General features: G+C 42.6%; 5 protein-coding genes and 1 long non-coding RNA gene across 20 annotated transcripts in view; 3 read left to right on the top strand and 3 right to left on the bottom strand.

Moving 5' to 3' along the window:
• The window catches only part of dock10 (dedicator of cytokinesis 10), a 179,738-nt gene extending 169,378 nt beyond the window's left edge, over nucleotides 1-10,360 (top strand). For all 8 annotated transcript variants that reach the window (XM_029772267.1, XM_029772266.1, XM_029772264.1 and 5 more), the window contains 4 exons: nucleotides 563-753; nucleotides 8,050-8,150; nucleotides 8,486-8,624; nucleotides 9,232-10,360. In XM_029772267.1, the coding sequence (XP_029628127.1) occupies nucleotides 563-753; nucleotides 8,050-8,150; nucleotides 8,486-8,624; nucleotides 9,232-9,279 (479 nt within the window). In that variant the 3' untranslated portion in view covers nucleotides 9,280-10,360. The remainder of the gene's footprint in view (nucleotides 1-562; nucleotides 754-8,049; nucleotides 8,151-8,485; nucleotides 8,625-9,231) is intronic.
• Nucleotides 10,361-45,737: 35,377 nt separating this feature from the next.
• LOC115205869 (guanylate cyclase soluble subunit beta-2-like) lies at nucleotides 45,738-56,339 on the bottom strand. Its single transcript, XM_029772262.1, has 16 exons — nucleotides 56,133-56,339; nucleotides 55,783-55,856; nucleotides 55,420-55,514; nucleotides 54,823-54,983; nucleotides 54,519-54,618; nucleotides 54,138-54,367; nucleotides 53,733-53,832; nucleotides 53,475-53,578; nucleotides 50,167-50,383; nucleotides 49,641-49,961; nucleotides 48,690-48,838; nucleotides 48,369-48,515; nucleotides 47,890-48,044; nucleotides 47,381-47,589; nucleotides 46,917-47,048; nucleotides 45,738-46,684 (listed from the first exon to the last, which is right to left on the bottom strand). Exons 1-16 carry the CDS (start codon nucleotides 56,133-56,135, stop codon nucleotides 46,500-46,502), a joined length of 2,382 nt encoding a protein of 793 aa, XP_029628122.1. The 5' UTR covers nucleotides 56,136-56,339; the 3' UTR covers nucleotides 45,738-46,499.
• Nucleotides 56,340-75,425: 19,086 nt separating this feature from the next.
• On the bottom strand, nucleotides 75,426-99,970 carry LOC115205867 (protein FAM124B). Of its 5 annotated transcripts, none has more exons than XM_029772258.1 (5): nucleotides 98,936-99,010; nucleotides 93,946-94,034; nucleotides 81,589-81,620; nucleotides 80,628-81,421; nucleotides 75,426-78,300 (listed from the first exon to the last, which is right to left on the bottom strand). In XM_029772258.1, exons 3-5 carry the CDS (start codon nucleotides 81,602-81,604, stop codon nucleotides 77,461-77,463), a joined length of 1,650 nt encoding a protein of 549 aa, XP_029628118.1. In that variant the 5' UTR covers nucleotides 81,605-81,620; nucleotides 93,946-94,034; nucleotides 98,936-99,010; the 3' UTR covers nucleotides 75,426-77,460. The 5 variants fall into 5 exon arrangements, with proteins under 5 accessions (XP_029628118.1, XP_029628117.1, XP_029628119.1 ...); XM_029772257.1 differs by lacking the exon at nucleotides 93,946-94,034 and adding an exon at nucleotides 81,724-81,807 and having other exon boundaries at nucleotides 98,936-98,990; XM_029772259.1 differs by lacking the exon at nucleotides 98,936-99,010 and adding an exon at nucleotides 98,383-98,396.
• Nucleotides 99,971-100,114: 144 nt separating this feature from the next.
• Nucleotides 100,115-125,902, bottom strand: LOC115205866 (cullin-3). 2 transcript variants are annotated; one of them, XM_029772254.1, is made up of 17 exons: nucleotides 125,637-125,902; nucleotides 122,005-122,202; nucleotides 112,235-112,348; nucleotides 111,709-111,780; nucleotides 111,416-111,576; nucleotides 110,351-110,465; nucleotides 109,937-110,165; nucleotides 109,359-109,504; nucleotides 108,864-109,040; nucleotides 107,800-107,970; nucleotides 105,234-105,341; nucleotides 104,730-104,854; nucleotides 104,471-104,567; nucleotides 102,474-102,608; nucleotides 101,955-102,141; nucleotides 101,205-101,350; nucleotides 100,115-101,091 (listed from the first exon to the last, which is right to left on the bottom strand). In XM_029772254.1, exons 1-17 carry the CDS (start codon nucleotides 125,697-125,699, stop codon nucleotides 100,960-100,962), a joined length of 2,376 nt encoding a protein of 791 aa, XP_029628114.1. In that variant the 5' UTR covers nucleotides 125,700-125,902; the 3' UTR covers nucleotides 100,115-100,959. The 2 variants fall into 2 exon arrangements, with proteins under 2 accessions (XP_029628114.1, XP_029628115.1); XM_029772255.1 differs by lacking the exon at nucleotides 111,709-111,780 and having other exon boundaries at nucleotides 125,637-125,901.
• Nucleotides 125,903-126,308: 406 nt separating this feature from the next.
• Nucleotides 126,309-130,015, top strand: LOC115205865 (uncharacterized). 3 transcript variants are annotated; one of them, XR_003880695.1, is made up of 5 exons: nucleotides 126,309-126,781; nucleotides 127,623-127,735; nucleotides 127,886-127,982; nucleotides 129,148-129,544; nucleotides 129,987-130,015. It is a non-coding gene; the product is annotated as an uncharacterized LOC115205865 (long non-coding RNA). The 3 variants fall into 3 exon arrangements; XR_003880694.1 differs by having other exon boundaries at nucleotides 127,599-127,735; XR_003880693.1 differs by lacking the exon at nucleotides 126,309-126,781 and having other exon boundaries at nucleotides 127,320-127,735.
• A 6,674-nt stretch (nucleotides 130,016-136,689) lies between these two features.
• Nucleotides 136,690-139,052, top strand: LOC115205864 (uncharacterized). The gene is made up of 2 exons (XM_029772253.1): nucleotides 136,690-138,640; nucleotides 138,744-139,052. The coding sequence occupies exons 1-2, from the start codon at nucleotides 137,600-137,602 to the stop codon at nucleotides 138,807-138,809; spliced, it is 1,107 nt and encodes a 368-aa protein (XP_029628113.1). The 5' UTR covers nucleotides 136,690-137,599; the 3' UTR covers nucleotides 138,810-139,052.
• Nucleotides 139,053-144,179: the final 5,127 nt, after the last annotated feature.

The raw sequence follows: 144,179 nt of genomic DNA, 5'->3' as shown, positions 1-144,179 counted from the left end.
ACATTGAAAGTCACTGAGCTCTTCAGTACGGGCCATTCTACTGCCAATGTTTGTCTCTGGAGATTGCATGGCTGTGTGCTTGATTTTATACACCTGTCAGAAACGGGTGTGGCTGAAATTGCCACTGAGCCATTAGCTTGTATGGTAGTATACTATACTAACTAGGAAGTGTCTGAATAACCAGTAATTACTGAGCCGTAACTGTCTGAATCACTAGTATACTGACCAGTGCTGTAATTGGTGACCTATTCTGACCAGTAAAGTTATGGTGTAGGTTCAATGGTTTCCCCTTCAAAATGAAAGAAAGATCGGACAACAATTCCCAAACAAACCCAACAGTTCTGGTTTAATACAATAAAATATATCCCATCTAGCAGACACTTTTATCTAGAGCGAGTTATTACAGTAGTGTATGCATACATTTTTTCATATGGGTAGCCCCAGCGGGCATCAAACCCAGTCCTGGCTCCCTACTCATGCCTGAGCCACCCAGGACCACAAGCTTTAACCAATTGGTTCCTCATACCCTGTGTCTACTCCCCCTTTCTGTCCCCCCACCCAGCGAATTCCACCTTCCCCTACCTGAAAAAGCGTATCCAGGTGGTGGAGCAGCAGAGCACGGAGATGAACCCCATCGAGGTGGCCATCGACGAGATGTCCTGCAAGGTGTCCGAGCTCAACCAGCTGTGTGCCATGGCAGAGGTGGACATGATCCGGCTGCAGCTCAAACTGCAGGGCAGCGTCAGCGTCAAGGTAAGGGTAGGGGGGAGGAGGAGAAAGATGGAGAGAGACACACAGAAGGGTTGAGTTGAGAAGACATGCACATACTGTACAGACGAACACACGTGCAAGCACACACTCCACCACTCAAGTGGGTTGAGCTGACAATCAGACACAACTGACAGACAGACACACTCACACACAACAACATGCATACACACATAAGTGAGTTCAGACATAGCTGAGCTGACACACACACACATACACACATAAGTGAGTTCAGACATAGCTGAGCTGACACACAGACATACACACATAAGTGAGTTCAGACATAGCTGAGCTGACACACACACATACACACATAAGTGAGTTCAGACATTGCTGAGCTGAGCTGACACACACACATACACACATAAGTGAGTTCAGACATAGCTGAGCTGACACACACAAATACACACATAAGTGAGTTCAGACATAGCTGAGCTGACACACACACATACACACATAAGTGAGTTCAGACATGGCTGAGCTGACACACACACATTCACACATCCTGGCGTAGGATGCACCCCACCCCCCCAAACCCCAAAAAATGGCAGCTATGAAATAGCTATGGGAAAATGTGTAGGAAGTTAGCTGTTTTCCTAAATGCAAATGTATGCTTCATTTGTAAATCGGGAGGTGCCAAGCAAAAAGTGTGTGTGAGAGTGGGGTGTCCTGGGGGGCTCTGAGGTACAAGAACGCATGAAAAAAAACACCTTTATAATAAAGCATTGCATGCATATCATTGCATTTGCATAGTGGCATAGAGCAGTAGTGTAGAGGTGCTTGCAGAAGTTGCTCACATGGGGAAAATGTTGCCTTTTATAAAAGCATTTTATAATGACTGGAGACTTTAGCATAATATTGTTTAATACCGTACATATGATTCAAATGGCAGGCTACTTTGACCCTGACAAACTGAGAATATAAGATCAATAGAAAATACCTTGTCTTGAATCCATCAACACCCTAGGCCTACAGTAGGTGTGTGGAGACACACATATTGTACAATATGAAAAATAAATTATAGTTCTAAAAAAGGCTTTCCAGTTTCACTGACTCGCTCAATAATGCGCAGCTCACGCATCCGGACATGGCCGATGCGCTCGAGCCAAAAGCATATCTCTCCATTTTTTTAGGCCTACTTTGTAAAACAATGTTGTTCGCTCAATATACCTGTTTGGAAGTTGATAGAATATTTTGGTAGCCTCTACAGACAGATTAGAGGCTTCTCTTTTCAACGAGAGCCATTTGCTTTCCAACCTGTGTTTTCCCACAATTGTATTTTAAATATTGGGAAATCCCTGCTCACTGACAGATTTGATGCACATTCTGGACTGTAGGCTATGCATTGTAATTGGGCTACACACAATCCACAGCTAGGCAATAAAAATGTGGCTGTGGCTAGATTATAGGCCTACTCCTGGTGTAGTATTCTGAATTATTTAATTTATTTCTGAACAGACAGCAGTAATTACATAACTTTGGCAAATGTATTGAAATTTGTCAGGGGTGCTGCAGTACCCTTTCCGCAGCTATGGTTCTATAAGGATGATGATGATGATGATGAAGTGCAACGCTGGAGAGATAATAGTTGCAGGCTCATGTCTATCAGAGCAGAGCGAAGCAGAGCGATAATAAAAAGTGAATCTTACTCTAGTCCTGTGATAGATAGGCTGCAGGTATGCTTCTCTCTCTCACCACAGCAAGAACAATGTGTTGGTCTCCAGGCTACAATGTTGAGCAAACCATAAACCTGACCCCCCGACCCAACACCCAAAAGTTCCATCAGGATCCGTCTCAAATTAATCACTGCTCATGAAACTGCGCCAAGGCACTGGTCACACACTAACATGAACGCACACACGCTTGCACTTATCCACACGTGGTATATTATTACCAAACAGTCTGTGCTGAGACCCATGCTCTCCATAATCCTGCCTCTTCTCAGGCTTTTCCCAGCCCTAATCCCCTGTAAATACAGTGAAATGTGTGAAAACAGCTCAGCTCAGAGTGACAGCATGAAGCAGGCTAATCTTAATACGCTGTTGCAGTAACAGAGAGAGATATTGGATTATCTGTCATGGTGAAGCAGCACAAGCTACTTACTGTCTATCATCGCATGCTTCCTCTGTGTAGCCCTCTATCACTAGCATTAGCCTCTAGCTAATTTAGAATTATCCTCTTGCATCTTTAGCATTAGCCTCTAATAATATTAATAATTTATTCAACTTTTATAGCACTATTCATTACATAAAGAATCTCAAAGCGCTTTAAAGTAACACAGAAAAGACAAGCAATTTAGAAAACAACAACATGTTGAGGAGTACCTCAGTCATCGGCTTTATCAATAAGTGCATCGACGACGTCGTCCCCACAGTGACCGTACGTACATCTCCCAACCAGAAGCCATGGATTACAGGCAACATCCACATCGAGCTAAAGGCTTGAGCTGCCACTTTCAAGGAGCGCGACACTAATCCGGGTTCTTATAAGAAATCCCGCTATGCCCTCAGACGAACCATCAAACAAGCAAAGCGTCATTACAGAATTAAGATTGAATCCTACTATACCGGCTCTGACGCTCATCTGATGTGGCAGGGCTGGAAAACTATTACAGACTACAAAGGGAAAACCAGCCGCAAGCTGCCCAGTGAAGCGAACCTGCCAGATGAGCTATAGTTGAAGTCGGAAGTTTACATACACCTTAGCCAAATACATTTAAACTCAGTTCTTCACAATTCCTGACATTTAATTCCAGTAAAAATTCCCTGTCTTAGGTCAGTTAGGATCACCACTTTATTTTAAGAATGTGAAATGTCAGAATAATAATAATAGAGAGAATGATTTATTTCAGCTTTTGTTTCTTTCATCACATTCCCAGTGGGTCAGAAGTTTACATACACTCAATTAGTATTTGGTAGCATTGCCTTTAAATTGTTTAACTTGGGTCAAACGTTTCAGGTAGCCTTCCACAAGCTTCCCACAATAAGTTGGGTGAATTTTTGGCAAATTCCTCCTGATAGAGCTGGTGTAACTTAGTCAGGTTTGTAGGCCTCCTTGCTCGCACACGCTCTTTCAGTTCTGCCCTCAAATTTTCTATAGGATTGAGGTCAGGGCTTTGTTATGGCCACTCCAATGCCTTGGCTTTGTTGTCCTTAAGCCATTTTTCCACAACTTTGGAAGTATGCTTGGGGTCATTGTCCATTTGGAAGACCCATTTACAACCAAGCTTTAACTTCCTGAGTGATGTCTTGAGATGTTGCTACAATATATCCACATAATTTTCCTCCCTCATGATGCATCTATTTTGTGAAGTGCACCAGTCCCTCCTGCAGCAAAGCACCCCCAAAACATGATGCTGCCACCCTCGTGCTTCACGGTTGGGATGATGTTCTTCGGCTTGCAAGCCTCCCCCTTTTTTCTCCAAACATAACGATGGTCATTATGGCCAAACAGTTCTATTTTTCTTTCATCAGACCAGAGAACATTTCTCCAAAAAGTACAATCTTTGTACCCATGTGCAGTTGCGAACCGTAGTCTGGCTTTTTTATGGCGGTTTTGGAGCGGTGGCTTCTTCCTTGCTGAGCGGTATAGGACACGTTGATATAGGACTCATGTTACAGTGGATATAGATACTTTTGTACCTGTTTCCTCCAGCACCTTCACAAGGTCCTTTGCTGTTGTTCTGGGATTGATTTGCACTTTTTGCACCAAAGTGCGTTCATCTCTAAGAGACAGAACGCGTCTCCTTCCTGAGCGGTATGATGGCTGCGTGGTCCCGTTGTGTTTATACTTGCGTACTATTGTTTGTACAGATGAACGTGGTACCTTCAGGTGTTTGGAAATTGCTCCCAAAGATGAACCATACTTGTGGAGGTCTACAATTTTGTTTTTGAGGTCTTGGCTAATTTCTTTTGATTTTCCCATGATGTCAAGCAACGAGGCACTGAGTGTGAAGGTAGGCCTTGAAATACATCCACAGGTACACCTCCAATTGACTCAAATAATGTCAATTAGCCTATCAAAAGTTTCTAAGCCATGACGTCATTTTCTAGAATTTTCCAAGCAGTTTGAAGGCACAGTCAACTTAGTGTATATAAACTTCTGACCCACTGGAATTGTGAATTATAAGTGAAATAATCTGTCTGTAAACAATTGTTGGAAAAATGACTTGTGTCATGCACAAAGTAGTCCTAACCAACTTGCCAAAACTATAGTTTGTTAACAAGAAGTTTGTGGAGTGATTGAAAAACGAGTTTTAGTGACTCCAACCTAAGTGCATGTAAACTTCCGACTTCAACTGTAAATGCCTTCGAGGCAAGCAACACTGAAGCATGTTCTCGACGACTGTGTGATGATGCTCTCGGTAGACGATGTTAGCAAGACCTTTAAACAGGTCAACATTCACAAAGCCACGGGGCCAGACGGATTACCAGGATGTGTACTCAAAGCATTTGCGGACCAACTGACAAGTGTCTTCACTGACATTTTCAACCTCTCCCTGACCGAGTCTGTAATACCTACATGTTTCAAGCAGACCCTGTGCCCAAGGAAGCGACGGTAACCTGCCTAAATGATTATCACCCCATAGCACTCATGTCGGCAGCCATGAAGTGCTTTGAAAGGCTGGTCATAGCGCACATCAACAGCATCCTCCCGGATACCCTAGACCCAGTTCAATTCGCATACCACCCCAACAGATCCACAGATGACACAATCTTAATCGCACTCCACACTGCCCGTTCCCACCTGGACAAAAGGAACACCTATGTGAGAATGCTGTTCGTTGACTACAGCTCAGTGTTCAATACCATAGTGCCCACAAAGCTCATCACGAAGCTAAGGACCCTGGGACTAAACACCTCCCTCTGCAACTGGATCCTGGACTTCCTGGATCCAGTTGGTAAGCGGCCCCAGGTGGTAAGCGTAGGCAACAACACATCTGTTACGCTGATCCTCAACACTGGGGCCCCTCAGGGGTGTGTACTTAGTCCCCTCCTGTACTCCCTGTTCACCAACGATTGCGTCGCCAAACACGACTCCAACACCATCATTAAGTTTGCTGACAACAAAGCAGTGGTAGGCCTGATCACCGACAACGATGAGACAGCTTATAGGGAGGAGGTCAGAGACCTGGCAGTGTGGTGCCAGGACAACAACCTCTCCCTCAATGTGAGCAAGACAAAGAAGCTGATCATGGACTACAGGAAAAGGCGGGCCAAACAGGCCCCATTAACATTGTCGGGGCTGTAGTGGAGCGGTTCAAGAGTTTCAAGTTCCTTGGTATCCACATCACCAACGAACTATCATGGTCCAAACACACCGAGACAGTCATGAAGAGGGCACGACAACACCTTTTCCCCCTCAGGAGACTGAAAAGATTTGGCATGGGTCCCCAGATCCTCGGTCTCGTGTGGCTCAGTTGGTAGAGCATGGTGTTTGCAACGCCAGGGTTGTGGGTTTGATTCCAAGTGGGGGACCAGTACGGGGGAAAAAATTATGAAATGTATTCACTACTGTAAGTCGCTCTGGATAAGAGCGTCTGCTAAATGACTCAAATGTAAATGTAATCCTCAAAAAGTTCTGCAGCTGCACCATTGAGAGCATCCTGACCGGTTGCATCACCGCCTGGTATGGTAATTACTCGGCATCTGACCATGAGACACTACAGAGGATAGTGCGTACTGCCCAGTCACTGGGGCCAAGCTTCCTGCCATCCAGGACCTATATACTAGGCGGTGTCAGAGGAAAGCCCCAAAAATTGTCAAAGTCTCCAGTCACCAAAGTCACAGACTGTTTTTTTTCTGTGCTCCCACACGGCAAGCGGTACCGGACAACCAACTCTAGGACCAAAAGGCTCCTTAACAGCTTCTAACCCCAAGCCATAAGACTGCTGAACAATGAATCAAATGATTCACATTGACACCCCCCCTCGCCCCACACATTTGTTTTTTACACTGCGGCTACTCATTATCTATGCATAGTCCCTTCACCCCTATCTACATGTACATATTACCTCAACTAACCTGTACCCCGGCACATTGACTCGGTATCGGTTCCCCCTGTATATAGCCTCGTCGTTGTTATTTTATTGTGTTACATTTTAGAATTATTTTACTTTATTTGGTAAATATTTTCTTAACTCTTTCTTGAACTGCACTGTTGGTTAAGGGCTTGTAGGTAAGCATTTCACGGTAAGGTCTACACATGTTGTATTCTGCGCATGTGACTAATACAATTTGATTTAATTTGATCATCAGTCATGAAAGGGAAGGTCATGAGAGGGTCAGAAAATTCATGGCTTGAGTGGTCATTGGAGGGAGGTGGTCAAAGGGGGAGAGCAAGCAAAGAGAAGTCCAGGGGCAGGCAGGCAGCACGGTGTCGTCAAGGTGTCTCGCCATCCTTGCCGTCTGTGTGGCTTCTCCATAGTAGGACTCGGATGAAGTTTGACCTCAGCCACTGCAGTTCATGGACTCTGTAGTTGGTGTAGCTAGCTATCTAGTCCTTCACGACTACCAAAATGAAGCACCCACTTGGGTGAAGCTAATACGGCAGTTACATGGCGCCAGAAAGCACACCACATTTCAATAATATTTCAAGAGTAGCCTTGTAACCTAGTCCTCCTTATACGATCCTCATCATTGCATACCTCAGCCGTCTTGCATTCGGGATTCTCTCCATCCTCAACCTCCGGACACATGGCTGGCATTCAAATCAAAACAATTACCAGCTAGCTAGCTGACATTAAATACAACAAACAAATGACTTGCCAGCTTCAGTTTTAAAAGTCTGTGGTGGATTCTGGGGCGGCAGGTAGCCTAGTGGTTAGAGCTTTGGGCCAGTAACTGAAAGGTTGCTGGATTGAATCCCCGAGCTGACAAAGTGAAAGTCTGTCGTTCTGCCCCTGAACAAGGCAGTTAACCCACTGTTCCTAGGCCGTCATTGTAAATAAGAACTGACTTGCCTAGTTAAATAAATGTAAAAAAATGGGTATATTAATTGTTCATTCTTAAAACAAAAGATTTGCAGGGAAATGTTTTAATTATATACAAAATGTACAGGAGCTCTCTGCCAAAGTGACCTCATGGCACCATGGCAACCACGGAATTAGCATTAGCCTCAAGCGTCACTATTATCATTAGCGTCTTGCATCTTTAGCATTAGCCTCTTGCATCACTAGTATTAGCCTCTTGCATTATTAGCATTACCCCCAGTACTAATGTCTTCATACTGTGCTGTCTGTTGAAAATGATGCAGGTGAATAACCATGAACTTACCTTACAGGTGAATGCAGGGCCCATGGCCTATGCCCGAGCCTTCCTGGAAGAGAAAAATGCCAAGAAATACCCTGACAACCAAGTCAAACTGCTCAAGGAGATTTTCAGGTATTCTTCACAACACTTTTCATGACCTGGATCAAAGAAAATACCTTTATGCACCACTTAGCAGATGCTTTTATCCAAAAAGTACATTTTTAGTATGTGTATGTGACCCCTGTGGGAATTGGATCTACGACCTTGGCGTTGCTAGAGCCACGCTCTTACCAACTGCGCCACACATAGATCGATGATGCATTTGATACATCTTAAGGAAAAGGGTTGGGGTCAATTCAGATCAAGATAACTAGAACCCAGATTTTTTCCAGATCAGGTCACATGGTCAGGACAGGGAAAACTCTTGGCCCTTACAGTGCCCTAACAATCTCTGTCTGGCCCTGCAGGCAGTTTGCGGAGGCGTGCGGCCAGGCGCTGGACGTCAACGAGCGGCTGATCAAGGAGGACCAGCTGGAGTACCAGGAGGAGATGAGGGCCCACTACAGGGACATGCTCACCGAGCTCTCCACTGTCATGAACGAGCAGGTCTGTGGAGCCGCCCAGAAAACGTAGAAACTGCTGTTTCTTTAGAGAACTGAGGCTGTATGCATCAAATGTCTCAAAACAGGAGTGCTACCCCCCCTTTGTCATCTTATTCATTGTGATGTTAATAAAAATAAATAAAAAGACCCTATATCAGAACTCGTATTGTGAGAAACTTGATACATGCGGCCATTGGGCTGCATGTATCAAGCCTAGCTACTTACAGTACTAACCTTCATACTCATCTTATCAATGTTTTTGTTCACTTTCGTGTGGTACACTCTTTTTAATCCATCATTACTTGCTCTGATATCATTGTTTCATTATTTATTTTTACGCATTATATTTTTCTGGACTAACCAGAGTTTTGTCTCTTGGTCTCATCTCTTTGTGTTGTTCTCTTTGTTCATTTGTTCTTTCATTGGATCTCAGCTGCATATACACATCCTCTCATTCAGTTTCTGCGCCTCTCTTTCTAACATCTCCTTCACTATCATTTCTAAGACTGGTACGTCACACAATCCCCCCCACACACACACACTTTTTGTGTGATTCTTTTTGTGTGATTTGAAACATGAAATTACTATCTATGTCTCTCCTTCATGCCAAGATCCCTCACACAAGACCACCAGGAACAGAACGACACAGCGCCTTCTGAGCAGCCAGCAGGCATGCTGGAATCTGCCAATGCCCAGGAGGACACGTTTCCCCAAAATGGCTCCTGATGACAGACGTCGTTCTTCCTCCTGCCAGGAATTATACAGGAAGGAGCGGGGGACTGGAACTGACTTTATGGGACCTGGAAAAAAGGGAATTGGATGGGGAAGTCCAGAAGTCTGTAGACTTTGGTCGTGGTAGTCTGAAGTTGTGGTTGTATGGCGTCCCGGTAGTCTGCAGTCCTGGTGATGATGATGATGATGTCCAGTAGACCAGGCTGCTGTACCGTTACTTTGTTTTGTTTTTATCCATGTTTTCACAACCCTGCCGACCGTCTCATCTCCTTACTCTGTACACATACACACACAGACAACACACGCCTTCTCTCCCCATCCCCGTCCCTTTAGAAAATGGTGACCTTAATAATGAGCTCGAAGTGCGTTCAACAGAGCAAACGTTTGGTTGTAATTCTGGCCACAACCATGTCGATCATAATTTGTCCATATTCTGTTGGTTATCTTTATGCTGCAAATGTATGCCACCTGTGTGGTTGTCACTTCCAAATGGTGTTGTAAAATGACAATTCAAGGAATTCTATAAAGGAAATTAGGGTCACATTCAGTAGTCAAACATTGTTGAATGTTGCAGATAGAAATAGCATGAATACAGCCAACATGATTACTTCTTCTATAAGGCCGAGAGACATGTTTGTTCCACATCATTTATTTCTATCAGAATGTTCCACATCGTTGTGTCCTGCTGAACAGGTTGACATGTAGCCTAATTCTTATTTGATTAAACACACCTCTAGTTCCTGTTTGAATGTAGAACAACTCCGCATAGCTACTTTGTATCCTAACATTATGGAATTCCCAGCTTACAAATTTTCAAATGGAAAGTTTATGTTTTATAACATTTTTATTATTGATAATGTTGTTATTATTTACTGTACTGTTTTAAATTGTAAATAAGAATTAATATTTAAAAAATATATGATTTTTTGTTTGGCTAAATAAAAAAAAGAATGAACAAACTAAAGTTTTATGTATAACATTTAAATAAAATTTGTTAACGTCCATAAACCACAGGGTAAGTGCCCATTTCTCTCTAGAAATATTTTTCTTTACATACCGGTACAAACATACATAGGGGCTACATATATGCATATATAGGGACTGTTCCTTATTCCCCTTTGAGAATAACAGTTGAACTCCAATACTATGCAATTACTGAAGTTACTATGTAACAATGTGTCAATACAATGTTACTAGAGTAATTACAGTGTTAATGCACAGGTATAAGACCAACTTAATGCAAAAAGTCTGGCTGCACAAAAATAATAAACTGATATGAAGCAAAGAGAAATTATATAAAGAATGATATTAAAAAGCTTTAGAGCACCTTAAATTACATTTTGGGCAAAAAGGCAAACTCTGCTCCATCATTCATTGAATAAGATGGCTCATTTATCACAAAAAAAACTGATATTGCCAACTACTTTAATAATTTTTTCATTGGCATGATTAGCAAACTTAGGCATGACATACCAAAAACTAATTCTGAATCTACACATCCATGCATAACTGACTAAATTATGAAAGACACGCATTGTAATTTTGAATTCCGTAAAGTGAGTGTGGAAGAGGTGAATAATTTTTGTTGGGGTCTGTCAACAATGACAAGCCACCTGGGTCTGACAACTTGGATGGAAAATTACTGAGGATGATAGCAGATGATATTGTCACACTTATTTTCCAGCTAAGCCTACAGGAAAGTGTGTGACCTCAGGCCTGGAGGGAAGCAAAAGTCATTCTGCTACCGAAGAAAAGCAAAGCACCCTTTACTGGCTCAAACAGTCGACCAATCAGCTTGTTACCAACCCTTTAGTAGTGCTATTTCACAGTAAACAAATTAACAACAGATTTTCAGCACGCTTATAGGGAAGGGCATTTAACATGTATGGCACTTACACAAATGACTGATGATTGGCTGAGAGAAATTGAAAATAAAAAGATTGTAGGAGCTGTTTTGTTAGACTTCAGTGTGGCTTTTGACATTACATTTACATATAAGTCATTTAGCAGATGCTCTTATCCATTATCGATCATAATCTGCTGCTGGAAAAACGTATAGTACCAGTCAAAGGTTTGGACACATCAAAGGTTTGGTCATTCAAGGGTTTTTCTTTATTTAGTTTTGATGTCTTCACTATTATTCTGCAATGTAGAAAATAGTAAAAATAAAGAAAAACCCTGGAATGAGTAGGTCTGTCCAAGCTTTTGACTGGTACTGTATGTGTTATGGGTTTACATCCTCTGCCATTTTGTGGATCGAGAGTTACCCGTCTAACATAACACAGAGGGTTCTTTTATGGAAGCCTCTCCAACATAATCCAGGTAGCCAGGCATTCTCCAGGGAATCTGTCTAGGCCCCTTCATTTTTTCGATCTTTACTAATAACCTGCCACTGACTCAGAGTAAAGCCTGAGTGTCTATGTACGTCAGCTTCCACAGCAAGTGAAATCACTATCACTTAACAAAAAGCTGCAGTCAGTTTCAGAATGGGTGGCAAGAAATAAGTTAGTCCTAAATATTTCAAAAACTAAAAGCATTGTATTTGGGACAAATCATTCACAAACCCTAAACCTCAACTAAAACTTGTAATGAATAATGTGGAAATTTAGCAAGTTGAGGAGACTTCACTGCTTGGAGTAACCCTGGATTGTAAAACTATCATGGTCAAAACATATTGATGCAACAGTAGCTAAGTTGGGGAGAGGTCTGTCCATAATAAAGCACTGCTCTGCCTTCTTAACAACACTATCAACAAGGCAGGTCCTACAGGACCTAGTTTTTTCGCACCTGGACTACTCTCTAGTCGTGTGGTCAGGTGACACAAAATAATTATAATTACAATTGGCCCAGAACAGGGCAGCACGGCTGGTCCTTAAATGTACACGGACAGCTAACATTAATAATATGCATGTCAGTTTCTCCTGGCTCAAAGTAGAGGAGAGATTGAATTCATCACAACTTTTTTTGAGAGAAGTATTGACATGTTGAATGCACCGTTCTGTCTGTTTAAACTACTAGCACACAGCTCAGACACCCATGCATACCCCACAAAACATGCCACCAGAACTCTGTTCACAGTCCCCAAGTCCAGAACAGATTATGGGAGGGTCACAGTACTACATAGAACCATGACTACATGGAACTCTATTTGACATCAAGTAACTCATGTAAGCAGTAAAATCTGAGGCACATACACATTCATACACGCACACATGATAACATACACACTAAACACACACGTACACATTGATTTTGTGTTGTAGAGTGTAATGTGTTGTGAAATGTATTGTAATGTTTTACAAATGTTATATAACTGCCTTCATTTTGATGGACCTCAGGAAGAGTAGCTAATGGAGATCTTTAATAAATACAAATACAAAGTATTACAGTACCACAATTACAGTAAAGCTAAACTTTAGGTTTAGTCAAGCAAGAAGTTAGTCATGATGTACCCAATGCATTTACAAGCCCACCTTCCCTACCTCGCTCCCTCACACCCTCCCTCCTTCTCTCATTCGTTCTCTCCTTCACCACCACCTCCTTTCTGATCTCACCTCAGAATGGGGTTCTTCATTCGGCCAACGGTCATTTGCATTCACAACATTATCGGAGGCAACACATTCTGTCCTGTTGTTCTGTGAGAATGAGAGGAGGACTGAGCCAGCTGCGCTCTCCCAGCTGTGCCGCTGCCTGCTCCGCTCCTCGACTGTGTCCCGTATGGCAGCCTATTCCATATAAAGTGCACTAATTTTGACTCTGGTCAAAAGTAGTGCACTATAATAGGGTGCCATTTGGGACAACCCCCTCATTTCCTTTTCGTTGAGTGTGTGAGGAGACAGGGCCGCACCGTCATTATACAGTAGATAATTGCAGGGCCTTCACCTATATCAATGGAGGGATGTGTGTGAAGTGGGGAGCGTGTGATCAGAAAACCTCCTTTTATGCTATCTGACTGCTAGAGCCTCTGAGAAACGAGACAACAATGAGGTTTCTCTCTCTCTGCTCTCTCTCCCTGTTCTCTCTCTTCTCTCTCTGACACACTTTCTCACTCTCTCATCCGCACGGCTGCTGCAGGAACAACACTACAAATCTATTCTGCTCACTGAACAGAACAGGTCAGGAAGAAGTGCGTTTGGATTTTACTGAACAATTCACACGTAACTGAACATTGATGACAATTAGCAGTGTTCAAAAATGCCTCCAGAAAACATTAGCTATCCAAGGTCCTCTTTCTCCAATGCCCCCTTTTTCATAGGTCTGAGTGCTGGAGAAGAGGGACTGTATTGTATTGTGATGCAGAGGAAGAGGCGCTGTTAGCTTGCTGGATGTCAGACTGACCTGGAGGAATGGATGTGCTGCAGAGTTCTCACTGACCTTTCATTGAGAGAGGAAGACACTGTGAATTCAGGTGTGTGTGTGCGTGTGTGTGTACTCTGTCTCTCTGGATGTGTCCCAAATGGCATCCTATTCCCACCCTATTGGCCCAGGTAAAAAGTAGTGCCCTAAATAGGGAATAGGGGGCCATTTGTCTCTGTCAAAGGAACAACCACTCTTTCGCTTCCTGATGGTTAGGGGAGAGTGGGGTAAGTTGAGCCAAAGGGATAAGTTGAGCCACCCTTGTTTCTAGGAAACCATACACAAAATGTAGAATTTTACCAAATATTTAGGAAGAGGTGATAATTTCATGGTCTGTGAAGGAAGAAACCACATGGAAAAAGTGGTGTAGGGATCTTAATTTGATCACCCTGTTCCAGGATAACTTTTTTGCAATGCCTTACGAACAAAACTCTGAACAAAAATATAAACGCAACATGTAAACTATTGGTCCCATGTTTCATGAGCTGAAATAAAAGATCCCCGAAATGTTCCATACGCAAAAAGCTTATTTCTCTCAACTTTTGTGCACAAATTTGTTTACATTCCCGGTTAATGAGCATTTCTCCTTTGCCAAGATAATCCATCCACCTGACTGATGTGGCATATCAAGAAGCTGATTAAACAGCATGATTATTATACAGGTTCACCTTGTGCTGGGGACAATAAAAGGCCACTCTAAAATGTGCAGTTTTGTCACACAACGCAATGCCACAGATGTCTCAAATTTTGAGAGAGCATGCAATTGGCATGCTGACTGCAGGTATGTCCATCAGAGCGGTTGCCAGATAATTTAATGTTAATTTCTCTACCATTAGCCACCTTCAAAGTCATTTTAGAGAATTTGGCAGTACATCCAACCGGCCTCACCACCACAGACCACGTGAACCACGCCAGACCAGGACCTCCACATCCAGCTTCTTCACCTGTGGGATCGTCTGAGACCAGCCACCCAGACAGCTGAGGACACTGTGGGTTTACACAACCGAAGGATTTCTGCCCAAAATGTCATAAAACCGTCTCAGGGAAGCTCATCTGCATGCTCGTCGTCCTCACCAGGGTCTTGACCTGACTGCAGTTTGGCGTCGTACCTGACTTCAGTGCGCAAATGCTCACCTTCGATGGCCACTGGCATGCTGGAGAAGTGTGCTCTTCACAGATGAATTCTGGTTTCAACTGTACCAGGCAGATGGCAGACAGTGTATTGTTTGGGCGAGCGGTTTGCTGATGTCAAGGTTTGAACAGAGTGCCCCATGGTGGCGGTGGGGTTATGTTATGGGCAGTGCCCTGTCTGGAACTGTGAGGAGTAACAGCGTAACCTACTGTTGTTACCATGACGAAGACCAAAGCCAGCCGGGAGTACCATTGAGGACAGTGGTGTCTCTCTGTCACAGGTGAAGGAACTTTTAAACGAACTGAAAGAGTTCTACAAGCAGTTGTTACAACAACAAGAAAATAGCTTCAAGTGTTTTATCCAAATACTGGTGGAGTCAACTAATGAAAGAATGCATGACCAGACCAGAGAGGTCCAGGACCTGAAGAAGAGTTAGCAGTTTTCCCAGGTTCAGCTCGATGAGTCTAAACAGGAGAACGGCAAGATGACAGCAATCTGTAAGTCATTGAGAGAAGACGTCAGTTCTGTATGTAAATCCATGATAACAATGACGGAGAAATCAGACTATCACGAGGGACAATCAAGGTGGAACAACATGGTTGTGGACGAAATTGCAGAATCTCCCCATGAGACTTGGACTGAGTCTGAGGACAAAGTGAGGGAAATGATCTCAGAGAAACTAAAAATGGACCACAGGAAGATTGATTTGGAGCGTGCCCACAGGACTGGAAAACCCACCACCGGCCCAGATGACAGGCCCGATAGTGGTCAAGTTCCTGAGGTTCAAGGACAAGGTAGCTGTTCTGGAAAGTGCCAAGAACTTGAGAGGAACATATATTTTCCTCAACGAGAACTATCCTGAAGCTGTGCGGCAGAAGAGGAAAGAACTGATCCCAGCCATGAAAGCTGCCAGAGCGCGTGGGGACGTTGCTTACATCCACTATGACAGGCTCATTGTCCACCCTCCCTCCCAGAAGCCTGGAAGGGATGAGAGAGCCAAGCCTATGGGTTCGTAGTTTAACCCCAGCAGCACACACACACACACTTACACGCACCCACCAATTAATGGACTGCTGAATGAATATTATTTTCTCTTGCTTTGTTTTCTCTTTTCCATATTATGTCTATCTCTGATAAACTACCCAGGAAAGGGCTGAAAATAGCCCATGTTAATATATGTAGCCTAAGAAATAAGGTTCATGAAATCAATAACTTACTAACATCAAATAGCGTTCATATACTGGCCATTTCTGAGACTCACTTAGATAATTAATTTGATGATACAGCAGTAGCAATACAAGGATATAACATCTATAGAAGAGACAGGAATGCTTACAGGGGAAGTGTTGCTGTATACACTGCATTAGGAAAGTATTCGGACCCGTTCACTTTTTACAGCCTTATTCTAAAATGGATTAAATCGTTTTTTTCCCTAAAAAATCTACACACAATACCCCATAATGACAAAGCAAAAACAGGTTATTAGAAATGTGTGCCAAAAATTTAATAAATAACTGAAATATCACATTTACATAAGTATTCAGACCCTTTACTCAGAACATTGTTGAAGCACCTTTGGCAGCAATTACAGCCTCGAGTCTTCTTGGGTATGACGCTACAAGCTTGGCACACCTGTATGTGGGGAGTTTCTCCCATTCTTCTCTGCAGATCCTCTAAAGCTCTGTCAGGTTGGGACGCGTCGCAGCACAGCTATTTTCAGGTCACTCCAAAGATGTTCGATCAGGTTCAAGTCCAGGCTCTGGCTGGGCGACTCAAGGACATTGAGACTTGTCCCAAAGCCACTCCTGTGTTGTCTTGGCTGTCTGCTTAGGGTCGTTGTCCTGTTGGAAGGTGACCTTCGCCCAAGTTTGAGGTCCTGAGTACTCTGGAGCAGGTTTTCATCAAGGATCTCTCAGTACTTTGCTCTGTTCATCTTTCCCCCTTTTACTGAGGAGTGGCTTCCGTTCTCCCTAATTGCTCAGTTTGGCTGGGCGGCCAGCTCTAAGAAGAGTCTTGGTGGTTTCAAACTTCTTCCATTTAAGAATAATGGAGGCCACTGTGTTCTTGGGGACCTTCAATGCTGCATAATTTTTGTTGGTACCCTTCCCTATATCTGTGCCTCAACACAATCCTGTCTCAGAGCTCTACAGACAATTCCTTCAACCTCAAGGCTTGGTTTTTGCTCTGACATGCACTCTCAACTATGGGACCTTATATAGACAGGTGTGTGCCATTCCAAATCTTGTCCAATCAATTTAATTTACCAGTGTCCTGGACTCCAATCAAGTGGTAGAAACATTTCAAGGATGATCAACAGGAAGCACCTGAGCTCAATTTCAAGTCTCATAGCGAAGGGTCTGAATACTTATGTAAATAAGGTATTTCTGTTTTTATTTTTAATAAATGTTAATGAAACATTTCTAAAAACCAGTTTTTGCTTCGTCATTATGGGGTAGTGTGTGTAGATTGATAAAAACAAATAATATGTAATACATTTTAGAATAAATTATGTGACTAAACTCAACAAAAAGAAGAAGAAATTGTTATCGATCAATAATGACAAACCTCCTGGCATTGACAACTTAGATGGAAAGCTACTGAGGATGGTAGCTGACTCTATAGCCACTCCTATCTGTCATATCTTTAATCTGAGCCTAAAGGAAAGTCTTTGTCCTCAGGCCTGGAGGGAAGCAAAAAGTCTTTCCGCTACCCAAGAGTCGTAAAGCTGCCATTACTGGTTCTAACAGCTAGGGTTGTAAATGGTTGTAAACTTTCCAGTAAATTTCCATGGGAAGTTAAGCTCGGAATTTTGCTAAAATTCATCAAAAAAGTTAGCTTATAACAGTGAACCTTTTTTGTGGGATACACAAGGCAACTCTAGGTCTTGTGGAATATTTTGGTTAAGCTATCCCCAATTCAATAGAATTACAACCCTCTGCATGCACAGTGCATTCTTCCATCACATGTGCAGTGAACTCTTCCATCACATGTACAGCTGATTCTCAAGATCTTGCACACTAATGAGATGCTATTGAGCCCACACTACTACACTGTCTGAGCCAAGGATTACATGCTTTCTAGTCAGTTTTGATTACAATACTGGGTGGGGTGAATATATTTTATGACATACATTATTTTTTGTTAACTAGTAAATAGTAGCCCACAGCAAAGTGTGATCTTACAATGGAGTTGTTTAATCTAACTGCTTAACTATTTATCTGTACATGAAATTGTATTTTTTTTCTCATCTTTACAGGAAAACGCTACGGGCACTATCTGATGTGTGGAGACATTTCAATGCAGCTAATGTAGAAGGAAAAGCTGTGTATATTTGCAAATACTGTGCCAAATCATATGTGAAGAATGCAACAAAGATGCAGAATCATCTGGCCAAGTGCATAAAGTTCCCTCAGCGCTCACAACAAGCAACCTCTGACAAAAGTCCCTCTACTTCTACTCAAGGTGAAAATGATGAATCAGACACCTTATTGATAACAACAGCTCATGGTCCTCCTGGAATCAGAAGTTCCTCAATGGAGGAACGTAGTCAGAGAAATGCTGATGAATGTCTTGCTCGAGCTGTGTATGCAACTGGTTCACCTCTGATGCTCACAGGCAATGTGTATTGGAAGAGATTTCTGAATGTTCTTCACCCAGCATAAACCCCTCCAACTTTATCTACTCATTTGCTGCTTTATCTACTCATTTGCTGGATGCAGAGTTCAAGTGAAGGTCAAGCAAATCATAGAGAAAGCAGTCTGTATTGCAATCAACTCTGATGTGTGGTCGAATGCTCGTGGGCAAGGAATAATTATCTCCACCCCTCAACCAGTATTCTACAAGAGCACAGACACAGACAAGAGCAGGGACAACAGACATACCGGTCTCTACATTGCAGATGAACTGAAGGCAGTCATCAATGACCTTGGACCACAGAAGTATTTGCACTGGTGACAGACAATGCTGCGAACATGAAGGCTGTTTGGTCTAAAGTGGAGGAGTCCTACCCTCACACCACACCCATTGGCTGTGCTGCTCATGCATTGAATCTGCTCCTCAAGGACATCATGGCACTGAAAACAATGGATACACTCTACAAGAGAGCCAAGGAAATGGTTAGGTATGTGAAGAGTCATCAAGTTATAGCAGCAATCTACCTCATCAAGCAAAGTGAGAAGAATAAGAGCACCACATTGAAGCTGCCCAGCAACACCCGCTGGGGTGGTGGTGTCATCATGTTTGACAGTCCTGGAGGGGAAGAAGTCTCTCCAAGAAATGGCCATATCACAGTCTGCCGATATGGACAGCCCCATCAAGAGGATCCTCCTAGATGATGTATTTTGGGAGAGAGTAGTAAGCAGTTTGATACTCCTGAAACCTATAGCAGTAGCCATTTCACCGATTGAGTGAGACAATGCCATCCTTTCTGACTCTGCCATCCTGTTCAGACGCTGTTCAGACTCTACTTGCAGATGTAGGAGAAGAAATCCGTACTGCCCTGTCCACTTCACTGTTGCTCCAAGCAGAGAAAACTGCAGTTCTGAAATAGATCAAAAAGCATGAAGACTTCTGCCTGAAGCCCATACATGCCACAGCGTACATTTCAGACCCCAAGTATAAAGTCATTTTCTCTGAGGTAGGCATGTCCGACATCCTCACAAGTCTCAGTGTCTGCTCCCAATCCCCCCTCGAACTCATCTCCTGGCACACCTATATAGAGGGAAACACCAAGCCAATTAATGGGCCCAGCTGTGTACTAATTGGCTTAACACTGAGTACCGATCCCATGAGGAGGGTTCTGTCGCGTCGTCTTCCTCCGGCTGTTCACTGAACCCTCACAATATCTTTGTTAGAAAAAATACTATATTTCCCTTGACGGAGTGACACTGAATGTAAAAGAAAGTCAGTGTACTTGTATAGTCTCTTCTCATAGCCGCTGGAGTGTGCGGAGCGCCCTGAGTCTGGCAATACTTTCCATGTGTGAAATTGGAAAAATAATATGATGTATAAAATCTTTGAGCTGAAGTGATTTGGACACTTTTCGTCCTTTGCTGCGTTTGTCTCTATTGACCTATTTTCTTTTCCTTTGAAAGGGCCATTTTTCGGAGTCCAGTTTGATTTGGGCGGTGATGGGCAGCAGTCTTAAGGAAAGCTGTGCACTGTGAACGTCAGCTTTCCCATTGTCTGATGTCAGAGGGCGTCACTCCTACGCAACGCTTGTCCCTCAGACGGCTTGTCGCGCTATCTGAAATAAGACAATGAGGTGTTCCGTAAATCCCGTTTGGAGGATTCCTAGATTTCCTGCTTAATCCCTCAAGATTTCAGTAATATTCCAACAGGGATCTCTGGGAATTTAGGAAAAGTTACCAACATTTTGCAACCCTACCCCTTATATCGTATGCAGACTCTATAGACTGGTTCCTCAGACATAGTCAAGCCTAGTCCTGGACTAAAAAGCATATTCAATGGAGAATCCCTATTGAGCGTGCTATTGCAGGACTAGATTTAGGGCTAGATTTAATCTCGCGGAAGATCCACGTTAAAATGTATGGACATTTCCTAAATATGGTGGTGGATCTTTGATGTTAACGGGCTATTTTTCTTCCACTGGTCCTGGGGCCCTTGTTACAGTCAATGGCATCATGAGCTTTACCCAGTACCATGACATTTTAGCTAAAGACCTGGTTGCTTCTGCCAGGAGACTGAAACTTGGCCGCAAGTGGATCTTCCAGCAAGAAAATAACCCCAAAATCCACAAAGAAATGGTTAATTGACCAAAAATCAACATTTTGCAATGGCCATCTCAGTCTCCATACTTGAACCCCATAGAAACTTTTTAGACCTGACTATACGTGTTACGTATATTTCAGTGATGTGTCCTGGAGAGACAGGGGGAGGTGGTAGAGGGGATGGGGGGGCAGTCTCTCTGAAGTTAGCTTTCTGATTGATTTCCACTTCAAAGTAGAACAAAGTCAGAGACCACATTCAATTAGGACTGAGCCGTTCTGGAGAGATATGTGAGAGCCCAAAGGCCCAATCCATTGCTCTCTCTCTCTGTATTTCTCCTGTACTGTCTTTCCTCGCTCCACAGCTAATCACATTGTTAAAGGACTTAAAACATGTGTTTGAAGCTTGTTGAATGAACTCGTATTAGAATTATCTAAATATAACTACAAAGATGAAAAAGGGTGTAGATTAAGTGTGTGCGTGCGTGCGATATTAACTCAGGCCAGGATTTAATCTGACCATGTTCTGTCGTCGTGCTTTGTCGATGCACTATTTAAAGGTAATTTAAAATTCAATTAAGCTGACATATGGAGTGGTTACTGTGAATGTTTCCTTTGATTCTCTCTCTCTCTTTCTCTGTATGTATGTGGGTTTGATACTGTGTCGCTCTCATCTGTGTTTCTGTCTGTCTGTCTGTCTGCCTGTCTGTCTGTCTGCCTGTCTTTCTGTCCTTCCGTCTATTTGTCTGTCTCTGTCAATGTTTGCCAGGCTCAAAGGGAAGATAAGGATCATCATTAGGGATGTCATCACTGCATCGGTGTGCCAGGCTCTTAAAAAATTCATCCACCAGACTAATACTTCAACAAGAATATGAAGATGAGTCCTCAATTATTCAGTGGTCATCTCTATTTGTTGTGTGGGCTCATTTCCGGAGCAATGCTTTAATCCAAGAGAGGGTGAACTGGAGTCTTGAAACGAACTATGTCTGAAGACATGTAATGTGCCTGAATGTGAAACACCTAGCCATTATTGTAATTTTACTTTTAAATTAGAAGCTCTTCATTTTCGATTATCTATGATACAGTAGCATTTAGTCTTAAAGTAACAGTCCTAGACTGGAATTAGGGTGCCATTTGGGACACAGACCTAATATTTTCCATCTCGCTGGAAGTATAATTACTGCCCATGGAAAGGCGAGGAGCAGAGTGCCTCTTTACTTATTAATGGTAAGCCTCGTGCTCGAGCAGCACACATGAAAACAGGGTTAAGTGTCCCCGTGGCTTAGCGATAAGGGCCCTGAGTGGGGTGGATGGAGGGAGAAAGAGGCTGAAATGAATCATAGGGGTGTCACAAAATCCTTCCCTCCCTTCCACCCCTCCTTGTCTCCTGTGTCCATAGGTCTAAGTGGCAGTCAGTCAGTCTGTGTAAACGCGATTGGGTTTCTCTCCCACATAGACAGGCTCATGTATGATTCACACACTGGCCTGGACTCTGCAGGCACAGGCAGGGGGGTTTGATTGCTCTGAGCCAGCAGAATCCAAGAACTGGGTTGAATCCAAGAACTGTTTTGAATCCCAAATGGCACCCTATTCAATGGGCCCTGGTCAAAAGTAGTGCACTATATAGAGAATAGGGTGCCATTTGGGATGCAACCGTGGCTGGTAAACTAACTAACGATCATATTCATGAAAATCATTATACTGCTATGTGTGACTGGTGTAGTAGTACTTTGTCTGACACAATATGTTGTTTTGCACAATTTCAGTACTGCATGATTTTTGTGTTATATGGTTTGTTACCATCGTTAAACCTAAATGTGTCTTGTAACGATCAATAGATAAATCAAATGAGCGGTTACCATGGTCATGATTTCTCACTGGTTGTTTGAGCTACTGACCACATGACCTGCATTACAATACCTGACCACACAACTTCTATCACTGCACGGGGAAACCGTGATTCAGAGACTATGCATATTAGTGTAATTACCTGTAATTTTCTCCTTTGTGTGTTTTGCAGTGTGCTTTTATTTGATGTTTATCACCAGGATTTGTTTTCTTGTTTTTATCAAAAGCCCAGTTTAATTTTGTATATATTTTGGCGTACGCTGTCTGTAATCATTGGGCTGACCCCTGACCCCTGGCTTTATATAGTTGGGACATGAATATTCAAAGGCCAGGACCATAGAACTGAACTATCAGTACAACATAATAGAACATCATAAGAACGCCCCTGGCCCATACATGGACCCTAATTACACCCACCTGACAGCACAGCCTCTGATTGGATGCTACTTACTTTCATTGCTGGGTTTTGTTTTGACCAAACATGGCCAATCAATTTAGGCCAATTGCTATAATTCCATTATCTTGATTGTAAAAAAAAAAGCTCAAGTAAATAAGAGAAGAAAAGGGAGAGATTGTGAACATTTTGGACCAGCGGCTGATTTGATAGTGTCACAGCTGTTTGAAGGATCGGACTAAAATGCAGCGTGTTTGTGGTTCCACATATTTATTAAACGTGAAACTGAATGCAATACACTTAAATACTTAAAAACACAAAAACAACAAACCGTGATGCAGAGAAGAAAACACACTACTCAAAATATAATAACCCACAAAACAGGAAGCGAAAAACCCCTACTTAAATATGATCTCTAATCAGAGGCAATGAGGATCAGCTGCTTCCAATCAGAGATCAACCCCAAACAATCCCAACATTGAAATAGAAAAACTAAAACTTAAACTTAGAAATAGAAAACATAGAACAACCAAAAACACCCCCTGTCACGCCCTGCCCTACTCTACTATAGAAAATTACATCTTACTAGGGTCAGGACGTGACAGATAGAGATTTGATATTTAACCAGGTAGGCCAGTTGAGAACAAGTTCTCATTTACAACTGCGACCTGGCCAAGATAACAACACAGAGTTACACATGAAATAAACAAACGTACAGTCAATAACACAATAGAAAAAGTCTATATACAGTGTGTGCAAATGGCGTGAGGAGGTAAGGCAATAAATAGGCCATAGTAGCGAAGTAATTACAATTGAGCAAATTAACACTGGTGATAGATGTGCAGATAATGACGTGCAAGTAGAAATACTGGTGTGCAAAAGAGCAAAAAAGTAAATAAAAACAATATGGGGATGAGGTAGGTAGATTGGATGGGCTATTTACAGATGGGCTGTGTACAGTTGCAGCGATCAGTAAGCTGCTCAGATAGCTGTGCTTAAAGTTAGTGAGGGAGATATAAGTCTCCAACTTCAGCGATTTTTGCAATTCGTTCCAGTCATTGGCAGCAGAGAACTGGAAGGAAAGGCGGCCAAAAGAGGTGTAGGCTTTTGGGATGACCAGTGAGATATACCTGCTGGAGCACGTGCTACGGGTGGGTGTTGTTATGGTGACCAGTGAGCTGAGATAAGGCGGAGAATTACCTAGCAAAGACTTATAGATGACCTGGAGCCAGTTGGCCTGTACCCAAACAATTTGAACTTCTGCTTTTAAAAATCCATCTCTCTAAAAACAAGTCTCTCACCGTTGCCGCCTGCTATAGACCACCCTCTGCCCACAGCTGTGCTCTGGACACCATATGTGAACTGATTGCCCCCCATCTATCTTCAGAGCTCGTGCTGCTAGGTGACCTAAACTGGGACATGCTTAACACCCCAGCCATCCTACAATCTAAACTTGATGCCCTCAATCTCACACAAATTATCAATAAACCTACCAGGTACCACCCCAAAGCCTTAAACACGGGCACCCTCATAGATATCATCCTAACCAACTTGCCCTCTAAATACACCTCTGCTGTTTTCAACCAAGATCTCAGCGATCACTGCCTCATTGCCTGCATTCGTAATGGGTCAGCGGTCAAACGACCTCCACTCATCACTGTCAAACGCTCCCTGAAACATTTCAGCAAGCAAACCTTTCTAAACGACCTGGCCCGGGTATCCCTCATCCCGTCAGTAGAGGATGCCTGGTTATTTTCTTTAAATGCCTTCCTCACCATCTTAAATAAGCATGCCCCATTCAAGAAATTTAGAACCAGGAACAGATATAGCCCTTGGTTCTCTCCAGACCTGACTGCCCTTAACCAACACAAAAACATCCTGTGGCGTTCTGCATTAGCATCGAACAGCCCCCGTGATATGCAACTTTTCAGGGAAGTTAGAAACCAATATACACAGGCAGTTAGAAAAGCCAAGGCTAGCTTTTTCAAGCAGAAATTTGCTTCCTGCAACACAAACTCAAAAAAGTTCTGGGACACTGTAAAGTCCATGGAGAATAAGAACACCTCCTCCCAGCTACCCACTGCACTGAGGATTGGAAACTCTGTCACCTCCGATAAATCCACTATAATTGAGAATTTCAATAAGCATTTTTCTACGGCTGGCCATGCTTTCCACCTGGCTACCCCTACCGCGGTCAACAGCACTGCACCCCCCACAGTTACTCGCCCAAGCCTTCCTCATTTCTCCTTCTCCCAAATCCAGTCAGCTGATGTTCTGAAAGAGCTGCAAAATCTGGACCCCTACAAATCAGCCGGGCTAGACAATCTGGGCCCTTTCTTTCTAAAATTATCTGCCGAAATTGTTGCAACCCCTATTACTAGCCTGTTCAACCTCTCTTTCGTGTCGTCTGAGATTCCAAAAGATTGGAAAGCAGCTGCTGTCATCCCCCTCTTCAAAGGAGGGGACACTCTTGACCCAAACTGCTACAGACCAATATCTATCCTACCCTGCCTTTCTAAGGTCTTCGAAAGCCAAGTCAACAAACAGATTACTGACCATTTTGAATCCCACTGCACCTTCTCCGCTATGCAATCTGGTTTCAGAGCTGGTCATGGGTGCACCTCAGCCACGCTCAAGGTCCTAAACGATATCGTAACCGCCATCGATAAGAAACAATACTGTGCTGCCGTATTCATTGACCTGGCCAAGGCTTTCAACTCTGTCAATCACCACATCCTCATCGGCAGACTCAATAGCCTTGGTTTCTCAAATGATTGCCTCGCCTGGTTCACCAACTACTTCTCTGATAGAGTTCAATGTGTCAAATCAGATGGCCTGATGTCCGGGCCTCTGGTAGTCTCTATGGGGGTGCCACAGGGTTCAATTCTTGGGCCAACTCTTTTCTCTGTATACATCAATGACGTCGCTCTTGCTGCTGGTGAGTCTCTGATCCACTTCTACGCAGACGACACCATTCTGTATACTTCTGGCCCTTCTTTGGACACTGTGTTAACAACCCTCCAGACGAGCTTCAATGCCATACAACTCTCCTTCCGTGGCCAACCAACTGCTCTTAAATACTAGTAAAACTAAATGCATGCTCTTCAACCGATCACTGCCCGAACCTGCCCGCCCGTCCAGCATCACTACTCTGGACGGTTCTGACTTAGAATATGTGGACAACTACAAATACCTAGGTGTCTGGTTAGACTGTAAGCTCTCCTTCCAGACTCACATCAAACATCTCCAATCCAAAGTTAAATCTAGAATTGGCTTCCTAATTCGCAACAAAGCATCCTTCACTCATGCTGCCAAACATACCCTCGTAAAACTGACCATCCTACCGATCCTCGACTTTGGCGATGTCATTTACAAAATAGCCTCCAATACCCTACTCAATAAACTGGATGCAGTCTATCACAGTGCCATCCGTTTTGTCACCAAAGCCCCATATACCACCCACCACTGCGACCTATATGCTCTCGTTGGCTGGCCCTCGTTTCATACTCGTCGCCATACCCACTGGCTCCAGGTCATGTACAAGACCCTGCTAGGTAAAGTCCCCCCTTATCTCAGCTCACTGGTCACCATAGCAGCACCCACCTGTAGCATGCGCTCCAGCAGGTATATCTCTCTGGTCACCCCCAAAGCCAATTCCTCCTTTGGCCGTCTCTCCTTCCAGTTCTCTGTTCCCAATGACTGGAACGAACTACAAACATCTCTGAAATTGGAAACACTTATCTCCCTCACTAGCTTTAAGTACCAGCTGTCAGAGCAGCTCACAGAGCACTGCACCTGTACATAGCCCATTTATAATTTAGCCCAAACAACTACCTCTTCCCCTACTGTATTTATTTATTTATTTATTTTGCTTCTTTGCACCCCCTTATTTCTATTTCTACTTTGCACTTTCTTCCACTACAAATCCACCATTCCAGTGTTTTTACTTGCTATATTGTATTTACTTTGCCACCATGGCCTTTTTTTGCCTTTACCTCCCTTATCTCACCTCATTTGCTCACATTGTATATAGACTTATTTTTCTACTGTATTATTGACTGTATGTTTGTTTTACTCCATGTGTAACTCTGTGTTGTTGTATGTGTCGAACTGCTTTGCTTTGTCTTGGCCAGGTCGCAATTGTAAATGAGAACTTGTTCTCAACTTACCTACCTGGTTAAATAAAGGTTAAATAAATAAATAAGGTCTACAAATAGCATGTTGCGTTTATATTTTAGTTCAGTGTAGTTTATCAAACGTTGTCAAGCCAAAGGAGTTTGCATAGCATAAAAATACTGACACTCGAGCTATGCTTTTGCCTCTTTTTCATGGTAATGTTTGTTTACAATAAATAATTTGTAGTGACAAATGGTGATGGCTTGGCCATCCGTCATCACGACAACAAAACCTAGGGTAGGGTTAATTACTGGTGTTATAAAAAGGGAAAATTGGGCAAAGAAACAAGATCAAGATTGTATCCCAATGGTACCCTATTCCTTTTACAGTGCACCACTTTTGACTTGGGCCCATAGGGCTCTGCAGTCAATGTATGCAACAATAACAGAAATAGGCCTACATCTATGTTAAAAAAAAGTACACACACATACACATTTCTGTGTCAATATGTTGCGTTTGTTCTGCTTTTACCACATTGTATGTTCAGCATTTGGATGACCGGTGGGCAATGGCCGGCCCCCTTACCAAGATAGGTCTGCCCGGTTTTCTGATTAGCTGAGCTTGCGTATTCAAAGTCAAACGCGCATCATCAAACAGAAAGGTGATGCCGAAAAAGATAGAGAACAAAATAAACGCTCTTGAGGCCGACGCTGCTAAATGTGGGAAATGAATCAACTTATTTGTGAATATACCCTTAGCCGTGGTATATTGGCCGTATATCACAAACCCCTGAGGTGCCTTAATGCTATTATTAACAGGTTACCAACATAATTTGAGCAGTCAAAATAAATGTTTTGTGAGACCCGTGGTATATACATACCACGGCTGTCAGCCTGTCACAAGCGTCGAAAGGATTAGACCAAGGCGCAGCGTGTATAGTGCTCATCTTTGGATTTTAATGAATGCACTTCAACAACAAAATAATAAACGCTCAATAGTTCCGTCAGGTAAAATCACTAAACGGAAAATAAACACCCACAAAACCCAAAGAAAAACAGGCTGCCTAAGTATGGCTTCCAATCAGAGACAACGAAAGACACCTGCCTCTGATTGGTAACCATACTCGGCCACACATGGAAAATGAAACATAGAATCAGAAAACTAGAACAAATTCCCCTAGAAACAAACCAACCCCAAAACACACAAACACACAACCCCCCTGCCACGCCCTGACCATTCTACTATGGCAAAATGACCCTTTTCACTGGTCAGGACGTGACAGTACCCCCCCCCCCCCCCCCCCCCCGAAGGTGCAGACCCCGACTGCACCCGAACAAAAAACCCACAAAAACAACCCCAAACCTAAAGGGAGGGAAGGGAGGGTGGCCACCGTCTACGACGGTTCCTGTGCTACACCCAACCCTTCTGCCAATCCTCCAGCTACGGAGGTGGCTCTGGCTCTGGGCGTAGCCCCCGTTCTGCGCTGCCGACCACCGCCGGAGACTCTGGGCTGCAGACCGTCACCGAAGGCTCTGGGCTGCAGACCGTCGCCGGAGGCCCCGGGCCGAGCGGCGTCGCCGGAGGCCCCGGGTCGAGCGGCGTCGCCGGAGGCCCCGGGTCGAGCGGCGTCGCCGGAGGCCCCGGGTCGAGCGGCGTCGCCGGAGGCCCCGGGTCGAGCGGCGTCGCCGGAGGCCCCGGGTCGAGCTGCGTCGCCGGAGGCCCCGGGCCGAGGGGCGTCGCTGGAGGTTCCGTGCCTTGGATCATCACTGGAGGCTTTGTGCTATGGATTATCACTGGAGGCTTCTTGCCATGGATCATCCCTACAGGCTCCGGGCCATGGATCATCACTGGAGGCTTCGTGCCATGGATCATCACTGGAGGCTTCCTACGGGGAGCCTCCTGTGAAGAACCGGTCTCACCAGACTGGGGAGACGCACAGGAGACTGGGTGCGCAGTGCAGGCACAAGGAACACTGGGCCGTGGAGGCACACCGGAGGTCTGGAGCTCAGGGCTGGCACACCCCGTCCTGGCTGGATGGTCACTGTAGCCCGGCACGGGCGGCGGCCCTGTCTACCCCCTCCTTTCGAAACGTTTTGAAACACAATACAATCGTCCCCCTCGAATCTTATTGGCTCTCTTGTTGAAACAGGCCCTGAAGATTTATGTTATACAACGTTTGACATGTTTGAACGAACCTAAATGAGGGAAAAAAGTTATTTTTCGAAACCGCTGTCCCGCGCCCGACGGAGCAGTTGGATACAGCCTTCAGACGCGCTAACAACAGCAAGCTAATGGAACATAAAGGATGGACTTTTTCGACCGAAAATACATTTGTTGAGGACCAGGGATTCCTGGAAGTGCTTTCTGATGAAGACAACTAAAGGTAAGGGATTATTGACAATAGTATACAAGATTAGATGTGATATGCGATTGTTCCAAGATGGCGCCGAGCTAGGTTTACCAGCTAATTTTCTGAGTATCACATCCCCTTTTATCGCAAAGTGTGATTACCCAGTAAAGTTATTTTTAAATCTGGTATGACAGGTGCTTTCAAGAGATATTCATCTATAAATCTTAGAATGACAATATTACATTTTAAAAATGTTTTCGAATAGTAATTTAGTAAATTGTAGCACTGTTTCCGGGGATGCATTTGAGGGAAAATAGTTAGTCAACGTCAGGTGCCGATGTAAAATGCTGTTTTTATATATAAATATGAACTTTATTGAACAAAAGAATGCATGCATTGTGTAACATGATGTCCTAGGTGTGTCATCTGATGAAGTTTGTAAAAGGTTAGTGCTGCATTTAGCTGTTTTTTGGTTATTTGTGATGCATGTGGTTGGTCGGAAAATTGCTATGTTGCTACTTTTACCATGTACTCCTCTAACATAATCTAATATTTAGCTTTTCCTGTAAAACCTTTTTGAAACCGGACGACGTGGTTCGATTCAGGAGAGGTGTATCTATAAAACGATATGAGACAGTCCTATATTTGAAAAAATATATATATTACATTTTGTTATGCTAATGTCGCTAGGAGTTTTTCGCTGGATGTTGATCCCGCTTGTGGGACGAGACGCTCAAGAGGTTCTTTAACGTAGCCATTGACTGTATTATACAGCCAAAACATTAAGAAACTGGCAGTCCCTCTCTAACCTCTCTATGTTTTCTTCTATTAAATTATATGTAGCCTAATATTTAAACACTTAGCTAAGTGGGCAGGGGAAACACTTGACCAGCACTAATTTGAAGTATGTAGTTAGTCTGTTATAAGATATTATAATAGCCAATGGTCATCTATAAGGGATTTATTCTGTGATTTTCTTCTCTGTCTAATACACAGTACCAGTCAAAAGTTTGGACACACCTACTCAGTCAAGGGTTTTTCTTTATGTTTACTATTTTCTACATTGCAGAATAATAGTGAGACATCAAAACTATGAAATACCACATATGGTATCATGTAGTAACCAAAAAAGTGTTAAACAAATCAAAATATATTTATATTTGAGATTATTCAAAGTAGCCACCCTTTGCCTTTATGACAGCTTTGCACACTATTGATGTTCCTACTTTATACACTGCACTCTTGAGAGAGGTAGTTATAAAACCAGGCCAACGACCCCTCATAGACACCAACACTCCTTAGCCGGCCCACAATAACGGAATGGTCTACTGTATCAAAAGCTTTGCCCAAGTCAATAAAAATGGCAGCACAACATTGCTTAGAATCAAGGGCAATGGTGACATCATTTAGGACCTTTAATGTTGCGGTGACACATCCATCACCTGAGCGGAAACCAGATTGCATAGCAGAAAGTATACTATAGGCATCAAGAAAGCCAATCAGTTGATTGTAGACAAGTTTTTCTTGTTCACTTTTGATAAACAAGGCAAAATAGAAATTGGCCTACAACAGTTAGGATCAGCTTGATCTCCCACTTTTGCTACCAAGATGGTAGCATGTCAAGTCGTTTGTCTGTGACTAGTACATTTTAACCTACTAATAACCTATTTATTTATGGCTGAGTAACTTCCTTGTTGTGTAGTGCAAACTATTTTATTTTTGCTGCTGTAAAGATCACGGGTCTTCCTCAACTTGGCACTTCAACTCGGCACTGAAGTTTACCAAAGTAACCCTATCTCTGGCTGGCCTGAGTTCCTTCTTCATCCACGGAGTGTCTCGTCTATGCCGCTCCTTTTTGCTCTTCGTCTGGCTGTCAGTGGCAGCTCAACAATCCCCAACCCGCTCTCTCAATCGACCTCAACACCCAATCTACTCACACGTGCAAATACTCACATTCAGACTTACATATACGCTGTCCCTCTCTCCCCTTACCTTCATTGGGCTCTATTATTTACATTTGTTAGAGAAAATGACCATTTTTGTGGTATTGCTTTGTGCACTGACTTTACTGAGCTCTGGAGAAAACGAACATTGTCGCTGGGTGAGTACATCTGACAATGTGCTCTCCCGTCCATTGGACATTTTGTTTGTAGGAACTCGCTCTTTTTCACTCGTTCCACTCGTCCAAGTGCCGATGTATTTGTGGCATGATGTGAACATTACGAATTTGTGTCACTACCAAAGTCTAATGGTTTTAAATGACTGTTTTGTAATGTCTGGAAACTCACTTGTAGACTTCGCTTGCAGTAGGTCTCTTAAAAAAGAGAAGCCGTGCAAAGTTATTAAACAGAGGTGCCTAGTTATTCTTCTATTGTTGATATCAGGTAACGTGCAGCCTAACCCTGGCCCTGATATGCAATGCCTCCAAACCCCCTCTGATTTTAAATCAAGATCTGGTCTTGGTATTTTTCATTTAAATGTACGCAGCCTGTTGTCAAAAATGGATGGGGTTAGGATTTGGGCTAAATCAACTGATGCTGATATAATTGTGTTTTCTGAAACCTGGCTCAGCAAGTCTGTTCTTGATACGGATATTTGTATAACTGGTTACAATGTTTATCGCACTGATCGGGTTAAGAAAGGTGGGGGTGTGGCTATATATGTAAAAACGAAATTCCCTGTAAGTGTGGCAAAGTCTGAAACTATTTGTAAACAGTTGGAATTTCTTGCTTTGAATATTGAGGTTTCAAAGGGTCTTTGAACTGTGATTGGCTGTTATAGACCCCCCTCTGCTCTCGGTGATGCATTTTCTTCTTTGACGCACCTCATGTCAAAACTTCTTTACAGTGAAATGATTTTGATTGGTGATCTCAACTGGTGTTGGTTAATGCCGGTGTCTGATGATTTAAAAATGTTCTGTAATTCTACAAATCTTACCCAGTTGATTAACTCACCCACTCGCCCAAATCTAAAATGCCCAGATAAATCTACCCTGATTGATTTGATATTGACAAACGTTCCTCATAAATATTCTGCGGTTGGTGTTTTTTGTAATGATTTAAGTGACCATTGTGCTGTTGTTGCTATTAGAAATACTAATATTTCTTAGTCTAACCCGCGTTTTATTCGTAAGAGAAATCTGAAGTGTTTCATTGAGCAGGCTTTCTTTCATGATTTGTTTTATTTTGACTGGAGCAAGATTGAGCTTATCCCTGATGTGGAAACTGCCTGGAAATTCTTTCATGATGGTTTTCTCCAAATAGTAAACAGGCATGCTCCATTCCGCAGGTTCAGGGTTAAAGGGAGGGATAATCCATGGTTTTCGTCTGAGCTTTCTTGCATTGTTCACGACCGTAATCTAGCCTGGGCTAAAGCAAGGAAATCGTGTTCTGATGCTGATTGGCTTGTTTTTAGGCAGTTACGAAACAAGTGTTCTTTTCTTCTTAGGAAGGCTAAGTCTGAATATTTTATGTCTGTTACCACTTATAACCTGAATGACCCTAGAAAGTTTTGGAAGGCTATTAAGTCTATGTCTGGTAACAGTAATGTTAATGAATTACCGTCATGTGTATTGAAGGACTCTGTTGCTATATATGACAAAACTGAAATGCTGAATTGTTTCAATGAGCACTTTGTATCATCTGGTAGGCTGTTTGATTCAGTGTCCTCTGTCTCTGTACAACCCTGTGTGGATGAACCAGTGAGAGCTGGTCAAACTTTTAGCTTTTTGCCATTCTCAGTGCAGGTGGTACATAAAGCCCTGAAATCCTTAGATCAGAGAAAGCCTCCAGGTCCTGATCTTTTGGATCCCTGCTTTTTAAATCTGGCAGCTGATTTCATAGCTGAACCACTTACATATCTGTTCAATCTAACCCTGGAATGTAATGAAATTCCACAGATCTGGAAATCAGCATTTGTCCTGCCACTTTTAAAAGGGGGAGATCCAACTATTTTAAATAATTATAGGCCAATCTCAAAGCTGTCACCCCTGGTGAAAATACTTGAAACCCTTGTGAGTGAACAGCTAAAAGAGTTTTTATTTACTAACTCTATTTTATCAATGTACCAATCGGGTTTCAGGAAGAAGCATAGCACTATTACAGCAGCCATGAAGGTTTTAAATGATATCACTGAAGCTCTTGACAAAAAACAGCATTGTGTCTCACTTTTTATTGATCTCTCTAAGGCTTTTGATACAGTTGATCATGCTATACTAAAGCAGAGATTGTCGAGTCTAGGTCTTTCAGAGCATGCAGTTGCATGGTTTGCTAACTATCTGTCTGATAGAACTCAGTGCACTCAATTTGATGGGCTTAGGTCTGTTAAATTGTCTGTCTTAAATGGTGTGCCCCAAGGCTCTGTACTTGGTCCTCTCTTATTCACTATTTATATAAATAATTTAGACAAAAATGTCCAAAATGCACAACTTCATTTTTATGCTGATGATACTGTTATTTACTGTTGTGCTTCATCTCTTACAAAAGCTTTCCAGAACTTGCAAACTGCTTTTAATACTGTTCAACATACCTTGTCTCAATTGAAGCTTATCCTCAATACTGACAAAACTAAACTACTGGTGTTTTCTAAAGCAAGAAATAGACCTCTGAACCTTTCACCTATTACTACCTGTCAGGGCAAGGAGATTGAGGTTGTAACCTCATATAAATATCTTGGAATTTTGATTGATGATGGCCTCTCTTTTAAAATGCATATTCAACAACTTACAAAAAAATTGAAGCTGAAATTAGGATTTTATTTTAGGAATAAGGCTTGTTTTTCTTTTGAAGCCAGAAAGAGGCTAGTATCAGCTACATTTATGCCTTTACTAGACTATGGGGATATTTTATATATGAATGCTTCCGCTCAGTGTTTGAGATCAATTGACACCCTATACCATGGCACTTTGAGATTTATTTTAAATTGCAAAACCCTTACGCACCATTGCACTTTGTATACCAGGGTTGGCTGGCCTTCTCTAGTCACTCGTAGGCTCAGTCACTGGTATACTTTTATTTACAAAGCCATTTTGGGTTTACTCCCTTTTTATTTGGGCATTTTTATTGTTCAGAAATGTGGTGGGTACTCTCTTCGTTCGCGGGACTTTATCCTGCTAACTGTTCCAAATGTCCGAACTGAATTTGGTAAAAGGGCTTTTATGTACTCTGCGCCATCGTCTTGGAATGCCTTACAAAATACTTTTAAACTGGAAGAACTTGTCTCGATTGGTATTTTTAAAATCACTGATGAATGATCTGGAGACTGATTCCCTGACATGTCAATGTTTTTAATTTGCTGTTTTTGATTTTGTTATATTCTTTGTTAATTCTATGGTTTTTACTAGATTAATTGTAGTTTTTCATGTTGTTTGTCTGTAATTTTTGTAAAGACTTGGCGCTGCCTATCTTGGCCAGGACGCTCTTGAAAAAGAGATTTTAAATCTCAATGAGCCCTTCCTGGTTAAATAAAGGTTAAATAAATTGTAAAAAATTAAATAAAGGACTAACTGTGGCTTCTTTATGGGGGCATGTTTGTTAACAATACCACTGAAAATATATATATTTTAAAAAGTCCAAGCATCTTCGAACAGAGGGGATCAATCTAATTCTATACCAATTTACAGAGGCCAAGTCATGAAGGAAGGCTTGCTCATTAAAGTTTTTTAGCAAGCTTCTATGTCAAATCAGGACAGATCAAAACACTGATCACTAAGGTCATTACAGAAAACACCAGACTGACACCTATCAGGATTATTTTGGAGGATAACATCAAGGAGAGTAGCCTTTTCTGGGTGTATGGAGTCATACCTTGTGGGATTGGTAATAATCTGAGAAAGATTTAGGGAGTCCCATTGCTTTAGGACTTAGTCAGGTGGTTTAAGCATGTCCCTGTTTAGGTCACCTAGCAGGACAAATTCAGACTTAGTGTAAGGGGCTAGGAGAGAGCTTAGGGCAGGTAGGGTACAGGCCGGTGGTGATGGTGGACAATATAACGCCCTGCAACAGTCAACAAAGAACGTTTTGAACATTTAATACTTAAAACCAGCAAATCAAATTGTTTGGGGACAGACTTGGTGGAGACAACCGAGCACTGAAGATGATCCTTGGTGAAGATTGCCACTCCACCACCTTTGGAAGATATGTCTTGCCGAAAAAGGTTATAACCAGAAAGGTTAAGATCAGTGTTCAAAACACTCTTTCTTAACCACGTCTCAGTAATGACCAACACATCTGGATTGGAGTTGTGAACCCACACTTCCAATTGATCCATTTTAGGTAATAAGCTTCTAGTGTTAACGTGCAGAAAACCCAGGCTTTTATGAGAGCAGAAATCAGTGAAACAGATATCAGAGCACAAGTCAGAATTGAGGCTAGCAACAGTAGATGGGCCAGGGTGTACATGCACATTTCCAGATATCATCAACAGTAATACAATCAGGGCATGGCAGAGGACAGGGTGAAATCTGCACTGTTGATTTTTTTATGACATTTGAATGTGCATCAGATGGCAACAAGATCATATTGTACAGCAATTTTATCAGGTAACATGAATACAAAGCCGACGAGAGGTGGTTAGAATAGGATGGGAGGCCAAAAGTCCATTTAACCAATAGAGAGTCAGAGTCCCTACAGTGTGAAAAAAAACATAGTCTGTCCCATGGTTGGGTTAACAAGCAAGTTCATAATCAACAAAGCACGCAGGAGTCACGAGGCAAATAGCATAAAGCACAACAAAAAATATAACAACTTGGGGCTAGCTATTGTAAGTTCAACTAGGCCACGAACATTCAATGTCGTCTTGGTAAGCAACCCTGGTGTAGATTTGGCCTTGTGTTTTAGGGTATTGTCCTGCTGAAAGGTGAATTTGTCTCCCAGTGTCTGTTGTGTTGGAAAGCAGACTGAACCAGGTTTTCCTCTAGGATTTTGCCTGTGCTTAGCTCTATTCCATTTTTATCCCATAACATGATGCAGCCACCACCATGCTTGAAAATATGAAGAGTGGTACTCAGTGATGTGTTGGATTTTCCCCAAACATAACGCTTTGTATTCAGGACATAAAGTTCATTTCTTTGCCTCATTTTTTTGCAGTTTAACTTCAGTGCCTAATTGCAAACAGGATGCATGTTTTGGAATATTTTTTATTCAGTACAGGCTTCCTTCTTTTCACTCTGTCATTTAGGTTAGTATTGTGGAGTAATTACGCTGTTGATCCATCCTCTGCTTAGTTTTCTCCTATCACAGCCATTCAACTGTTAAGAAGTACGCCTGTACCTTTGTAGTGGCTGGATGTATTGATACACCATCCAAAGTGTAATTAATAACTTCACTATGCTCAAAGGGATATTCAAAGTCCGATTTTTAAATGTTTTACCCATCTACCTCACTGTTCTTTGTGGTTGAATCTGTGTTTGAAATTCCCTTCTCGACTAAGGGACCTTGCAGATCATTGTATGTGTGTGGTAAAGAGATGAAGTAGTCAATCAAAAATCCTGTTAAACACTATTATTTCACACAGCGAGTCCATGCAACTTATTATTTGACAGCACATTTTTACTCCTGAACTTATTTAGACTTGTCATAAGAAAGGGGTTGAATACTTATTAACTTATGACATTTCACCTTTTCATTTTTTATTCATTTGTAAACATTTCTAAAAACATAAAACTTTGACATCATTGGGTATTGTGTGTAGGCCAGTGACACAAAATCTCAATTTAATAAATGTTAAATTCTGTCTGTAACACAACAAAATGTGGAAGAAGTCAAGGGGTCTGAATACTCTCTAAAGGCACCCTATCTTATAGGCATAGACCTACATGTAATAGCCTAGCTCATTACAGCGTTGTAATTTAACTCAGCATTGTTTATGCTATCCTACCTTTTCTTCATTCCTCCAATATCTGAGCTGCATGGCTGAAAAACAAACGAAATTGATATTTTCAATTAAATGGTTATGCTGAAAGATGCCTGCAAATTTGATTAAATAGATGATGCGGTTAGTGCGCTATCCTAACGTTACCATTTTACTTTGGCCTCCCTTGAAAAAAACAAATATTAAAAAAATGGCCAATCAGCATTGAGCTAAACTGAGCGAGCTCAAAAAAGTGTCAAGGTCCTTGCAAACCCCCCAAAATTGTCAAGGGAAGCCAGCGTCACTCCTAGCAAAAAGCATTTAGAGCACTAGCATACATCATTGACAGAAACAACTTGAATTGTTGTGTCTCATTGTGTTGTTGTCCTCCGGTGCCTAGCTAGCTATCTAAAGTTGGCCCTTTCCTAAATTAGCCATGGATGAAGATAGATATTTGGTTTTACTTAATTATCCGTACTGGTCAATTATTATAAAGGTGATTCTGATCCAGCCATTAATTCATACATTTTAGTGCCCCTGGCCTGAGAGCATGGAAGTTCAATATGTAGCTAGTAGAATGCTAATGTCTGTTACACGCAATATGATTTGTGGACTGAACCGGACAGAGGCTGCTATCCGGTTTTGTGAATTTATTCTGCCGCTGTGTCTTCTTCGTCTCGTCCTTTAGGCCTATATATCACGGTCGCAAGGCATATGAATTAACAGGTTATAGAGCAAACAACGCAATTATCACACCAAATAGGTTGTAATATGGCTTTTTTTTCTGGCTCCCTAGTGATTTTACCCTCGCACAGCTACTGTCTCTCACCTGTTAATGGCTGGGACCATGCAATTAAAGATCCGTGCACTTTTCTCACATTGGATGAGAAAATAGCAAATATACTGAACAAAAAATATAAACGCAACATTCAACAATTTTACTGAGTTACAGTTAATATAAGGAAATCAGTACATTTAAATAAATAAATTACACCAAAGGAGGCCGAAATGCAAAAATAATATAATTAATTTAATCAATGCTCATAAGAATACAAAAACGGAAAGTGCAAGGTGCTGATTAAAAAAATATATAAACAGAGCATACTTTCGGCCTTATGCCTTCTTGAAGTCATGTAGCAGATAGTTAATTAGAGCCTGGCGAATAGGGAGTCAACGCATAGGAATATATAAAAGTATAAAAAAAATGAAAATTCACGTCATATATAATAGGGAAGAGACAACAGTCTGGGCTACATAGCAAAATACAGAAGCAGTAGATATGAAATACTTGAGTAGCCTAAAAAGGTCGAGGGACGACTTTTTAGACTATTAATGAACGTGAGTGATAACCATGTCTTTTTTGTTTCATATTTATTATCACAATGGGACCCAACCAAACTGTGACAACCAACCTGTTGTGAGCGATATCACATGATCATGTGTCTACTTTGCTGTGCACGTGCTGCAATGTGTAAACTTGTAATGTTTCGTTTGGTTCTGGTGGCTGCAGTCTTTCTGGTAACAGATAAATGAATCTGTTGTCATCCGACCTAAACTCATCAAAACCTATAGTAGCCTAATAGAACCTTCTCGTCCATTAATGACACCTTTTTATTGAGGTGTTTCATTAAATAAAAGAGAGCAACTATAACGTGTCTGCAGGTTGTTTTGCCACCCTAGATTAATAGTTGCTATTTGTTGACAGAGCTAATTAATATTTTAGGTGTTGTGGGTGGTGGGAAGGAGATACACATCATTTGCCCCAGGGTACAATTGTAATCGCCTCATGATCAGATTCACACAATGGTCTAGCCTACGTTTAATTCAAGACAACCGGTTATTATAGTTTACCTGCTTTGCTGAAATGTTCGGACCAAGGATTTCACCTCCTTGTCCATTGTTTATTCCGCAGCATGCTTTTCCTGAAACACGACACCCCGCGCCAATTAATAAAACATTGCTGATGGCTGATCACCCGAGCCCTTTCGGCTGTATAGGTGGTGAAAGGTGACATAATCGTCTTTGCACAAGATCTAGATTGAGATTGAGAGACTCAGACAGAGACTGGCAGAGAGCTAGTACAGGCAGCATGTTAAAACCGCAGCAAAGCGAGCTCCTCTTGCACGAGTCGCGGTTGTATGGGAAGCCGTGGTTCTGGCAGCGGAATTCCAGCACCATGGAGAGCAGCCGGAGGCTGGCGCAGGTGATCATGGAGATGCGCAACGAAATCAAGAAGCTCGAGACCGAGAACAGTGTGCTAAGGGGGGAAATCGGTCAGCCGACGATTGGGACTGAGCAAGGGGAACCGAATCCGTATTCACCGGCAGGACAGCCCAGGATCGGGGCTGACGACAACCCATCCCACATGAACCTGAGACGAAATGCGTCCGCGCCCGCACTCGAGCGGCAATACAAGGGTAAAGTCGCACTATTAGGCTATTATGTTGTAACGGCATTTTTTCGTTTTTAGCAGCAAGATAAAGCAAACAATTGTAATATATGAACATTGTTTGAAATTAGGTTATTTAAAGCTAGGCTTAGTTTGAACAAAATAATCTGATCAATATGGTTTATTGATTTCACAGAGAACATTGTAATGACTGTCCGGAGATACTCAATCGCCTCCAATATGCCAAGTGTGATCAGGAAGAGTGAGAGCGAAGATAGAGTGTCGAAGAATAGAGAGGTTGCGAAAGGAAGTAACTCAAGTTGGGGTCGACTTCACGAGGAAGTCCATGGAAGGGCCCCATCCGTCTTCGGGAATTCCACGCGAGACGAGTTCAGCACCACTGCAAAGAAGTTAACCAACAGGTTATTTCTCCAAGAATATGTGCACAAAAACAGGTGAGTGGCCCAGTGGGCCTTCTCATCCAACCTCACCAGAACTTTTAGATAACCTAATTTAAAACTAAATGTAGAATATCGCTTAGGTTGCTATTAATTCCCTCTTATTTTGCAGGACCAAAGTAAAGACGGTCACATTTCTTCTGCCCGTGGATAACATCTACACCAACCGACCAGTTCTGGCCAACCATCTGACAGATTTGGATGCGATTGCGGAGACGGATTCGTAAAGTGAAGATGGATGGCGACAGGTGGCGGGACAATATTTCATCTTTAGCCCATCAATATGTGAAGAGCAGGGAGTTAGGGCTACATAAATGGGCCTGTCACACAAACAGTATCTAGGGCAGAGTGTCAGCTACATAGTTTTTAGGTCAGCCAGAAGATTGATTTTATCGCACCTGACCTGAACTCCGGAACTCCACACACGGAGACTCCGGTTACAGGTGTTGTTTCCATACGGCCGAGGTGATCCAACGCCCGGTCATCAGTGATGAGCTGCCAGCCCTCCCTCTGTTGCAACACCAACAACACTCCCTCCACGGATCAGATGTCCAGCCCTGCAGCCCATCGTGTCAACCTTGAGAAACTTGAGGTGACGATCGTTTTAGTGACAGTGTGGTCTCTTTTTTTCAGAGCAATGGGCATGCAGCCTCTTGGTGAATTTCAGGGTCATCACTTGTTTTTCTTAACTATGTAATGTAGGGTGGCTTTGAGAAAAAATCAATTGGCCTATCAATATTTTGCATTGGGTCAAGACAGAGAGAACACAAATTCATTAGAACCAGGGTGTTCATTTTTACAGATTTTATTTTATTCTCTCAAAATGAATATTGTCCTTTCTTTTCCTTGGTATTCATGTACAGTAAATGAAGTAAATAAATTCCCAGTGCAGGTTATTTTATCTGCTTTGGTTCTGCTGAAATGAACAGTAGGCCTATGTCATACTGTATATCATTTGTAAATAGTCAATAAGTACTTACTTATTTTGTCTAACTTTAAATATCATTTTGTCTTTATTAAATATTTCAGTCTTATAAATGTTAAGATTTGTTCATTCTTTTTCTAGATATAATATTTACACACATGATTGACCTTTTCATAATATAAAATGTAATCTTATTGCTTGGGTATTTTAATATTTTAGGCTTAAACATAGTCTTCAACCGTTTAAAAAACATTAATAGGAGACTACATTTCTTTTTAAAGCATTAAAACTTCATAGACAATATAATATTGCCACAGGACTGTCAAATACCTCATCAGGAAATACAAATTATATGTATGTAAATGACAAACCTTAATATGTCCATTACTCAAATATATACAGTACGAGTCAAAAGTTTGGACACACCTACTCATTCAAAGGTTTTCTTTATTTTTACTATTTTCTACATTGTATAATAATAGTGAAGACATCAAACTATGAAATTACACATATGGAATCATGTAGTAACCAAAAAACTGTTAAACAAATCAAAATAGACTTTAGATTCTTCAAAGTAGCCACCCTTTGCCTTGATGACAGCTTTGCACACTCTTTGTTATTTAAATACTTATTTTCTGTGCATTTTATTATTAAAAAAACTGTTGCCATATCAGCTACTTCTAATTTAAGTATTTTAAAGTATTTTCAAATAACTTCCTATAAATAGGGGCTCCCGAGTGGCGCAGTGGTCTAAGGGACTAAACAGACCTGGGTTCAAATGCATGGATTTGAAAATTTGTGTATTTGAATATTTTTCAAATACATGCCATGTGTGATTCCAGTATTTCCATATTCATTACAATATTCAACTGCTTGTATTTAAAATTAAAATAAATGAAAAAACTTACTTTGAAATGTCTTTGAAAGTAATTGAAATGCCTTAAATATTATTTGAACACAGGTCTGGTATACATTCACCCTGCAGTCTGGTAGCTCTGGTCCCATCACACAACGACAACGAGTTACCTATGCACACTATTTTTATTTATTTATTTTATTTCATTTCACCTTTATTTAACCAGGTAGGCCAGTTGAGAACAAGTAATAATTTACAACTGCAACCTGGCCAAGATAAAGCAAAGCAGTGCGACAAAAACAACACAGAGTTACACATGGGATAAGCAAACGTACAGTCAATAACACAATAGAAAAATCTGTATACAGTGTGTGCAAATGAAGTAAGGAGGTAAGGCAATAAATAGGCCAATAGTGGCGAAGTAATTACAATTTAGCAATTTACACTGGAGTGATATATGTGCAGATGAGGATGTGCAAGTAGAAATACTGGTGTGCAAAAGATCAGAAAAACAAATATGGGGATGAGGTAGGTAGTTGGTTGGATGGGCTACTTACAGATGGGCTGTGTACAGCTGCAGCGATCGGTAAACTGCTTTGACAGCTGACGCTTAAAGTTAGTGAGGGAGATATAATTCTCCAACTTCAGTGATTTTTGCAATTCGTTCCAGTCATTGGCAGCAGAGAACTGGAAAGAAAGGCGGCCAAAGGAGGTGTTGGCTTTGGGGATGACCAGTGAAATATACCTGCTGGAGCACGTGCTATGGGTGGGTGTTGCTATGGTGACCAGTGAGCTGAGATAAGGCGGCGCTTTACCTAGCAAAGACTTAAAGATGACCTGGAAACAGTGGGTTTGGCGATGAGTATGTAGCGAGGACCAGCCACCGAGAGCATACAGGTAGCAGTGGTGGGTAGTATATGGGGCTTTGGTGACAAAACAAATGGCACTGTGATAGACTGCATCCAATTTGGTTAGTAGAGTGTTGGAGGCTATTTTGTAAATGACATCTCCGAAGTCAAGGATCGGTAGGATGGTCAGTTTTACGAGGGTATGTTTGGCAGCATGAGTGAAGGAGGCTTTGTTGCGAAATAGGAAGCCAATTCTAGATATAACTTTGGATTGGAGATGCTTAATGTGAGTCTGGAAGGAGAGTTTAAAGTCTAGCCAGACACCTAGGTATTTATAGTTGTCCACATATTTTAAGTCAGAACCGTCCAGAGTGGTGATGCTAGTCGGGCGGGCGGGTGCGGGCAGCGATCGGTTGAAGAGCATCCATTTCATTTTTCTAGCATTTAAGAGCAGTTGGAGGCCACGGAAGGAGTGTTATATGGCGTTAAAGCTCGTTTGGAGGTTTGTTAACACAGTGTCCAAAGAAGGGCCAGATGTATACAGAATGGTGTCGTCTGCATAGAGGTGGATCAAAGAATCACCAGCCGCAAGAGCGACATCATTGATATATAGAGAGAAAGGAGTCGGCCCGAGAATTGAAACCTGTGGCACCCACATAGACTGCCAGAGATGTCCGGACAACAGGCCCTCCGATTTGACACACTGAACTCTTTCTGAGAAATAGTTAGTGAACCAGGCGAGGCAGTCATTAGAGAAACCAAGGCTGTTGAGTCTGCCGATAAGAATACGGTGATTGACAGAGTCGAAGGCCTTGGCCAGGTCGATGAAGATGGCTGCACAGTACTGTCTTTTATTGATGGTGGTTATGATATCGTTTAGGACCTTGTGTGTGGCTGAGGTGCACCCATGACCAGCTCGGAAACCAGATTACATAGCGGAGAAGGTACGGTGGGATTCAAAATGGTTGGTGATCTGTTTGTTCACTTGGCTTTTGAAGACTTTAGAAAGGCAGGGCAGGATGGACATAGGTCTGTAACAGTTTGGGTCAAGAGCGTCTCCCCCTTTGAAGAGGGGGATGACCGTGGCCGCTTTACAATCTTTAGGAATCTCAGACGATATGAAAGAGAGGTTGAGCAGACTAGTAACAGGGGTTGCAACAATGGCGGTGGATCATTTTAGGAAGAAAGGGTCCAGATTGTGTAGCCCAGCTGATTTGTAGGGATCCAGATTTTGCAGCTCTTAGCTGTCTGGATTTGGGTGAAGGAGAAGCGGGGGGGGGGGGGGGGGGTGACAGTGTTTCCTAGCCTCAGTGCAGTGGGCAGCTGGGAGGAGGTGCTCTTATTCTCCATGGACTTTACAGTGTCCCAAAACTTTTTGGAATTAGTGCTGCAGTATGCAAATTTCTGTTTGAAAAAGCTGCTTTTGCTTTCCCAACTGACTGTGTGTATTGGTTCCTGACTTCCCTGAAAAGTTGCATATCGCGGGGACTATTCGAAGCTAGTGCAGTACACCACAGGGTGTTTTTGTGCTGGTCAAGGGCAGTCAAGTCTGGAGTGAACCAAGGGCTACTATATCTGTTCTTAGTTCTACATTTTTTGAAAGGGGCATGCTTATTTAAGATGGTGAGGAAATAACTTTTAAAGAACAATCAGGCATCCTCTACTGACAGGATGAGGTCAATATCCTTCCAGGATACCTGGGCCAGGTCGATTAGAAAGGACATCAGGGTTGGCGGAGTGTGTTAAAGCAGTGAGTAAAGCAAACTTAGGGAGGAGGCTTCTGATGTTAACATGCATGAACCCAAGGCTTTTACAGTTGCAGAAGTCAACAAATGAGAGCGCCTGGGGACACACAGGGCCTGGGTTAACCTCCACATCACCAGAGGAACAGAGGAGGAGTAGGATGAGGGTATGGCTAAAGGCTATAAGAACTGGTCGTCTAGTGCTTTGGGAACAGAGAATAAAAGGAGCAGATTTCTGGGCGTGGTAGAATAGATTCAGGGCATAGTGTACAGACAAGGGTATGGTAGGGTGAGAGTACAGTGGGGCTAAACCTAGGCACTGAGTGACAATGAGAGAGGTTTCATCTCTGGAGGTGCCAGTTAAGCTAGGTGTGGTCTCCGCTTGTGTGGGGGGTGGGACAAGGGGGCTATCTGAGGCTTGTTGAGCAGGACTAGGGGCTCCACAGTAAAATAAAACAATGAGAGCTGCCCTAAACAATAGTATACACGGCATATTGACATTAGAGAAATGCATAAAGCAATCACATGTGTTGATTGGGAGAGCTAAGACAACAATGGGTGAGACAACTACGGGTAAATAGCTAGGACAACAACAACGGGTAAATGGCGATGAATGGGCAGAGTGTCAGTTAGCTACACACAGGGCCTGAGTTCAAGGCTGGGGCCGACAGATAAATAAAATGAAGTATCGTGTTAATGAACAGTCCAGCAGACATCAGCTGTGTAGCAGAGTGATCATAGGGTCCAATGAGCAGCAAAGATGAAACAGGGAGCCGTTCTGTAGTAGATTCCTACGCAAGGCGAGCGGGAGACACGGCGTTCAGGAAGCTAGCAGGTCGGGGCTAGCAGATAGATCAACACCAACATCCATGACACAGAGGCCGGTTGAGAGCACATCGGCCGAATTACGTCAGCAGACCAGCAGACCAGTCGTGATGGATCGGTGGTGTCGACAAAAGGTCCAGGCCAATTGGCAAGAGAGGTATTGTTGTTGGTGTACTTCATTTTCTAGCCACAATAGCCACTCGGTAGCAACTAGCTAGCTGTGAAGATCCGGTGTAATAGTCCAGAGCTTGCGGCAGGAATCCGGTGATGTAGTAGGGAAAAAAGCAGTCCGATATGCTCAGGACTGATATTGTGCTGTGCAGACTGGCAGGTATTATCCAGGCTATCCAGGCTAAAGCGGCTGGAGTCCGAGCTAAAGATAAAGACCGCTAGCAGTGGCTAACAATGACTAAAAAGCCAGTAGCTTATTAAGATTGCTAGCTTCTGATGGAGGTTAGAGTTATAAGGTCTAAAAACTAGCAGATCCGTAACACATTGGGTGAGGCGGGTTGCAAGAAGGTATATTTAATTCGAAAATGGAAAAAAGAGATTGAAATATAATGAAATGTATACAAAAAAAAGAAAGAAAGAAAAATACAATATTTACATGGGACGTAAACAAACACGTCTTACTGCTCCGCTGTCTTGGTTCATAGTGCCCTGGACCAGAGGTACTCGTCTGGTTACAGTTGACTTAAATATATCACATAGATAGCAGTGCCCCGGGGGAGAGATCACATATAATGAAACATTAGCAAGATGACCATAGACACTGTAATTTCAATATTCATAAAACACAGAGTATAGGCTCATCAGCAGAGATAATCCAATTTTATTAAATGTCCTATATTCCAGCAGTTGTGATCCAATTGAATGGGTGGGTCACTTAAGCTCAGTTTATACCTGGTGCTAACATGCGTCCTTTGCCTGATCTTGTCCACATTCGAATTGTGCCCAACTTTTTAGACAGGTGTAGACGATTAGAATATGTATTGTGATCTGATGTTCCTGACGACCTCTGGAGGTATTTAGGGATGCATTGTGTCTGAATATCTTAGGCGGATCTGGACAGTAAAACTTATTAAATCATCATTATCCCTCCCTCTAAAATCATTGACAGTTGGCACCATTGACTTCAATACGTGTCTTAAATTATTGTATTGCATACCGGGAAATCTGGTCACATTTTAATATGTGTCTCTTATCATGTGTAGATGCAACAGCTAAAATGTGGGCACAATCAGAATGATGACAAGATCAGGATCAAGGACGTATGTGTTAGCACCAGGTATAAACGGGGCTACAGTGACTAGTCTGGATAGTACTACAACAGCTCAGAGGACCACACAGAAACTGGTCCGGATGTGTTTGGTGGAAGGAGGAGCCTCAGCCTCTATGGGAGTGGGACTCTGGGACAAGGTTGCTCTGGTCAGCTGGTGGTCTGGGTTGGGGAGACCTCCCTCCACTGACTTGTTGTCACTGTGGAGACTGCCGTAGCTCTCTGAGTCCCGAGGTTTTCCTGTGAAACACACACACCGCTGAGTGGAAGGCAATGGAGGTAACGAATAGGAGAAATGTAAAAGAAATGGAGGAGCAGTCTTTTACCTGTGACTTAAAGATCATCTTAGAATAAGATAAAGAATACAAGATACTAAGAATATAATACTTAAATAAAATGTACATATTAAAGAATATCATTCAATAAAAAGAAAAAGAATGAATGATCGAATAAAAGAAAGAGGAGGAGGCACCTTTGAGGCTCTTGGCTCTGGCTTGCAGCTGGGGGTCAGTGAGCTGGACTGAGGGCTGTGGGTCAGTCAGGCTGTCTCCATACTCCATGGGCACTGCAGGATTCCTGTCCTCACTCTGCACCCTCTGGATGGCTGTGGGATTATAGATTACAACAAAGAGGTCTAGCTTTAGAGTGAGGCATTAACAATATACCACAGCCATGAGAGGGAAGCTAGAATGGGGTTAGTGTTTGTCTCTGTGGTGATTATGGCTAAATGCGCCATAAATATCAGGGAACAGAAAACCTGTTGAGATAATGCACACAGAGGCTGAGCTATCGCAAAGAACTAGACACACAAATAAGGTACAACAAGGTGTGACACACATCTAAGAAATTTCCTCAGGTGTACTGTATATTTATAAAGGTGTGTATTTGTAGTAGTTGAGTAGTTGAGAGGCAGATAGACAGGAGAACCTTGTTTACCCGGTCTGTACAGGGCTGCCTCTGTGCTGCAGTCCCGTGCCGACTGGACAGACGCACGGCCCGAGTCGGCCTCCTTAACTGAACGGCCCATGATCTCGTGCTCCGTGGAGGTCAGGTTCCCTTCCAGGAAGTAGGTGGACATCCTGCCCTTCCCCTTCACATCGATCTCCCCTCGCTCCTGGAGCATGAAGCCCTTGTCTTTCAGAACCCTGGAGGAGGAAGACATATAAAAACAAAGCCTGCATCCCAAATGGAACCCTTTTCCTTATATAGTGCACTACTTTTGTACAGAGCCCTATGGGCTCAACCAACCAAGCACTCAATTAATAAATCAATAAATCAATCCATCATCCAACCAACTAACCAACCAACCAATCATCAAGCACTTTTGACAACAGTTGATGTAAAAAGGGCTTTCTAAATAAAATTACTGGCTTGCTTTCTTGATCGATTGCTTGGTTGATTTAATTTCCTGCAGTTCAGTCATGTGACATGAGCTGAGGTCTTACAGGTAAACACTGGGGCTGAGGTGGATCTTGTTGGGGAGGCCGTGGCTCTCCATGCGAGACGCCGTGTTTACTGTGTCTCCGAACAGGCAGTACCGAGGCATCTTCTCCCCCACCACACCAGCTAGAACCGGCCCGCTGTGTACACCCACCCGGATCTACAGAAGAGGTATTGTTTGTTTTTTAAATATATTTTGTGGGATATTTTTACTTTATTGAGACAGAAATAGGTGGAAATGAGCATTGAGTAGTGGAAGGATTCGTATCCACGCTGGCTGCGTTACCCACTAGACCAGCCTCAGACACAGAGAGAGGTATTGTGATAAAAACTAGCAGGAGAACTGAGAAAGATCAGCTCAAAAAGAAAGACAAGGGCAGGGAAATACAACCCTTTGGATTTGGATCAATGGATCAATGATGTTACAAAAATATTTGGAAAAATCACCCAGCATTCAAACACACTAGCCATCTGTGGGTCTCACCTGGATAGGCCCCCCTGTGATGGGGTTGATGACCTCCCTAGCTGCTATGATCATGCCCAGGGCAAAGTTGGCCACCCTCTCAGCATGGCTGGACACTGGGATGGGCACGCCACCTACCACCATGTAGGCATCACCTATGGTCTCCACCTGATGCAGACAACCACAGGCAGATTGATATCGATGAGTTAAGTACTGGAATGGCTATTCCAGGCTGCCTGGTCTAGATGAATGAATAGATGGATATGTAGAATAATTCACAAGATGTTTCAATTATGAATGATAAATGTTTAGCCTATCTGACAAATGTAATATTTATGTTACCTTATAAACTGTGTGTACTGTGGTGAGCCGGTCGAACTTGAGGTACATGGAGTTGAGCATGTTGACGATCTGGATGGGCTCACACTCCGAGCAGATGTTGGTGAAGGTGACCACATCACTGAAGAGGATGGTGCACTCCTTGAACTCTCCTTTGGAGCAAACATAACCACAACCACCACCGACCATATGGCCATTTCCATAAATATACCACTGTTTCCGTCCTTTTACAATGTCGAGAACAATAGTGAAAACAAGTTATTCTGCTTAATACTTATCCACATGTAGCTGGCCTGTTGATTCATTTCAATCAATTTTGTTTGTGTGTCCGTGCGCATGTGTGTGTGCTGTTCATGCATGAGAGTTGTGTGTGTGCATTGTGCATGCGTGTTTGTCAGTTTGTATCTCTGTGTGTCTGTCTGTCTTTCTGGCTGTCTGTGTCCGTCTGTCTGCGCCTATGTTTGTTTGTCTGTCTGTCTGTGTTTCAAAGACAGATGTGTCTGGGAGCCGCTGGCTGTGTCGTGGTGCTGTTTCAATCTGTAATTCATGCCTTCATTAAATATGTAATACACTGCAGCAAGGCAGGGAAATATCCTTCAAAAATCCCCCCAATTCCACTCTGTACATCTCTACTGTCTGTTGTGTGTCAGAGCAAGGGAGGCATAGGCTACTGTGTACAGGTATTGGCAAAGGAGTTTTTGGCCCTACTAGGGCATTTCATACAACACCAATCCTCTCACCAATTATTTTCTTACCACTCCTCTTTTTTACTCTCATCTTCTCTACTTTCTTCCCTTCTCTCCTTTCCTCACCTTTTCTCCCCTACTCTCCTCTCCCCACATCTCCTCCCCACTTCTTCCCTCTCCTTTCCTCTTCTCTCCTCTTCTCGCTTCTCTGCACCTTTCCTCTCCTCTATTCTACTCTCCCCATCTCGCCTCTCCCTGTGTCATTCACCTGCTTCCACTCTCTTCCCCTCCTTCAGCTGGTTGGCCACATGTTTGGGCAGCATGGCGTACAGCAGGTTCTCCGTCTTGGTCCTCTCCTCCTCCAGATGCTGGGACAGGTGTCGGAGCTCCTCCTTCTTCCTCTCCAGCTGGTTGGAGAGCTCCATCTCGGCCAGCCGCTGCTGGTTGAGCAGGATGAGGTCCCGCGTGACGTCGTGAGGGGCGATGTCAGAGATGTGCATGCTCCGCTCCTCCAGTTCGTGGAGGCTCCGCAGCAAAGGGGAGGCCTGGTACAGCATGCACTGCAGAGACTCCATCCACAACATCTGACCTGGGAACAGAGGAGTAAGGGGTGGCGATAAAGAGAGTGAATGGGGGGAAATGAAATGGAGGGTGGGATAGGTTGCATAAGTAGCATGACTCAATAACAAATAACCATTCATGTAATTCTTCCTTCCTTCTATTATCCATCCATGCATTCATCCGTTCATCCATCCATTTTTTCATTACTTCATCCGTTCATTCATTAATTTCACCTCTGAGCTCCAGCATGGGTCTATCCCTCCAGGCCTCGGGCATCATGTCCCGTCGCGTCTGCAGGACAAAGTGGCTGTTGATGAACTTCCTGATGCTGGAGATGGTGAAGGTGACCTCGGGGTGGACGATACTGAAGTACTGGTCCAGGTGAATGCTCATGGTCTGCAGCCCGGGGACGATCTTCTGGATGTTCACCCCCGCCTGTCTCACCATCAGCTGCAAGGGTTGGAGCAGAGATTCAGGGTGGGTCCCAAATTTCACCCTATTCCCTATATACTGCAGTACACTACTTTTACGAGGGTCAATAGGGCTCTGGTCAAAAGCAGTGCACTTCAGCAGCCAGGTATTAAGATTACAATTCATATCTACATAAAGGGCCCGTTTCTGGACACATAATAAGCCCAGTCCTGGACTAAGAAGCACTTCTAATTGAGATTCCCCATTGAGAATGCTTTTTAGCCCATGACTAGCCTTATCTGTGTCCGGGAAACCATCCCAGTGATTATCTGGCATTACTAAACCACGCTGGAAAAAGTGGGACGGCACTGTTGTTCATCTGAAGTGCTTTTTGTGATCGACATGATCCAAAATTGCGCTTTGGTTCGTTCAACCTATTCTATTCAATTTGTATGAATCAAATAAAGAATTTGACAGATCATGTGATGTTTTTAATTGAATGAAAGCTTATAAATTGCTTTCAACACCACGTAGCGGTGGCAGCCTATCAGAAGAGTTGGAGGCATGGCCTACTGGGGGTGTGGCTTTCAATTTGTTATTTTTGGCCACCTGTGAGAGTGAATGTCATTCCAAGTAATGTGTTGTTTTTTTTATGAATATATGTTCACTGCCAGCACTGAATCTTAAAGGGAAATTTAAAAAATAAAATCTTCATATTCATCATCTCCAGCACCACCCCAACATCAACATATGTGAAAATGGCGCATTTCTATGTTTTGTTGTAAAAAAGATAGAAGGTAAGTGTTTCCAATGACATCATCAACCAATTAGTAGACAATTAACAGGCAATAAGTAGGCAATGCCTCCTCATGATTGGTTAAAATCTCATGATGCACACCGATGATGTTATTGGAAACGCTTAACTTCCTATATGTTTTTTTACTACAAAATATAAAAACGTGCCTTTTTCACATGTTGGGGTGGTGCTGGAGATGATGAATATGAAGTTGAACAATTTTGACATTTCACTTTCTATGATATCTCTGTAAGTACTGTGACTCTAAAGAGCCTGGAAAGGTTTCAATTGATGAGACGGTCACCATTTGGTTACAATATTGTTAACCAGTTCATGTGAAATTCTTATGGAAAGAAAGTGTTTGGAGTCATTATTTCATGTTATGGAACCAACTTAATATCTTGATTAACAGGAAACTGATTTAATTGCTTGTAACCCAATTGAATACATTTGGATAGGTAACTCCAAACTGAAAAATCAACTTGGTACAACATGAAAAAATGGGTTGTAGCCATTTAGTGTGTATTTATGTTATCTATTCAGCTTAACCAATGGGGAAAAGTTTGTAACAGTTGGCATTGAATGATATATTTGGTTTCAATGTCGTTTTTTTTCAATTGATAAAACTAAACAAATTTACTAACAAAATATATGTTTTTGGTTGATCCAAATATATATATATATATATACTGCTCAAAAAAATAAAGGGAACACTTAAACAACACATCCTAGATCTGAATGAAAGAAATAATCTTATTAAATACTTTTTTTCTTTACATAGTTGAATGTGCTGACAACAAAATCACACAAAAATAATCAATGGAAATCCAATTTATCAACCCATGGAGGATTTGGATTTGGAGTCACACTCAAAATTAAAGTGGAAAACCACACTACAGGCTGATCCAACTTTGATGTAATGTCCTTAAAACAAGTCAAAATGAGGTTCAGCAGTGTGTGTGGCCTCCACGTGCCTGTATGACCTCCCTACAACGCCTGGGCATGCTCCTGATGAGGTGGCGGATGGTCTCCTGAGGGATCTCCTCCCAGACCTGGACTAAAGCATCCGCCAACTCCTGGACAGTCTGTGGTGCAACGTGGCGTTGGTGGATGGAGCGAGACATGATGTCCCAGATGTGCTCAATTGGATTCAGGTCTGGGGAACAGGCGGGCCAGTCCATAGCATCAATGCCTTCCTCTTGCAGGAACTGCTGACACACTCCAGCCACATGAGGTCTAGCATTGTCTTGCATTAGGAGGAACCCAGGGCCAACCGCACCAGCATATGGTCTCACAAGGGGTCTGAGGATCTCATCTCGGTACCTAATAGCAGTCAGGCTACCTCTGGCGAGCACATGGAGGGCTGTACGGCCCCCCAAAGAAATGCCACCCCACACCATAACTGACCCACCGCCAAACCGGTCATGCTGGAGGATGTTGCAGGCAGCAGAACGTTCTCCACGGCGTCTCCAGACTCTGTCACGTCTGTCACGTGCTCAGTGTGAACCTGCTTTCATCTGTGAAGAGCACAGGGCGCCAGTGGCGAATTTGCCAATCTTAGTGTTCTCTGGCAAATGCCAAACGTCCTGCACGGTGTTGGGCTGTAAGCACAACCCCCACCTGTGGACGTTGGGCCCTCATACCACCCTCATGGAGTCTGTTTCTGACCGTTTGAGCAGACGCATGCACATTTGTGGCCTGCTGGAGGTCATTTTGCAGGGCTCTGGCAGTGCTCCTCCTGCTCCTCCTTGCACAAAGGCGGAGGTAGCAGTCCTGCTGCTGGGTTGTTGCCCTCCTACGGCCACCTCCACGTCTCCTGATGTACTGCCCTGTCTCCTGGTAGTGCCTCCATGCTCTGGACACTACGCTGACAGACACAGCAAACCTTCTTCCACAGCTCGCATTGATGTGCCCTCCTGGATGAGCTGCACTACCTGAGCCACTTGTGTGGGTTGTAGACTCCGTCTCATGCTACCACTAGAGTGAAAGCACCGCCAGCATTCAAAAGTGACCAAAACATCAGCCAGGAAGCATAGGAACTGAGAAGTGGTCTGTGGTCCCCACCTGCAGAACCACTCCTTCATTGGGGGTGTCTTGCTAATTGCCTATAATTTCCACCTGTTGTCTATTCCATTTGCACAACAGCATGTGAAATGTATTGTCAATCAGTGTTGCTTCCTAAGTGGACAGTTTGATTTCACAGAAGTGTGATTGACTTGGAGTTACATTGTGTTGTTTAAGTGTTCCCTTTATTTTTTTGAGCAGTGTATATTTTTTTTTTACAGTGCATGTACTCAATACCAAGAGGTAATCTGGGAGATAATACTTTTGTACCTCCTCGTCGAACACTATATGGAAGGGAAAGGCATTGCAAAATGTCTTCAGGTCGATGCAAAGGTTCTTCGGGTAGACTGGCTCAAATCCTCTCAAGAGTTTGCCTATAAGTGAAGTAAACATCTATTAATGATAGTAAGGATATCAAGATTAGAGATATCGAGACAAGCGAGATGGAATAGACAGGCTTTATCGATATCTGAGGCGGACTGAGCCAATCCATTAGAAAAGGAATGATAAGTAAAGTTTGGGCTTTACCCTTCCCAAGCTGGACCAATCCCCTCACAGTCTCCCAGTGGTTCCTACACATGGAAAATCCCTGAGATTGGAGTTTCCTCTGCAGTGATTTCTGTACGTCCTGATAGATGGGGCGAGGGACACATTGGAGGAAATTCGTGTTATGGTTAAGTTGCATAAAAAGGTTAACTTTTAAACCATTTGGAAAGTTGGCTGTGTTGGGTTGGGTTATTAAGATAGTTTAGGGACAATTATTTCCTCAGAGATGGCATCTGCTTGTTTCTGTAGCCTATGTATGCATCGCAAATAGCACCCTATTACCTATGAGCCCTGGTCAAAAGTGGTGTACTATCAAGAGAATAGGGTGCCATTTTGGATGCAAGCCAATGATTTGTGGGTCATCTGCTGTCCTGACCCGGATTTTACCTCCTTGTTTGGGTTCCAGTGCACTGCGTTGCGCCTGGGGCCTCTGGGCAAACATGGCGGTGTCTGTGAGAGCTTGTTACTGCACATTACATTCGAAAATGTCGGTTTCTGAGTGACGAGGAATACTACATGCTCCTTCTTTCCTGTCCTCTCTACTTCCTCTATTTGGTTGACGATTTCCATCGTTATCTCGCTGTTGAAGAAGTCCTTTGCTACAGCTTCAATGATACCTGTGGAAATGGGAAACAGTCGTTTCACTTTTACGCACAAAGCCCCTACTTTTACGCACGCTAAAATCTCACGATATTGAGTGTATTAAGTTGTTTAACACATTTGTTCTTAACGTAAATAATTTAATCTAGCAGCATTCAGCATAATTACCGGGTACAATTTGGCATAGGCCTCGGCGGTCGGAGTAATAGTGAAGAAACATCGTGCCGTCACCGTTCCTCTCCGCTCGAAATGACGGCGCGTTCATCTCCTGCAAGCATATTTACAAATCATTTGACCGTTTTTTTCTGTCCAAAATATAACGTGTGTCCATTGTCCACTATTTATAGATCGATTGTCACATATAGACCTATATAAATAGAGCAGGCTATTGATTTCTTATATAATATATGCCTTGACCGAATCCTTTGAACCCCCCCATCCACACACACACACACACACACACACATTATACCTTGTAAGAAAGGGCGAGGTAGCTGTGCAGTGCATCCAGATTCTCGATAAACTCGAACAGGTTCCCTCCCAGAGTCCGTAACATGTGGTCGTATCCAGATCGTTTACAAAAGTAAAAAAAATATTCCCCAAATTGTCTCAACACCACCTCTGGTTTAACCTCTTCGAACAGAAAATAAAGTAGGCCTAATGAATATATAGGTTAATACCAACATGTACGCCTTTACGTAAAACATCACATAAAACACATTTTGTTCTCTCATGTAATATTCCTAATATGTATTTGTTTCATCATCTTGAGTCATGTATTTTGCCTGTCTGCCACATAGTTTTGATTACAATTAAAATCAAGCCATGCAGTGCAAGAAATTCACTATTCTAAAATGATTCCTAATTTTTGTAGCTATTTCTCAATCCATGACTTGAATTATAATTCATAATCTGCAAGTAACCGTGATTGGCATGGAATTGTACGCTTTTATAACACCGCTCAGAATATATATTAGCTCCGGTGCAGATCGTTGGTGCGCGATCTGGTCCAGAGCTACATTGATATGATGTCGCAGGTTATTCATCAAATAATGATACATTTGCCTACCCAGTAGCTTGGAGGCCTCAGCCACCAGTTGCATGGTGATGTCGTCTTTGTACACTTCATATGTCAAGAATGTATCTTGAACCCCGGCCTCATCTCTGCATATAATTATGATGATGATGATGATGATGAGCTCATTTCAGCAGGTTACACATCCCATTGATGACCAATAAACAGAAAGCAGTGAATGAATCCATCAATTAGCTAGCATATAGGTCCACGCTGAGGGGCCGTGCTCAATGCTAGCCTTTAACGCCACCTTCTGGAATTACGCAACATATTATTACAATTAATCAGTTATCAAGAGATATTCATGTTGTCTAATATGATGTTAGTGAGTCCACTGTTAATTAATAACATTGTTACCGGAGCTTCATCCATGTCTCCTCGCCAAACTTGTCAACAACCAGCGACTTCAAACAGGTGTTGATAAATCCATACTGCAGAAAGAGCATTAAAAACTTTGCAGCATTTTTGATTTTGATGCCATTCATAAAATATAGGCTATATTTATATATGTAAGAGTGACATAGCCTATTGAATCGTCCATGTAGCCTAATACGCCTAATGAGTAGGCCTACAGGCTGGAAACACATTGAGTCATAATTTTCGATCAGTTCAGTCCAGTAACCTATACAACATATGCTTGCCTATACTGTAACATGTCAGTTTAGACTATCACTATGAGTTCATTTATGGTTCGACACACAACTTACCATCTCTTTTGGTTTGGATTCTGCCGACACTTTGTTTAAAAACCTTATTTCCCAATGTATCCTTGCACGAACACGACCCCAAGTTGACCACATACTCTAGCGCACAACATTATCTCCGTCGACAGCCTGCCTGAATATAATTAATTAAAGTGATATGTCTAGGCCTATATCCTGTTTATACACAAAAGCTTCAGCTCCTTATTCCGTCACTTCTGCCGCTGCGCATCGAACAGTGACTGAAGAAAGCCGTTCACCCATCTCCAGCTGTAGGCGAGAGCGTTGTTGCGCGGTGCGATACAGATGAGTGTCAAAGGCGCTGTTCAGGCGATAGATGTGCTGATCTCAACTCCGTACACGCAGGGGCATCTAGGTGCACAAGTTCGAATTCGCATTAGGCTACCAATGTGACGTTCAACAAACGGTTTAGATTAAATATTTGAAATAAAACGACTAATTGATTTATTTAACAGGGACAATGTAGGCCTACATTATTAATGAACATTTATGTAAATGTGCTGGATTTAGCCAGTTGGCTAGATAGATAGATAAAAACATTTAGTGTCACAAACTTTTCACACAAAAAAGCAAGAATAATTATAATAACAAATAATAATTGTAAAAAAATAAATAAATACAAACAACTAAAAACACTGAACAAAAATATGCAACAATTTCAAAGATTTTACTGAGTTACAGTTCATATAAGGAAATCAGTCAATTGAAATACATTCATTAGGCCCTAATCTATAGATTTCACATGACTGTGAATACACATATGCATTGTTCACAGATACCTTAAAAAGGTAGGGGCATGGATCAGAAAATCATTCGGTATCTGGTGGGACCACCATTTGCCTCATGCAGCGTGACACATCTCCTTTGCATAGACTTGATCAGGCTGTTGATGGTGGCCTCTGGAATATTGTCCCAATCCTCTTCAATGGCTGCGCGAAGTTGCTGGATATTGGCGGGAACTGGAACAGACTGTCGTACTCGTCGATCCAGAGCATCCCAAACATGCTCAGTGGTTGACATGTCTGGTGAGTATGCAGGCCATGGAAGAACTGGGACATTTTCAGCTTCCAGGAATTGTGTACAGATCCTTGCAACATGGGGCTGTGCATTATCATGCTGAAACATGAGGTGATGGCGGCGGATGAATGGCATGAAAATGGGCCTCAGGATCTCGTCACGGTATCTCTGTGCATTCAAATTTCCATCGATAAAATGGAATTGTATTCGTTGTCCGTAGATTATGCCTGTCCATACAATAACCCTACCACCACCATGGGGCACTCTGTTCACAATGTTGACATCAGCAAACTGCTCGCTAACACGAGTAGTATGCCATCTGCCTGGTACAGTTGAAACAGGGAGGAATCCTTGAAGAGCACACTTCTCCAACGTGCCAGTGTTCATCGAAAGTGAGCATTTGCCCACTTTAGTTGGTTACAACGTCGAACTGCAGTCAGGTCAAGACCCTGGTTAGGACGACAAAGCATGCAGATACGTTTCTCTGAGACGGTTTCTGACAGTTTGTGCAGGAATTCTTTGGTTGTGCAAACCCACAGTTTCATCAGCTGGTCTCAGACGATCCTGCAGGTGTAGAAGCCTGATGTCTTGGGCTGGCGTGGCTACACGTGGTCTGTGGTTGTGATGCCGGTTGGATGCACTGCCAAATTCTCTAAAACGAAGTTGGAGGCAGCTTATGGAAGATAAATTAACATTCAATTCTCTGGCAACAGCTCTGGTTAACATTCTAGCAGTCAGCATGCCAATTGTATGCTCCCTCAAAACTTGAGACATCTGTTGGATTTTGTTTTGTGACAAAACTGCACATTTTAGAGTGGCCTTTTATTGTCCCCCAGCACAAGGTGCACCTGTGTAATGCTGTTTAATAAGCTTCTTCATATGCCACACCTGTCATGCTCACCAACAGCGTAGTACAAACAGCAAAAAAAAAGGATCATAAGTGACTTTTAATTAAAAGTTAAATATGCATATGTTCACACCAACGTTGTTGTCAGAAAATCATATCGGTGTACAAAGGGCCCCGGTTTCATGGTTGAGTGCCATTTCAATATAATACGCAGTATCAATTGACTATTATTAGATGAATCTACATAATCCCACCTCCTTACCCCCCCTTCCAACCCCCGCCACACACACACACACACACACACACCAACAACAAAATAATGTGTTTTATACTGTATATATTTCCACACTATGAGATTGGAATAAATCTGTGAAATTGTTAAATTATGATAATGCTCTTTAATTGTAAGAGCTGTTTGAAAAGACCACCTGAAATTTCAGCCTGTTTTGGTGGGATGGAATTTTGGCCTGCCTGGTGACATCACCAGGCCGTAAATTTGTTAATAGAGAGATGAAAAGTATTTCCAAACCTCTCTATCAGTAACAGCTAGTAGTCAGTTTTCCCCTACCCACTCAGACCACTCCCAGACAGTCCTAGCTAGCAAAATTATTGCGTTTGAAATAGCTCTTGCTAAGAAGCTATTTTGTTTGTTTTGATTTAAAACGGTCAAAAAAATCACAGTATGGTACTCAATTGGGGTAGCAATTTATGATAACTCTGCGTAATAAAGCATTTATAATGGATTAGTAAATATTTTATTTACTAATCATTAATCCATTCATGATGTTTAATGTAGGTCCCTATAAACTATTTACTAATCATTAGTTAAGTATTTTTGCGTGGACTCATCTAAAGTGTGGGCTATTTATACTTTATAAATGTTTTGAGTGACCAGTGTATATTTTAACAAAAGGATGGACATGCCATTGGTAGACATTCCAGCAGTAGGCCTGATGCTCCTTAAGGTCTCAAAATATCTTAGAACATTCAATTTTAAAATAATAAGCACACGACACAGGATGTTAAAGGAAATATACTGAACAAAAATATAAACGCAACATGCAACAATTTCAACGATTTTAATCAGTTACAGTTCATGTAAGTGTCCCGGGCTGCGAGCTCGTCTTTAATCACCTCCGATAATCACCACAATACAGACATCAAGAGCTGTCTGTATTGTGGAGCTACGGGACATTTCTTAACTACCTGCCCACTAAAAGCAGGCTCATCAGTTGGTACGAGTAGACTGGTGAGCCGTACAGGGAGTTTTCAATCTCGCACTACCCGTAACCCCATCTATGCTACCCTGTTGTGTGAAAGCCAGTCCAAATCCATCCGGGTGCTCATTAACTCTGGGGCCGACGAGAGCTTTATGGACACTACCCTGGTGTCGGAGCCGGGTATCTCGACTCAACCCCTTTCCACCCGGATAGACGTCAGAGCGCTCTATCGGCAGAGTCACCCACAATACGGTTCCTATCCACCTGCGAGTGTCAGAAAACCAGTGAGTCTATGCCTTTTCTGCTCCTAGAGTCTCCTCATTTACCCATGGTTGTCATGTCTGTGGTTTAATCTGTGCTTAAAATTCACTGCTCGATTGTGAGACCTTACAGATAATTGTATATGTGGGGTACAGAGATGGGGTCGTCATTCAAAAATTATGTTAACCACTATTATCGAACACAAATTAAGTCCATGCAACTTATGTTATTTGTTAAGCACATTTTACTCCTGAACTTATTTAGGCTTGCCATGACCAAGGTGTTGAATACTTATTGACTCAAGACATTTCAATTTTTTTATTACAAACAAAATTCCACTTTGACATGTGTAGATCAGTGACAATCTCAATTTAATCAATTTTAAATTCAGGCTGTATCACAACAAAATGTGGAAAAAGTCAAGTAAATACTTTCTGAAGGCACTGTAGGTTAAGCCTCTCAATAGTAGAATGCAGTTCACTGAAATGTATTGCCCCGTTGGAAAATCTAAATGGACTGCTTTAAAATGTGAATCACATTTTTATTTGGCGTACCCCCGGCGGGGAATATCCGATGTAGATGATGTCGCCATAGTCTAGGACATGAAGGAACGTCGACTGAATGATGTTGTTTTTTCTCGTCTGAGTAGCCTCGTTTCACTGCCAAAAAATTAAATTAAACCATCTAGTGTTCAGCGAAATAACAACAAAGTCAAATACTGTCACGGCTGTTCGAAGGAGCGGACCAAGATGCAGCGTTTTCATATTTATGAAAAGTGAAACTGAATGCAATACACTAATAACTTGAAAATAGGAAAACAACAAACTGTGACGCAGAGGACAACACACTACTCAAAAGACAATAACCCTCAAACCACAATGAGAAAAACCCCTACTTAAATATGATCTAAGAGGCAATGAGGATCAGCTGCCTCCAATTAGAGATCAACCCCAAACAATCCCAACATAGAAATAGACAAACTAGAACCTAAACATAGAAAACATAGATAGACCAAAAACACCCCCTGTCACGCTCTGCCCTACTATAGAAAATTACATCTTACTAGGGTCAGGATGTGAGAAATACAGATAGTCTAGTCAAATAATTAACATCCAAACACATTAACCGTTACTCTATCGCGGGAAACCTTCACTCTTGCGGAGACATTTAGAAATGAAACAGTCCAATTTTCTAAGACGACTTTCAAATAGTAAGACATGTATAAAAGCAACAGATACCATTAATAAGAAGGGGCTAGAAGTGTCTTATATGGTGAGCTACCGAGTGGCTAGGACAGGCAAGCCCCATACTATTGTGGAGGACTTCATTCTTCCTGCTGCCGCGGATATGGGTTGGACAATGCTGGGGGAAAAGGCCAAAATGACTTCGTCAAACAACACGAAGCATCAGTGACATGGCAGGAGATGTTTTGAAACAATTACTGCTTCGCATACAAGCCAGTGAACTCTATGCGTTACAGCTGGATGAGTCGACAGACGTGGCGGGCCTAGCACAGCTCCTGGTATATGTCCGTTACATTTATGGGGGGGCTTTTAAGGAAGACATCATCTTCTGCAAACCACTGGAAACCAGGCGAGGATATTTTTAAAGTACTGGACAGCTTTGTGACATCAAATGGACTTTGGTGGTCAAGATGTGTTTGTATCTGTACTGATGGCACAAAAGCCATGACAGAGAGACATAGTGGAGTGGGAACGCGCATGCAAGCAGTTGCTCCCGACGCCACTTGGGTACACTGCAGCATCCACCGAGAGGCTCTTTCTGCCAAGGGAATGCCTGACAGCTTGAAAGACGTTTTGGACACTACAGTGAAAATAGTTAACTTTGTTAAAGCAAGGCCCCTGAACTCTCCTGTATTTCCTGCACTATGCAATAATATGGGCAGCGACCATGTAACGCTTTTACAACATACAGAAGTGCGCTGGTTATCAAGGAGCAAAGTATTGACACGTTTTTTTGCATTGAGAGACAAGCTTAAAGGTTTTCTTTACTGACCATAATTTTCACTTGTCTGACCGCTTGCATGATGACGAGTTTTTCACACGACTGGCCTATCTGGGTGATGTTTTTTCTCACCTGAATGATCTGAATCTTGGATTACAGGGACTCCCAGCAACTATATTCAATGTACAGGACAAAGTTGAGGCCACGATTAAGAAGTTGGAGCTGTTCTCTGACTGCATTAACAAGGACAACACACAGGTCTTTCCATCACTGTATGTTTTTTTGTGTGCAAATGAACTCAAGCTTATGAACAATGTCAAATGGGATATAGTGAAGCACCTGAGTGAGCTGGGTGCACAATTACGCAAGTACCTTCCCGAAACAGACGACACAAACAACTGGATTCGTTATCCCTTTCATGCCCTGCCTCCAGTCCACTTACCGATATCTGAACAAGAGAGCCTCATCGAAATTGCAGCAAGCGGTTCTCTGAAAATGTAATTTAATCAGAAGCCTCCGCCAGATTTCTGGATTGGGCTGCGCTCAGAGTTGCCTGCCTTGGCAAATCGTGCTGTTAAGACACTGATGCCCTTTGCAACCACGTACCTATGTGAAAGTGGATTCTCGGCCCTCACTAGCATGAAAACTAAATACAGGCACAGACTGTGTGTGGAAAATGATTTAAGATAGAGTCTCTCTCCAATACAACCCAACATTGCAGAGTTATGTGCATCCTTTCAAGCATACCATTCTCATTAACCTGTGGTGAGTTATTCACAATTTTTGATGAACAAATAAGGTTTTATATGTAAGATGGTTAAATAAAAAGCAAAATTATTTATTATTATTATATTATTATTTGTGCCCTGGTCCTATAAGAGCTCTTTGTCACTTCCCACGAGCCAGGTTGTGACAAAAACTCAAACTAATTCTTATGTTTAATAAATGTATTGTATAGTGTGTGTGTGGCAGGCTTACAATGATGGTAAAACATTTGAGAGTGCTAGAGGGGGTACGCAGCTGGAGGTTGAATGTTTGAATGGCTACGGGACTATAAAACGTTTGGGAACCACTGATCTACATGAATGCAGCTGTCACTTCATTAAAGCCGTTAGATGCAGTTTACCATAGTGTGCTTTGTTCTATCAGGGGTGAGAGGTTTTGCACTCATCACTGCTTGCTCTATCAGAAAGTAGGATGGTCCTCTTTGACCTCATGTATGTCGAAACACTGCATTTTATTCATTTTTAAAGCCCTTTTGCAAAAACTCCCACATTACCTGACATCTTTACTTACCCATAGATGTATGAGTTACCATACCCATCACAGGGATAGATAACTGGACATTCCCTGTTGCTACAGAATTAGGAAAAACAGCTTTTAGTTTCTTCAGAGTTCCCTACAAATGGATGCATGGGTGCCTTTCGGGCAGTTCAGAGTGCTGATTGAGGACCTTTTTGCTGAGGAATGTGATTGTTTTTCATGTGTGTTTTCTTTTCTTTTTTGTAATCTCTGTATTTTTATTTTCTGGTGTATTTTCTATGTGTAATTTGTTGTTTAATAATAAGATGCAGGGCTCCCTTGCAGAAGACACCTTGGTCTCAATGGGAAAATTAAACAGCTGAAGAAAGTTAAACTGTATTTTTCTCCCATATGACATCACAAAGGTAGGTTACATTATATGTACCTCATAATAATGTCTGACTGTAGTTAAAATCTCATGTAAGGAGATCAAAAGTTGCCGAACTAAGCTTGCCATCTTTATATTTGGATAGAACTCTGGCGTGGTATAGCCTGCATTTGACTAATGATATATTGAGAGGGTGGTGGTACATGGCTGCTCCATGAAGGCCAAGTGATGTCCAATGCAGACATTCAAGGGCAGAGACCAGTGGAGGCTTGACTTCAGTGCAGGACAGAATTTGACTGTGAGGACAAAAAACAATAACACAACACACTACACAGTTAGACAAAAGAGCGAAGAATGAGTTAGTCCAAGCAAGGAGTCAAATTATTGATGTGTAATAATTTGATTGTGTTTGTGTATGTGAGAGAGAGAAAATTGATAGGGGTACTCACAGTGCTTGGAGAGGAAACATTAAATGTAACAGTGGATGAGCGGGAACATGAGACGTGGCTTCAGTTCATGTCAGGAGAGAGTTGACAATCGTAGTGGAGAGGAGTGGTCACTTCTTAAATCAGGGAACAGGAGGGGACTTAGATGGAAATACAAATAGCAGATACATTCCATTACAGCTGCGCCGATGTAAGTTTGAACAAGTTTGTCCATGAAGTTAAATAAAGACTGCGCATCTCGCCCAAGAAACGTTCCTGAATAAGCCCTGATCATCCACATACCTGATGATAACTGACAACGGCTAACAGGCTGGTGGCAACCAGAGTTGGGGGGAAATTTTTACCCACTGGGGCCTGGAGTTTTTCCTTATCTGTTAACCTAACCAGGAAAACTCTGGACCTTTAGGTCCCTAATCAGGTCACATGGGGGGGGGCAACCTTATACTTGTTCATATGAATTATATTTAGAGGAGAGTAGGTGGGGGATTTCCTCTACCCAGAGACAACAATTGATAGACAATAGAACTCAAAGGGCTGAGCTTGCTTTATGCATGTTTGTATCATGCAGGCCTATGCAACTGGGCCGTATAAAAAGGCCTCATAAAAATGTTTTACTTACGTCTGTCATCACTATTATGTTGATTGATTAATTCCAGTTAATCATTTTGGATTGAAAACGTATAGGCAGTCTAGCCAGCCCAATTTTGAATATAAACCAAATTTGATCACATTCACATTTTCTCCTGACACACAAATGGACTGTAAATACACAAGGCTACCAATTAGTTTACCCTGACCAAATGGACAGCGCATAGTAGGCTGTATGCAGCTGCTCTTATTAGTAGCTTACAGTTGGTCAGACTGTAGACTGACAAAAATGGTCTCTTTTTGCATGCCCAAAAACGCAGTGCTGTTGATAAACCGCTTGAGAATATCCCTGTTTCTTCTTACTTTCTCATTGTGTTGCGCATTTTGAATACGCAGACCTTCGTCATGATAGATGCGGCTTTTTCCCAGAAGCTTGAATCTTATAACGTTACGCTCCCTGCTTTTGTTTTGTCGTTTAGCTGAATGATCAAATGTTCTTCTGGGCACTGTACCCCTCTTTCGCCCAAGGCTCAGACTTTCCAAAAAGCAAAAATACAGACGGATTGATTAAAGGTTCCCTGTTAACCAGCTATACTTTTGATAGCAATTGGTATTGAACGCCATCACCTTTTCATCTTTCTTCATCAAACTGATCTCAGGCAGTCGACCTCGGTTTTAATTCGCACTTTTTCCGTGTACCCCAGAGAATGAAAGGGGTTCAACGGTAGCGTTGGCGGCGAAATAAATTGCCGTATCTGGACACAAACATAAAGTTATAAAACCAAGAAACAATGTATAACCAACCTCCTCCGTCTCCTGTAATGTGAGGAAACTAATTTGAATAATAAAAGTGATAGTTGATGGCTGTACCTCCACTGAATCCTCAATGATCCCCTACATTAGCTCTCGATAACCCTTCTCTTCATAGGATTTCCAGCAGTTAGCTTCGCCCACTGCTGGCTCCATGTGAACTACAATTCCGACTCTGTGTTTTAAAGTTTACAAACGTAAATAATCATTGCTTGCGAAAAGGTTTTCGAAACATATAGCCCTTTCATATCTGTGAGAGGATATCTTTTAACATTTTTTATTAAAAAAAAATGTTAACCCCATTTTCTCCACAATTTTGTGGTATCAAATTGGTAGTTAGTCTTGTCCATCGCTGCAAATCCCGTACGGGACTCGGGGAAAGGCGAAGGTCGAGAGCCGTGCGTCCTCCGAAACACAACCCTGCGGGCCAAACCCTCCCCACAAAAATATTAGTTATAAAACCAAGAAAACAATGTATAATCAACCTCCCCCGTCTCCTGTAATTTGAAGAAACTAATTTGAATGAAAAACATTCAACTAATTTGAATCAAAAACATGCTAAACCATCACGTTTCAATCTCTATCCAATGAAGCTTCTCATAGAACCCCTCATAACAGTGTTGCCAACTCCTCAGTAAGGAAAGTAGCTATTAGCTGTCCTAAAAGTCGCTAAATGACTCATCACCTAATCTGCATAATTAGCCATGCGAATGTAATTGTGATGGACACTAGGAGAGAAAAAAAGTGAGTAAAAAACACCCTAAATATGTTTAGAACTACAAATTAAATTTCTTCTGTCGATTCCAACCCTCCTCCTTTATGCGGGCTTGAGACCGGCAAAAGTGACCCAAAAGAGACACTCTGGCAGAGTTACTTAGTTTAATTTTTTTTTTAAAATTTTTTTGTTTAGTTTTCTTAATTTGTTTTTGTTTTTAACCTCATGGTCCACTTAGGAGCCTACAACAAGTCACAGTAAAACATGAACATTTTTAACCGTAACATTTTTTACATTTTTTTTGTATACAATCTACATTAACAATCTAAATGCACCAAAAAGAGACAATAGAAAAAAACTTTCAACGGCAATGTGAGAAAATTATGGTAACTAGTCTGGCCCAAATTCAGGTTAATAGATTTTTAAAAAATACGTAAACCAGGGCGGGATCAGCCAGCGGCGGCTTCCCTCACGCGCGATTCATTTGCAGTCTGGACGCGGAGGGGTGGACATCTCCTGCTCTGACTGCAGCTACTGCTGCGAGAGGACTGGGCAGCCTGTGAGTGCTTTGGGACGGGGGTGGGCCTATGGGTGGGGCCCATGGCAGCACCCGCTGCTCGTTGAGAAGACTAAGAACGATACGTGCTTTCATGTCAGAGTCTCCAATAACACCAGAAAAAGTCGCTAGATTTGTCGCTAGTCGCTTTTTTAAAAATGTGTCACTTGAGGGTCTGAATACTCGCTAAATATAGCGACAAAGTCGCTAAATTGGCAACACTGCTCATAATGCTCTGCAGCACAACCCCAAAACAACGCACTAGGTTCGTTCTCTGATCCCAATCGTATGATTGGATTGGCAACATGTCAGTTCATACTGAAAAAGGCTTTGATTGGTTGGAAGACGTCCTCCGGAAGTGGTCATAATTACCTCCTAGGTTTTCTATTGAAGTCAATGGATCCAGAGCTGTCCTCAGGCCACACCATTGTGCTGACCCATTGAGTGCTGTTGAAGTTACTATAGACATTCATTGCAAAATAGTGTTTTTCAATCAATTATTTGGTGACGTGAATATATTTAGTATAGTTTTATCTAAAAATGAAAACTTTTTTAGTGTTTTACTATTTTTATGAAATTTCACAGAGGATGGTCCTCCCCTTCCTCCTCTGAGGAGCCTCCACTGACAGCGATGCAGTGCCTTAGAACACTGCGCCACTCGGGAGGCCGTACTATTGTTTTTCATTGAGATTCAAAGACATACAGTTTATTATATTACATTTTTAGTTCAAAACATTTAGCATATTTCATATATTGATACAGATATTCTCCCCATTATATCAAGTCTCTAAGCATTATCACTGCTAATTGTGGTATTGGGTTCCTCATACAGAACAATGGGATGAAAACATTAGACACAATATATTAAGGTATGCAGTGGCCTGCGGACAGAATACGTGTGTGCTGGCACTGTGTGAGGATGGAAACCAGATGTCTGTCTGACCTGAATACCTTCACAGCACCACTATACGGTATCTGACCTCCAACAACCTTCCTACATATTTCTACCCATTCTGGTCTGGGTGTACGGCCTAGGAAACTGCTTTAGAAACCTTATTTTGTCTTAGGGTGCATCACAAATGGTACCCTATTCCCTATGTAGTGCATTACTTTTGACCAGGGCCCATAGGGACTCGCATAGGGCTCTGGTCAAAAGTAGTGCACTATTCAGGGAGCCATTTGGGATGGAACCTTGATCTTAGTGATAATGTCATGTCACAGTGAATGAGATTTTGCAGTCGACTTGGCTAAACGAGTCTGTAATCTAGCACTTGTTATATGTTTTGAATTATTTGTGTAGAGACTGACCCAAGTATACAGTATGTTTAGATTAGACACAGTAGCATCGATCTCACCAAAGAATCTCTGTTATATTCTTCCTGCCAGGTGCCATTTTTTGTCAGCTTTTCCTCCTCTCCTTGGTGATGCTGATATCATCCACTGCGAAGACAAATGTTTGCTCAGCCTGTTGCAAACAAAATGTGTGTGTGATGTCCAGAGCCTTATCATAGGATGCTGCTTTGTGTTTCGTTTTACATCCTTTTGCAGTACCCACATGTGTCTTTCTTCATTCCTTTCAAAGAAAATGACATTCTCAACATTTACCAGTAAACAGCCAGAATTTTGGTATCTTTCAAAGATTTTATGTAACCCTTTAGGTGTGTAATTATCTTGGGCCCTCTCTGGTCTAATCACATGTAAAATATATGAAACAATTCAATAAGATTATTAAAAAATAAAAAATAGAATGCAAAGCTGTAAAACATTATCCTAAATATCAACCATCAACTTAGTGAATACCATTGGTGTTTAATATGAGGGTTTCAGCATGAAATACTGTATCATTTAAAAAATGTTTTGCACACTTATTTATCTTACTATGTTAATATGTATTTGTTGTCAATGTTTTGGTGTCAAACTAATGGCAGTTGTGAAAAAAGTCAATAATTGGACAAGTTGCAGAGGTAATTGAAAATAATACCATTGCTAATTAGATGCTTTTTTTCATTAATTAGGCTAATTTTCTCTTGAACCATATGGTCTATCTACTAGAAACTCATAGACAATATAGACACATAACAAATTAATACTTTATATGAATACATTTTTGTTTTGTTATTCAAGTATACAGTGCCTTCAGAAAGTATTCAGACCCCTTGACTTTTTCTACATTTTGTTATGTTACAGCCTTACTCTACAAATTATTAAATCCTTTTTTCCCCACATCAATCTACACACAATACCCCATAATGACAAAGCAAAAACAGGTTTAGAAATGTTTGCTAATTTATATTTAAAAAAACTGAAATATCACGTTTACATAAATATTCAGACCCTTTACTCAGTACTTTGTTGAAGCCCCTTTGGCAGTGACTACAGCCTCGAGTTCTTGGGTATGACGCTACAAGCTTGACACACATGTATTTGGGGAGTTTCTCAGATTCTTCTCTGCAGATCTTATAAAACTCTGTCAGGTTGGATGAGGAGCATTTCTTCACAGCTATTTTCAGGTCTCTCCAGTGATGTTAGATCAGGTTCAAGTCCAGGCTCTGGCTGGGCCACTCAAGGACATTCAGAGACTTGTACCGAAGCCACTCCTGCGCTGTCTTGGTTGTGTGCTTAGGGTCGTTGTCCTGTTGGAAGGTGAACCTTCGCCCCAGTCTGAGGTACTGAGCGGTCTGGAGCAGGTTTTCATCAAGGATCTCTCTGTACAGGGGTGCAGTGGTCTAAGGCACTGCATCGCAGTGCTAGCTGTGCCACTAGAGATCCTGGTTTGAGTCCAGGCTCTGTCGCAGGTGGCCGCGACCGGGAGACCCATGGGGCAGTGCGCAATTTGCCCAGCATCGTCCGGATTAGGGGAGGGTTTGGCCGGCAGGGATGTTCTTGTCCCATCGCACTCTAGCGACTCCTGTGGCGGGCCGGGCGCAATGCACGCTGACACGGTCGCTAGGTGTAAGGTGTTTCGTCCGACACATTGGTGTGGCTGGCTTCTGAGTTAAGTGGGTGTTGTGTCAAGAAGCAGTGCGGCTTGGCTGTGTTGTGTTTCGGAGGACGCACGGCTCTCGACCTTCGCCTCTCCTGAGTCCGTATGGGAGTTGCAGCGATGAGACAAGACAATCTTGGTTTCATCAGACCAGAGAATCTTGTTTCTCATGGTCTGAGAGTCTTTAGGTACCTTTTGGCAAACTCCAAGCGGGCTGTCATGTGGCTCTTACTGAGGAGTGGCTTCTGTCTGGCCACTCTACCATAAAGGTCTGATTGGTAGAGTGCTGCAGAGATGGTTGTCCTTCTGGAAGGTTCTCCCATCTCCACAAAGGAACTCTAAAGCTCTGTCAGAGTGACCATAGGGTTCTTGGTCACCTCCCTGACCAAGGCCCTTCTCCCCCAATTGCTCAGTTTGGCCAGGCAGCCAGCTCTAGGAAGAGTTCTTGGGTTCTGTGTTCTTGGGGACCTTCAATGCGGCAGACATTTTTTGGTACCCTTGCCAAGATCTTTGCTTTGACACAATCCTGCCTCGGAGCTCTACAGACAATTCCTTCGACCTCAGGGCTTGGTTTTTGTTCTGACATGCACTGACAACTGTGGAACCTTTTATAGACTGTTGTGTGCCTTTCCAAATAATTTCCAATCAATTTAATTGACCACAGGTGGACACCAATGAAGTTGTAGAAACATCAAGGATGATCAATGGAAACATGATGCACCAGAGCTCAATTTCGAGTCTCGTAGCAAAGTGTCTGAATACTTATGTAAATAAGGTATCTGTTTTTTATATTTAATACATTTGCAAAAATGTCTAAAAACCTGTTTTCGCTTTGTGATTATGGGGTATTGTGTGTAGATTGCTGAGGACATTTTTTATTTAATCCATTTTAGAGTAAGGCTGTAACGTAACAACATTTGGAAAAAGTCAAGGGGCCTTTACGAAGGCACTGTACATTACCAAAGTTATGATAGATTTCCATAGATTTTCTGTTAATTACCAAAATTCCTGAAGATTCCAGTAACTTTGCAACCCTTTGTCCAGTACACATCAACTGGTTTGGATTTTTCATATTTTTTAAGGGAAAACATTACATAGGAGACTTCATCTATCAAGTATGAACCAACATTTGTCCCATAGGAGAAGTAAATTAATCTGTAAGCCAATATTTGGCCTAACATTAATTTATATTCACAAGGTAGTTCATTATAATCAGTGGCCATTTACCTGATATAAACTCAGCAAAAAAAGAAACATCCTCTCACTGTCAACTGTGTTTATTTTCAGCAAACTTAACATACGTTCACACAAATATTTACAACAAGATTCAATAACTGAGACATAAACAGAACAAGTTCCACAGACATTTGACTAACAGAAATGGAATAATATGTCCCTGAACAAAGTAACAGTCAGTATCTGGTGTGGCCACCAGCTGCATTTAAGTACTGCAGTGCATCTCCTCCTCATGGACTGCACCAGATTTGCCAGTTCTTGCTGTGAGATGTTACCCCAATCTTCCACCAAGGCACCTGCAAGTTCCTGGACATTTCTGGGGGGAATGGCCCTAGCCCTCACCCTCCGATCCAACAGGACCCAGATGTGCTCAATGGGATTGAGATCCGGGCTCTTCGCTGGCCATGGCAGAACACTGACATTCCTGTCTTGCAGGAAATCACGCACAGAACGAGCAGTATGGCTGGTGGCATTGTCATGCTAGAGGGTCATGTCAGGATGAGCCTGCAGGAAGTGTACCACATGAGGGAGGAGGATGTCTTCCCTGTAACACACAGTGTTGAGATTGCCTGCAATGACAACAAGCTCAGTCCGATGATGCTGTGACACACCGCCCCAGACCATGACGGACCCTCCAACTCCAAATCGATCCCGCTCCAGAGTACAGCCCTCAGTGTAATATTCATTCCTTCGATAATAAACGCAAATCTGACCATCACCCCTGGTGAGACAAAACCGCAACTCGTCAGTGAAGAGCACTTTTTGCCAGTCCTGTCTGGTCCAGCGACGGTGGGTTTGTGCCCATAGGCGACGTTGTTGCCGGTGATGTCTGCCTTACAACTTCCTACAAGCCCTCAGTCCAGCCTCTTTCAGCCTATTCCGGACAGTCTGAGCACTGATGGAGTGATTGCGCATTCCTGGTGTAACTTGGGAAGTTGTTGTTGCCATCCTGTACCTGTCCCGCAGGTGTGATGTTCGGATGTACTGATCCTGTGCAGGTGTTGTTACACGTGGTCTGCCACTGTGAGGACGATCAGCTGTCCGTCCTGTCTCCCTGTAGCGCTGTCTTAGGCATCTCACTGTACGGACATTGCAATTTATTGCCCTGGCCACATCTGCAGTCCTCATTCCTCCTTGCAGCATGCCTAAGGCATGTTCACGCAGATAAGCAGGGACCCTGAGCATCTTTCTTTTGGTGTTTTTCAGAGTCAGTAGAAAGGCCTCTTTAGCGTCCTACATTTTATTAACTGTGACCTTAATTGCCTACCGTCTGTAAGCTGTTAGTGTCTTAACGACCACTCCACAGGTGCATGTTCATTAATTGTTTATGGTTCATTGAACCAGCATGGGAAACAGTGTTTAAACCCTTTACAATGAAGATCTGTGAAGTTATTTGGATTTTTACGAATTATCTTTGAAAGACAGGGTCCTGAAAAAGGGACGTTTCTTTTTTTGCTGAGTTTAGATTGTGAAAGTAACACAAGTAAGACTTTAGTTTAGATGACCGACAAAACATTCTCTTGGAGGATGCAATGGAACGCTCATACATCAACATCATAGTGCCTATCGCTTATCACCCCATTACTTATGTCTGTGTCCGATCTTCTCTCCCATTCCATATGGCCTCATTCTCTTATCCTGACTATCCCGGATCTGTATGCGCTTCAGCAAACACTTTTTTGGGGGTTGGGGGATAACATGGACAATATTTAAAGTTATTTCATATCACATTTTCCATTCATTATGTCACACATATATATTATTTTTGTACCCGTGGGCTGCCACTCAGAAGAATAAAGTAAAACTTTAAAAAAAAGGTACATAACTACAAATTATTGGTCATATTACAGAGTTTAAGTAATAATAAATTCAGTATGTACAGGAAAAAACTAAAAAAGAAGTGGGCCTCAACCACCAACCTCCCATTCCCCCAACCAGCCAAAATGTCCCCACCCAGCCCCTCCTTCTGTCTACTGTTGTCATTCCAACCCCTCCGTTGGTCAGAATAGTTGTCTACTGACCAGGTTACTGATGGTCTCTCTATCTCTGTTCTCCCCAGGAAAGCCTCTGGGGAGGTCGGCCTGTGAGGTTATCAGGCCAGGCATTCAGCTCAGCTCTGCAGGAGTGGGAGCTGGCTGAGGTGCCCGAGGGACATCCTGAAATGACCCAGACCCTCTACTGCCAGGGGGTCTTTGATGCCATCACTATGGATAGGGCACGATTGTACTCACAATCATTTGAAATCCCGCCAAACATGAATAAGTTATTCATTTGGATATTATAATCTGGGTGGTTTGAGCCCTGAATTCTGATTGGCTGACACCCGTGGTATATCAGACCGTACCCCGTGCATATGACAAAATATTTATTTTTACTGCTCTAATTACATTGGTAACCAGTTTATAATAGCAATAAGGCACCACGGGGGGTTTTGGTAGATGGCCAATATACCACGGCTAAGGGCTGTATCCAGGCACTCCGCTTTGCGTCGTGCTTAAGAACAGCCCTTAGCCGTGGTATACTGGCCATATACCACACCCCCTCGTGCCTTATTGCTTAAATGTAACATTGTCATGTATTCTTATCTAGTCTTTCTTCGTGTGTATAGACCAGAACCACACAGTGTTGATGTCCCGGGGCAGTGCGTACTGGATGGTGGCTCAGGGGAATGTGAGCGTGCCTCTCCTTCTCCAGCAGCGCTGGCCTCACCTCCCACTGGCCATCGAGGCAGAGGCCTTCTCCCCGCTGGACAGCAAGTGATACTTCTTCAAAGGTAAAGTAATCTCCTTAAATTCACTTTAGTCAGTGAAAGATCTGGGACCAGGCCACTTCACATGATCAATGTGCTTTAGCCAACTCCCCTGACTATGGCTGCATGACAATGAATTAAACACAGCAGAGGACCTTGCTAAAAGCACAAACAGGCTAAAGTACCTCAGTGAGTAAGTAGTGTTGTTGATTGTGCAGAAATGTCTCGCTCCCTACCCCTCCCTCTCGAGGTAAGCGTACGGTGTTACTCGGGCCGTGCCCTGGACCCTGGCTTCCCCAGGAGGAGCAGCCAGGCCGGCCTCCCCCACCACCCAGACTCTGCCTTCTACTATGTCCCCCTGGGACAAATGGTCCTCTTTAAGGGCTCCCGCTACTCCATGCTCAACCTGCACCTCTATCTCTTCAGGGAGCAGCAGTACAAGAGGTTTGACCCGGTGAAGGTGCGCATGACCAGAGAGGGCCAGTGAGCTCAGGACCTGGAATGGATAGGCTGCAGGAACAGGACTCACCCGGACAACAACATCCTGTGACAAACAGTGAGAGCTACAGCCCTCACATCAAAGTTGATGAGCCAAAAGGCTGAAACATTTGCTTGGGTACAAATCTGTTTCTGCTAATATTCCAGTCCTTGTACTCCATATCATATGCCAAACAGTTTTGAATGACAAGGAGTGGAATGATGGCGAAACAGACTGGTACCCAGGCTACCAAAACATATAAAAGGCCATAATGTCTGTGCAATCTAAATATGGAAGACGTGGCTGGAGCCAGCCGGGGTCATTGGCCTAAAACTCACTGTCATCAGTGCCATTGAACTGGACTTCCTTTGGTAAGTCTCATGACACAATAAAACGGACACTAGTCATGAACATTGTTGAGCTCGTTACACCTGGGCCGGGCCAGGCACGTTGAAGACCACTGTCGACAATTCATATTTTAAAGGCAATGTTCCAACATTCGTGAAGATCGCATTCATGGTAAATGCTGCAGATATTGGCTCAATAGGAAATTATCTTTACAGACAAACGCTCTACAACGTGCCTCTGATTGAATCCCGGGCTCAAGTGACAAATACCTGCAGTGGTAAATCAACAACTCCATGGAAAATTATTTTGAATATCATATACGGTGCATTCGGAAAGTATTCAGACCCCTTGACTTTTTTCACATTTTGCTACGTTTTAGCCTTATCTTGAAATAGTTTTTTTCCTCATCAATCTACACACAATACCCCATAATGACAGAGCAAAAATAGGTAAAGAAATGCTTACAAATTTATAAAAACTGAAATATCACATTTACCTAAGTATTCAGACCTTTTACTCATTACTTTGCTGAAGCACCTTTGGCAGCCTCAAATCTTCTTCGTTATGAGGCTACAAGCTTGGCACACCTGTATTTGGGGAGTTCCTCCCATTCTTCTCTGCAGATCCTCTAAAGCTCAGTCAGGTTGGATGGGGAGCGTCGCTGCACAGCTATTTTCAGGTCTCTCCAGAGACGTTAGATCAGGTTCAAGTCCGGGCTCTGGCTGGGCCACTCAAGGACATTCAAAGACTTGTCCTGAAGCCACTCCTGCGTTGTCTTGGCTGTGTGCTTAAGGTCATTGTTCTGTTGGAAGGTGAACCCCATGTTTGAGGTCCTGAGCACTCTGGAGCAGATTTTCATCATCAATGATCTCTCTGTAACTTGCTCCGTTCATCTTTCCCTTGATCCTGACTAGTCTCCCAGTCACTGCCGCTGAAAAACATCCCCATGCTTCACCGTAGGGATGGTGCCAGGTTTTCTCCAGACGTGACACTTGGCATTCAGGCCAGAGCTCAATCTTGGTTTAATCAGTCCTTTAGGTGCCTTTTGGCAAACTGTCATGTGCCTTTTACTGAGGAGTGGCTTCCATCTGGCCACTCTATCATAAAGGCCTGATTGGTAGAGTGCTGCAGAGATGGTTGTCCTTCTGGAAGGCTTCGTCATTATGGGGGTATTGTGTGTAGATTGATGAGGGAAAACAATTTAATCCATTTTAGAATAATAACGTAACAAAATGTGGAAAAAGTCAAGGGGTCTGAACACTTTCCGAATGCACTGTACGTTTAAGCTGTGTCTTCTTAAAGATTTCTTAAGAATGTTTATGCTTTGGTATTGCACATTTAAGATATTCAACAAAGCCAACTGAATGTGTAATTCACTTTTTTGAGAAAGGGCATCGGCAAGATTAGAACCTGTGACCTGTGCCAGTAAGGGGGAGGGCATCATAACGCTTTATTTTTGGAAAAAAGGTCAGTGAGTTAGTAATTTCCTATATCAGTAGATTATAAAGTTGCATTGGGATTTAACAAGAGCGAACAACACTTACGCATGTAAAAACTCCAAAGGGGTGGATTAAATCTGTATCGCGGAAGATCAGCGTTAAAATGTAAAGGCAAGTTCCGATTGAGCCGAAAAGATGCAGCATTTACCGCGAACGCAGGAATATCACCTTTAAATTGAGCTATAACCTGGATATTCCGCAATACTTCTGCGATACAGATTGAATCCAGCCCTAAGTCATTACTCCACGTGCTTGACATAGGCCTACATCACTTTGTTCTGAGCCAACTTCAACTTCGGCTTTGAATGGGGCACCCGGCCCATCATGACTGGTGGGACAGCCCGGTTTCAAAACAGATGCAGTCACCTTTCACCCACTGCAAACACCGCCCACCCGGACCAGCACTAACATCCTCATTACCAAACTCTGCCCACTGTGCTTTTATCCAACCAATCAATTTGTCCCCGACTACCTCCAAAAGGTGGTCAGGAAGATCTGATCACAATCAGTTATTTTAATAGTCTACACCTGTCTAAAAATGTGGGCACAATCAGAATGTGGACAAGATCCGTACAGATGTTAGCACCAGGTATAAACAGGGCTCAATAGATGATACCCAATGCATCAGTACAAAAGGTATTGAAGTTACATTCATCATCATAATGTCTTAGAAACAATCTGAAACAAATGACAGTATATTGTCAGAATAGTGAATAATAATTTAGTGATGCATAATGCTGGTTCATAATTGTTTTTAGAAACATGATTAAACAACAACCATCCTATTTCACAACTCACGTCTCAATTCATAAAATTATTATGGATGGTTTCCCCAGACACAGATTACGCATAGTCCTGGACTAAAAGGCACTCTCAATGGAGATTCGCCATTGAAAGCGCTTTTTAGTCGAAGTTTAGGCTAATTGGTCTAAGAAAATCGCCTCTAGACGACCAGTTTGGTAAGCATCGTCTAGCCCTAGGTTATAGACAGCCTTGCAAGGCCCCATGGTAATGTCAGCCAACACTTTATACATTATTAACAGAGTACCATCTCAGACAAGCAGTATCTCTTAGTTCTCTAGTCTTTCGTTGTATTCTAGTCTTCAATCCATCTTTGAAAACACAGATTACAAAAATATGCAGCCAAACCACAGTCCTTGAAACAAACAGCTTTACAAAAAAGTTTCCCGAAAATAAATGAATTATCAGCATTTAATGTCTTATCAAAATGTGTCCTTTCAACACAGTGGTTTGGCAAGGTCTACTCAATACAACCAATGGTTTAGTATAGTATTAGAAGATACAACAGTCATTGTTGAAATACAATGTGTAAATTCTAGAAAAATAGGATAATGATACTGTACAATAGTAACCTCTGACCCAGGAGTCAGACCTAATAGACAGTGCGTTCTTGGGGTAAGGATTTAGTTCACTCAGATACGCTACCACTCCGATATCACACAGCTTTCACAGTGCACAGACAACCACATGAACTAACCAACCACATGAACTAACCAACCACATGAACTAACCAACCACACAAATGTATCTACTCACTCGCGGCACATATTTGTATCCATTTCTACTTCCACTGGTAATAAAATGCATAGTAGCCTAGTTAGTTACACAATTATTGTATATCTGAAATCCCTGGGCGTAACATTGTTTCATTTACTATAGGCTTTACCCGTCCTAGCCTAGCTAGTTTGCGTCCAAAAGGGCACTCTATTCCCTATTGCGCACTACTTTTGACTAGAGCCCACCAGCACTACATAGGATAGGTTGACATTTTGGACGCAAACCTAGACTGGCATGACGGTCTGAGCACCAGGAACTTAGGTCCTTTGTGTCTCCATGGTTTCAATGAGCTTCCCAGTCTCTCTCTGGAGGGAACATCAAGTTACATTATGTTAGATAGTGACAAAATGTCCTACAACTGCCTGCCCGCTACACTGCACAAAGGAGTCAGATGAAGAACTCATCTATTGGGTCTGTGCCGTGTGTGGGTGACAGAGCCTTTGCTGCTGGCTTAGCAGGAGTCTGTGGCCCCACAGGCCCTTTGGAGTGGCTCTGACCCGGCGATGCCCAGCTGATAACACTGCTATCCCAGGCTTGTGACCCTGCCTTGCACCCAGGACTGGCAGCTTTGGTTGAGCTGCTCACAACCCAAGTCCTGTGGTGGGGTGGAGGTGTGAGAGCTTCCGGTAGACAGGCACTCAGCTCCCTTGCCAGGCTCTCCAGGGCAGAGGCCCCCACAGCGGCTGGTCTCTCGGAACGCTGCGTCACCGAGACGCCTGTGTCCCTCGAGCTGGTCGCCATGGTGAAGTCTGTGTCCGAGCGCGGGGTCGTTGTCACGGGGACGCCCGTGTCTACGTTGGTCTCCGGCTCTTCCTCCTCCTCCAGCAGTAGATGGGAGATGGACAGGGAGGGCCGCGCCGGGGAGGCGGAGCATGAGAGAGGGGAGGATTCGTGGGGTTGGTTAACGGATAGCGTGGCGGGACTGCTGCGCTGAGATGAGTAGCAGGAGCTGCCTGGAGGGGTGCTGTAGCAGCTGTCTGAGCCCATGCTCTCCCCCCCTCCCCCACACCGCAGACCCCCGGGTAAAACAGGCCTATCCAGGCCTGGGTCGGTGCGCGGCCTGTTCCCTGGACGGGTCACTGGGGTCATCTGGCCGCAGGGCTGCAGGGCGTGGGCTGCTGGCGGGGAGGACACGACGCTCCTTAATAGCCCTCTGGGCGAGACGCTGGGGCAGGTCAGAGGGAAGGCACAGGTCAGGGGTCGCTGAGGCTGCTCTGGGGCTTTCACCTGGGGGACAGAGATTGACAGTTTTAACTTTCTCTGGAAGACTTGAGGTGAAAGGAATGGATGGTTCAACAATTATGGAGCCCACAGAGACAGGAAAAACAAACCTAAGTTCCAATTAAAAGATGCATTATGCAGAAATCGCCCCGCCATTTCCTGGTTGCTAAAAGTCTAATAGTTTGCCTAATTTCAGTTTCTGTGACAAAACAAGCACAGAGAATCATTGTACTATCTATACCGCTGTGAAATATATTTTCCATAACCAAAAATATTGTATTTTTAGCTGGCGTACAAAACTGAAAGTAAAAGACGCAAAAACAAAATGTAAGTGTGGGAAGAATAGAAATAGCGCATATAGAACAGATCTACCGCTTCTTAGATTTGCTTTCAATGGGAATTACAGATTTTTAACTCCCATTTTGGTCGGGTCGGACAAAAAAAGTACATATTGCAGCTTTAAGATTGACAACCAAAATCTTAGCTTGTATCCAGCCCATTCGGACGATTCATGCCTCTCAAAGTTAATATGCATTTATGCAGTGGTTGCAACGGGGAAAGTATGTTTCAATGTTAACCATTTTATGCTTTGCCTTCCTGAACACAGCGTTGGCTTGGAGTGTTTTCCATTTATTGGCCAACATTTGGTGAAGGAAAGGTAAATGAGAGTGTTTGATACTATATAAAACCCGAGAACGCCTGAAGGCCATCATTCTGTGTGGGAGTGGGTGCATTTATAGAGTAGGGGAAACCAGTGCAGTGGTATACAGTGAGCTCCAAAAGTATTGGGACTGTGACATGTTTTGTTGTTTAGGCTCTGTACTGCAGAACTTTGGATTTGAAATGATACAATACCTATGAGGTTAAAGTGCAGACTGTCAGCTTTAATCTTAGGGTATTTTCATCCATATCGGGTGAACCTTTTTGAAAGTATAGCACTTTTTGTACATCATCCCCCCATTTTAGGGAACCAAATGTATTGGGACAAATTCACTTACGTATTAAAGTAGTCAAAAGTTTAGTATTTGGTCCCATATTCATAGCACACAATGATTACATCAAGCTTGTGACGCCACAAACTTGTTGGATGCATTTGCTGTTTGTTTTGATTATTAATATTGATTATTGCCTGAATCAGTTTGTGATTTCATGCCTGTATTTGAACCTGCTAATTGATGATTGGTTAATAATGCTATGGTCCATATTGAGGGTTCCAAGGTAGGGTATTTAAGCCTTGTCATTTATGCCTAGGCCAGGGAGGGGACAGGTGATATAGAGGCCTGGGTTGTTTGAGCGCAACCTTTTATTTGGTTTATCCCCAGTTTATGTTCCTCTTGCAACTTCCTTTGTTAATTATTTTTGTAAAGTTCTCTATTGGCCACAAAATAATCTGAAACCCAACAAAAACCAAGAGCAAATGCATCCAACAAATTTGGAGTCACAATCTTGATGTAATCATTGCGTACTATGAATATGGGACCAAATACTACACTTGACTAATTTAATACACATAAGTCTCCTAAAATGGGGGAACCATGTTCAAAAAGTTCTGTCATTTCTAAACGGTTTATCTGATACGGATGAAAATATCCTGGTCATTGTATCATTTCAAATCCAAAGTGCTGGAGAACAGAGCCAAAACAACAACAAAAATGTGTCACTGTCCCAATACTTTTGGAGCTCGCTGCATCTCTGTGCTGCACACACAGACTGCGTTTACATTATTTTGCTACTGGCCTACTTTTTATCCTGATGGTTTTACAAGACAATCAGCCTGAATGCAGACCAGTAGTCTCACTGTAGCTAATAGATAATCAGAGTAACTTCATCCAGCGTTACATGTTTTCCAGAGGAGGCTGGTGGGGGGAAATATAGGAGGGGCTCATTGTAATGGCTGGAATTGTATCAATGAAACAGAGTCAAACACATTGTTTCCATTTGTTTGATACCATTGCAGCCCGTCCTCATAGCTCCTCCCACCAGCCTCTGGTGTTCACAGCCATAGAGGATTGCTTCCAATAGCTCCTCTGGAGGCAGAAACCACAGAGGTTTCACATAGCAGCTAAACATTTACCACAACTCTAAACCCAAACATATTTCCATCTCGAGAAGCAACTGGGCTTCGCACTTCTCATCATTTAAATGTAGGGAAAGAAATGCAGCAAGAAGACGCAGTGTGGCGAAGGTAAGACAAAAGGCAAATCATAAAATACACAGTAGCTTATTTCCATCTATATATTACTGGCACTATCTCTGACCACAGATCCACACAGGAGTCTGAATACAAGTACTGTAGTGCAATATAGGAAATAGTGTCATGTCAATTAAAATACCTGGAAGAGTATCTTGTTCCCGTCCAGGTCTTCGGTCTGCCAGCGTATAGCGCTGATGGGCGTGCACGGATTGGGCAGCAGGGGCACGAGCTGACCCATCTCCTCCACCCTGAACTGCAGCACAGCGGAGTTGCAGGCCTCCACCCTGACCCCTGGGGAGAGCTGTTTGAGAGCCAGCTGCAGACACAGCCCTGGTTCTGTGTAGAGCGTAAACCAACAGAACCCAGTCTTCTGCTCCTCCACCTGCCTCTGCAGCACCGTCTCATAAAGCCGCACCGCGTCGTCAAAGTTATCGTAGCTGCTGTAGAGCGTCACCCGCAGCATCTCCCCGCCGCAGTGCACCGGGCGCACCCCCCACACAGGCATCCCCGTGCCCAGGCTGTAGAAGTCTCGGCTGGGCAGGAGGTAGGGCCGGAGCAGGGCATTGGCCGGGGAGGTGGAGGAGGTAATGTGGACGCCCCCAGTCCTCCCACCGCAGCTCTCCGTGTGGTGGTACTGCCAGGGGGGGCGCTGTAGGAAGTCCAGCACCCGAAGGATGCGCTCCTCGCCGTAGGCCTCATGGAGGAAGACGGTCACAGCCAGGGAGGGGTACCCAGCCACGGGGCACAAGCGGGAGCGGGCGTAGTCGCGGAGGGGGCAGGCCCGTTCGGAGACATGGAAGAGGCGCAGGCTGGGGCATACCCAGCGGAGGAGGCGGTCCAGGGTGTGCTGCAGCAGGAGCGAGTCCCCGGGGTTGGCCAGCAGATGCATGCTCATCATCAGGGGCTCCTGGACCCGACTGGCCAGTAGCTCACCTGACAATATAGCCACAGAGGAACAGGGTTAGGGAGGTATGAAACTGAAGAAAAATCCTTCCACTGACATTACAGAATAAGACAGTCAGTTTGAACAGAATATTGTCTTTATCAGAAGAGACACCAACAACATGCATGTGCGAAAGAAATATAAATGGTATACTTACTGCTTGATGATGTCATCTTACTGCAATCAGATCTAGAAAATAAGAGTGGCAGACAATTATAAAGGCAATTCCAAAAACACATAATGGAAAAACAAAATCAATAAGCCATTGTTTTAGCACACATTAAAACTATACCTTTGTACCATAATCTGTTCAGTAGTAAATGATCTAGCAGCCAGATACCCCTCATCCTTAAATCAAACGTAGTCACCATGGCAGCTAGGAACATACAGGGAAGAGTCATAATAGCCAGGAAGTAAAGCCGCACTGGATTTTTTTGTTGAATTCAAACACGATTTAAAATGTATTTTCAGAAGGGCTCTTCTCACTATATACATCTCTTGGTAGTCAGGAGCCATTTTATAATTTTGGTCCATTATCTTCCCGTTTACATCTTATAGCAAACCTATATTCTTGGCAGCCCTAGTGTGATGGGGAAGAATGGCAGAGCAGACAATCATATAACCCTAAATAATTTGATGTGCAACTTGTAATTACTATTAATATAGAGAAGAAGAAAAATCTGACATCTGTGCCGTTTGGAAGCAATGTTGTACATCTCGTTGTTTCCTTTTCAAAGCCCACTGTTGCACAAGTGATACATTGTATCGATTCGCTTGACTGAGAACAATACGTTCTTTCAAGTTTCGCAGTGTGTAGGCTGGAGTAGCCTATAGACCTACTATTTAATTTTTTTAACGGAATCTAAACTGATTGGATCCCCCTCACCTACTGAACAAACGCGCTATACAGCGCAAAGATCGCCACGATTACAAGCCCAGAGCACCCACTCCACCACTGCTTTGATCTCCCATCAGGTCATAGAAATTAGACAAATGGCGGCGCACTCCACGCTTTGGGATGATTTTCATCCCAGGGTCTATCACTATTATGAAGAACTCCCCATATGCGCAGGCATGGGATGGTAGGAAAGTTATCGTTCTGACTGTTCCTATTGTTTGTTTCCTGCTGTCTTTTCTGTTTGGTTTAGGCCTATGTGATGTGTGAGAAGTGCTAAGATTCCCTCTTGTAGGACAAACATATATCTGAATAGTCTCCCTTTTCCATTATACACCATCATCAATTCAAAAGATTTTTTTTGTCACATGCCCGAATACAACAACAGGTGTAGACCTTAGTGAAAAATATTTACTAAATAAACTAAAAAGTTTAAAAGTACCAAATAACAATAACGATGCTACAGTTGAAGTCAGAAGTGTACATACACTCAGGTTGGAGTCATTAAAACTCGTTTTTCAACCACTCCACAAATTTATTGTTAACAAACTATAGTTTTGGCAAGTCGGTTAGGACATCTACTTTGTGCATGACAAGTCATTTTTCCAACAATTGTTTACAGACAGATTACTTCACTATATCACAATTCCAGTGGGTCAGAAGTTTACATACACTAAGTTGACCTGTGCCTTTAAACAGCTTGGAAAATTCCAGAAAATGACATCATGGCTTTAGAAGCTTCTGACATAATTTGAGTCAATTGGAGGTGTACCTGTGAATGTATTTAAAGGCCGACCTTCAAACTCAGCGCCTCTTTGCTTGACATCATGGGGAAATCAAAAGAAATCAGCCATGACCTCAGAAAAACCATTGTAGACCTCCACAAGTCTGGTTCATCCTTGGGAGTAATTTCCAAATGCCTGAAGGTACCACGTTCATCTGTACAAACAATAGTACGCAAGTATAAACTAGAGGTCGATCGGTTATGATTTTTCAAAGCCGATACCGATAATTGGAGGACCAAAAAAAGCCGATACTGATTAATTGGCTGATATAAAAAAAAATATGTAATAATGACAATTACAACAATACTGAATGAACACTTATTTTAACTTAATATAATACATCAATAAAATCAATTTAGTCTCAAATAAATAAACATGCTCAATTTAGTTTAAATAATGCAAAAACAAAGTGTTGGAGAAGAAAGTAAAAGTACAATATTTGTCATGTAAAAAAGCTAACGTTTAAGTTCCTTGCTCAGAACATGAGAACATATAAAAGCTGGTGGTTCCTTTTAACATGAGTCTTCAATATTCCCAGGTAAGAAATTTTAGGTTGTAGTTATTATAGGACTATTTCTCTCTATACCATTTGTATTTCATATAACTTTGACTATTGGATGTTCTTATAGGCACTATAGTATTGCCAGCCTAATCTTTGGAGTTGATAGGCTTGTAGTCATAAACAGCGCAATGCTTGAAGCACAGCGAAGAGCTGCTGGCAAATGCAGGAAAGTGCTGTTTGAATGAATGCTTACGAGCCTGCTGCTGCCTACAACCGCTCAGTCAGACTGCTCTATCAAATATCAAATCATAGACTTAATTATAATAACACACAGAAATACGAGCCTTTGGTCATTAATATGGTCAAATCTGGAAAATATAATTTCGAAAACAAAACATTTATTCTTTCAGTGAAATACGGAACCGTTCCGTATTTTATCTAACGGGTGGCATCCCTAAGTCTAAATATTGCTGTTACATTTCACAACCTTCAGTGTTGTCATAATTATGTACAATTCTAGCAAATTAATGACGGTCTTTGTTAGGAAGAAATGGTATTCACACAGTTCGCAACGAGCCAGACAGCCCAAACTGCTGCATATACCCTGACTGCTTGCACAGAACGCAAGAGAAGTGACAATTACCCTAGTTAAAAGAAATTCATGTTAGCAGTCAATATTAACTAAATATGCAGGTTTAAAAATATATACTTGTGTATTGATTTTAAATAAGGCATTGATGTTTATGGTTAGGTACACATTGGTGCAACGACAGTGCTTTTTTCACGAATGCACTTGTTAAATTATCACCCATTTGGCGAAGTAGGGTGTGATTCGATGATAAATTAACATGCACCGCATCGATTATATGCAACGCAGGACAAGCTAATAGACATCCACAAGTCTGGTTCATCCTTGAGAGTAATTTCCAAAACGCCTGAAGGTACCACGTTCATCTGTACAAACAATAGTATGCAAGTATAAAAACCATGGGCCCACGGAGCCGTCATATCGCTCAGGAAGGAGATGCGTTCTGTCTCCTAGAGATGAACGTACTTTGGTGCGAAAAGTGCAAATCAATCCCAGAACAACAAAGGACCTTGTGAAGATGCTGGAGGAAACAGGTACAAAAAGTATCTATATCCACAGTAAAACAAGTCCTATATCCACATAAGCTGAAAGGCCACTCAGCAAGGAAGAAGCCACCGCTCCAAAACCGCCATAAAAAAGCCAGACTACGGTTTGCAACTGCACATGGGGACAAAGATTGTACTTTTTGGAGAAATGTCCTCTGGTCTGATGAAACACAAATAGAACTGTTTGGCCATAATGACCATCGTTATGTTTGGAGGAAAAAGGGGGACGTTTGCAAGCCGAAGAACACCATTCCAACCGTGAAGCACGGGGGTGGCAGCATCATGTAGTGGGGGTGCTTTGCTGCAGGAGGGACTTGTGCACTTCACAAAATAGATGGCATCATGAGGACAGAAAATTCTGTGGATATATTGAAGCAACATCTCTAGACATCAGTCAGGAAGCTTGGTCGCAAATGGGTCTTCCAAATTGACAATGACCCCAAGCATGCTTCCAAAGTTGTGGCAAAATGGCTTAAGGACAACAAAGTCAGGATATTGGCCCTGACCTCAATCCTATAGACAATTTGTAGGCAGACCTGAAAAAGCGTGTGCGAGCAAGGAGGCCTACAAACCTGACTCAGTTACACCAGCTCTGTCAGGAGGAATGGGCCAAAATTCACCCAACTTATTGTGGGAAGCTTGTGGAAGGCTACCCGAAACGTTTGACCCAAGTTAAACAATTTAAAGGCAATGCTACCAAATACTAATTGAGTGTATGTAAACTTCTGACCCACTGGGAATGTGATGAAAGAAATAAAAGCTGAAATAAATCAAATATTATTCTGGCATTTCACATTCTAAAAATAAAGTGGTGATCCTATCTGACCTAAAACAGGGAATTTTTACTAGAGTTAAATGTCAGGAATTGTGAAAAACTGAGTTTAAATGTAGGTGTATGTAAACCTCCGACTTCAACTGTATATACAGGGGGTCCGGATTCGAGTCAATGTGCGTTGGTACAGGCTAGTCGAGGCAATTTGTACATGTAGGTAAGGGTAAAGTAACTATGCATAGATAATAAACAGCGAGTAGCAAGCAGCGTAAAGGGGGGGGGGGGGGGGGGGGGGGGGCAATGCAAATAGTCCGGGTAGCCATTTCATTAGCTGTTCAGCAGTCTTATGGCTTGGGGGTAGTAGCTGTTAACCTCTACAGGATGGGTGTCCCTATATCGGGACGGTTGAGCTAACATGCGCTAATGTGATTAACATGACAGTCTCAAAGTCAAGAGTGAAGAGGCGATTCCGGGATGCTGCCTTCTAGGCAGAGTTCCTCTGTCCAGTGTCTATGTTCTTTTGCCCATCTTAATTTTTTCTTTTCATTGGCCAGTCTAACATATGGCTTTTTCTTTGCAACTCTGCCTAGAAGGCCAGCATCCCGGAGTCGCCCCTTCAGTATTGACGTTGAGAATGGTGTTTTGTGGGTACTATTTAATGAAGCTGCCAGTTGAGGACTTGTGAGGCATCTGTTTCTCAAACTAGACACTCATGTACTTGTCCTCTTGCTCAGTTGTGCACCGTGGCCTCCCAATCCTCTTTCTATTCTGGTTAGAGCTAGTTTGCGCTGTTCTGTGAAGGGAGTAGTACACAGCGTTGTATGAGATCTTCAGTTTCTTGGCAATTTCTTGCATGGAATAGCCTTAATTTCTCAGAACAAGAATAGACTGATGAGTTTCAGAAGTTCTTTGTTCCTAGCCATTTTGAGCCTGTAATCAAACCGGCTGATGCTCCAGATACTCAACTAGTCTAAAGGTCAATTTTATTACTTCTTTAAATCAGCACAACAGCTTTCAGCTGTGCTAACATCATTGCAAAAGGGTTTTCTAATGAACAAGTAGCCTTTTAAAATTATAAACTTGGATTAGCTAACACAATGTGCCATTGGAACACGAGTGATGGTTGCTGATAATTCCATTAAAAATCAGCCGTTTCCAGCTACAATAGTAGTGTACTTACATCCTGATGGTCCAAGAGATAAAATGTAGCATAGTTTTGTTTGATAAAATCCATTTTTATATTCAAATGTAGGAACTGGGTTCTACAGTTTGAACCCCTGCTGTCTCTGGCTCCACACCCACCCCGGCATCTAGATGTGTGAAAGTTGGTGTATAAGCTAATGATCCATCATGTATAACATTCCTGGGAGTGTGTAAACTTAAAATTTGTATTACCATACCAATTTTGTATGTTCTCTATATTTATGTATTTGAAAATATATCAATTGACCAATTCGGCACATTTGGGTAGAATTGATACAAAATATTGTCCAGTATTGCCATGCTTCACTGGATCAATCTGAAACTTTGCACACACTGTGGCCAAAATCAAAATTGCGCCTAAACTGCAATAATACATTATGGCCTTTCTGGACAAAGCATGTTTTTTTTTGTATAATCTTTTACCAGATCTAATGTGTTATATTGTCCTACATTAATTTCACATACTTCAAAGTGTTGTTTCCTTTCATAGGTATCAAGAATGTGCATATCCTTGCTTCAGGTCCTGAGATACAGGCAGTTATATTTGGGTATGTCATTTTAGGCGAAAGTTGAAAAAAAGGGTACGATCCTTAAGAGCATGAAGCCTTTTGTAACTAGAGTTGGCACTCCAGTACCCCTTGCTGTGCATTAGCAGAGAAAACACTATGACTAGGGTGGCTGGAGTCTTTGGCAATTTTTAGGGCCTTCTTCTGACACCGCCTGGTATAGAGGTCCTGGATGGCTTGGCCCTTTTGAGGACCCATGCCAAATCTTTTCAGTCTCCTGAGGGGAATAGGCCCTCTTCACAGCTATCTTGTTGTGTTTGGACCATGTTAGTTTGTTGGTGATGTGGACACCAAGGAACTTGATGCTCTCAAACTGCTCCACTTTAGCCCCATCAATGAGAATGGGGGCTTGCTCGGCCTTGCTTTTCCTGTAGTCAATGATCATCTCCTTTGTCTTAATCACGTTGAGGGAGAGGTTGTTGTCCTGGCACAACACCGCCAGGTCCCTGACCACCTCCCTATAGGCAGTCTCATCATTGTAGGTGATCAGGCCTACCACCGTTGTGTCGTCGGCAAACTTGATGGTGTTGGAGTCGTGCTTGGCCATGCAGTCATGGGTGAACAGGAAGGCCCCCGTGTTGAGGATCAGCATGGAAGATGTCTTGTTGCCTACCCTTGCCACCTGGGGAAGGCCCGTCAGGAAGGATCCAAATGCAGAGGGATGTGTTTAGTCCCAGTGTCCTTAGCATGGTGATGTGTTTTGAGGGCACTATGGTGTTGAACGCTGAGCTGTAGTCAATGAACAGCATTTTCTTTTCTTTTTACCCCTTTATCTCCCCAATTTCATGGTATCCAAATTGGTAGTTACAGCCTTGTCATCGCTGCAACTCCCGTACGGACTCGGGAGAGGGGAAGGTTGAGAGCCGTGCGTCCTCCGAAACACAATGCCCGCTTAACCCGGAAGCCAGCCGCACCAATGTGTCGGAGGAAACACTGTACACCTGGCGACTGTGTCAGCGTGCATTGCGCCCGGCCCGCCACAGGAATCACTAGAGTGCGATGGGTCAAGAACATCCCTGCCGGCCAAACCCTCCCCCTAACCCGGACGACGCTGGGCCAATTGTGCGCCGCCCCATGGGTCTCCCGGTCGCGGCCAGCTGCGACAGAGCCTCGACTTGAACAAGGATCTCTTGTGGCACAGTGCCTTAGATCACTGTACCACTCGGGAGGCCACAATGAACAGCATTCTCACGTAGGTGTTCTTTTTGTCCAGGTGGGAAAGGGCAGTGTGGAGTGCAATAGAGATTGCGTCATCTGTGGATCTGTTGGGGTGGTATGCAAATTGGAGTAGGTCTAAGGTTTGTGGGATGATGGTGTTGATGTGAGCCATGTCCAGCCTTTCAAAGCACTTCATGGCTACAGACTCCTTCAATAGGCCTACCTCCTTTCTGCGTCAGACTCGGGCCTCATGTCTAGGGTGAAAAAAATCTACTTTTTGAAAAGTAGCATGCTCAGATTCTCAGACTGAATTCTTGGTAAACTGCGGTTTTTGTTGCAAACAAGACATACTAGTTTGGCGTTAGAGAAATAAAGTAAGATTAATATATTTTAATAGAGTAGGTAGGCCTACTAATTAGGGATGCACCAACATATCCACAGATGACACAATCTCTATTGCACTCCACACTGCACTTTCCCACCTGGACAAAAAGAACACCTACGTGAGAATGCTGTGGACTGTTCCCAAGAAAGCGAAGGTAACTGAACTAAATGACTATTGCCCCATAGCAGTCACTTCTGTCATCATGAAGTGATTTGAGAGACTAGTCAAGGATCATATCACCTCCATCCTACCGGATACCCTAGACCCACTTCAATTTGCATACCGCCCCAATAGGTCCACAGACGATGCAATCGCCAATACACTGCCCTTTCCCACCTGGACAAGAGGAATACCTATGTAAGAATGCTGTTCATTGACTACAGCTCAGCATTCAACACCATAGTTCCCTCCAAGCTCATCATTAAGCTTGAGGCGCTGGGTCTCGACCCCACCCTGTGCAATTCGGTCCTGGACTTTGACGGGCTGCCCCCAGGTGGTGAAGGTAGGAAACAACATCTCCACCCCGCTGATCCTCAACACTGGGGCCCCACAAGGGTGCTTTCTCAGCCCTCTCCTGTACTCTCTGTTCACCCACAACTGCGTGGCCATGCACGCCTCCAACTCAATTATCAAGTTTGCAGACGACACTACAGTGGTAGGCTTGATTACCAACAACGACAAGACAGCCTACAGGGAGGAGGTGAGGGCCCTCGGAGTGTGGTGTCAGGAAAATAACCCCTCACTCAATGTCAATAAAACAAAGGAGATGATTGTGGACTTCGGGAAACAGCAGAGGGAGCACCCCCCTATCTACATTGACGGGACAATCGTGAAGAAGGTGGAAAGTTAAGCTCCTCTGCGTACACATCATGGACAAACTGAAATAGTCCAGCCACACAGACAGCGTGGTGAAGGAGGCTGAAGAAATTTGGCTTGTCACCTAAAACTTCTACAGATACACAATCGAGAGCATCCTGTCGAGCTGTATTACCGCCTGGTACGGCAACTGCACTGCCTTCAACCGCAAGGCTCTCCAGAAGGTAGTGCGGTTTGCACAATGCATCACCGGGGGCAAACTACCTGCCCTCCAGGACCCAATGTCACAGGAAGGACAAAAAGATCATCAAGGACAACAACCACCCGAGCCACTGCCTGTTCACCCCGCTACCATCCAGAAGGCGAGGTCAGAACAGGTGCATCAAAGCTGGGACCGAGAGACTGAAACAGCTTCTATCGCAAGGCCATCAGACAGTCATCACTATCACAGAGAGGCTGCTGCCAACATACAGACTCATATCACTGGCCACTTTAATAATTGGTATCACTAGTCACTTTAAATAATGGCACTTTAATAAATGTTTACATATCCTACATTACTCATCTCATATGTATATACTGTATTTTATACCATCTATTGCATCTTGCCTGTGCCGCACGGCCATCGCACATCCATATATGTACATATTCTTATTCCATCCCCTTACATTGTCTGTGTAAGGTAGTCGTTGTGAATTTGTTAGATTAGTTGTTAGATATTACTGCACTGTCGGAACTAGAAGCACAAGCATTTTGCTACACTCGCATTAACATCTGCTAACCATGTGTATGTGACAAATATAATTTTTTATTTGAATTTGACTGTGCTCTGAAGCTATGCAGTACAAGATGCTAGCAGAGAAGGATCTAACATTCAGAAAGGCATGTGAGATGGCATTGTCAATGGAGTTAGCTCCCTGGTGTTCTTGGAATATTCAGGGAAAGCAAGAGAGGCTCAAATCATGTAAATGCAGTGAATACAGTTTACACTACTTCCAATGGGGAAAAGGGCATTACAGTGAATGTTACTTTGGATGGAAAGGATTTGGACATGCAGTTAGACACAGGGGCCGCTGTCTCTCTGGTCTCAGAAGTGTGTTACCATTGCTCTGTCTCACCTGTAGTTAAAGAAACCTGTAACTGCGTTGACTACCTAGTCAGGTGACAAAATTCCTTCGCTAGAGTATGTTAAAGAGCCAGTGTAGTATGAAAAACAACATGCGACTTTGCCATTGGTAATTGTCAAAGGAGACAGACCTGCACTGATGGGCCGTAACTGGCTAGAGAAAAGTTGAACTGGCAGAACATATTTTCAGTGGAAAAGGCTGTGACAGACAGACCCGGCATTCAAAGCTGTACTACAGCGCCACCAGGTGGTTTTCAGAAGGGACAAATTTCTAAGAAAAGGTCAGGACGCGTCCTGACACTCAGCCCATTTTCCAGAAGGCAAAACCGGTGCCATACTCATTGAAGGAAGCAGTGGACAAGGAGTTGGATAAGCTTGAGGAGACAAAGATCAAAGTCGAAAGGAGTTACTGGCACGCACCAATAGTGACAAATCCATTCGGATATGTGGCGATTATAAGGTCACCAACCAGAGCGTAGAAGAGGAGACTTATCCCTTACCAAACACTGAGGACTTAGTCGCTGCACTAGTTGGAGGGACATTGTTCAACAAATTAGATATCTTGCACGCCTACCAGCAGCTCTAGTTGGACACAGATTGAGAAATATCTGAAAATCAACACTCACCGTGGGCTGTACAGGTATGTATACACCTCAGCTACGGTGTCTCAAGTGCTCCTTCAATGTTTCAGTCGGTCATGGACCAGATTTTACAAGCAATCGAACATGTCACCTGTTTCCTGGATGACATCCTCATCCCGGATGGTTCTAAAGATGAATATCTGAAAAAGCTGAGTGAAACTCTCAAAGTGCAAGTTTTTACAAATCAGTGCGGAATACTTGGGCCATCAGATTGACAAGGACTGCATCCCACAGATGAAAAACTTGTAGCCATCATCAAAGCACCCAAGCCAACCAACGTAACAGAACTGAAGTCGTTCTTAGGCCTGCTAAAGTATTATGACTGATTACTATCGGACCTGTCAACCTTGCTCCAGCCGTTGCACAACCTGTTAAGAATAGAAGAATTGGACTGCCGCATGCGACGCAGTGTTTGAGAAAAGCAAACAACTGCTTCTACAGAGTAATGTCCTGGTGCACTACGACACCAAACGACCCTTCAAGCTTGCCTGTGAGGCATCACAATATGGTGTGGGCGCCGTGATCTCCCACATCATGGACAATTGAGAAGAAAAACCCATTGTGTTTGCTTCGCGGACGCTATCAGACGCAGAAAAAAAAAGAGGCCCTGTCAATCATCTTTGGAGTCATGAAGTTTCATAAGTACCTATACGGATGAAAGTTTACGTTAATCACTGGTTGCAAGCCTTTGCTGGATATTTTGGGACCCAAGTCTATGGTTCCAATCTTAGCAGCATTGAGAATGCAAAGATGGGCACTCCTACTCATGGCGTACAACTAAGACATTGAATACCGAAAGTCAACTGATCACAGTAATGCTGACAGCGTTGTCAAGACTACCAAGAGAAGAGAAAGACATCACAGCCGAGGGAAGCATATTTTACTTCTCACAAGTGGATGAGTTGCCAGTGTGTGCAAAAGACATTGCGCAAAGTACAAGAAAAGATCCGCTACTCAGCAAGGTTTGGAGTTACACTGTAAATGGGTGGCCAAGATACTTCATGTGAGTACATCCGTCACGTATGAAACCATACTTCATGTGAAGACACAAGTTGTCTGAAGATCAAGGCTGTGTACGCTGGGGCTTGTGAGTGATCATACCCCCAGCACAGACAGAGACTGTTGGAGGACTTTCCCCACAAACATCCTGGCATCTGTCAGATGAAGGCCTTAACCCGTAGCTACATCTGGTGGCCAGGGTTGGACAGTGACAGAAGAAAGTGCAGAGTTGACAAATCTGCCAAGCAGTACAGAAGATGCCAGCTGTCGCGCCACTTCATGTTTGGAGATGGCCAGAGTGGGTGTGGCAGAGAATTCACATCACCTTTGCTGAAAAGGAAAAGCAGAACTTTTTAGTGATCATCAACAGTCATTCAAAGTGGTTAGAAGTTCTTCACGTCTTCAATGACATCAAAGAACCTCATCGAAAAGGTACGAAGCCTGTTCACAGCCTATAGATTGTGCGAAGAAATTATGTCAGATAACGGACCCCAACTGGTCCGATTTCAAACAATTCCTAAAAAAAAATGATGGAATCAAGCAGACCCTTGTTCCTGCCTACAATCCTGCCTCAAATGGTGCCGCAGAAAGGTCAGTCCAGATATTCAAGAGAGCTCTGATTGAAAAACGTCTTGGGAGGATAACAGACTGTCTCGCTCAAGCATCGCTAAGCCAACTTTCAGCCCGTGTACCGCAGTACCCCTCACAGTCACAGGTCGGACCCAGCCGAGCTCTTCCTGAATCGCCAGATCTGAACACGCTTCAAGCAACTCAGACCTGACTTCGCTGAAACAGTGGAAGAAAAACAAGGCAAACAAAAGAAACACCATGACCATGGTGGACAACACAGAGTTTTCCAGGAGGAAGACAGTTCAGGAGACAGTAAACCAGAGACTGGGACCTGTGACTTACCTCATTCAGGACAGACAAACACTGTTCACATGTTGCCATGGAGAGGTGCCAAAAGGGACAAGTTTTTTTCTCCCTTTTTCTCCCTAATTTCATGGTATCCAAGTGGTAGTTACAGTCTTGTCTCATCGCTGCAACTCCTGTACGGACTCGGGAGAGGCAAAGGTCGAGAGCCGTGCGTCGCCCGAAACACAACCCAGCCAAGCTGCACTGCTTCTTGACACAACGCCCGCTTAACCCGGAAGCCAGCTGCACCAATGTGTCGGAGGAAACACCGTACACCTGGCGACAGGGTCAGCGTGCATTGTGAGTCACTAGAGCGCAATGGGACAAGAACATCCCTGCCGGCCAATCCCTCCCCTAACCCGGACGACGCTGGGCCAATTGTGCACCGCCCCATGGGTCTCCCGGTCGTGACAGAGCCTGGACTCGAACCAGGATCTCTAGTGGCACAGCTAGAAATGCGATGACAAACAGGACTACTTACCTGAGGACAGAGAGCTGTCAACCCCAGAGGACATCCCCGATATCCCACAGACGGCTCCAGTTCTGACCGCTCATCAATGTTCCTGGACAGCAACCTCAGCCCAAGTCAAGTTGCCTAGCCAACACTGGAAACTTACCAACTCCAGCAAGCTCAAGGAGTCCCACAAAGCAGCCTGAGGAACGTAGGTATCCTGAAAGGATCTGTAATGTTCTGAAAACCCTTGACCTGTAAGTAACAAAAACAAGACTGTTCAGTTCAAAGACTATTGAGTTCAAAGACTGAAAAAACAAAACAAATGTAGCCTGTTGACATTTATTGATCTCTGTTAAAATGGGGCTTAGTTTACAATTGCGGTAATGCTTAAAATGTATATGTGAGCTGTTACGGTGTAAACGAGTGTAATAGATTGGTCTATTAACATGGTAATCTGCCTAGATAGGATTATCACTTACTTGATTGGTTAATACTGTGGCCTCTTAATTTTGATACGTTGATAAAACGTGCTGCCTCGAACATGCCCCTGTGTTGTACTACTATGGTTTGGATTAGTAAAGTTTCCCAACGAAGCTCTTCTCTCCCGTCCAGTTATTAGTTATTTTATAGGTGATAAAACCAAAAATACTACAAATAGTACAGGAGAAGGCATTATAAAATAATTGCCTCTGTTTCTATGGATGGATTTTTGCAAGGCTACTTTGAAGGAAGCATGTCTTATTATTTGAAGTAAAGTAAAATATTCAGGTTTCAAACAATTATACTGCCTCAAGCTCACACTGCAATGTGGTGGGTGACGTGCTGATAGTACTTTAATTACAAGTTGAGAAATAAAAATAGCTCCTTTTAAATCGTGGCCACAAGTTAACAAATTATTGCATTTAGAATTGTTATTTGTTGCGCAATGACTGGTCTTACAAAAGTAGGTTTCACTCCAGTAGCCTACAGACTTTTTGAGGAGCTACTCTCGGGCTGCCTGACAGGTGGTAGGCTATTCCGTTCCTCAAACTAGGCTCTGTATGCTGTGATAAATAATATGCATGATGACTAGGGATGCACGATATATCAGTAAGCATATCGGAATCGGACGATATTAGCTAAAAATGCCAACGTCGGCCCGATGTCTAGTTTAACGCTGATGTGCAAAACCGATGTCAAAGCTGACGTGCATACCTATATAACATAGGTAGATGACGTAATGATGCCACGAAAAATACAGCGCTACACAGAACAAAAGCAGAAAAATACCAAGCGCACACTTCCAAGAACTAAACAAGTTAAGTCGAGCAGTCATTTGAAAGAATAAGAACATTTCAGCGAGACAACTCAAAAGGTGAAATGGAATTCATTGACTATCAACCGATCTCTGTCGTGGATGATGTTGGCTTTCGCCGACTGGTCGAGCACCGGCACACACTACCAAGTAGATGCAATTTTTCAGATGTTGCCCTACCGGAGTTACACAGTATTGTTGAAATGCACTAGAGGTCGACCGATTAATCGGAATGGCTGATTAATTAGGGCCGATTTCAAGTTTTCATAACAATCGGAAATCGGTATTTTTGGACGCCGGATTAAAAAAATATAATAATGTTTTACACACCTTTATTTAACTAGGCAAGTCAGTTAAGAACACATTCTTATTTTCAATGACGGCCTAGGAATGGTGGGTTAACTGCCTTGTTCAGGGGCAGAACAACAGATTTTTACTTTGTCAGCTCGGGGATTCAATCTTGCAACCTTACGGTTAACTAGTCCAACGCTCTAACCACCTGCTTTACATTGCACTCCACGAGGAGCCTGCCTGTTACGCGAATGCAGTAAGAAGCCAAGGTAAGTTGCTAACTAGCATTAAACTTACCTTATTAAAAAACAATCAATTATAATCACTAGTTAACTACACATGGTTGATGATATTACCATTTTATCTAGCCTGTCCTGCGTTGCATATAATCGCTTAGGTACACGTTGCTCCAACGTGTACCTAGCCATAAACATCAATGCCTTTCTTAAAATCAATACACAAGTATATATTTTTAAACCTGCATATTTAGTTAATATTGCCTGCTAACATGAATTTCTTTTAACTAGGGAAAATGTGTCACTTCTCTTGCAAACAGAGTCAGGGTATATGCAGCAGTTTGGGCCGCCTGGCTCGTTGGGAACTGTGTGAATACTATTTCTTCCTAACAAAGACAGTCGACTTCGCTAAACGGGGGATGATTTAGCAAAAGCGCATTTGTGAAAAAAGCACAATCGTTGCACGACTGTACCTAACCATAAACATCAATGCCTTTCTTAAAATCAATACACAGAAGAATATATTTTTAAACCTGCATATTTAGCTAAAAGAAATCCAGGTTAGCAGGCAATATTAACCAGTTGAAATTGTGTCATTTTGCATTCATTGCACGCAGTCAGGGTATATGCAACAGTTTGGGCCGCCTGGCTCGTTGCTAACTAATTTGCCAAAATTTTACATAATTATGACATAACATTGAAGGTTGTGCAATGTAACAGGAATATTTAGACTTAGGGATGCCACCCGTTAGATAACATATGGAACGGTTCCGTATTTCACTGACAGGAAAAACATTTTGTTTTCGAGATGATAGTTTCCGGATTCGACCATATTAATGACCTAAGGCTCGTATTTCTGTGTGTTATTATGCTATAATTAAGTCTATGATTTGATAGAGCAGTCTGACTGAGCGATGGTAGGCAGCAGCAGGCTCGTAAGCATTCATTCAAAACAGCCCTTCGCAATGCATTGCGCTGTTTATGACTTCAAGCCTGTCAACTCCCAAGATTAGGCTGGTGTAACCGATGTGAAATGGCTAGCTAGTTAGCCGGGTGCGCGCTAATAGCGTTTCAAACGTCACTCGCTCTGAGACTTGGAGTAGTTGTTTCCCATGCTCTACATGGGTAACGCTGCTTCGAGGGTGGCTGTTGTCGATGTGTTCCTGGTTTGAGCCCAGGTAGGAGCGAGGAGAGGGACGGAAGCTATACTGTTACACTGGCAATACTAAAGTGCCTATAAGAACATCCAATAGTCAAAGGTATATGAAATACAAATCGTATAGAGAGAAATAGTCCTATAATAACTACAACCTAAAACATCTTACCTGGGAATATTGAAGACTCATGTTAAAAGGAACCACCAGCTTTCAAATGTTCTCATGTTCTGAGCAAGGAACTTAAACGTTAGCTTTTTTACATGGCACATATTGCACTTTTACTTTCTTCAACACTTTGTTTCCGCATTATTTAAACCAAATTGAACATGTTTCATTATTTATTTGAGGCTAAATTGATTTTATTGATGTATTATATTAAGTTAAAATAAGTGTTCATTCAGTATTGTTGTAATTGTCATTATTACAAATAAAATAAAAAAACAATTGGCCGATTAATCGGCATCGGCATTTTTGGTCCTCCAATAATCGGTATAGGCATTGAAAAATCATAGTCGGTCGACCTCTAAACTTTACTAGAATGCTTCAAGGCCACAGAAAATTGTAATATCTGTATCGTTTTTTTGGGCAAGGAAAATATTGGATATCGGCCAAAAATGTCATATGTGCATCCCTAATGACGACTAACGAAAATATACATGCACCAATTTAATTCCACAAAATTATGCAAATGTCCTATAGACCAATAAGCATGACCAGTCAAATGTATTTTCAGCAGCTAACCAATTAACGGTTAACATATGTACTATTAATAGACATGGGTGATTTTACCACTAATCAGAAATAAATTATTAGTCATTGAATTGATTGGCCAATAACCAAGTTAATTAAATGTGTAGTGTAGGGCTATGAATTGGGCAGCTAGTAACCTATTTGCTAATTATATTCTGGCCGCCGACAAGCTCAGGAACAAATTGGCTGGAGGGCAAGCCTAGCTGCCAAACCCTGTTGTATATTTAAGCAATAACGAGGAGGTGTGGTGTGAATTCACATTATAAACTGGGTGGTTCGACCCCTGAATGCTGATTGTCAGACAGCTGTGGTATATCATATACAAAATATGTATTTTTAATACATTGGTAACCAGTTTATAATAGCAATAAGGCACCTCGGGGGTTTGTGGTAAATGGCCAATATACCATGGCTAAGGGCTGTTCTTCTGTACGATGCAACACGGAGTGGTTGGATAACGCCCTTAGCCATGATTTAACCTGTGTTTAACTAGGCAAGTCAGTTAAGAACAAATTCTAATTTACAATGATGGCCTACCAAAAGACCTCCTGCGGGGACAGGGGCTGGGATTAAAAATACATTAAATAAAAATATAGTACAAAACAGACATAAGAGAGACAACACGACATAGAGAGAACTAGGACAACAACACAGCATGGCAGCAACACATGACAACAACATGGTAGCAAACAACATCGCAGCAGCATAAAACATGGTACAAACATTGGGCACAGGCAGATGTATATATTTAATGTATTACATGAATGGTGACCACAACCCTCCCGAAAAACATTTACATAGTGTATTAATGCGACTTTTTCCACCCTGCTCAATGTATTCAATTTCAAATGTGGCTCCCAGTGCGACCTTACTTGCTGGCAGCTCCTTCTCTGTACGTTCCTAGCCCAGCAGTGTCATCTAGCCGTGGAAACGTGCATCTTTCGTTACTATGACAACGGCTACGTGGTGAGTTAGAGAAGCCTAGCTGGTAACTAAACAGCAACAATCAAGCCAACAGTTAATTTTTTGCTAGCTAATTAAAGGTTAGTAAACCACATTAAGTTCTTACTTGTAAGTTGACATAAGATGATTGTAACTGACATAAGTGTAACTGTAGCTACCTAGCTAATTTAGACCAGAAAGAGGTTGACCATTTACAATTGCCTGTTTGGGCTGTTGTTGCATGCAAAAACGTTCGGCAAGCTATTGTAGCTAGCTAGTGATTCCCACCCACTAAGTTGTGTGACTCGTTTTAAATTATTAACGTTTGCTAATCACACCGCCTGTAACGTTGATAGAAAACACTGAAGTAGATTTTGCTGGGGAACTTATACTGCACAAAGAGAAATGGTAATGATTCACATCTTGCCAGTACTTGGATACCGCAAACAAATGCTAGCTAGCTAACTAGCTTAAGGAACTTACTCGGCAGTCTCAGCTCCCGAATCCACGTTTTCATCAACGGTTCCGTTGAATAGAATCGATCTTCGTAGCATTGTCCTTTAATGCCACCGGACTTCAATCGAGTCCTATGGAGAAAAGCACATTTTTGTAGTGGCCTTAACTTCTAGACTGATGACAAGAATTGGCACCGTTCAGTCAGCCCGTTAGCGAAGTCTGTTTTTTTCACGAGCATCGTTCTAGCTGGGACACTGACGTCATCTGCTGTACTGGTACCTTTAGACATAGCTATTTTATACAGGGAGTAGAATGTCATTATTAAGGAAGGCTGTAAAAAAAAAAAAAAAAAAGATAAATAGAAAAGTCATGTCTACTCACCCGCACATGAATAAAGACGTGCAGAGTTGACCAGGAGAAATGAAAAATGGGAGAAAGGGCTTAGTCTAAATGAGGAAAATAATATGCAGAATAGCGCCAGATGGCAGTCGTCTCACCGTCACGTATGAGCAGACAAAGGATAGTCCAGACGGGTTAACTAGCCTTTGAGGGGCAAAGGAGGTAATACCACTTCCGTAATGTAAATGAGAATGGAATCCTGTGAAATTGAGGCCATCTCCTGTCACATTTCTGTTAAAGAGCATTAACAACCCTGGCACCTATGCCCCATTTTAGCCCTTGTTACATTGCCACATTCTTGATGTGTTCCAGCATGTGATTTGTTTGTAGACATAGCAAATATAATGATTCTAGTTCTGTGGTAGCCATTCTGGAACATTGGAGTCTATAATTGGCATCTTCTGTTGGCCACAAATGTCTCATTAAATTAATTTTCTAATAATCAACATTAACTTGTCATAGCAGTTGTCTGTAGTATTTGTGAGATGCACATTTATCCCATGTCATGTGGCCTCAACCAACTTAATTGCACACTGAGAAATAACATTCACTTGAGGGGATTCAGTAAGAAACATTGCAGTTCTAAAGCAAGTGCAGACTCAAAGTTGGCTACCACTGTTTGAAAGCAATACAAATGGTTATTTTGAATTCCTCTTCTTGGCTGAGTAACAGTTTGACTGTGGTTCCCTCTATGCATTAAGCTTCAATTATGGTCAGAGGCGCAGATATTTCACAGTAAAGACCATTTTAGTGTGGCTTTCTCTGCTCTCAGAGAGGAATACACAAGGCAGAGTTGTGAAACAGGTAGGAGGCAAAATTCCCTTCGTTGTACAATTTATTTTTCTACACTTAATATGATAAACTAGGCCCTGTACAGTCCACTTTAGTGAGTATAATTATTTACAATTTATACACATTAAAACATGGTGATAAATTGGTTCCAATTGAAATGCAATAAGAAAAAAAAAAAAAGAACTTCCCTTTGTGATCTGCATTGGGAAGACCTACAATTCCAAGGAGAGAAATATTTTCTGGGCTGGCGATCCAATTTTACAATAGGCCCCATTGAAAAATAAAAAATACACCTTGTATAGAGCACTCCATAAGATAAAGCATGCTACCAAGCAACTGCTCCTGTTCTCTGCAAACCAGCAACAACAGCCATGTCCTCTTCTCTTTGATTAAAGTCCTAGAGGGGAAAAAAGGCCAATAGTGTCTGACAACCTGTACAACCAGCATGGTGCCACGAAAAAACACAAACACATTTACATCAACATTTAAAACGGGAGAAATTTCAAATATTTTCTTGGTCTTTGTGTAGCCAACCCACATTCGCTTGGTATATGTTTTGTATTATGCTAGTTTTCTTTTCCTTTGTTTATTGGGCTTGAATGCAGTACATTTGATGCATTCCCACTCTCCGCCCAAATTGTCCCCAAGGCCACATAAGGAACATGAAACTGTAACAAAGCTATATCCAATCCCTCCATTTAGCTAAAATGTATTTAAAAAACCTTGTCTTTTTTTTCCAATGAAAGAAAGGTAAGCTTCCCAGTATCAGACAAACTTCCAAATTCATACACATAACACAAGACCCCCCCCCCCAAAAAGTATTGTTTATTTTTGTGTCAAGTTTGATTGAATTCACGCCTTTATGCTACATAAGTGTACACTTTGCGATCCTCCGGTGTCCGTGCCAAATATTCCCGCTCAATGAGTCCTTCAATGCGCTTCTTGATGACTACAGGACTGGGGAGGAATCGCGATCGCAATTGCTGGGTGACCTGGAGAGATGGTACAAACAGACACAATCAGAACCGGATCTTACATCTAATTACTGAGAGGTACAGACAGAAGTACCCCGAAACACAATGTTCATACACTGTATTCCACTGACCTCTGCTACCAACACGTTATGCTGCATCTTCTTTCTAGACTTCATGATGCGGACGATGGCCGCCTCGATCTCATGCTTCCTATCGTCGTCCACTTTCTGCCGCGTCTCCTTCCTCTCCGGGTCCGTCTCTCCTTGCTTAGCGGCGACTAGCGACCAACACAAGGAAACCAATTTCAGCCGGGCCTCTCATATGACAGCTACATGCACAGGACTATATCATTCACAGGGCTATATCATTGGGCTCCCGAGTGGCGCAGTGGTCTAAAGCACTGCATCTCAGTACAAGAGGCATCACTACAGTTCCTGGTTTGTATCCAGGCTGTATCACATCCGGCTGTGATTGGGAGTCCCATAGGGCAGCACACAATTGGCCCAGCGTCATCCGGGTTAGGCCGAGTAGGCCGTCATTGTAAATAAGACTTTGTTCTTAACCGACTTGCCTAGTTAAATAAAAATAAATTCACGCTACACAGGTAAATCTTTGGCTGGGCTATCCAGACGAGTGGAGATCAGTGGGGTTTTCACTACAATTATCTGAGAGGTAGAATCAGATAAATAGAATCTCATAATTCTGTGGTTAGAATGACCCTAGAAGGTTGGTATGCATACAGTTCAACGCCATGCTTCAGAAACCAATGTTGAAACAAGATAAATCCTGGTTGTTTTTGTGCCATTTCGGTTTTGCATGCCCTAGCTCTTTAAATCTGTGTTGTACAAGACCGGCCTGTATGGCTAACTGGGTTTGTCTACCTGTCTGGATTTTGACGCGGTGCAGCTTGGAGGTGAACTGGTCGTTGACGGTGAACACATGACCGTTCTCGATCTCCTTCGACTTGGGCTCCTTGGTGAGGACCCGCTGGGTTGGCTTCCCGCAGGCCAGCGACTGCAGCGCTCGCACTAGCTCCCTCTCCGGGATGTCTGTCTCCTGCTGGATCTCCTACACAGCAGAGAGCGAGAGATGGGGACAAAGAGGAGAGATGGAGATGAGGCAGGGGGATCCTTTGATCCATGACTGCACTATACTGAAACCAAAGAATAAATAGTTTTTTAGAGAAACAAGAGTGTCTAACTTTTTCAGTTCAATATAACTTTATTTATTCCCTCAGGGAAAGACATTGCCAGACCACAAACATGAACATCCTGCACATATAATAATGACATCACTTTACCCAAATACATCCCCTCCTTACAAACTTGACTTTATTACTTGACTCCTGACAAACTTGACTTTATTCTGTGATTTGCAACGCATTCAATTAGCGACTGTACCTCAAACATGGACTTCTCCCGGTTGTTGAAGAGCATAAGTATTGTCATCTGGAAGGTGGACACCTGCAGTATGTGCTTCCTGGTGTTGGAGCCTGTTACTTGGGCGCCGCCCACCCCCACCTCCAAGCCGTCCTCCTGGGAGGAGAGGAGAAGAGAGGTCACCACCGGCCGGCCGCCTTCAGGTAACTCAGTCACACAGGAGTAATCAATGTAGCCTCTGTTCAATCACTGACTATGTCATGCTTATATAAACACATACAGTTGAAGTCGGAAGTTTACATACACCTTAGCCAAATACATTTAAACTCAGTTTTTCCACAATTCCTGACATTTAACTCTTGTAAAAATTCCCTGTTTTAGGTCAGTTAGGATCACCACTTTATTTTAAGAATGTGAAACGTCAGAATAATAGTAGAATTATTTCAGCTTTTATTTCTTTCATCACATTCCCAGTGGGTCAGAAGTTTACATACACTCAATTAGTATTTGGTAGCATTGCCTTTAAATTGTTTAACTTGGGTCAAACATGTCAGGTAGCCTTCCACAAGCTTCCCGCAATAAGTTGGGTGAATTTTGGCCCATTCCTCCAGACAGAGCTGGTGTAACTGAATCAGGTTTGTAGGCCTCCTTGCTCACACACGCTTTTTCAGGTCTGCCTACAAATTGTCTATAGGATTGAGGTCAAGGCTTTGTGATGGTCACTCCAATACCCTGACTTTGTTGTCCTTAAGCCATTTTGCCACAACTTTGGAAGTATACTTGGGGTCATTGTCACCAGTCCCTCCTGCAGCAAAGCACCCCCACAACATGATGCTGTCACCCCCGTGCTTCATGGTTGGGATGGTGTTCTTCGGCTTGCAAGCCTCCCCCTTTTTCCTCCAAACATAACGATGGTCATTATGGCCAAACAGTTCTATTTTTGTTTCATCAGACCAGAGGACATTTCTCCAAAAAGTACGATCTTTGTCCCCAGGTGCAGTTGCAAACTGCAAACCTTCCCTGTAGCTCAGTTGGTAGAGCATGGTGTTTGCAACACCAGGGTTGTGGGTTCGATTCCCACGGGGGGCCAGCACAGAAAAAAAATGTATGAAATGAAATGTATGCATTCACTACTGTAAGTTGCTCTGGATAAGAGCGTCTGCTAAATGACTAAAATGTAAATGTAGTCTTGTCTTTTTTATGGCGGTTTTGGAGCAGTGGTTTCTTCCTTGCTGAGCGGCCTTTCAGGTTATGTCGATATAGGACTCGTTTTACTGTGGATATAGATACTTTTGTACCGGTTTCCTCCAGCATCTTCACAAGGTCCTTTGTTGTTGTTCTGGGATTGATTTGCACTTTTCGCACCAAAGTACGTTCATCTCTAGGAGACAGAACGCATCTCCTTCCTGAGCGGTATGACGGCTCCGTGGTCCCATGGTGTTTATACTTGCGTACTATTGTTTGTACAGATGAATGTGGTACCTTCAGGCGTTTGGAAATTGCTCTCAAGGATGAACCAGACTTGTGGAGGTCTACAATTTTTTTTCTGAGGTCTTGGCTGACTTCTTTTGATTTTCCCATGATGTCACGCAAAGAGGCACTGAGTTTGAAGGTAGGCCTTGAAATACATCCACAGGTACACCTCCAATTGACTAAAATGATGTCAATCAGCCTATCAGAAGCTTCTAAAGCCATAACATCATTTTCTGGAATTTTCCAAGCTGTTTAAAGGCACAGTCAACTTAGTGTATGTAAACTTCTGAATTTGTGGAGTGGTTGAAAAACTAGTTTTAATGACTCCAACCTAAGTGTATTTAAACTTCTGACTTCAACTTTAGCCCCCCCCCACACATCAATGTTCATCCCATATTCAAAGGCAAGTACAGCCTTCATACACCTGCTGTTATCAAGGCCTGATGTTGACATTAGTGGTGTGTGTGTGTGTGTGTGTGTGTGTGTGTGTGTGTGTGTATCAGTCTGTATACCTGCCAGCCAGTCAAAGGCTGTCCCCTGCATACCTTTTTGATTGGGCCGTAGAAGGTGGCGTTGAGGTCTGCAGAGCCCATGTGATGCTGCAACGTGAGCTGCCTGCCGCTGTGTTTTGCCAGATAAAATCTATTGCCACAAAATCAGAGGACAGTCACACACTACAGCATTAAAGATAAACACAGACAATGGACCGCGCCCCACTTCCACAACCTGCAGCAGAGAATTACATGGCCTCTGTTATTCAAAGTAGCTGAGATACAGTGAAGGACAAAGAGGAGATAGACAAACCTTCTAAAGACTTCAAATGCATGTCGAGGAGAAGGGGGGATATTACATTTGGGTGTGGCGGACTGCGTTGGCCAGTAACCGGTCGTCAAAACCCTCACTGTGAGATCAACTCCACCCAACGACACCTGGGGATGGAAGTTAGATATACGTCTTTCACCAAGGTTCCCAATGGTCAGAATGAGCATCAAAAGCTCCATAAGATGTGCTCTTCGCTTTGAGCTAATGCTAGATTAAATAGAGAGCAATAGTAATGGCTTCTTTGGACAAAGCCTATGGGAAAATGAATGGAGTTTTTGATAAATGCCAAAAATAAGGTCTGTGGTAAACACAGGCTTAGGTGATCTTATACGTTTTGTCCCAAAACCCTATTCTTTCCCCATAGGAATGGCTGAACGAACCAGAGGTAACTCATTTCTATTTTTTTAGGACTACAAGCTGGCGAGCTCTATGTTCCCCAGAACCAACACTGGACTGGTTCTGTGAGTGGGTGTCTCTGTGTCTCACCGCCGTTGACTGTAGATGTTGGCGGAACTCGTCCATGGTTGTGTTTGAGATGCTCATGTCTCGGAACATGCCTTCCAGTTTGGAGGTGAACTGGCAACCACACTCCGTCTGGCCAGGGGAACCAGAGAGAGGAAGAGAGAGATATACGGGATGATACAGATCTATTAAACAACACTTCACTCGCGCTATCATTTCTGTCACACTGACTCTTCACTCAGCTGAGCTATAGTTCAACATACAGTTTGTACAGTTCAAAAGGTATGAAAGTATGTTTTACTTAAGTCGTTTTTTGGGGTATCTGTACTTTACTATTTCTATTTTTGACCATTTTTCATTTGACTTCACTACATTACTAAAAAAAAAGAAAAAAAAAACCCCCCCAAAAGTACTTTGTACATTTTGAATGCTTAGCAGCACAGAGAAATGGTCCAATTCACGCACTTATCAAGAGACCATCCCTGGTCATCCCTACTGCCTCTGACCTGGCGGACTCACGAAACACAATTGCTTTGTTTACGAATGATGTCCGAGTGTGCCCCGTCTATCCGTAAATTAAAAATTAAAAAAATAAAAAAAATAATGGTGACATCTGGTTTGCTTAATCTAAGGAATTTGAAATAATTTTTACTTTTACTTTTGATACTTAAGGATATTTAAAGCCAAATACTTTTAGACTTCTACTCAAGTAGTATTTTACTGAGTGCCTTACTTTTACTTTAGTTATTTTCTATTAAGGTATCTTTACTTTTACTCAAGCATAACAATTGGGTACTTTTTCCACCACTGGTGCAGTTCAAGTTAAAAATGTATTGCATTGTGTAAAGTACCAGAACTGGGATCAAAATACAATTTAAAATATTTTAGCTTTGCAATTGAACCAAATAGAAAATTACCAAAAGTGCAAACCCCACCCACATGGCACCCCAAGCAGGCTAACGCAAATGCTCAAAGTATTTGAAATAGTATTTGAACACAGGTCTGGTATATACTTTTATTGCAAATCTTAAGGTTGCACTTATTAGGTATTGAAGGTGCTACAATACAATGCATTCAGAAAGTATTCAGACCCCTTGACTTTTTCCACATTCTGTTATGTTAAAGCCTTATTCAAAAAAAAAATCTCATCAATCTACACACAATACCTCATAATGACAAAGTGAAAACAGGTTTTTCGAAATTGTTGCAAATGTATTAATTCTAAAAAAAACAGATACCTTACTTCCATAAGTATTCAGACCCTTTGCAATGAGACTCGAAATTGAACTCAGGTGCATCCTGTTTCCATTGATCATCCTTGATGTTTCTACAACTTGATTGGAGACCACCTGTGGTAAATTCAATTGATTGGACATGATTTTGAAAAGACACCCACCTGTCTATATAAGGTCTCACAGTTGACAGTGCATGTCAGAGCAAAAACCAAGCCACGAGGTCGAAGGAATTGTCCGTAGAGCTACGAGACAGGATTGTGATGAGGCACAGATCTGGTGAAGATTACCAAAAAAAATGTATGTAGCATTGAAGGTCCCCAAGAACACAGTGGCCTCCATCATTCTTAAAATGGAAGAAGTTTGGAACCACCAAGACTCTTCCTAGAGCTCGCCGCCAGGCAATCGGGGGAGAAGGGCCTTGGTCAGGGAGCTGACCAAGAACCCAATGGTCACTGACAACCATCTCTGTAGTACTCCAGAAATCAGGCCTTTATGGTAGAGTGGCCGGACAGAAGCCACTCCTCAGTAAAAGGCACATGACAGCCTGCTTGGAGTTGCCAAAAGGCATCTAAAGTACTCAGACCATGATAAACAAGATTCTCTTGTCTGATGAAACCAAGATCGAACTCTTTGGCCTGAATGCCAGGCGTCATGTCTGGAGGAAACCTGGCACCATTCCTACGGTGAAGCATGGTGGAGTCAGCATCATGCTGTGTGGATTTTTTTCAGCGGCAAGGACTGGGAGACTAGTCAGGATCGAGGGAAGTACAGAGCAAAGTACAGAGATATCCTTAATGAAAACCTTCACCAACCTCAGACTGGGGCGAAGGTTCACCTCTAACAGGACAACGACCCAAAGCACACAGCCAAGACAAAGCAGGACTGGCTTCGGAACAAGTCTCTGAATGTCCTTGAGTGGCCCAGCCAGAGACAACATCTCTGGAGAGACCTGAAAATAGCTACGCAGCGACGCTCCCCATCCAACCTGACAGAGCTTGAGAGGATCTACAGAGAAGAATGGGAGAAACTCCCCAAATACAGTTGTGCCACGCTTGTAACGTCATATCCAAGAAGACTCAAGGCTGTAATCGCTGCCAAAGGTGCTTCAACAAAGTTCTGAGTAAAGGGTCTGGATGCTAATGTAAATGTGATATTTCAGTATTCTATTTGTAATAAATTTGAAAAAATTACTTATATTCATTTTAGAATAAGGTCACAACATGTGGAAAAAGTCAAAGGGTCTGAATACTTTCCGAATGCACTGTATATCTGAAACAAACTGATGAATCTGTTAATGAATGGATGGATGATCTTAAGATACGCAGCTACTACTCTTCCTCCACCTGTTTCCTCACCTTGAGCTTAGAGATCATGTTCTTCTCCGAGTCGTCCGAGACGCTCTTGTTGGTGAGCAGCCTCCTGGCCAGGTGCTGTTTGTAGTACCTCTCAAACACATCCTTCTCCTGCATGAACCTGAAGAGCACCATGGCCTTGTCCAGGATCGACTCCACCTCCTGCTCCGTCAACTACACACACACAGAACGAGAGGACAGCGAATGTTACACGAGCACACATACACACTTTAAATGATTACATTTGAAACACTGATTTAATCAAATATATTGAACTCCTTATACAGTGAGCTCCAAAAGTATTGGGACAGTGACCAGTTTGTTGTTGTTTTGGCTCTGTACTCTGGAACTTTAAATTTGAAATGATACAATGAGGTTAAAGTGGAGTCCGTCAGCTTTCATTTTAGGTCATTTTCATCCATATCAGGTGAACCGTTCAGAAATTACATCACTTTTTGTACATTTTAGGGGACCAAAAGTACCGGGACAAATTCACTTATGTGTATTAAAGTAGTAAAAAGTGTAGTATTCGGTCCCATATTCCTTGCATGCAATGACTACATCAAGCGTGTGACTCTACAAATGTGTTGGATGCATTTTCTGTTATATTTGGTTGTGTTTCAGATTATTTTGTGCCCAATAGAAATTCATGGTAAATAATGTATTGTTATATTTGTGCGTATAACTTTCACACGTCATTATTCACGATTCATTCAGGATTATCTGTAATCATGGTAGCATCCAAATTAATGTAGAAGTGTTTAAAAATATATAATATTCTTATTAACACAAAAGTTACTCCAAAATGACACAATACATTATTTACCATTAATTTCTACTGGGCACAACATAATCAGAAACACAACCAAATATGTGTCACAATCAAATGGCACCTATTCCTTATATTGGGCCCTGGTCAAAAGTAGGGCACTATGTAGTGAATATGGTGCCATCGGGCTCTGGTTAAAAGTAGAGCACTATATAGAGAATATGGTGTCATTAGGGACGCAGCCTGTGTGCCCTGAGGAGAGAAACGTTCCACCCCATTACATCAGAAAACGACTCACTCCTTTTACGCCTTTCTTCAGCTTGTCGTCGATGAACAAGGAGAGGTACTCGGGGGAGCGCGAGTTGAGGTTGAGGAAGTATTCAAAGTCCCCTGCGATGGTCTGCTTGAAGAGCCGGTCGTTGTTGAACGACTCTAGAAGGAAGCGGTCGAAACGCGACTTCAGATCCAACAGACCCTGCAGAGAACAAAAACCAGAGGAAGGAAGAACACGTGACATTATTGGAAAGCAATGGCACATACTACATGCTCTTGTGTATCTGCCATCTAGTGGCAATATGGAGTATAACAACAGAAATTGCATCCCTGCAGTGGATTTAAAAACATTGAATCGGTGTAAGCATTCAGTGGAGTTTCCCCTATTGTTAAATCCATGACCAGGGAGTGTGGAAATGCACACTTTGGGAGAATGGGAAGGAATGGGGATATAGCCAGAGATCATTTTTTTGTGGACCCCCTGCCCCGTGCCAATGATGTCACTTCCGGTGTAAATTACCTGGATGTAATCCACAGGGTTTTTGCCCTCGCCCTCCTCTGACACCAGCGCCTTGCCCTGCTCGCGGAGGTAGGAGCTCATGCACTCACACATGGTCTTCAGTCCGTTTGGCACTCTGCTAAAGAGCTTATACATACACGCCAGGTCTGTGTTCACGCATGCACACACGCACATCAGTACAAACACATTAGCATCCAAAGACCACCCACTAATATCTTTCACAATAAATATTGAATTGCTGACATTGATATCAAAACAATGGCACGGGTGGTGCCAAGTATGCACACGATAACAACACACATTCACACAATGTACATTACTCAATTATTCTGCTCTGCAAAAGACCTCTTAAGAGGTATGCAAATATCTGACAAACTTTATCAAGGTGAAATATCCCTTTCATGAAAAAATAAAAAAGGTTGGTGTCCCAAATGGCACCCTATGTCCTATATAGTGCACTACTTTTGACCAGAGCCCTATCGGCCCTGTCAAAGGTATTTCACTGCATAGGGAATAAGATGCCATTTGGGATGCAAAGTATAGCTGGGACTGGAGTAGTAGTAGTGTGGCAAACTGACCCTCTGTCTTTCCGTTCTTGAGCATGTGGACAAGGCCCGAGTTCTCCATTTCCACGATGGTCTTCATGTGCTTGGAGATGAGCTCCCGCTCCACCACCTTGACGATGGGCTCTTCCGTCGTCTTGTCCAGGCAGTGCAGCACGCGCTCGATCTCCTCGTTTATCCGCGCCTCCACTTTCTTTATGTACACGCTTGCGCTGTTCTCCGCCAAAAACTTTTGACTTTCCATCTGGAGGGCAAACAAACATGGGGTTAGGAGCACCTTGGGTGACTGAGAGGGCATACACATGATGTACATAATATGATAACAGTAGGCAAACAACAAATATCAATGCAAGTCAACGTGCATGACACATAGCATTCATGCGAATAAAATGTATGAATAGATGTGGGGGGGAGGGGATTCTTACAAACCTGGAAGAACTCTGCAGACATTTCTAAAAACGGGGCCTCAAAGTCCTCTTCGTAAACCGACCTCCCTTCGAGGCCTAAGATCATTAACATCTGGCAGGCATTTCTGATCGCCCCCCTGAGAGAGAGAGCGAGAGAGAGAGCGAGAGTGAGACAGACAGAGAGAGACAGACAGAGACAGACAGACACAGAAACAGACAGAGAGAGACAAACAGGGTCAGGTTAAAAGACACCTCTACAGATTCATTCTAATTCAGTCCATGTGTCAAGTACAGTGAGTCCCAAATTGCATTTTATTATGTGCCAGTCCATGACAGACTGACCAGGTGAAAGCCATGATCCCTTATTGATGTCACTTGCTAAATCCACTTAAAAATCAATGAAGATGAAGGGGAGGAGACAGGTTAAAGAAGAATTTTTAAATCGAGACAATTGAGACATTTGTTGTGTCAAGAACTGCAACGCTGCTGGGTTTTTCACACTCAAGTTTCCTGTGTGTATCAAGAATGGTCCACCACCCAAAGGACATCCAGCCAACTTGACAACTGTGGGAAGCATTGGGGTCAACATTGGCCAGCATCCCTGTGGAACGCTTTCAACACCTTGAAGAGTCCATGCCCTGACGAATTGAGGCTGTTCTGAGAGAAAAAGGGGGTGCAACTCCTAATGTTTTGTACGCTCAGTGTATAGGATAACATTTAGGTCTGGGTCAGCTCAAAGACTGTATCAGATACGTTTTAAATTCAACAAAGAGCACAATGAAATAATCATGGATTACGGTTGTGGTTTTCTTTATCGGGAAAAACACTGCTTCCTTCAGCTCAGAAACTGTGGCTCTGTTCGAATTCCTTCAAAGTGCATCCTTCCCTCCTCCCTTCAAACAGTCGATGCTTAGACATGACTGGACAGACGAACACAAGCGTTCTGCCGCATGGCTTACAGTCACTTCCAGTGATTACACTTGTCAAGTCATTTCAGTGATTCCTTCAACGAAGCTAGGCGTTTATACACTTTTAAAGAAGTCGAACGGGGCCTGTGTATAAACGGGTCATATTATTATTATTATACCTGTCCACCACTTCACCCTTCCTCTCTCGTGCGATCATGTCCAGGAGGGTCTGTCGGAGGTGGTCTCGGATGCAGCCGTAGCGCACCACCTGGTCTCTGAAGATGATCAGGCCCAGGTTGTAGACGTTCTCCACATTGTTCTGCTGCACGTACACCCGGTCCTGGGAAACAAGAGGAAGAGAGGGTGAAGCTTTGTCATTCAAGGCTGATCTTGGGCAAGTTTTCCATTTCCCCCTCTAATGGTTATGTTTAGGATTGGTGGATGGGAAGCTGATCTCAGATCTGTACCTCACCCCGGAGCGCGTTTGAGACCTGCAGCCAGGAAGCAATGCATTACCAGTCCAAGGGAGGGTTACGAGATGACACTGTATTGAGAAATACAGTCAAATCCTAATAACTAAGAAGTGTGCACGTCTGATAAGCACAAATTGTGCATGTCAGCAGTTACGTTTTCTAAAAGTGTGATGATGCAAAACACAATGATGCAAAACGTAGCATCACTTTTAGATTTGTTCTGTATCTTGAAAACGTATCTGCTGACTGGAACAACGAATGAACAAAATACTAAAAACAAGTTTTTTTTGTAAAACATCCCTGGTTTACGACTGCACCTTGTAGCTGTCAGAGCCATGTATTTAGAGAGTTTGGACATTGAGGTTTCTGCATAATGATGCATTTACATGACCCTAGAATACTATGGCAGCCATGTTAGCATCCCATTAACTTCACATGGGGAATATTAAAATAATGCTATGTATGTCTAGAATTAAAACATAACTCTCTAAATACATGGCTCTGGTAGCTGGTGGTGCCACTCACCATGTACATGAGGATGTCTCTGATCATGACCATGGCTGTCTGGTGGTCGTTCCAGGCTTGGTTTAGTGTTTGGAGGAAGTTGTTGTTTAGTGAGTTGAGGACATCTTCCCGTACCTGTGGGGAAGCAGCAGCACAGTCAGGCAGAGAGGCAGAGAGGTTTGATACTACAACACCACACTGATGACTTGGCACACTGAGCCCAACTCGATTTCTCTGCATGACACACTCTCTCTGTCCGTGAGTCTCTCCCTCCACAAGCTCCTCTCTCTGTATGGGACTCTAAAGAACACTGTGCTCATCAACTTCAGGCAGAGAAATATCATCCATTTAGTGAAACAGTGCCCAGCATACTGACACACTATCTCAATGGAAAGTTAACCCCTCTCAGCTCACTATAATCACCTACTGATGAATCTGTTGTACTTACAGTGCATTCGGAAAGTATTCAGACCCCTTGACATTTTCCACATTTTGTTACGCTACAGCCTTATTCTAAAATGGATTAAATACAAAACATTCCTCAGCAATCTACACACAATAACCCATAGTGACAAAGCGATAACAGGTTTAGAATTCTTTTGCAAATGTATTACAAATAAAAAACAATTTATTCACGTAAGTATTCAGACACTTTGCTAAGAGTCTGAAATTGAGCTCAGGTGCATCCTGTTTTCATTGATTGTCCTTGACATGTTTCTACAACTTTATTGGAGTCCACGTGTGTTAAATTCAATTGATTGGGCATGATTTGGAAAGGCACACACCTGTCTATATAAAAAGGTACCACAGTTGACAGTGCATGTCAGAGCAAAAACCAAGCCACGAGGTCGAAGGAATTGTTCGTAGAGCTACGAGACAGGATTGTGTCGAGGCACATATCTGGGGAAGGGTACGAAAAAAATGGACGTGGCATTGAAGGTCCCCAAGAACACAGTCGCCTCCATCATTCTTAAATGGAAGAAGTTTGGAACCACCGAGACTCTTCCTAGAGCTGGCTGCCCGGCCAAACTGAACAGCAGAAGGGCCTTGGTCAGGGAGGTGACCAAGAACCCGATGGTCACTCTGACAGAGCTCCAGAGTTCCTCTTTGGAGATGGGAGACCCTTCCAGAAGGACAACCATCTCTGTAGCACTCCAGCAATCAGGCCGTTATAGTAGAGTGGCGAAACGGAAGCCACTCCTAAGTAAAAGGCACATTTTATTTGTTATTATTTAACCTTTATTGAACTAGGCAAGTCAGTTGAGAACAAATTCTAATTTACAAAGATGGCCTATGAACAGTGGGTTAACTGCCTTGTTCAGGGCCGGAACAACAGATTTTTACCTTGTCAGCTCGGGGATTCGATCTAGCAACCTTCCGGTTACTAGTCCAACACTCTAACCACTAGGCTTCCTGCCGCCCCAATAAAAAGGCACATGACAGCCCGCTTGGAGTTTGCCAAAAGGCACCTAAAGACTCAGACCTTGAGAAACAAGATTCTGTGGTCTGATGAAACCAAGATTGAACTCTTTGGCCTGAATCCCAAGCGTCACATCTGGAGAAAACCTGGCACCATCCCTACTGTGAAGAACGGTGGTGGCAGCATCATCATGATGTGGTGATGTTTTTCAGTGGCAGGGACTGGGAGACTAGTCAGGATCGAGGGAAAGATGTACGGAGCAAAGTAGAGTGATCCTTGATGAAAATCTGCTCCAGAGCGCTCAGGACCTCAGACTGGGGCGAAGGTTCACCTTCCAACAGGACAACGACCCTAAGAAAACATCCAAGACAACACAGGAGTGGCTTCGGGACAATTCTCTGAATGTCTGTCAGTGGCCCAGCCAGAGATCCGGACTTGAACCCGATCAAACATCTCTGGAGATTTTGTGGTATCCAATTGGTAGTTACAGTCTTTTCCCATCGCTGCAACTCTCGTACGGACTCGGGAGAGGCGAAGGTCGAGAGCCATGCGTCCTCCAAAACATGACCCTGCCAAGCCGCACTGCTTGTTGACACACTGCTCGCTTAAACCGGAAGCCAGCCGCACCAATGTGTTGGAGGAAACACTGTACAACTGGCGACCTTGTCAGAGTGCATGCCACCGGCCTGCCACACGAGTCGCTAGAGCGCGATGGGACAAGGTCATCCCGGCCGGCCAAACCCTGCCTTAGACCACTGGGCTGGGCCTCAAGCACTGCAGTGCCTTAGACTGCTGCACCACTCAGAAGGACCAATGCAACTTATTTATATCTGAAAACATAAATGGCCATTTCATTCCTATTACATTTTAGTAGATGCTCTTATCCAGAGCAACTTACAGTAGTGAGTGCATACATTTTCATACTGGTCCCCCGTGGGAATCGAACCCACAACCCTAGCATTGCAAGTGCCATGCTCTACCAACTGAGCAACATCACAAACCACTTGATGTCTCAATTAGAGGTCGGACAATTAAATTAGGGCCGATTTCAAGTTTTCATAATTGGTAATCAGCCTTTTTGGACGCTGATTACATAGCAATCCACGAGGAAACTGCGTGGCAGGCTGACCACCTGTTACGCGAGTGCAGCGTCAAAAGGACCTTCTGGCTGCAAGGAGCCAAGGTAAGTTGCTTGCTAGCATTAAACTTTGTTTTTTTATAAGCTATCAATCTTCACATAATCGCTAGTTAACTACACATGGTTGATGATATTACTAGGTTAACTAGCTTGTCCTGTGTTGCATATAATCAATGCGGTGCCTGTTAATTTATCATTGAATCACAGCCTACTTCGCCAAACGGGTGATGATGTAACAAAAGCGCATTCGCGAAAAAAGCACAATCGTTGCACGAATGTACCTAACCATAAACATCAATGCCTTTCTTAAAATCAATACACAGAAGTATTTTTTTCCTTTAAACCTGCATATTTAGTTCATGTTAGCGGGCAATATTAACTAGGGAAATTGTGTCACTTCTCTTGCGTTAAGTGCAAGCAGAGTCAGGGTATATTCAACAGTTTGGGCCGCCTGGCTCGTTGCGTACTAATTTGCCATAATTTTACATAATTATGATATAACATTGAAGGTTGTGCAATGTAACAGCATTATTTAGACTTAGGGTTGCCACCCGTTCAATAAAATACAGAACGGTTCCGTATTTCACTGAAAGAATAAACGTTTTGTTTTCGAAATGATAGTTTCCGGATTTGACCATATTAAATTACCAAAGGCTCATATTTCTGTGTTTATTATATTATAATTAAGTCTATGATTTGATATTTGATAGAGCAGTCTGACTGAGCGGTGGTAGGCAGCAGCAGGCTCGTAGGCATTCATTCAAACATCACTTTACTGCCTTTGCCAACAGCTCTTAACAATGCTTGATGCACAGCGCTGTTTATGACTTCAAGCCTATCAACTTCCGAGATTAGGCTGGCAATACTAAAGTGCCTATAAGAACATTAATAGTCAAAGGTATACGAAATACAAATGGTATAGAGAGTAATAGTCGACGCGTCATAATTCCTATAATAACTACAACCTAAAACTTCTTAACTGGGAATATTTAACCACCAGCTTTCATATGTTCTCATGTTTTGAGCAAGGAACTTAAACGTTAGCTTAGCTTTTTGGACCTGAATGCCAAAACATTCAAGGGGAGGACGGTATTGAAAATCATACTGTCTGTATTTCAAAATACCACCGGTAAATGGTATATCGCCCAAGAATTGCAGTGGTCTGAAATAATTAATAGAATGGACCTATCCTATTTCGATGATTGAAATTACACCCACCCTTTATTTAAGAGCACGTTGTGTCTCAACCGATGGCAGGCACAACACAAAAACCTCAGATGATATGAAATAGCGTCTAAGCTGCAACTTATGCAAATATGAGTACATGGACTTGTTGATAATTGATAATAAAAGGCAATAAAGGTTAAAAAAGGAACATTGAAATAACTTTTTTTCCTCAATAAATAATCACAGTTTGACTACACTGTTTGTAAGCTTTTAAATTATATCAAACTCAACAGTTTATATTTTCCAGTGATAAAGACATTGATGTCTCATTGTATGGTAGGGTGTGCAAAATGGGTCAACTTTGAGCACCTTTATTTTTACTTAACCTTTATTTAACTAGGCAAGCCAGTTAAGAACAAATTCTTATTTACAATGACGGCCTACGTAAAGGCCTCCTGCAGGGATGGGTGCTCGGATTAAAAATACAGGACAAAACACACATCACGACAAGAGAGACAACAACACTACATAAAGAGAGACCTAAGACGACAACATACCATGACAGCAACACATGACAACACAACATGGTAGCAACAACATGACAACATGGTAGCAACAACATGACAACATGGTAGCAACACAGCATGGCAGCAGCACAACATGGTAGTTGCACAAAACAGGGTACAAACATTGTTGGGCACAGACAACAGCAAAGGGCAAGGTTTGACAACAATACATCACGCAAAGCAGCCACAATTGTCAGTAAGAGTGTCCATGATTGAGACTTTGAATGAAGAGATTGAGATAAAACTGGTGTTGTATGTGGAGGTTGAGGGCTGCAGTAGATATCATAGATAACCCTCTTAGGGGGGAGTGAGGGCCTTTCTAAATAAGAAACAACCAGTGGGTCTTGCGACGTGTATACAGGTATGACCAGTTTACAGAAGAGTATAGAGTGCAGTGATGTGTCCTATAAGGAGCATTGGTTGCAAATCTGATGGCCGAATGCTAGCTTGAAAAATGGGTGTCTGATTATTTCTGGCTGGGTACTCTGCTGACATAACCTAATGTTTTGCTTTCGTTGTAAAGCCTTTTTGAAATCGGACAGTGTGGTTAGATAAAGGAGAGTCTTGTCTTTAAAATGGTGTAAAATAGTCATATGTTTGAAAAATTGAAGTTTTTGTATTTTTGAGGAATTTGTAATTCGCGCCACGCCCATCATTGGCTTTTGGAGCAGGTGTTCCGCTAGAAATAATCAGACACCCATTTTTCAAGCTAGCATATCATGTCACATAAACCCAAACCATATCTAAATGCAGCACTAACCTTTTATGATCTTCATCAGATGACACACCTAGGACATTATGTTATACAATACATGCATGTCTGTTCAATCAAGTTCATATTTATATCAAAAACCAGCTTTTTACATTAGCATGTGACGTTCAGAACTAGCATTCCCACCAAACACTTCCGGTGATTTTACTAAATTACTCACGATAAACGTTCACAAAAAGCATAACAATTATTTTAAGAATTATAGATACAGAACTCCTCTATGCACTCGATATGTCCGATTTTAAAATAGCTTTTCGGATGAAGCACATTTTGCAATAATCTAAGTACATAGCCCAGCCATCACGGGCTAGCTATTTAGACACACAACCAGTTTAGCCTTCACCAAAATCACATTTCCTATAAGAAAAATGTTCTTACCTTGCTTGTTCTTCGTCAGAATGCAGTCCCAGGACTTCTACTTCAATAACAAATGTAGGTTTGGTCCCAAATAATCCATCGTTATGTTCCATCAAGACGGTTTGTTCGTGCGTTCTAGACACTATCCCAACGCTAAATCTCGGCCACGAGCATGACGCAGAATGTGACAAAAAATTTCTAAATATTCCATTACCGTACTTCGAAGCATGTCAACCGCTGTTTAAAACCAATTTTTATGCAATTTATCTCGTAGAAAAGCGATAATATTCCGACCGGGAATCTGCCTGTCTGTATACTGAGGGAAAAACCGAAAGCCGGGGGCGGGGCGGGTCGCGAGCGTAAGGCTTAGTCCACTGAGTGACCACTTAGCTTTTGCTCTCCTTTGTTTCAGCCAGGGCTTTGAATTACGTCATTTCTGTTTTTCCCGGGCTCTGAGACTCCATTGGAGACGTGGGAAGTGTCACGTAACAGCAGAGATCCTTAGTTTTTGGGAGAGATGTCAAACAAAGAAAATAAAAGGTCTGACAGGGTACTTCCTGAACAGAAGCATCTCAGGTTTTTGCCTGCCATAGGAGTTCTGTTATACTCACAGACACCATTCAAACTGTTTCAGAAACTGTGGAGTGTTTTCTCTCCAAAGCTAATAATTATATGCATATTCTAGTTTCTGGGCAGGACTAATAATCAGATTAAATCGGGTACATTTTTTATCCAGCCGTGAAAATACTGCCCCCTAGCCATAAGAGGTTAAACCACATACCATGTAGGCCAACATATTCCACTGAATGAGTAGCAGCAGGAAGCAGCATCAGATTATCTTGAAGCCGTAACAGGTTTCTATGGCGTCTGCAAACTATTTGGAAACGATGACATTACTGGGCCAATTAAATATCTATGCAGGGCTAGGGGCTTTAGCGGGCATTACAATTCTTCAGCCGGTTGATCGTCATTTAAGTAACTGCCTGTCTCACGGTAATTTACCATTTAATTAACATAAACATGCTTTGCATCTCCGGTTTCCACTTATAGCCTACAAGCCACTGATGCGGACCTTTGGAACATCTACATTTTAAAACGTCTAATAAATCAATTTAATATAGCCAGCACATCACAATAAATCCATTTTTTTTAGGCAGGTCTATGAAGAAAATGTAGCCTATTCCAGAAGAACAGAATAGCATATTCCTTACACTAGTTCATTTATCAGGCAATATTTGCTTATAATTCATTATTTTATAGTAAGAAAAATACAATTGAACATAACTGAATAAAATAGGGTATTTTTTCTCCCAAACGATTTGAGGGAGTGCGCACATGCAGCTATTCGGTGTTGAGTGGTTAACAAAGAAACAGGTCCTCCTATATGCTTAATTTACAGTTATTTATTCAACTTTAGTTGTGATACAAATGTTAGGTTATATGTTTTGATTTCTAATAGATGAAGGCTACATGAAGCAAAGAATGATGATTTGAAAAAAGTTGCATGAAAGGGAAGTGCTCTGCTCTTTTTCTTGCGCAGGCTACACACACGTCATCAGTCTCACATTCAGAATTTGACATGTACTTGATAATATCCTCACGCAGTATTCTCCATTTAATCTGGTCTTTACATATGTGTGGAATAATTTTTTATTTAGAATGGCCCACAAAAAATGAAAATCATCCATAGCCTGCACTCGAGTAGCGAATGGAGGTTATGTGGTTACTTTTTTAATATGCCAGGTAGGCTACACTGTTTGTAAAGCAGATTAATGTGCTTAATTTAAATATAGCAGCACAAGAAAGCTGGGATACACTTTTATTAAATAGTGGCCAGTCAAAACTCAGTCAGAACACGTTTCACCAGGCTGTGTAGGCTATGGGCTCTCCAACCATGTTCCAGGGGTCTTGAGCATATAGGCTACGTTTTGGATTTATTTGGCCACTTCAGTTGTGATACAAACCTTAGCAAAGCATATAGGCCATGGACTAGGTTACATAACCTGTTTGGGATAGGGGGCAGTATTTTCACGGCCGGATAAAAAACTTATTCGATTTAATCTGGTTATTACTCCTGCCCAGAAACTAGAATATGCATATAATTAGTAGATTTGGATAGAAAACACCCTAACGTTTCTAAAACTGTTTGAATGGTGTCTGTGAGTATAACAGAACTCATATGGCAGGCCAAAACCTGAGAAGATTCTATATGGGAAGTACCCTCTCTGACCATTCCTTGAGCTTCTTGGCTCTGTTTAAAGAACATTTAGGATCTTTGCTGTAACGTGACACTTCCTACGGCTCCCATATGCTCTCAGAACCCGGGAAAAAGCTGAATGATGTAATTCCAGCCGCTGGCTGAAAAACTTAAGCGCGTTTGGATGGCGGTCGATCAGAGGGCCATCAGACTGAAGCTCGTGCACGAGGGGATCCCATGCTTTTACTTTCTCTCTCTCTCTGAACGTAAACACGCTTTGCCGGTCGGAATATTATCACTATTTTACGAGAAAAATCGCATAAAAATTGATTTTAAACAGCGTTTGACATGCTTTGAAGTACAGTAATGGAATATTTTGAATTTTTTTGTCACGGAATGCGCATCACCCTTCGGATAGTGTCTTGAACGCACGAACAAAACGGAGCTATTTGGATATAACTATGGATTATTTGGAACCAAAACAACATTGGTTGTTGAAGTAGAAGTCCTGGGAGTGCATTCTGACGAAGAACAGCAAAGATAATCCAATTTTTCTTATAGTAAATCTGAGTTTGGTGAGTGCCAAACTTGGTGGGTGTCAAAATAGCTAGCCATGATGGCCGGGCTATCTACTCAGAATATTGCAAAATGTGCTTTCACCGAAAAGCTATTTTAAAACCGAACACCGCGATTGCATAAACGAGTTCTATATCTATAATTATTTTTTTTTAAATTATGTTTTTTGTCAACGTTTATCGTGAGTAATTTAGTAAATTCACCGGAAGTTTTCGGTGGGTATGCTAGTTCTGAACAAAACATGCTAATGTAAAAAGCTGTTTTTTGAAATAAATATGAACTTGATTGAACAAAACATGCATGTATTGTATAACATAATGTCCTATGAGTGTCATCTGATGAAGATCATCAAAGGTTAGTGCTGCATTTAGCTGTGGTTTTGGTTTTTGTGACATATATGCTAGCTTGAAAAATGGGTGTGTGATTATTTCTGGCTGGGTACTCTCCTGACATAATCTAATGTTTTGCTTTCGTTGTAAAGCTAGCGGAACGTCTGTCCCTAACAGCATAATGCATGCCACTATGATTTGGAAAAGTTGCAAAAAAATGCTTGCACTGTGAATCATTAAACATGAACGTTATAGGGATCATGTGATAGAAAACTGTCTGAGGATAGTTTGTGGAACTAAATCACACAAACACTTTCCCAAGGTCAAAGGCTATCACAACCACTGATTAAAGCACCAAAAGGTAGATTGATCTGCTTCCTAGTACCTACATAATTCGACAAAACACAAAGCAAAACCAAAAACACAAATCCTGCTTCACTCTCCGAAACAGGATACTTTTTCAATCAACCGAGCTTGTCATAGATCAGGACTGTGTGTGATTACTGAAAGAGAGCTTTCAAATCTCCAGTCAGATGCCTATGGGCCCTAGTGGAGCTGGGCCTTCTGATAGCCCCATTCCTCAAACTTAACTCATTTAAATTCCAACCACTAAATATAAGGCTTCTGAATGAATGGAAGCAACTTATGTTTTCCGGATAGTTTGCTTTCTTTTGCAAGTCCACCGCATCCAGCCATAGTCAGACAGATTCTCTGAGCTTTCCACAGTAATTGGTTTAATATGAGCACTCCACTTCATCACGCTGTCAGCATACCAAACAGGCCCAACACTGAACAGGCCAATCGGCCTGTAATTTAATATCGCCTGGATTCGATTGACAGACGTTCACAAGGTTTGTTTCCTTGCTTTTCAACAATGAAAATATTATTATGGTCAAGGTGAGTAACATATTGTGGTCAAGCTCAGTGACTATTCTACCACTGTAGAGATCCTGTAAGTGTACTGATGTAAAATACGCTGCCACTGATTTTACAAGGGTGATTACTGCAATACCCGCACAAATCCAGCAAAGGGACGTTAATCCAGACCCGGGTAGTGTTCATGAAAAACCAAACGAAAGAAAACTGGCTGAAACAGGGAGGGACTACCTGGACTGGTCCAATAAGAAACACTCGTTTTCATTGTCTGTTGTAAAATGTTTTAACATTATTCCATCACATTCCCTAATGAACAGCACCCAGTACTGAATCAACTCCCCGACTTGCGCTGGAATGAGCACGAGTCTACCACCCTGCATTCATTGGCCTTACTTTGTTGATGAGGTGCTCTGTGACCACCTCCCGGAGGCCCGTGTAGAGCTTCTCGCCGTGTTTGTGCAGCACCATGGTGTAGGCGTTCCTGTAGAGCTCCTCGAAGCTCAGCCCGCTGTTGTTCTTCCTCTGGATCTCCTGGATGGCATTCTTCAGAAGGTCCCAGATGTTGTTTACATACTTCTCGTCCATTGTCATCTGCAGTGGACAAAGGAAGTAAGAGTGAGAGGAGAGCAGACAAATAGACTGACAGGCCAAAGTTTCGGGGATCTTTGGCTCCCTCTTTGAGGGAGAACTGGAGCAAAGCAAGCTTGATAGACACCGTGTGCATAGCCTCCATTTTTATCACAGTCTCCTGCTAGGCTAGCCTACTTCTTTAGGTCAGCAACCTGTGAGAGAGACAAGACAAGTATACATGTTCTACACTTCTGCAACTCAAAAACCCCTACTTATTTAAAGAGTAGCCAATGTTATATTGCAATATCTTACAGTTTGAGTGTAACATTGATAAAATAATGCTCCTCCTGAAAAGTTATGATTTATATTCCTACTTTCGATCCTATATGTAAAAGTATATTAAAACAAATCACTGTAAGGGAAACGGAGGTGTGTCCCTATTTGTGTTCCTTGTGATGAACTAAGACTGCAGGACTGCAATATCATGACAATATTCCCAATAAGGTTCCATCCAGTCCATAGCATGAATGAAAGCGTTTTATATTTTCCATATCATATCATATTACTCACGGCCACCTTTAACTGTGTCTCGTAACATTTGCCTTTCCCTTTCCAAATTCTCCTTTTAACTGGACAGACAGTAATTCCACTGTAGCCAACCATCACACTCGGATAAACATGGCCATATTCACAGCTTGACATAAATCCCTTGTCCCCTTTGGCTGTCACACTCAACCATGGCCTGTTAAACCTGGAGGCTCTCCAAAGTGAGGCTGGCCGAAAGCTGCATACAAGGTGTCTGGATATAGCACCATCCACACACACAGACAAACACAAGCATATTTCACAGGAAGGAAGTATCAGTGTGATTGGACAGGGTTCACAGGGATCCGGGAGGTAACATATCAGGACAATCCATGACCCTACTCAACCCGAGAACAATTATGCAAAGTTGGTATTTGGATTTCTTATTGGAGTGAGGAACGGGGTTCAGGACGAAGTGAAACCCTCTGCAACTAATAGGCATTTTACTCACAAGTCCTTTTTGTAAAACTTAGTAACTTACCACAATAAATTAACTGTCATATATCCCACTAATAATCCAGGTACAGGGCCTAAACCTTTTTCGGCCCATGATTGCACAGTTTTGTTTTACGCTCTGGTCAACGTTAGTAGAGGAAGTGCACTAACGCCCTGGACCAGAACTACACAAAACAGTCCTATTTTCTGTGGTACTCAACATCGTTTTAGTCTGTGGCCAGACTAATTGCTGATTCTGAGGACATCTCTGAATGTCTGAAATGGACCCTAGGAAGTCCCAGCCAAGACATAAAACAAGACTTTTAAAGATGTATTCTACACCATCTCTCTGCATATCAACAGGGTGTTCCAAAGTGGCTTCAGCCGCTTCACATGGGTTAATTTGACACTCAGTAGATGGTAAACTGGATAGAATCTGAGGAGCGCTCATATCCTTCCCATCCCTTTCATGATAATGATTTAAAGTTTTGTCATATGGAGATCTGAACAGCCAGGTAGGTAACATGATCTGATGGCAGTGAACTTTCAACTAAACACTGGACTTAGGCCTTAAATTAAAGGATCATGTGCTAAGGTAATTTGACGTTTATGATGAGTCACTGCATTGGTGAAGATTAATCTAACAAAACTGGCAAAACTAGCTACCTGATGTCACAATTAATTTAGCCCATTCATAGATGCTAACTACCTTTAGCCCGATGCTTGCTCTAAACGTTAACGTGATAGTGGTACGGTTTTGGAAACACAAGTAATGTATCTCTCATATCAGCGAGAAACTATTTTCTAAAAACAAAATGTGAAATTACTACACACATTTATAGGGTTAGTGTTCCCACATGGCCATATTTCCACGTTACAGCGCTTGTTTACAGAAGACAGACAAGAGGAGACCAACTGTGCCAATTAGCCTGTTTCGAACACCTGTGTAAGCATAACTGGGAGGAAGTGTAGTTCATCAACTGGAGGCACACACAGCATATGGATCTGTGCAAATCTGCTACAGTAAGTGTATAATTGTTTTTATTTAAAAGATAATTTCTCGGGCCTCCTGAGTGTTGCTGAGGTCTAAGAAACTGCATCACAGTGCTAGTTGTGCCACTAGAGAACCTGGTTCTCTGTCGCAGCCGGCCGTGACCCATGGGGCAGCGCACAATTGGCCAAGCGTCGTATATTCTTGTCCCATCGCGCACTAGCGACTCCTGGGCCGGGCCGGGCGCAATGCATGCTGACACCGTTGCCAGGTGTTTTCTCCAACACATTGGTGCGGCTGGCTTCCGGGTTAAGCGGGCACTGTGTCAAGAAGCAGTGCGGCATGGTTGGGTTGTGTTTCGGAGGACGCACGGCTCTCGACCTTCGCCTTTCCCCGAGTCCGTACGGGATTTGCAGCGATGGGACAAGACCAACTACCAATTGGATACCACAAAATTGTGGAGAAGGGGGAAAACTACAAATATAACAAATATTTTAAATTGATTATTTGACTGATATGAAAGGGCCATTTGTTTGGAAAACCTTTTCGCAAGCAGTGATTATTTACGTTTCTAAACTTTAAAACACAGAGTCGGAATTGTAGTTCACATGGAGCCAGCAGTGGGCGAAGCTAACTGCTGGAAATCCTATGAAGAGAAGGGTTATCGAGAGCTAATGTAGGGGATCATTGAGGATTCAGTGGAGGTACATAAGTCATAACTGAATACTGATCTGAATACTGATGTCAGCCAATAGCTTACTCCCATTAGCTTTCGTCCATTAGTTCTAGCAAACTGTTTCCCAATTAAACTTAGGCTAACGTTACCTACTTCAATCTTGAAAGACAAAGTATCTAACGTTACATTAACTAGGTGTAACAGTCGATGCAAAATGTTAGCTAAAGTTAGCTATCTATCTAACAGTTAAAGTTAGTCGGGGTATCGCAAGGTTTTATTGGCATGTAACTAAAAAAAGAACGTGTTTTTTTATTAACTAAAAGAACGTGATTCAGCAAACCATGTCATGCAGAATAACGTCACCCAACAACAATTCTCTCCAGTTTAACCCACCAGTTTCTGAATTGACCTAACGTTAAATACAACAAGTCATTTGCCACAAACAAAGCTACGACGCCAAATATTTAGTTAACGTTAACTAGCTAGAAACCATGTTTTTCTCCGGGTAAAATGACAGTTGGTCGTTCGCTAGCTAATGTTAATAATTGTCTGACAACAGTAACGTTACTAGCTACTGTATCTAACAGTAGGTAGCTAGCAAGCAGCTATCCATAACCTCTAGTAGGGGGTAGCTAGCTATCTACTTGTTTTTAATGAAAGACCGGCCTTGCAAACTGCACTCCCCAGCTAGCTAGTTACTCGAACCTCGGTGGTCCAGTCACCGCCTGCTGCTGGCAGGGACAGGTCCTATATGCGGTGTGTACTTACAGGAAAAGCTCGTATCCTCATCTTGGTGTCCTTTTTTGTGCCGCCTTTGCTGAGATTGGACATGGTTACCTCGTCTGTGTGTTCTGTATTTACATGAAAATATTATCTGGTTAGGTACAGGGAAGTATACTTGTGGAGCTTCCACTCGACCCTCGCTAGTCCGTAGTTGGTTGTTGACAACCAAACGGCAATGTTTCTCTAACGTAGATCTCCACACTCAGCAATGGCGGACTACCTAGCTACAGTTCTCACTGTGCAGAGCTCACACGATGCAACTCACGCGAGACTAAGGGTACTGGGCTGGGAAGGGGTAATTTTCTCATGAATATAATGTTTTGATCAACAAATTCCATTGGGCTTTGCCAAACACTTAAATAATAATATATAATATATGACATTTAGCAGACGCTTTTATCCAAATCACACATGACAAATCCAAATGCTTAAATGTTTTTATAGCATACCACCCACTCCATCCCAGTTTACTAGGAATTATTTGGGCTCTGTCTCTGCCAGTGGAGGCTCCTCAGAGGAGGAAGGGGAGGACCATCCTCATCAGTGAAATTTCATATGTGTTGAGAAGCGTTGGTGACATTATTGGATAGAGATTGAAAATATATATTTGAGCATTTTTTTTAATTCTTCAATTCAAATTAGTTTCTTCAAATTACAGGAGATGGAGGAGGTTAATTATACATTGTTTTCTTGGTTTTATAACTTTATTTTTGTGTCCAGTTAGTGCAGTTTATTTCAATTTTCCCTGCTAACAAGCTAGCTACCAGTTCGAGTGTGCACCTTTCGCCGCTAACGCTACCTCAAAAAGTGCGAATTAAAACCGAGGTCGACTGCCTGAGATCAGTTTGATGAAGAAAGATGAAAAGGTGATGGCGTTCAATACCAATTGCTATCAAAAGTATAGCTGGTTAACAGGGAACCTTTAATCAATCCGTCTGTATTTTTGCTTTTTGGAAAGTCTGAGCCTTGGGCGAAAGAGGGGTACAGTGCCCAGAAGAACATTTGATCATTCAGCTAAACGACAAAACAAAAGCAGGGAGCGTAACGTTATAAGATTCAAGCTTCTGGGAAAAAGCCGCATCTATCATGACGAAGGTCTGCGTATTCAAAATGCGCAACACAATGAGAAAGTAAGAAGAAACAGGGATATTCTCAAGCGGTTTATCAACAGCACTGCGTTTTTGGGCATGCAAAAAGAGACCATTTTTGTCAGTCTACAGTCTGACCAACTGTAAGCTACTAATAAGAGCAGCTGCATACAGCCTACTATGCGCTGTCCATTTGGTCAGGGTAAACTAATTGGTAGCCTTGTGTATTTACAGTCCATTTGTGTGTCAGGAGAAAATGTGAATGTGATCAAATTTGGTTTATATTCAAAATTGGGCTGGCTAGACTGCCTATACGTTTTCAATCCAAAATGATTAACTGGAATTAATCAATCAACATAATAGTGATGACAGACGTAAGTAAAACATTTTTATGAGGCCTTTTTATACGGCCCAGTTGCATAGGCCTGCATGATACAAACATGCATAAAGCAAGCTCAGCCCTTTGAGTTCTATTGTCTATCAATTGTTGTCTCTGGGTAGAGGAAATCCCCCACCTACTCTCCTCTAAATATAATTCATATGAACAAGTATAAGGTTGCCCCCCCCCCCCCCCATGTGACCTGATTAGGGACCTAAAGGTCCAGAGTTTTCCTGGTTAGGTTAACAGATAAGGAAAAACTCCAGGCCCCAGTGGGTAAAAATTTCCCCCCAACTCTGGTTGCCACCAGCCTGTTAGCCGTTGTCAGTTATCATCAGGTATGTGGATGATCAGGGCTTATTCAGGAACGTTTCTTGGGCGAGATGCGCAGTCTTTATTTAACTTCATGGACAAACTTGTTCAAACTTACATCGGCGCAGCTGTAATGGAATGTATCTGCTATTTGTATTTCCATCTAAGCCCCTTCCTGTTCCCTGATTTAAGAAGTGACCACTCCTCTCCACAACGATTGTCAACTCTCTCCTGACATGAATTGAAGCCACGTCTCATGTTCCCGCTCATCCACTGTTACATTTAATGTTTCCTCTCCAAGCACTGTGAGTACCCCTATCAATTTTCTCTCATTACTGTATGTATAGTCAATCACATTACACATCAATGATTTTACTCCTTGCTTGGACTAAATCATTCTTAGCTCTTTTGTCTAACTGTGTAGTGTGTTGTGTTATTGTTTTTTGTCTTCCCAGTCAAATCCTGTCCTGCACTAAAGTCAAGCCACTGAAGACCTCAATTCATGCCTCATACCCTCATTCAATCACTGCTGTGATCCCTTCCCAAAACGGTGTATGTAGCCCTCTCATTCCCCATAATATTGTACTATAAATGTCTTTATTAAATGCTTTAGTTTAAAACAATTACTCTGACGATTTTTGAAACACGCTTTGACATCTCCGTGTGTCTATACTGTGGGCCTCCTCAGTTTTTCAAGTCACCAGCCTCCACTGATCACAGAGCTAGCTGTGCCACTAGAGATCCTGGTTCGAGTCCAGGCTCTGTCGCAGCCGGCTACGACCGGGAGACCCATGGGGCGGCGCATATTTGGCCCAGCGTTGTCCGGGTTAGGGGAGGGTTTGGCCGGCAGGGATGTTCTTGTCCCATCACGCTCGAAATTGGGGAGAAAAATAAATAACAAAATACAATTGTTTCCAGAGGGGTGGGGTTGATTCTCCTCCAGAAATCAAACGGAGAAAGGCATCTAGAATTAGCATGTCAACAAGACTACATTTTGTTGGATCCAGGTAGGACTGTATCATAGCCACAGAGACATTCCTGCATAAATGCCTGCAGGAGGATGGATGGGACTCATCATATAACAGCAACATCAACCTGTGGAAACCTATCTTACACATGCCAGGAGGGAGTGAAAACCTCCAGTGCAAACAGCAACCCCATTTGTTCTACATAAAAGCATTTACTGTAGGCTATGCATGCAGAGTAGGGTTGATTATTTTTCCCGGTATTTTACAAATGTTCCATCCCGAGAATAAATCACTTTTTACTCAGGGAACCTGGTGTCATTCAAAAGCATATAATTAGGCCTATGTCTGGATTTGATTAGAGCTTTGATCTAAAATTCAATCCTGATGCTACCTGATCCTGATGAGCCATACATTAAATACATTTTATGACCGCTACATTAAAGGCATTTAATGAGCCGAAGCCCAAATTATTGTGCCATTATTCAATACATACAGTGCATTCGGAAAGTATTCAGACCCTTTGACTTTTAACACATTTTGTTACGTTACAGCCTTATTCTAAAATTGATTTTTATTCCCTCATCAAGCTACACACAAAATGTTTTCTGATATGACAGTGTTGGTATTTCTGCTGTAAAATCACATATATTGTAATGTCCTTAAGTCTATTGACCAACTGGTCAATCTAAGTAACATAATAAATAAGACCCCATCAAAATCCGTCAATTTAATCCAGTTTAATATTTTAGCATATTTGCCTACGGGGAAGGATGGCCAGCCACACAGGAGGGTGATTTTTACTAAGGAGGAAAAGGAGGCTGTGCTGACCGAGATGCATGTTGGCCATTTCGGAGTGAAGTGCATGATTGACAAAATCAAACTACGCTTCTTCTGACGGGGAATTGTCAAGGATGTGGACAGCTGGGCAAGTGAAATAACCCTTTGTTTATCAATCACATTACATTATATCGGAAATTATTATGATTTCAATGAATGTCATATCAGAGAGCACACAATGTTTAAATGTGTTACTTTTAGCTTAAAAAAGGTCAGTACCCTGTCTAGCCTGACAGAAGTTTGAAAAGGCAAAGACTGTGGCGCCGGAGTTGAAGCCCATCGAAGTAGTTTCACCATGGCACATGATCGGTAAGTGTCCCAATTCAAATTTTGCAGAGTTCAGTCAAATCAAAGTTTATTTGTCACGCGCGCCGAAAACAACAGGATACCGAATACCTTACAGTGAAATGCTTACTTACAGGCTCTAACCAATAGTGCAATTAAAAAATAAAAGGTGTTAGGTAAGTAAAGAAATAAAAACAACAGTGAGAAATAACAGTAGCGAGGCTATATACAGGCACCGGTTAGTCGAGCTGATTGAGGTAGTATGTACATGTAGATATGGTTAAAGTGACTATGCATATATGATAACCAGAGTGTAGCAGTAGCGTAAAAGGGGGTGGTGAGTGGCGGGACACATTGAAGATAGTCCGGTTAGTCAATGTGCGGGGCACTGGTTGGTCGGGCTAATTGAGGTAGTATGTACATGAATGTATAGTTAAAGTGATTATGCATATCCACCTCTACGCAGACGACACCATTCTGTATACTTCTGGCCCTTCTTTGGACACTGTGTTAACAACCCTCCAGACGAGCTTCAATGCCATACAACTCTCCTTCCGTGGCCTCCAACTGCTCTCAAATACAAGTAAAACTAAATGCATGCTCTTCAACCGATCGCTGCCTGCACCTGCCCACCTGTCCAGCATCACTACTCTGGATGGTTCTGACTTAGAATATGTGGACAACTACAAATACCTAGGTGTCTGGTTAGACTGTAAGCTCTTCTTCCAGACTCACATCAAACATCTCCAATCCAAAATCTAGAATTGGCTTCCTATTTCGCACCCTCGTAAAACTGACCATCCTACCGAACCTCGACTTCGGCGATGTCATTTACAAAATAGCCTCCAATACCCTACTCAATAAACTGGATGCAGTCTATCACAGTGCCATCCGTTTTGTCACCAAAGCCCCATATACTACCCATCACTGCGACCTGTACGCTCTCGTTGGCTGGCCTTCGCTTCATACTCGTCACCAAACCCACTGGCTCCAGGTCATCTACAAGACCCTGCTAGGTAAAGTCCCCCCTTATCTCAGATCACTGGTCACCATAACAGCACCCGCCTGTAGCACGCGCTCCAGCAGGTATATCTCTCTGGTCACCCCCAAAGCCAATTCCTCCTTTGGCCGTCTCTCCTTCCAGTTCTCTGTTCCCAATGACTGGAACGAACTACAAAAATCTCAAACTGGAAACACTTAACACCCTCACTAGCTTTAAGCACCAGCTGTCAGAGCAGCTCACAGATCACTGCACCTGTACATAGCCCATCTATAATTTAGCCCCAACAACTACCTCTTCCCCTACTGTATTTATTTATTTTGCACCCCATTATTTCTATTTCTACTTTGCACTTTCTTCCACTACAAATCTACCATTCCAGTGTTTTACTTGCTATATTCTATTTACTTTGCCACCATGGCCTTGTTTGCCTTTACCTCCCTTATCGCACCTCATTTGCTCACATTGTATATAGACTTATTTTTTATACTGTATTATTGACTGTATGCAAATAGTCCGGGCTATATTATTATTATTATTATTGTGTGTGTGTGTGTGTGTGTGTGTGTGTGTCAGTATCCTAACAAATATGAAAATCTGCATACTTTTAGCCCTTTCCAGCTTTATGCAAGTCAACAATTCTGAGATCTTTGTTCGAGGCATGGTTCACATCAGGCATGGCTTCTTGTGAATAGCAAACTCAAATTTTGTGTTTTTTATAGGGCAAGGCAGCTCTAACCAACATCTCCAATCTTGTCTCATTGATTGGACTCCAGGTTAGTCATTAGTCTAGGGGTTCATACTTTTTCCAACCTACACTGAATGTTTCAATTATGTATTCAATGTAGAGAAGAAAAATACAATAATTTGTGTGTTATTAGTTTAAGCACACTGTTTGTCTATTGTTGTGACTTAGATGAAGATCAGATCAAATTTGATTACCAATTTATGCAGAAATCCAGGTAATTCCAAAGGGTTCTCTTACTTTTTCTTGCCACTATCTCCCATTTATAACACTGCACTAATCCATCAAATTTTCTCACAGTAAAGTGTAACCTGTGTATGTGCTTGTTTACGTCTCTGTCTCCTACCCTATTCCCTTTAACTCTGCTCCTGTTCTCCAGGACCTAGGGGTTCTGCCCAACACCCAGACATGGATCCACCTGATGTCCTCCATCACCAACCACCCTCCAACTTTTCATTACATCATCTACAGCTACTGTTGTTTTCATGTTGTCATTATCTGTTTTCATGTTGTCATTATCTAAGAAAGTTTTCTTTCTCGATCATACCGGGCACATAATGTGAGATACACAGATTAACTTAACAAGAGCACTGCAAACACTCAGAACACCTTCTTTGCCCGCTTTGAGGAGAATACAGTGCCACCGACGCAGCCCGCTACCAAGGACTGTGTGGCCCCCCCTCTCCTTCTCTGTGGCCGACGTGAGTAAGACATTTAAATGTGTTTACGGGCATATTCAATCTCTCCCTATCCCAGCCTGCTGTCCCCACATGCTTTAAGATGGCCACCATTGTTCCTATACCCAAGAAGGCAAAGATAACTGAACTAAATGACTATCGTCCCCTTAGCACTCACTTCTGTCATCATGAAGTGCTTTGAGAGACTAGTCAAGGATCATATCACCTCCACCTTACCTGCCACCCTAGACCCACTTCAATTTGCATACTGCCTCAATATGTACAAAGACGATGCAATCACACTGCCCACTGCCCTATCCCATCTGTACAAGAGGATGTACAGCATGTAAGAATGCTGTTCATTGACTACAGCTCATTATTCAACACCATAGTTCCCTCCAAGCTCATCATTAAGCTTGAGGCCCTGGGTCTCAACCCCACCCTTTGCAATTGGGTCCTGGACTTTCTGATGGGCCGCCCCCAGGCGGTGAAGGTAGGAAACAACATCTCCACTTCGCTGATCCTCAACACCTGGGCCCCACAAGGGTGCGTGTTCAACCCCCTCCTGTACTCCCTGTTCACCCACGACTGCGTGGCCATGCACGCCTCCATCTCAATAATCAAGTTTGCAGACGACACAACAGTAGTGGGCTTGATTACCAACAATGACAAGACATCCTACAGGGAGGAGGTGAGGGCACTCGGAGTGTGATGTCAGGAAATAAACCTCTCACTCAATGTCAACAAAACAAAGGAAATGATCGTGGACTTCAGGAAACATCAGAGGGAGCAGCCCCCTATCCACATCGAATGGACAGCAGCGGAGAAGGTGGAAAGTTTTAAGTTCCTCTGCGTACACATCACGGACAAACTGAAATGGTCCACCCACACAGGCAGTGTGGTGAAGAAGGCACAACAGCTCCTCTTCAACCTCAGGAGGCTGAAGAAATTTGGCTTTCGTCAACTAAAACCCTCTGAAACTTTTACAGATGCACAATTGAGAGGTTCCTGTCGGGCTGTATCACCGCCTGGTACAGCAACTGCACCGCACACAACCGCAAGGCTCTCCAGAGGGTGGTGCGGTCTGCACAACGCATCACCGGGGGCAAACCATCTACCCTCCAGGACATCTACAGCACCCAATGTCACAGGAAGGCCAAAAAGATCATCAAGGACAACAACCACCGGAGCCACTGCCTGTTTACCCCGCTACCATCCAGAACGTGAGGTCAGTACAGGTGCATCAAAGCTGGGACCGAGAGACTGAAAAACAGCTTCTATCTCAAGGCCATCAGACTGTTAAACAGCCACCACTAACACAGAGAGGCTGCTGCCTACATACTGACTCGAAATCATTGGCCACTTTAATAAATTAATCAGTAGTCACTTTAATAATGCCACTTTAATAATGTTTACATATCTGACATTACTCATCTCATATGTGTATATACTGTATTTTATGCCATCTATTGCATCTTGCCTATGCTGCTCGGTCATCACTCATCAATATACAGTTGAAGTTGGAAGTTTACATACACCTTAGCCAAATACATTTAAACTCAGTTTTTCACAATTCCTGACATTTAATCCAAGTAAAGAATTCCATGTCTTAGGTCAGTTAGGATCACCACTTTATTTTAAGAATGTGAAATGTCAGAATAATAGTAGAGAGAATTATTTATTTCAGTAAAAAAAAAATCATCACATTCACAGTGGGTTAGTAGTTTACATACACTCAATTAGTATTTGGTTGCATTGCCTTTAAATTGTTTAACTTGGGTCACACGTTTTGTGTAGCCTTCCACAAGCTTCCCACAATAAGTTGGGTGAATCTTGGCCCATTCCTCCTGACAGAGCTGGTGTAACTGAGTCAGGTTTGTAGGCCTCCTTGCTCGCACACGCTTTTTCAGTTCTGCCCACAAATTTTCTATAGGATTAAGGTCAGGGCTTTGTGATGGCCACTCTAGTACCTTGACTTTGTTGTCCTTAAGCCATTTTGCCACAACTTTGGAAGTATGCTTGGGGTCATTGTCCATTTGGAAGACCCATTTGTGACCAAGCTTTAACTTACTGACTGATGTCTTGAGATGTTGCTTCAATATATGCTTCAATGTTCCTCGGCTTGCAAGCCTCCCCCTTTTTCCTCCAAACATAACGATGGTCATTATGGCCAAACAGTTCTATTTTTGTTTCATCAGACCAGAGGACATTTCTCCAAAAAGTACGATCTTTGTCCCCATGTGCAGTTGCAAACCGTAGTCTTGCTTTTTTTATGGTGGTTTTGGAGCAGTGAGCGGCCTTGCTGAGCGGCCTTTCAGGTTATGTCGATATAGGACTCGTTTTACTGTGGCTATATATACTTTTGTACCTGTTTCCTCCAGCATCTTCACAAGGTCCTTTGCTGTTGTTCTGGAATTGATTTGCACTTTTTGCACCAAAGTACGTTCATCGCTTGTAGACAGAACACGTCTCCTTCCTGAGCGGTATGACTGCTGCGTGGTCCCATTGTGTTTATACTTGCGTACTATTGTTTGTACAGATGAACGTGATACCTTCAGGCTTTTGGAAATTGCTCCCAAGGATGAACCAGACTTGAGGGGGTCTACAATTTCTTTTCTGAAGTCTTGACTGATTTCTTTTGATTTTCCCATGATGTCAAGCAAAGAGGCACTGAGTTTGACGGTAGGCCTTGAAATACATCCACAGGTACACCTCCAATTGACTAAAATGATGTCAATTAGCATTTCAGAAGCTTCTAAAGCCATGACATAATTTTCTGGAATTTTCCACGCTGTTTAAAGGCACAGTCAACTTAGTGTATGTAAACTTCTGGCCCACTGGAATTGTGATACAGTCAGGGGCGGAAATCCCGGGGGGGACGGGGGGGACACGACCCCCCCCATCCTGGGAAAAATATGATTTGTCCCCCCCAATATATCACTGAAACATAACTATGTAATTTAAATAATATTAATAATACGCAATGAAAGCAATTGTGCTGATTATAGACACTTAATAGCCCGTTTTTAAGTTTCAAAAGATTGCGACCCCCCCCCCACCCTTTGCCTCACAATGGTTTGATCCACTGCCAGTTCCTTAGTTGGCAAGGTAACAGAGGGGTCGTGTCTACTGTCTGAAAGGCACTCAATGAACGTAACTGACGTGATGTTAATCCAGTCAATCGCGCACACACACTAGCTGAATATGCAGAGCTAGCGCGCAAATATTAACTATTAAGCTAGCTAGTACCTATTCCATTTATGTGGCCTCGTCAAAGATGAAATCTTTGCTATCGTCAATTTATTCCAAGATCAGCATGCAGATTATGTAAGTTAGTAGTGCTGTAACACACAGCCTACATTGTAATATGGTAAATGTATATTGAGGAACCAAAGAAATAAGGTGTTTGCCGTACTCCTAGCTACCGGTACCCAAAACTACACAACTAATCACAACAGCAATATCATTGCCTTTAACAAATCTTAGTTCAGTCACCAGTTTAAGTTGAGAGTGGGGATATCCATGGCATTTTCCAATTATGTTCCTATTTTACAAGTCAAAAAAATTGAGAACCTTTCATAATGTTGCCAAACAAAGACTCAACAAACTTACCTGAGACTCCCTGTCTCTGCCAGTCTGTCCCTGCATATCTGTCCCCAACTCTGCTGTCTGTGTGCAATCTGTTGCCTGCTCTGCCTAATGACATCATTGTGAAACATTTCCATTAGAATTTCATTTCTTTCTTATGAACATTTTATCAACTAGTCTTTGAGATATTAGTCTACTGGGGTTCTTACTTTGCGTTTTGGTGTATTGAAAAATACTCTGATGTCCGTCTTATTTTTCTGCCATTTTTCTACCTGGCTGGCTGGCTGGCTACACACAGGTTATTTACAGTAGGAGATGGGCTTCTATCATCTTCAATCATTCTATTTGGGCTTCGATCTAAAAGGTAGCTAGCAAATGTGAAACGGATTAAAATGACAAGAGTTGACAGCTGTATGAGTTCACCATTTACACAACATATGCTGCAACCTTTTGTAATTTTAATAGTTTGTTTCATATTGGCTGGCTTCCAACAATAGCTGAATTTGCAAAGCTAGCGAGCACCAATTCAGTTTCAGTGGTATTTGCTATAATCTTTGCTACCCGGGTTAAATAAAGGTGAAATAAAATAAATAAATAAAAGTTCACTTGCGACAATTTAGCTTTTGCAACGAGACCATTAAATATATTTAAGACAATGGTAGAAGAGAGTGTAGTTCTGTTCAGTTTGGATTTCAGTTTATCGCTAACCTTATCACAGGGACTTTGAAGCACTAACTTACATCATCTGCATGCGGATTCCATCTTTGACGACGCCACATAAATGGAATAGGTATTAGCTAGCTTAATAGTTAATATTTGCGCGCTAGCTCTGCATATTCAGCTAGTGTGTGTGCGCGATTGACTGGATTAACCTCACGTCAGTTACGTGCATTGAGTGCCTTTCAGACAGTAGATACGACCTCTCTGTTACCTAGCAAGCTAAGGAACTGGCAGTGGATCAAACCATTGTGAGGCAAAGGGTGGGGGGGTTGCAATCTTTTGAAACTTAAAAACGCGCTATTAAGTGTCTATAATCAGCACAATTGCTTTCATTGCGTATTATTAATATTATTTAAATTACATAGTTATGTTTCAGTGATATATTGGGGGGGACAAATCATATTTTTCCCAGGATGGGGGGGTCGTGTCCCCCCCGGGATTTCCGCCCCTGCTTAATGATCATCACAGCGTTGATAAAGCAACGGACGATAATATTTGGCATGACAGGCCCCCATTGATTTTTATTAAAATGTTTAAGTCACTCAAAGAGCATAAGAACAAGGAAAAAGCCCCCCTCCTTCTCATATCTCTGGTAGGGGAAACACTGAAGATATTCGTGTAAACTCGAGAGATCAGGCGTTTACACGGCTACTACTATTGACCAGAGCCAAAAGGAGTGTAAATTGGGATTGGGCCTGTCAAAGAGCAACCACAGAGATGTGACTGGGAGGTCTCGCCGGAGGTCTCGCCAGAGCTGTAGTGAATGCAGTGCACACTTGAGCCATCTCGATCATGGACACAGATTTCTTGGTAATCTGGAAATTAAGATGAATTAAAAACTTAAGACTGGTGAATTTGTAATTGTTTTCAAGAGTGCGATCTAGCAGACGTATTCTTTAAATCTATATCCTTGAAATACGCGAGCATGGTTTTACGCGCAGCAAGCAATTATAACACACTGAATTGAGCTAAATTACATAAAGATGAACCACATTCGTGGCAGCCAGAATATAATGAGAGGAAATACAAGTATGTGGTTTTGTTCCTTGGGTTAGTACGAATCCGAATATTACGCAACATATTCAAGGACTATTATGGATTCCTAGTCATTATGACGCAGCTGTCACAAAGAATCGTGAGGGATTAATTTCGTCAGTTGCTGTCAACTTCGAGCATTACCTGCGTCTTACCAGTGTATTTTACTTAATTGTTTCCTTATCCGTGTCTTCTCGTGATATTGAAAAGTCATTAGCTAGTCTACTTGTTTCTTTTCAAGCAATTATTATTGAACAAGTGTCTTTCTTTTATTGGGTGATCAAAGAGATCTGCATCCATAAATTCAGCTTGTCATGGATGGAAGCTCAAGTTGTGGATGGCCATGTGCAGGGGATAGTTCACCACAGCCCCCCTCCCCTCCTGAGGCCCTCCTGGTGAAGATGCAAAAGCTCCGCCAAGAGCTTGGCGAGTTGACTGCATTAATGCAGCCTGTCCTGGACCAAAGCAGCAACGCCATGGAGGCTTCACCACAGCGCACCCCCACACCTGGAACTTTCCTGTTAGGAACTTTCCTGCGCCAACAAGGGGTTGCTGACCTGATTGCATTAACTGAACCTGTCCTGCTGGATCAAAGCCCAGTGGACACTTCACCACAGATATGGACACGGCCCCTCTCCCCTGAAGCCCTCCTAACACAGATGCAGCTGCTCCGCCAAGAGGTTGTGGAGCTGAGTGCTTCAATCAGCCAAGTTCTGGATGAACCCGAGACAACATATTTGGACGCACCGACACCACCTCTCCCAAAAGCCGCCTGGGCCTCCAAGGGTGAGCCTCAGAGGGCCCTGAGCCGGTCCTCCATCTCCAAGAGTGTGGGCATGTCATGGCCGTACTCCATCTACCCTCACTGTGACCTCATCGGCCAACCAGTTCCTGAGGAGAAGCCTGTGGTAATGGCTGACAAGGCTCCCTCAACGCCCAAGAAGGTGTCTTTCTGGAGGAGGCTGGCATGTTGTTTTGGGAAGAGGGAAAAGACTGGATCCACTAAGAACAACAAGGTCAAGAAGAAGACCAAGGCAAAGGGGGAGAAGACCAAGGTCCAGGAGAAGACCAAGGCAAAGGGGGAGAAGACCAAGGTCCAGGAGAAGACCAAGGCAAAGGGGGAGAAGACCAAGGTCCAGGAGAAGACCAAGGCAAAGGGGGAGAAGACCAAGGTCCAGGAGAAGACCAAGGCAAAGGGGGAGAAGACCAAGGTCCAGGAGAAGACCAAGGCAAAGGGGGAGAAGACCAAGGTCCAGGAGAAGACCAAGGCAAAGGGGGAGAAGACCAAGGTCCAGGAGAAGACCAAGGCAAAGGGGGAGAAGACCAAGGTCCAGGAGAAGACCAAGGTGGAGAAGGTGAGATGACCACTGGCTCGTCAGTCATTAATAAATATTGTTATTATGTGCCAGTGTACCATGATCTATCCTCTAAAGTCTTGCCTCTGTTCTTTTCTTATAGGACACTGCCATGACCAGGGGATATTTCTCCACGTATTTCAACCTCATAAAACTGCTCACAAAGTAATACAACAAACGGGTGAAGAAGTGAACTAGGATTTTTATCAAATAGTTTTTCCTAGAGCCTTTATTTAACCCGGATAAACCTCTTTATCAAGGTAGACCTGGCAAGATTCAGCCAGAAAAACCTGGTTGCCTGATCCAAAGACAAACATCCTATCTATCAGGATATCCCGAATGGGAGAGATCATAACATACTTATCTTCTGTTAATGTTGTTAATCATGTTTTCAATTAAGTTTTCTAAATGATCTACAGATTCTACGTGACTTTCATATTATGATAACTTTAGAGGTATGACATGAGAAAAAAGACTCAACATCAAACCCAATGTGGTGATCTGATAGAAACTGTGGGTTACAAATCTGGAGAAGTTAAAGCTCCTTTTAAAACACTATCATTCAGCACCCTATGTTGATATGGGTTGCTAAGTCTTATCAAAGAGAAGGTTGTTAATAAAATAACTGCCCACCACCAGACTAATTTAAAAGCAGTTTAAATAAAACAATGGTAAAACAGTACAAATGTAGGGTCAAGTTACAGTAAGTATATTCAGGCAAATTATCTTGGTGGACTCATCAAGAGCAGATCAAAGACCATTTACATGAATGCAGTTACGTCCACACTGACATTTGCAGTGGGCAGCAGCCTTGAGTCAATGCCTTGTGCAGCAATATCCAACAAGTGAACTAACAATTCCACAACTACCGAATATACACAAACCTTTACTTAGATTTGTGTGTATTAGGTAGCTGTTGTGGAATAGCTTTTCTATATATATATATATATATATATATATATATATATATATATATATATATATATATATATATATATATATATATATATATATATATATATATATATATTGTATTGAATATTTAAAACGTACAGTATTCTTGCTGTGAAGCCGCTCAATAACTTCATCACATTAGTCATCTAACAGACTCCCATCCAGAGCAACACACAGAGGCAACCAACACCCTGCTCGTCGACAGATCTCCCACAAGGTCAAAAACAGGGACCCGAACCAGCGATCCATCAGCCACCAGCCCAAGCTCCCAACCGCCAGGCAACCAGCCCTCCAAGATCCCCCCCCCCCCCCCCCCCACAGTTCCCCAAGAGCTGCCCCTCAACCATCTGAGACCCCCACAGTCCTCCAGGTTAGTCAGCTAACCTGGAGTCCAATCAATGAGACGAGATTGGAGATGTTGGTTAGAGCTGCCTTGCCCTATAAAAAAAGAAACTCAAATTTGAGTTTGCTATTCACAAGAAGCATTGCCTGATGTGAACCATGCCTCGAACAAAATAGATCTCAGAAGACCTAAGATTAAGAATAGTTTACTTGCATAAAGCTGGAAAGGGTTACAAAAGTATCTCTAAAAGCCTTGATGTTCATCAGTCCACGTTAAGACAAATTGTCGTCTATAAATGGAGAAAGTTCAGCACTGTTGCTACTCTCTCTAGGAGGGGCCGTCCTGCAAAGATGACTGCAAGAGCACAGTGCAGAATGCTCAATGTGGTTAAGAAGAATCCTACAGTGTCAGCTAAAGACTTACAGAACTCTCTGGAACATGCTAACATCTCTGTTGACGAGTCTATGATATGTAAAACACTAAACAAGAATAGTGTTCATGGGAGGACACCACGGAAGAAAAAAACATTGAAGCACTAACTTACATCATCTGCATGCGGATTCCATCTTTGACGACGCCACATTCCATCTTTGACGACGCCCAAAAAAACATTGCGGCATGTCTGAAGTTTGCAAAAGAGCACCTGGATGTTCCACAGCGCTACTGGCAAAATATTCTGTGGACAGATGAAACTACAGTTGAGTTGTTTGGAAGAACACTGTGTGGAGAAAATAAGGCACAGCACACCAGCATCAAAACCTCATCCCAACTGTAAAGTATGGTGGAGGGAGCATCATGGTTTGAGGCTGCTTTGCTGCCTCAGGGCCTGGACAGCTTGCTATCATCAACGGAAAAAATGAATTCCCAAGTTTATCAAGACATTTTGCAGGAAAGTGTTAGGCTATCTGTCCGCCAATTGAAGCGCAACAGAAGTTGGGTGACGCAACAGGACAACGAACCAAAACACAGAGGTAAATCAAAAGAATGGCTTCAACAGAAGAAAATACGCATTCTGGAGTGACCCAGTTAGTCCTGACCTCAACCCGATTTGAGATGCTGTGGCATGACCACGAGCAGTTCACACCAGACATCCCAAGAATATTGCTTTCGTCCAAAATTCCTCCGGACCATTGTGCAGGTCTGATCCACAACTACAGAAAATGTTTGGTTGAGGTTATTGCTGCCAAAGGAGGGTCAACCAGTTATTAAATCTAATGGTTCACATACTTTTTCCACCCTACACTGTGAATGTTTACAGGGTGTGTTCAATAAAGACATTAAAACTTATAATTGTTTGTGTTATTAGTTTAAGCAGACTGTGTTTGTCTATTGTTGTGACCTAAATGAAGATCAGATAAAATTTTATGAGGGTTCGCATACTTCTTCTTGCCACTGTGTAGTACCAGTCAAACGTTTGGACACACCTACTCCTTCAAGGGTTTTTCTTTATTTTTACCATTTTCTACATTTTGTGGAATAATAGTGACGACATCAAAACTATGAAATAACACATGTAGTAACCAAAAATAGGGTTAAACAAATCAAAATATATTTCAGATTCTTCAAAGTAGCCACCCTTTGCCTTGCTGACAGCTTTGCACACTTTTGGCATTCTCTCAACCAGCTTCACCTGGAATGCTTTTCCAACAGTCTTGAAGGAGTTCCCACTTGTTGGCTGCTTTTCCTTCAATCTGCGGTCCAACTCAACCCAATTGAGATGGTTGGGATGAGGTCGGGTGTTGTGGAGGCCAGGTCATCTGATGCAGCACTCCATCACTCTCCTTCTTGGTCAAATAGCCCTTACACAGCCTGGAGGTGTGTTGGGTCATTGTCCCAAATGACAAGTCCCACTAAGCGCAAACCAGATGGGATGGTGTATCGCTGCAAAAGGCTGTGGTAGCCATGCTGGTTAAGTGTGCCTTGAATAATAAATAAATCACAGACAGTGTCACCAGCAAAGCACCCCCACAGCATCACACCTCTTCCAGGCTTCACGGTGGGAACCACACATGTGGAGATCCTCCATTCGCCTACTCTGCGTCTCACAAAGACACAGCGGTTGTGTCAAAAATCTCAAATTTGGACTCATCAGACCAAAGGACAGATTTCAAGCAAGTAAGTCTCTTTTTCTTATTGGTGTCCTTTAGTAGTGGTTTCTCTGCAGTAATTCGACCATGAAGGCTTGATTCACGCAGTCTCCTCTGAACAATTTATGTTGAGATGTGTCTGTTACTTTTATTTGGGCTGCAATTTCTGAGTCTGGTAACTCTAATGAACCTTTGCGTCAGAGGTAACTCTGGGTCTTCCTTTCCTGTGGCAGTCCTCATGAGAGCCAATTTCATCATAGCGCTTGATGGTTTTTGCGACTGCACTTGAAGAAACGTTCAAACTTCTTGAAATTGTCCGTGTTGACCGGCCTTCATGTCTTAAAGTAATAATGGACTGTCGGTTCTCTTTGCTTATTTGAGATGTTCTTGCCATAATATGGACTTGGTCTTTTATCAAATAGGGCTATCTTCTGTATACCAACCCTACCTTGTCACAACACAACTGATTGGCTCAAATGCATTAAGAAGGAAAGAAATTCCACAAATTAACTTTTAACACCTGTTAATTGAAATGCATTCCACATGACTACCTCATGAAGCTGGTTGAGAGAATGCCAAGAGTGTACAACGCTGTCATCAAGGCAAAGGGTGGCTACTTTGAAGAATCTCAAAAAATATATATTTTTGATTTGTTTAACACTTTTTTTTGGTTACTACATGATTCCATATGTGTTATTTAATCGTTTTGATGTCTTAACTATTATTATACAATGTAGAAAATAATAAAAAGAAAGAAAAACCCTGCAATGAGTAGGTGTGTCCAAACATTTGACTGGTACTGTATGTGTAAAAGATTACCCATTCACACCTCAAACCAGAGAGAAAGCATGTGGTCAGTCAGGGGCTGTGGTTCCAAAAGGCACACGCCTCTCACAAACACACAGAGCATTCACAACCTGCACTGCTTTTCTTGAACAAGGGTGAAGGAATGTAGCCTCTGTAAATATCAGTGGGAACCTGCTTTAGATTCCCATAGCTAGTCTTCCTGGATAAGAGCTAGGTGTGCTTGTTTATTCCTGGGAGGGACAGTAGTAGCACCTCCTTTTCTCTGTGAAACAACAATGGAAAAATATAAACAATTCAATCCAAGTAATTTATCGGTTTTATGTCATCAAAACCAAGTACAAACTATGGTTTAAAACACGTACAGTGAGCTCCAAAATTATTGGGACGGTGACACATTTGTTGTTTTGGATCTGTTCTCCAGCCCTTTGGATTTTAAATTATACAATGACTATGACAAAGTGCAGACTGTCAGCTTAATTTGAGGGTATTTTCATCCATATCGGGCAAACCGTTCAGATATTACAGCGCTTTTTGTACATAGTCCAATTTAGGAGATAGAAAGTATTGGAACAAATTCACAAAAAGTAAAGTATTTGGTCCCATATTCACAGCATGCAATGACTACATCAAGCTTGTGACTCTACAAATTTGTTGGATGCATTTGCTGTTTGTTTTGGCTGTGTATCAAATTATTTTGTGCCCAATAGAAATAATGTAGTGCCATTTGGGAGTGACTTTTATTGTAAATAAGAATAATGTTTCTAAACACTTATACATTCATGTGGATGCTACCACAATTACAGGTAATCCTGAAAGAACTGCGAATAATGAATGAGAAAGTTAGATACACAAATATCATACCCCCGCAAAAAAATTCTAACCTCCCCTGTTATTGTAAGGTTAAGAGATGTCTTGGAGGTATGATATTTGTGCGTCTAAATTTTTCACTAATCATTATTCACGACTCATTCAGGATTATCTGTAGTCATGGTAGCATTCACATTAATTTAATGTGCTCATTACATTATATAAAAGGGAAAAGTTGAAACATCAGGGACGTGTTCATGAGGGCACATTCAAATGATTTGAAACGGAAAACAAACATTTTTGTTTATTTTTGGAATCCGGGTAGTTCCTCTCCTTTTAAGTTTTTCTTCTGTTTGGTGCCCAATGAACCTGACCCTGGGCTTCCCTGAGGGACACCTGATGCCTGCTGTAGAAGTAACGTTCACATGTTTCGCTTAATAACACTCCTGCTTGTCGTATGAGTCATTTTTCTGAGACGGTGATGACAAAGACAGTGGCTCAGGTCTTAAAACAACAGAGATATGTTATTTACCTAGCTAGC

The sequence above is a fragment of the Salmo trutta genome, chromosome 13 (genome assembly GCF_901001165.1).
Source record: "Salmo trutta chromosome 13, fSalTru1.1, whole genome shotgun sequence".
Lineage (NCBI taxonomy): Eukaryota > Metazoa > Chordata > Actinopteri > Salmoniformes > Salmonidae > Salmo > Salmo trutta.
Note: the sequence above shows the minus strand (reverse complement) of the source record. Positions and strands in the feature narration are given on the sequence as shown.

What these genes read in the sequence shown, in the direction of transcription:
- LOC115205869 (XM_029772262.1), bottom strand. An exon ending in TGAGGCCTCCAAGCTACTGG is followed by an intron (nt 54,984 to 55,419) that starts GTAGGCAAATGT and finishes TTCTGTTCGAAG; the next exon opens with AGGTTAAACCAGAGGTGGTG. An exon ending in CAGAGCCAAGAGCCTCAAAG is followed by an intron (nt 46,685 to 46,916) that starts GTGCCTCCTCCT and finishes TGTGTTTCACAG; the next exon opens with GAAAACCTCGGGACTCAGAG.
- LOC115205867 (XM_029772256.1), bottom strand. Translation starts at nt 99,006, where the DNA reads ATGCTACGAAGATCGATTCTATTCAACGGAACCGTTGATGAAAACGTG. An exon ending in TCGGGAGCTGAGACTGCCGA is followed by an intron (nt 81,621 to 98,935) that starts GTAAGTTCCTTA and finishes CTTATTTTCTAG; the next exon opens with ATCTGATTGCAGTAAGATGA. An exon ending in TAAGATGACATCATCAAGCA is followed by an intron (nt 81,422 to 81,588) that starts GTAAGTATACCA and finishes CTATATTGTCAG; the next exon opens with GTGAGCTACTGGCCAGTCGG.
- LOC115205866 (XM_029772254.1), bottom strand. Translation starts at nt 125,699, where the DNA reads ATGTCCAATCTCAGCAAAGGCGGCACAAAAAAGGACACCAAGATGAGG. An exon ending in ACCCTGTGGATTACATCCAG is followed by an intron (nt 109,041 to 109,358) that starts GTAATTTACACC and finishes TGTTCTCTGCAG; the next exon opens with GGTCTGTTGGATCTGAAGTC. An exon ending in ATAACGTGTTGGTAGCAGAG is followed by an intron (nt 101,092 to 101,204) that starts GTCAGTGGAATA and finishes CCATCTCTCCAG; the next exon opens with GTCACCCAGCAATTGCGATC.
- LOC115205864 (XM_029772253.1), top strand. Translation starts at nt 137,600, where the DNA reads ATGGATGGAAGCTCAAGTTGTGGATGGCCATGTGCAGGGGATAGTTCA. An exon ending in AGAAGACCAAGGTGGAGAAG is followed by an intron (nt 138,641 to 138,743) that starts GTGAGATGACCA and finishes CTTTTCTTATAG; the next exon opens with GACACTGCCATGACCAGGGG.